General features: G+C 50.5%; 1 protein-coding gene across 3 annotated transcripts; it reads right to left on the reverse strand.

Annotated features, from left to right (window-relative positions):
- Positions 1-5,652: 5,652 nt before the first annotated feature.
- On the reverse strand, positions 5,653-102,646 carry GFRA2 (GDNF family receptor alpha 2). 3 transcript variants are annotated; one of them, XM_060653353.3, is made up of 9 exons: positions 102,441-102,646; positions 84,459-84,773; positions 78,812-78,895; positions 59,049-59,403; positions 21,169-21,278; positions 20,278-20,418; positions 17,746-17,918; positions 8,069-8,122; positions 5,653-7,022 (listed from the first exon to the last, which is right to left on the reverse strand). In XM_060653353.3, exons 1-9 carry the CDS (start codon positions 102,499-102,501, stop codon positions 6,900-6,902), a joined length of 1,416 nt encoding a protein of 471 aa, XP_060509336.1. In that variant the 5' UTR covers positions 102,502-102,646; the 3' UTR covers positions 5,653-6,899. The 3 variants fall into 3 exon arrangements, with proteins under 3 accessions (XP_060509336.1, XP_078301589.1, XP_060509337.1); XM_078445463.2 differs by lacking the exon at positions 102,441-102,646 and adding an exon at positions 89,981-90,761 and having other exon boundaries at positions 84,459-84,732; XM_060653354.3 differs by lacking the exon at positions 102,441-102,646 and adding an exon at positions 89,981-90,761.
- Positions 102,647-144,179: the final 41,533 nt, after the last annotated feature.

Genomic DNA, 144,179 nt, shown 5'->3' on the forward strand with positions numbered 1-144,179 from the left:
GACCAAGTTGATAGTTGGCAGCCAAGATGCCACGACCCACAAAGCCTACTTACTATCTGGCCCTTTATAGAAAAAAGTTTGCTGATCTCGGAGAGCAATCTTTCTGAGGCTCAGAGAAATTCAGTGACTTAGCTGATAGATGGCCAGCCAGACTTTGAGCCCAGGTCCCCCGACACCCCTTCAAGTATACCCTACAATTCTTGAGGACAGCATATGAGCTTGAACGTGTCATCAGACTCACACCTCATTGCCAGCCTTTTTTTCTATAGGGAAATCACAGAGGAGAGAAAGTTCTGCTCAGAAAGCATGGAAGTAACTCAGAATTCATCACAAAACAGGGGTTTGGGGCCTGGGGCTCCCTCCTCACAGGGAGTTCCCAAGCTTGCCTTGGACCCTCCAGGACCCCATGCCAGCCTGTCACCCGTGGGTGCTGACATTGTTCCAAGGCCTCATGGCTGATGAGTGCTTCCTGGTCTCCATTTGGGGCTGCTGATCTGATATGCATTTGCCCTGGTGCCCTTGAGCTGAGATGTCACTGCAGCAGCACGTCTCCTGCCTTCATGCATGGAGAGGAGGTGGCCAATCAAAAGGACTCCAGAGAGAGCATGACATTTGGCTGTTCTGTAGCCACTGTCCCCAGTGACTCATAGATCAAGTCAACTGTGCTTTACAAATAACAAGGAAGTTTCCCTTTTTTCTCTCCCCACCTCTCCTGCCCTCTCAACTCCACATGGCAATCCTTCAAAGAGCACAGTCCAGGGGCCTAATGATCATCATGTTCTTGTGTTTACCACAAGGCATCTGGCTGCCATGAGGATGAGACCTGGTGAGCCAGGCAGGTGCAGAGAATCTGCGGAGGTCCAGGCTGGCTGGCCCACTGGAAGCGGGAGTGGCATGGCTGATGGCCTGCCCACTGTGCACCAGTCCCTTGGCAGGGTATAATCCCATTTAATCCTGACAAGAGTTCCTATGAGGCAGGGACAGCCATCCCCATTTTACAAATGAGAAACCTGAAGCTCATACTAGACATGATCACCTGGCTGGTCAATGGCAGATCTGTAATTCAAACTCAGGTCTGCCTAGCCCCAAATGTGTCCTCTTCCATCATCACCATGGTGTCCAAAGCAAGAGCAGTTCAAAGTCAAGGGCAGGTCCCCAGATGGTCAGTCTTCTTCCTCAAAAGGCCATCTTCCCACCAAACTGTTTCCCCACAAGGTCCACACTCGTCCTAGCAAACACCGAGGTGGGACTCTCCCCATCAGAAAGACCTGGGGTGGGCCACGTCTAGAGCTGCATCTTCCTCATGCCTCTCTCCCTTCTGGAGTCTACAATGTATTGGATTTAATGAACCGGTTTACAGAACTCCCTCACCATTTGCCCTATAGGCCGAGAGGGAAGGGAAAGCACAGCAACGAAGCCCAGATTAACTGGAGCCCCCAGGGAAGTGGCTGCCTTGGTCAGGCCAGCTGAGGGCCAGCACAGAGCCAGGGACAAGTGTGGCAGTGTGGCTCAGGCAGCAGCTGGGCAGTTTGAGCCCAGACCCACAAGGCAGCCCACCTGGGCTTGTGTCAGAGTGCCGCCACGCCACCTACCCTCTGTATGATCTTGGGCAGGATCGCAACTTGTCTATGCTTCAGTCTGCTCAGTATGTAGTATGGGGAGGCAGAGCTAAACTAATTGCATCCCCATGGGAATGAAATGAGTTGATACTCACGCAATTTTGGAACAGTGTCTGGTGCATGTGAGGGCTATGTAAGCGTTGGTTAAATCTTATATATACATATTTTAAAATATCCACATTTGGTTTCAGTTTTGAGTAATGCTATTAAAATCCTTCTATATTGTTCACTTCCCTTTTTCTGCTCTGGAAGGTAGAGCACAAAAAAGCACTTCACTACAGAAGTGGAATGTGGCAAATAATGTTCTGATTAACTAATGCTTCTCTGCACAGCCCTGATTTTATAAACCACATCTTTGTGAGGATTTCAAAGCCCTTTCCATTTGCTCACTTGTCTTGAGATAGGAATGTAACAATGAAATGGTATGTCTGGGCTTTTAGAAAACACATCTGAACTTAGAATTTGAAATGGTCATGTGGCAGATGGGGATGACTCCCCCTTACTCAGAACACTGGAGGCACTGAGCAGGAAAAGCACTTCTGGTGTAAACCTCTGTCTCTGTATCTCTCTCCCCCTCTAGAGTTTATTCAGAGTTGAGAAAGACCTTAACTATCCTCTAACAGAACTTTGTAGATGAGGTAACCAAGGTTGAACAAGAAGACAGAAACCAGTGTTTCCACCATTTAAACCCACCACTAAGAATGGTACCAACTTTTTGGGTGTCTGGGTGGCTCAGTCAACTAAGCATCCAACTTTACCACTTCAGGTCAGGTCGTGATCTCGCAGTTCATGAGTTCAAGCCCTGCACTGGAGTCTGCTGTTAGCACAGAGCCTGCTTCGAACCCTCTGTCCCCCTCTCTCTCTGCCCCTCCCTAACTCGTGTGCATGCTTGCACCCCTTCTCTCTCAAAAATAAACATTTTTTAAATACCAACTTTTTACCAGTTTTGGCTCCAAATGACTGCCTTTTCCTTAAAAAATTAAATCTTTCTTTAAATTTTTTTTTATTTTGAGAGACAGAGACAGCACAAGTGGGGGAAGGGCAGCTAGAGAGGGAGAGAGAGAATCACAAGCAGGTTCTGCGCTGCCAGCACAGAGTCCAATGTGGGGCTTGAACCCATGAAGCCATGAGATCACGACCTGAGCCAAAACCAAGAGTTGGATGCTTAACCAACTGAGCCACCCAGGCATGCTAAATCTCCTTCTAAAAGATAAATTATCTACTCCCCACTGAGACTTTAAAGGAATAGGCAACAGGCTATGAATACATTTAATTGTATTAACACAGAGTGTATGGCCAGTTTTATCCCCTGGTATCCCAGCCTACAAGAGAGGGAACACGCAGCTTAAGCTCATTCCACAGATTAGAAAAGACTGGCAAAAAATTTCTCCAGCAGCAGGCAACACTGAAGATTTGCTCTCATGTAAGGAAAGGCAAGTCTTTGTCTTATATGGGCATCAGGCAGTCCCTGAGACATATCTGGGAACTAGAGACAAGCACATGCACACCACCCCCATGAGGCCCTTTGTCATGAAGTTAAGTCCTTGCAGGTGGACCATCAGACCCTGGGAGCCCAGGGACCAGCAGTTAACCAGCACAGGGGAGGCTAAACCAGAGTTCCTGGGTGGACATCTCAGTAAGCAGGTGAGCCATGGGCAGGATCCAGAAAGCAGATGACAGTTGGGCACCCTGTCAGCCCCAAAGCTGCTCAGCATCTAGAAGGTCTGGTGGACACAGCAGGGCTCAGCTAGGGCCTAAGGATCGAGTCAGGCCTTGTGTCTTACAAGGACTCTAGAGAGCAAGGTTGGGCTCAGTCTTGGGAAACCTATGCTGTCAAGTAGGTTATGAAGGCAGGGTGTGAGATGCAGGAAACTGAGGTAATGACCCTGCATCTGGTCTCAGAACAAGGCAGAGGTCCAGCTGTGAAGCTCTCCACCAAGGTCAGCTCAGGACCAGGGCATGGCTCACTTGATACTGAGCCCTCTGTGCTCCTGAATTGGCCTTCTTGGATCTGCCACCATCATAGGTCTCCACTGGGCCTTCAGTGCATTCTGAGTGGTCCTATCTACGTTACAGGAGGGTGGCAGGGCATGAGCCAGGTGGAAGCTGATGTCTGGGTTCTTGGCTGAGCAAAATCATCGCAGGCTGGAAGCCTCCCCAGGGAGAGGAAAAGCATTCCTATGTGATCTCAGTCTCGTCAAGGTACTAGAGCCTAGTTGCAGACAGATGCATACCTCATGTCAGGAATCCCCAAGGGACTAATGGCAAAGAAAGCACATTGTATAGACTGCTAACTGGGGTAAAGGCACAGTGAACCTATACTTCATGCAGCTGACTCTCCCCAAAAGAACACTAAAACAATTTTAGCTCTATCTCTGGAGTCCTTACCAATCTTCTCCTGATTCCATTCCTGCCCCTCTTCACTTATCTGTCCCCCATGCCCAATCTCAGTGTTTAGGTCCAAATGTCTTAATGTTACTAAGATTCATTCAAACTATTAAACTAATTAGCATTAAGATAGTGACATTTTATTCTTCCCACTTTTATTTACACATTTTGAGAGAATCACAGGGAACAGGAATCATCTCAACCAAAGGAATGAATATTTCATGGTAAAATTTCAGCTATGTGATACCTAGACAGGGAGAGGTTTTAAGGCAGAGTAAAGCTGCCCTGCATCTATTCTGGCACCTCCAGTTCCTTTCGGGAAATCTTCTCTCCCTCATTATGCAAGCCAAGGGTTTATATCACATTAGGAATACCAGATGTGAGATATTCTCCTCTCTCACAAAAGTATGGCAGGAGGTAGGCACAAGGCCCCAGTAAACCGGTTGGACAAGTTGGTGGTCATTCATCACAGAGACAGCAGCATGCTGACCCTGTAGATCATGCCTTCTGCCCCTTCAGATGTCCTTTGGTTCCCACTGTACCCTCCCCTGGTCCCCCCACCTTCCACTGATTCTGAGCCTTTTCCCCCCAAAGCCTTTTAAGTTAGCCAGTCTTTGCTGTTCACAAAGAACATGGATTCCCAAGTAAACTCCACAGCCACCTCCACACACAGTAACACCAGTGGTGGCTAGGGAAGACAGTTCACTGGCCCACTGGCGCTCCATGCACAGGCTGGAACCTGTACACCACACTACTCACCACCATAGGCCAATGTTGCCGACATTTCAGCAACTGGAAACAAGAGCCATTTGGGGAGAGCAGAAAACAGCAACTCATCTCCCAATGGCGACAGGATGGGATCACGTGCAGCCCTGACAGTGGGAGCACCCCCTCACATGACAGTCTTCCTCCTTCATCTTGCCATGTGCACACACTCATACATGCATATGAACACTCACAAGCCTGCACGTGGGTGCACGTACACACACTCGGCCAGCAGCCATCCTCCTAGCCTTTTCCAGGGAGAATCTCCCCAGGGAATACGGCAGGCCCAGGGTCCAGGTGGAGCCCGGGTGGTAAATGGAGAAAAAGAGAAGAAGGGATGGATCATGGTCATCTTCCTTCTCTAGTAGGACCCAGAAGACCAGATCCCTGCCTTCATAATCACATACCTTAAATAAACCAGGAGTCCCAGTGAGAAGATATCACCTCATGCCACATAAGACCAATGGGCCACTTAATAGGACCACACAGACAACCTTAAAACAAAAATATACCCGAGGTGTCAAGATCAACTGGTCTCCTGCCCCTCCAGGTCCCCACAGGTACTTTCTTTCTCTTCAAGGTGGGGACCAACAGGCACTGGCACTGATAGGTAAGGGAAGGTAGAGGAGGATGGGTGAAGAAGGGCCCAGAAGGCTGAGCATAGCCAGGACGCAGAGACCCACCAAGTGTAAAACCACCTCCTAAAGGAGCTCCATCACCCACATCAAAGACACATAACAGATGGAGACACATGTGCACATGCGTGCATGCCCCACACACACACACACACATTCTCCAAGGCCCACCAGGACCCCAGGTAAGCAGCCAAGAGGCAGCACTGTGCCAAGGAAAAAACAGCAGGAGAAGGCACACCGGAGGGAGGCAGAAGGCAAATTGCTTCCTAGTATGTTTATTGGAGCCTTAGCTAAGTATGAATACGGATCAGGAACCCCCTTCCACAGCCCAGTCAGCCTGACAGAGGCAGAGACACAGGGAGTCAATCTTCTTTTTTTCCCATTATAGACAACATTGTTAAAAAAAATAAACTTTACAATAATACATTTTCGCTCATCTGTTGGGGTATTATTTCGATAGTTTTGTTTCTTAAAAAAAGGAAAAAAGGGGAAACCACACAATATATGTATATGGATCTATATATACATATATGTTGAGAAAGGAGTCGTGTTATGTACATACAGTTGGCGCTTGTCTGGGAAATGAGGAGAGAATGTGGAAAAGAGGAACAGGGGGGCGAGAGGAGGAGAGAGCTGCGGCCAGTGAAGCACAGTGCCAGCAGGTGTCCCGCCATGTTCTTCTCTGCCCCTCTCCCTGGTGGGAGACCCACCAAGAAACCAAAAGAGCCAATGACGGATCATTTCTCTTTGATTTCAAAATTCCTGCCACCAAGCAGGAAGCAGCAGCCTTGAGCTGGTGCCCAAGCTTTGCTCCCTCTGCCCAAGGGGATGTCCCCAGAGGGCTGAGCTCCCAAGCTCCCTGGAGCTGGCCCCAGTACTCCCTCCATGCCACAGTCAGAGGGCCTGGTACCACACCCTCCACAGGCATCACTGGGGGTTCTCAGTTCAGATGCAGACAGAGAGCACAAAATAAACTCCACGCTCGAAACCGAGTGGAGGTGCTGAGGTGCCCAGCTGGACCCCCAGCAGCCAGCCTGGCTGCTTTGCTGCCCGATGCCCTCTGCCAAACCGCCAGTGGGGATCCCTGGCCCCAGTTCACATCAGCACAGTTCCAGTCCCTCAGGCCACAGGGGTGTCGTCTTGGTCTTTTATGTCAGCGAGGTCCAGAGAAGAAAACACCGGGAGAAAACGAAGGGCATTTCTAGACCCTTGCACCCTCCTCAGCACTGGGTTTCCCTTGCTGAGGGACCTCTGGGCCAGCTCTCAGGCTGCCCGCCTACTTGTCTGTTTGGTTTAGAAAAACTTCTCCAGAGAAGAAATCTGGGAGGAGACAGGTTCAGAGACAAGGTGGGGAAAATTTTTTTTTGCAAGATATGTGTGTGTGTGTGTGTGTGTGTGTGTGTGTGTGTGTGTGTGTGTGTGTTTCCATGTTGCCAGGCAGGTGTTCTCATCTGCGTAGTTTCCGGAAATCCCCCGACATGGGTCCCAGAGCCTACAAGGCCAGCTTCAGCATCAGGAAGGAGACAGCGGTCAAGGCAGCCGACGGTCTGGCTCTGCGGGGGCCTGAGTTAGGTTTGATCACCTTGTTACTCCCTGGGATGATATTGGTCGTGAGCTGCAGCCATGACACAAGGGGAGACAGAAGCAAAGAGCACAACAAAAGATAGAAAAACAAAGGAGTCAGTACGGCTGGGATCAGGCAAAGGAAAGGACTCGAGAGGTGGAGTCCTTGAGCCCCTGCCCGCCCCATCCACCCAGGGGACCCTGCTCTGTGCTCGCCCGCAGGTGGAGCTAGGCTTCCATAGAGCTGAGCTGAGCTGAGCCCCAGGCTCCAGGAGACCAGGCAGCAGTCCCCAGGGAAAAGGGTTGACACTGCCAAGTGAGGAAGAGGGTCTGTGGACACAGACCAGAGAGGAGGAGCATGGTACCTAAGGTCTCAAGAAGGAGCTCTCGGGGTCCACAGGCACCTGCTTCCTGAGAGGAGAGGAGGGAGAAGCTCTGTTCTACCTGTTCCTAAATGTCTTTGAATCCCCCTGCTCCATGAAGCTTCTTCCCTACACATCTCTGTCTGAGCACTCTCCTCTAGGAGCTTATACTTCTTTTCCTCTCTCTCTCTCTCTCTCTCTCTCTCTGTCTAATATATATAGACATTCTCTCTCTCTCTCTCTCTCTCTACATATATATATATATATATATATATATATATATATATATATATGAGAGTGTGTGTGTATGCACACACACACACGCACATACATACATATAAATACCTACACACACACTATATATGGAGTCATAGATACACTCCTGTTTTGGGGCTCCTTTTAGGAAGGGACTGTGTCTTTTCCCATCTCCCAATCTCCTCAATATCACAGAACCAGCACAGAGTAGGTACTCAAGACACTTGTCATAAAGAGTCAGGAGGGCTTAAGAGGGCTTCTGCTCAGAGCAGCTGTTTGTGTCTCACCCAAGGAGACAGCCAAGGCCCCTGGCTGCAGCCTCCGAACCTGCACCCCCAGTGCAGTGAGCACCCACCCAAGTCTAAGTGGGCCAGAAGCTCATGCGATGGGATCTGGGGGCTCAGAGTCTGAGACTCACCTAGGAAACACCCCCTTCTAGCCCAGTCCCCTGCAGCCATCCCCCACTCTGCCCTTCACTCACCTCTGTGAAGCACATGCTTAACTCTTTGGAGTTATTGGGTTTTAGCCCCTGTTCCTGTGGAAGAGAAGGTGCTAGTAAGGATGGGCTACCAGAGCTGGGTCTCTGGCCAAGCTTTGTCCCATGACTTGAATAAGACCAAAGAGTCCATGGCCCCACCATCCACCGTTGCCATCATTAAGCACAAGGTTCACATGAAGAGTGCTGGCTCAATCCCGTGTAGCAAAAAGACCTGGTCCCTTTCTCACACCATCAGCACTTAGGTCCTGTCCCCCTTAGGCTCCTGGAGAAGGGATTCCTAACTCTGCTTTCAACTTAGAGCATGATGGAATAATTACAAGACATTTGCATGTTTGTCTACTATACTCAAAACTCCTCTTGACAGGGCAGGGACCATGGCTCCTTTTCCTTGCACTAAGCAGTGTCTGGCTCATTAACACCAGCTCAGTAAATGCTTTACTAGATGCATGAAACCATGACTCAATGAATGAATGTCATATATCAGAACCAGCATGCAAGTGCCAGCTCCAAAAAGCTCATAAGCCTTATCTGGGCTTGTGGGGAAGAGAACTGTAATTGATTAGTGATGTCTGCCACTGGTGCATGGTAGGAAGACATCTGGCAATAGTGCCAGGCATTGGCCATTCCACCCTAAACAGATGTGGGCACCTGTGAGCTTGGTGGTCCGAGGTGATGAATGAGAAAGGAAGGCTGGCCTACTGATGATTCTAGGATTCTCTACTCCTGGCATAACCACTTGGATGCAGGACCAGAGGGTGAGCAAGAGGAAGTGTCCTTTGTTATCATCATAATAATGATCCATGGGAACCAGCTGGGGGACATGGTGTTTCTACCCTGGCTTCAAATGGCTTGGTTCCCAATGCACTTGTGGGGAAGCTCTGGCCACCATAAGCACCAGGAAGCCCAAGAAATTATTCCTAAATCACTGCTCTTGGCCAGAAGTATCAATAATCCCTTAAACATCATAGGCAATCTACCACCCTGGGCATCTGGTCAGCAAAACAAGGCCCCAGCTGTCACACAGAGGCCAGCCAAAATCCAAGTCACTCCCAATCATGGAGATATGACCACAGTGATGATGAGCACAATGGGAATGGAACCAGGGACGTGACCCAGGAAGATCTTGTTCAAGACCACAGTGCCCATGACTTCAGGTGCCAAGATCCAAGCCTACCATGCTACCCACCTTGGTCCCTGAAGAAGGGCCCTTTGGAACCCAAGGACTGGATTCTACTGCCACAGATGAAGTGCAGCTCCAGCCAGGCCTGTGGGAGGTCACTGCTGGACAGAGCCTGCCCACCCCATCCCAGGGGCTGCACTGTCACCACTATCTTCCATTCAACTGCCCTCATCTACACAATCCTCCCTCGGTCACCCCCCTGAGCAATTCACAGCACTTCTGATATCCTATGCCACAGGACCCAACACCCGCTTTTCCTGGCATTCTTTCCAGGTATCATGGGTTCCAGGTGTGGCAGGTCTCTGTCTCCAGGCCCATGTCCTCTTCCTGTGTATTCCCCTCCCCCAGTGCCACTAAATATGGAACGTGTCTGTGTTGCATCAAACAGCCAGGATGAGTGTTCTCACCCCCACTTCAACCAAAGCAACTCTGATTTTATTTGTTCTAGATGTTGGAGCTATACACAAGAAGTATTTTAAAAAACAGCCTACTACTTAAAAATAAATCAGGTTTCAGAAAAGAACTAAACTAAGTGACTTCTAGGGCCTTGCAGTACAACCTTCTGTGATGGGTCCTCGACACGGGCCTGGCCACCACTGGCTCTGGAAGGCTGAGCCCCAGGCCAAGTCACACAGAGAGAAGCCAGCAAAGCAGAGGAGCACCAGGACTTAGAATTAAAGCAGTGGGGTGGAGGGGAGATCTGAACACAGATCTCACCTGGAGCAGCTGGCTTATGGCTGGATTTTGCTCCTCAGAGTGAGCAGACTTGACAGGCTCCTCTTAGAAGAAGAGAGGAGAGGGGGCTGTTGGCAAATATTCAAGGAAAAAAGAGAGGGGGAGGAGCAGAGGTAAGGATCAAGAGAGGAAGGGAACAGAGAGAAAAAGGAGAGGCAGCACCCTAGGAGAGCACATGCAGAGAGTTTGGGGGTTTTGGGGGGAGCAGGGAGGACAGAGGGGAGAAGGGGGCAGGGGACAGAGAGGAAGGGAGGGGCCACAGGAGAAGGAGGGTAACAGGAGGAGAGGAAGAAGCAGAGGAGGAGCCTTCATCCTCTCATCTGACCCATATCAACAAGAGAAAGTGACACACACCCCTGGGCCAGCCCCAAGGCAATCCAATCCTTGCTTGCTGGTCTCTGACAGGTGCCACAGCGACTGTGGTGGGAGAAAAGGACTGGCCTCCATGAAGATCAGGGATAGGACCTCTCCCTGTACCCCATGTGACCCACTGTATATCCAGCATCCACAGCATTCACCTATGTCCCTCTGCACTGATGACATGTCAGTCCAGCAGGCTCCAGGGCCACCAGCCACACACTGAATGTGTGCTGAATGCCCAGGTGACATCCTGAGCTTCTTCTCGCTGTCCAAAAGTACTTCCTTCAAGTGCTGTGAAATCTAGCTTACAGATTTTTATCCTCACAGACCCATTCAGCCTTTCCCTTTTAGATCAAAGGGTCTTAATTTTTGGCGTCCATCCCCACAGGACAATTCCCTGGATCCAAGGAAGAAGAGCCTGAGAGACCAGAGCCCCGGGCTCAAGCCTTCTTTATCCAGTGACCCAGGAAAGTCACTTCATCTACTGGAACATCCATTCTCTCATCTATAAAATAGGGATAGACAAACACACATCACTGACCCACTGTGATGATTACATGAGACAGTGCACATGGCACAGCAAAGCTCCACACACCTGTAAGGGCTCCTCAATTCCACAAGGCACGAGGCTGAGCCAAGCTTAGGTTTGCATTCAAAGGCAGAGCCTATGAGAAATGCAGGAAGGGCCCAGGAAGGGGCTGTGAGGTGAAACCCAGGGTCAGCCTTAGCCTGGGGCTACCTCAGCCCTACCCCACGGCACATGGAGCAGTCTCTGCCCCAGCACCTGACTTCCAGCAGACACAGAGCAGACAGTGAAGGCTGCAGTAATCTCCCCAGTGGCAAACCTGAGACCCCCACACAGCCCCGGCCACACAGAGCAGTGCGGGGGTTTGCCCATCGGCTGACCTTTTCTGAAAGCAGCACATGGGCGAGGTGCAGAGAGAAGGTTGCACTACTTAATGGCAAAACCACCGGTGGCTCAGATTCACTGCCTCCCTCCCTCACCATTAACTTTCCCCCACTGCTCCCACAAGAGGTTCTAAAGATGAATGAGTCACAGCTCTGCTCACACCCTAATGAGACAAATAAACATTCACACAGTCATCTCAGCACTGGTTAAGTAAATGGGAGCAGGAGAAGAGGCTGCCTCCCTCCCCAAATCCCGCAGGCTGCAGGCTGCCCTCTGAGGCCATGCTCCCCTAAGGCCACCCACAATGCCTATCTCACCCAATTTTCTTGGACTCCGATGGAACAAGTTTATGGGAATAGAGGTGAGTTGCTCACCCCTGTCCTGCTTCCATCACTACTCTGAGACTCTCCTCCCTTCACGGCAAGCTCAGGCACTGTTGGGTTACAGTGTCCCAAAGGGCACAGGTCTGGACTGCAAGGATGGCAGGAGGCAGAGCTTTTAACAGCAAATCCATGTGACAGAAAGGTGGGTACAGGGGCTTTGTGTCCTTGGCTGTACTACAGGGGGCCTCCAGAAGTATGAAAGAAGCAGACAGCACTGGGGGACTTGAATGAGGGAAGGGGCACAGACACAGAGGAAGAAAGGCAGCAAAGGTAAGCTTCATCCTTCTAGAAATTTCTCCCAGAGGGGTTTTTGCCCTCTGGCAAAAGGAAGCTGAAAGAATTATTGTCTTCCTCTCTTCCTTGCCCACCTCTGTCTCCCACTCCCTAAGCCAGGTCTGGCAGTCCCAGGTCCTTGCTGACTTAGCCCAGCTGCTAGGGACGAAGCCCAGTGTTGCGTCCATGGGAAAACCGTGTCCCCTGCTTCTGGTCCTGGCCCCATCCCCAAATCTCAGTGTCCTCGGCAGCCTTCCTCCTGGCAGGCCCACCCAGTAACTCATTCCTCTTCCCCTCTGCTACATGCCACCCCTGGCCCAACACTTCCATCTTGCCTCCTATGACTAACGATTATGGCAAAGATCAAACACACCTGCAAGCACGTCTCCCTTGCCAATCAATCTCTACCTGCTGTCACAATCTTCCCAAATCACAGCGCTCATCTTCCTATCGGCATGTTCCCCAGTCCAAAGCCTTTGGTGGCCCCTCCAAAGCCCGTGCTTCAGCCTGCTCACCAGACTGCATTCCCATCCCTGTTCTCACCCAACCCAGGGCCTGCTCTTCCTCTAGACCAGGGCAGGCAAACATTTTCTGCAAAGGGCCAGGAAAGTTAGTATTTTAGGCAACTCTGCCTGTAGCACACGGAAAATATGTAAACAAGGGGGTGTGGCTGTATTCCAATAAACCCTGATTTATCCAAACAGGCAGCAGGCCAGATATGGCCAGCAGATTCCCCTACTGGACCTGTTCTGTGCTATGCTGACTCCATGCCCTCACTCCCACGAGCCCCTCTGCCTGGACACCCTTACCCACTCTACTCCAATTCCATGTCTCCACATACTCAGTAATCCCTGTTCTTCCAGGCCCAGCAGCAGGGTTTACTCTGCCCATGAGTCCTCTGCCCCTACTCCCAGTCCAGAGCAGCCTTCCCTCCTCTGGGCCCCGTGTCACTTTATCTACCTTCCTAGGGTGCCAATCGCTTCCTCCCCACCAATTATCTGAGTGTGCATCCTGTCCATCCTACCAGTATGGGACCAAGGTACTGGCCCTGGTGAGCTGTCAGCCTCAGAACCTGGAACAGAGAACATGCAGGAAGAATCTACACTGAGTAATGAATGAATGCACTGATGGGTAAATAAATGAATGACTATAAGGGAAGCCAGAAGAAGGGAAGAAAAGAAGGAATGCATTCAAGTCATTCAAAGCTTTGAAACCTGCCATATTTGTATATCAGAACTATATGCCTAATAGACCTATAACACACTGACAGGCCTCTCAGTCCCCCACTCTGATGCCCACAGGCCTGCGCACTGGGATGAGGAGGAGATGAAAGTGTCTGCAGGCTGCTGAGCCTACCACAGGTGTGTTGAGGGGGGCTGCATCAACCCCTCCAAATTCATTTCTAATTCCACCAGGTGTGATGGGTAGGATCAAGGGGGAAAGCAAAAACTGGCTGGTAGAGACCAAAAGAGCAAAGAAGGTTGTGTTGCCAGGGCTCTGCAGCCCTGGGAAAGGTGAGACCCCAGTTGATCTGATGGGTCCCTGCAAAGTGGCTCAGAGCAAACCACAGGAAATGCCAAGGACACTGAAACAAACCATGACCAGAGAAAGCAAGAGTCCACTGTCCGGCTCCCACTATCCCCATCACTGCACCGCTGCTCATGTGACAAAAGAACCTTCTAACCAATCTTCCTGCATCCTCCATAGAAAGACTTCTCCACCTGCCTACCCTCATGGCATGCAGACAACATCTGTGAGAAGGAGGTAAGCTGCACAGAGCTGGCTGCAAGCAATAAGGCACTCAGAACCCATTCTCGAATGGAGAGCAGGAAGTTCCAACAGACCCGATGAACCAGGAACTCTGGGTTCTTCCCTCAACCTGTCTAGAACACCTAGTCAATGCCATGCACTGAGCACTGGGGTCCACAGGGCAACAAGGAGGGTGAGAGGCAGCCTCTGTCTGTCAGGGATGGAGCAGGGCACATCGTGATGGGGGCTAAAGTGAGGTAAAGCAGGAGCAGAGTCAGGGGAACACGCCAAAAGGGGAAGCCAAACAGGATTCGCCAAGCAGAGAGAGGAAGGACAGGCTCTTCACTCCAAGGACTGACCAGTGCGCAGGCCAGCAACCTGCTCACTGCAGCCTATGCCATGGGACAGCCTGGCTGTGCGATGGAAGTTCAAGCCTGACCTGCTGCCTACAGATCAGGGAGGGAATTCACACAGGGGTGTGTTTACCTACAGATTCAGGCAAGGCCAGAAGGGAAGGGGAGAGACGATTTTGCAGGTATTGCCATGCTTTCTCCAAGTTTCAAACAGTTCCAGGAAAGCAAGGCTGCCTGAAGCGGTGACCACAGCCAGAAATGGAAACATGAGAGCAGGACTCAAAACAGCATCAAAGATGCCCAGACGCAGGCCAACTCAGGGGCCTGCTGGCTCCTGGCTCCTGGGTGGCTGAGATACCCAGGTGTTTGTGTAGCAGCTCTATGATGAGGACAAGGGTTCCAGTTGAAGACCCCAAACCCCACCATGGGAAAGCCCTCTGGGGTAGCAGATCTAGGAGAGGACCCAGTGCAGTACAGCCAGAGGAAACTGTTCGGGATCTGGGGGCTGGGGGCTCTGAACAAATTACTGTCCTTACCAAGCTTTCATACTTTGGGGCTTGAGAAGGAGATCTCAGAAGGCCCTCTTATCCTAACGTCCAATCACTTATGTGGGATCCCCAACTCGCTGCCATCTCTGGGTCAGTGAAGGGGGTCCCTAAGGCTTTCCCAAGGGCTTGGGCCTATGAATGGGGAGGAGGACAGAGGTAATAAGTAAAGACCTTGCCTTTCTCTCCAGGGGGTGTGTAGGATGCACAGCCTCCTCTACCCTCCCTCCCACCCTGGCCTCAGCTTCCTGTCTCTGCCCTCACTCCCCTGAGTGGAGTAAAGACTCCCTTCTGTAGTTGTAGGTTGCTGTCACTCCCAAGGTCCCACAAAGGCCACCATGGAGCCCCTTCCAGCCCAGCAAAGCTGAGGGAGAGGGTGTGGGGACAAACCACCCATGCCAGCCTTTAGCCAAGCTGAGGACAGGGATGAGGGTTTATTCCCCTTGCACTCCCAGCATCAGGCATAGAGTAGTAGGTTCTCACCAAACAGGTTGTGATTAAAACAGAATCAGGCCATTCCCCTTTAGTTTCAGTGAGAAGGAACCAGGAAGATGGTTGGTGGGCCCCCTCTGAGGGTCTACATCTCTTCTTTTTCTCCTGGAATGGCCAATCTCAGCTGTCCCACCCAGAGTGACACAGTCAGTAGACTGTGAGTGGGCAGTCCCTGAGGCCAGGCCTGGGGAGCTCCCTGCTAGTCAGCCTCCCCAGCTCGGGCCCCTGCATTCAGAGTGCTCCTCTGTCTGCAAGCACTTTCACGTACATCATCTCACATACACATGGTGTATTAACTCCACTGGAATTAAACCAAGTGTAAGACAAGCCCCAAGATGGTGAATCTGAAGAAAACCAGACTGGGGCTAAAAGAAACCAGGCAACAGTTTAGCAAAATGCTGAGGGAATAGAGGAAAAATTTTTAAAAAGGAGTCAGAGCCACCAGGCACTGAGTGGCTGAGTGGGCTGCAGTGAGGGCAAGAGACCACACCCTTGAACTCTTCCACACCCACGGTGAGTCAAGCTACAGTAAGAGCCTCAGGAAAGATTCACAGCCACCTGCTGAATCAGCACTTCCCTTTGTAAGCCTGCCCCGAGGAGCTCAGGGAGGCTGGTGGTGCCCCAAGGGACATGTGGACCATGCCAGAGCATGGTCACCTGACAGGTGGCCCAGCCCTGACCGCCGAGCTGCCTGCCACTCTAGCATGAAATTGAGCTGGCAACTGTCTGTGCAGCGGGCCCCCTAGCCCCTGCCCGCAGCCACTCAAGCATGGCTAGTGTAATTAGGAGCTGCCCGAGGGTGACACGGACTCCTCGGCTGGGATCTGGAGGAGCGGCCTGATGGAGGGGCGCAAGGCATGGAAGGGCCCATGCTGAGCCTAACAGGAGGATACCTGGAGGTCAGCTGTTCAGCACAGAGAAGCCCACCAGGGAGGGCAGGGGGGGTAGGCTTCCCAACCAGGACAGGCACCCACCCCAGCTCCTGTGGTACAATGGGTCCCTGCTCAAGTCCTCATCCTGGCACCAGGAATGCCCACTGGGGTTTTTTCCAGCTTTACTGAGGTTGTAATTGACCATCAAACATTGCATGTATTCACAGTGTACAACCTGATGACCCAATATATGGGCACACACACTGTGAAATATTTACCACATGCCAATCAACATATTTCATAATACGATAGTGTCAGCTACAGTCACATCACTGTATGCCAGGTCTCAGAACTGCCTTGTTGTACACAAGTAAAACTTTGTAGCAGATGTGCACTGTTGATCCCTCGAGCATGACACCCAACTTAGCCTGGCGTCTTCACTGCCTCGCACATAGCCAGGCCTTGATAACCCTGCCCCCTCACCCACTCAGGCTGTGCCCCCTGCTGCCCCCAACCTTCTTGGCAATTCTAGGCCCAACTCCCTCACTGTACCCCAACACCCTCAACTTTGCTGTTCCCTCCTTCCTCTGCTCCGATACTCTGCATGGGGTCAGTCCTCTTTTACACTCTTTGTTCTAGGGGTGTGTGTGTATGAGTGTGAGAAAGTGTGTATGTGAGTATGGATGTGGGTGTGAGTGTACGAGTGAGTGTATTATGTGAGAGTATGTGAAAGTGAGAGTTGTGGGTGTGTTGTGAGTGTGGGTGTGTGTATATATGTATGTACATGTGTGTGTGAGTGGCTGTACTGTGTGTGTATATGTATCAGTGTATGTATGTATGTGAGTGTAAGAGTGTATAGATGTGGGGGGGGGGTGTGGTGTGTGGGGGTGTATGTATGTGGGTGAGTGGGTGTGTTGTGGGTGAGTGTATGTATGTATATGTGTGTGTGTGTGTGTGTGTGTGTGTATGTGTGTGTGTGTGTGTGTGTGTTCTGACTAGATCCAACTGCCTAAGCAAAGAATCTACTGTAGCAAATGGCATGATGGCAGGAGGGTAGCCCAACAGAGAGAAAAAGCTGAGTGGGGAGCCCTAGGATGTGCCCCCATAGTGCCACATGTGTCCCCTATTGTGGCACTGAACCCAGTCCATGCCTGATGCTTGTTGAATTGTTTGACCCTGAACAAGACCGTAAGGACCACAAAACCCAGGACAGTGTCAGTTTTATTCACCAAAGTCTCCCTCACATCTCACGTAAGTCCTGGCACATAACGCATACATAATACATGCTCGATGACTAGGTGGATGGACAGATGGACAAACAAATGAACATCATGGGTTTTGGGGTCTGATGTAGGTTTGAAATCTTATTCTACCACTAACCGGCTGTATGACCTTGGGTATGTTACCTAACCTTCTTCTTGGGTCAGTTTCCTGTGTATAATACATGAAGACCAACACCTCACTTTGTGAAAATTCAGTGAAGTAGGCAGAGAATCTGCTAGCATAACACCTAGTAATTAGCAGATGGTTAGTATGTGTTAACCATTCCATTTCCCTGGCACCCCGTGTTTTCTAGCACAATCCAGTGCTTCCTACTTGTCAGGTGAATGCCTAGGGAATGTAGGCACAAAAAAAACTAGCTCCCAACAGCTGTTCCCTGCCTCTTGGGTCCTGACCCAAGGGCAAGAACTTGCCAGTCCCATCCCTGATCCCCAGTGAGCTAATTTCCCACACCCGCCTCTCATGTCCTGGTGTTTCTCTATGCCTTCAGCCTGCCCTCCCCAGTTGCAGAGCCGTGTCCCCTCACCTGGACAGATGTGCAGGTGGTGATGACGCTGGTCCCCAGGCTGGTGCTATCACTGAGGTCATCTGGCAAAGAAGGTGTTTTCTCCACCCGAGGGGCCTGCGTGGCCTGGAATGAGGGGCTTTTAGGGGAGAGGTTCACATCCGTGCCGTTGCCAAAGGCCTGGATGGCATTCCCTGTGGGGGGTGAGAGCAGGTAGGCACAGAGAAATCAGGGGCTGCCTCCATAATTTCTTCCCCTCACATCCTAATGCTGCCTCCCCTGTAACAGCCCAGAGCCGGGGACAGGGTGTGGCTTGTCCAAACTTAATTTCTCTGGAGTCCCCTTTCAGACACTACTGACATCTCACATGGAGAGAAGAAAATAGCAAGAGGGAGGTTGCAAAAGACAAACAAAAGAAAGAAATGTGGAGCCCAAATGTCCATCGAAAGCTAAGTGACTTAAGTTGGTCAGAGAAAGACAAATACCATATGATTTCACTCATGTGAAATTTAAGAAACAAAACAGATGAACACAGAAGAAAAAAAAGAGACAGGCAAACCATAAAAGAGACTCTTAACGATACAGAACAAACTATGGGTTGATGGAGGGAAGTGTATGGGAAATGGGCGATGGGTACTAAGAAGGGCACTTGTTGGGATGACCACTGGGTGTTGTATGTAAGTGATGATTCACTGAATTCTACTCCTGAAACCAACATTACATTATATGTTAACTAACTGGAATTTAAATAAAAACTTGAAACATAAAAAAAAAGAAAAAGAAAAAGAAATGCAGAAGAGGAACGGAAGAGGAGAAGCGGGGTGGGGAGCCCGGAAGGAGGCAGCAGGCCGGGCCCAGGGCGGTGATCACTGGCTTCTCTGTAGCATCCTGTGCTGCAGACCACCCTCCACTTCAAAGCGTCCCCCATACCAATCCCCCATCCCCACCCCTGCCCCACCCCTGCCCCACCCTCCAACCCCCACACAGGTTCTCCTGGCTCCTCTGCCACCTCAGATGCTTCCAGGTCCTGCCAATGGCATTCCAAGAGCCCCAGACTCAGCCATCTTCCACGGCGGCCTCACCTACTCCCACACCATCAACACCAGTGCACTGAAGACTAAATAATGGGACTTCTTGGACCAAACTATTCCCAAGACATGACCCTGGAACCAAGTGCCTCCAGAAATCTCCACTTCCAAGTCCCAGATGCACCTCAAGTTCATCACATCTACGCCCCAACAAGGCATCGCTCCCTCCTGTTGCATCACTGCTTTCTGCCCATGTTTACAGTCTTGCAGAGGTCATCTCTCCCCACCCAAGCCCCCCACCATGCTTCCATGACCGCCCACTTGCCGGCAGTTGAGCCCATCGCCTAAAGATCTGTGCACTCCATCTCTCCTCTCTCCTGCCCACCACTGCTCCGGCTCAGTCACACCGGCCTCTTTGGGAATAGCTGCTCCCCCACTTCTGAGTACACTGGTGTTGGACCACCTGTCAGAACCACAGCCCCAACCCTCCACACCAGAACCAGAGAACAGGCCATCTGCATGCTGGTCTGCCCACAATGCCACCTGCTGACTCCCCTTCAGTGACCTGCACCCCCACCTCCACCACCTGTAGGACCATAAGATCCTAACACTTTTAGGACTGCAAGGCCCTTCATGAGGAGGATTCCCTCTCCCTGTCCAGATAACCCTCAGCGTCCTCATGCTCTACAGCAAGACTCCATAGTCCACAGTTCCTGCAAGCCGCCCTGCCAAGGGTGGACTGGTGCGCCCTCCCTGCCTTGTCAGCTGACAAATGCCCACTCTCCCTCAAGGGGCCAGCCTCTGAGGAGCTTTCAGGGCCTCCTCCTCCAGGCTGACTGGTATCACTAGTCTGGGCTCCTAAAGTGCCCTGTACTGACCTCCACCCTAGTATCACTCACTCCGTATTGTGGTCACAGTGACCCCCTGACAGTGTGCCTCCATCAGACTCCACACTGCTCAATGGCAGGCACCATGGCTCATCTCTCTGAATCCTCAGTGCCATACAAAAAGGGAGGATGGACTGACGGATGGAAGGAAGAAAAGACAGAAGGAAGGCGGGAGATTTTCAAGTGGGTGGGTGGCAAGAGTGTCAGACTGAAAAGAGCGAGGCAGGCAGACTGTGGCTAACCTCTCTCTCTAGCCTTTAGTTAGCAGTTTGGGACTTGCAAGTCACCAATTCTAACGGGAAACAAATCCTTAAGGGGACAAGTGACAGATGCTGAGATACTCATCATACGGCTGTCCCTGAAGGAACCTGGCTAAAGCTCTCAGGATAACAGACCAGAAATCTTCGACCTTGGCCTGACATAGGCTCAAATCCTCCGGTGGTAAACTCAGGCTGGCCTACTGACTATTCAGTAGGATGAGTCCCCAAGAGCACAAAACCCAAGTTCTCCATGGGTCACTGGGGAAGCCCTATAGATTATCACTGGCCATCCCAATGGAGAGAGAAGGGCATGGCAAAGGCAGGCCTCCAGGGCCCCTCTGGGACTGAGAGGCATGGGGAGGGCCTGCTCGGACTTACGGAGGCACGGGTTCTCGGTGAAGTCCCTCAGGAACTTCTCACACTCCTCCTCCATGTTCCCACTCCCACGACAACTGCACCAGGGGGACACCACGATGCCAGTGGGGTTGGAGTCCACGTAGTTGGGTGTCATATCAAACCCTGGGCAGGGAGAAAGGGAAGGCAAAGGAAAGAGGAATAGTGAGGCCTTCTCTTTGGGTCCCAGGCCCCAGACACAACAGAGAAGAGGCTGGGGAACTCTCCTTTCCTCCCACCTGCCCCCTCAAATACACATACATCCCAACTCAAACAAACGGACCGTTACTATCCCAGCGACCATACAGCCATGGCCACAGGGGGCAGAGGGGTATGGACACTGAGGACAGAGCAAGATAGCAGAGGAGCTATCCCGGAGTCACCACCCTGCCCCCTGCTTCCCTGGGCCTTTGCCTTCTTCACCAGCAAGCAGAACCTGTGTTCGAGAGCCAGGGAGACTAAGGTTCACATCCTGGGTTTGGATCCCAGTGCCAACATTTACTAGCTAGGGGAACTTGTGCAAGTGACTTGACCTCTCTAAGCCTCAGTTTTACCATTTGTAGAATGGAGATAGCAACTCCCCCCTAGTAAGTACTGCTATGAGAATTAAAATAAAACAGTTGGTGTAAACTGCTCAGCGCGGTACCTGGAAACTCCAAACCATGTAATAAATGCTGCTTTCTCATTTCAAAAGCCTTATAAGGCCTTTGGGGCCCTCCTCCCCCCATGATAAAAGGTTGCCTTCTCCTCTGGTTTCCCACCACAGAGAAAAGCGAGCTCAGGCTGTCCACTCTCTGGCCCTGAGCCAGGCCCCCTGCCCATGGGGATGGGGCAGCCAGGAGCCACCAAGAGCCCAGGTGCACGGGGGCGGCTTACCAATCATGCCAGCGTAGGAGCCCAGACACGCCTGGTAATTGTCGGCAGGGCAGCTGGTGAGCGTCTGGTAGGAGGCACGACAATTGGCGTGGAAGTCTGCCAGCCGGGACCTGGTGTCAGGAGAAGACCCAACAGAGAGAACGGTTTAGTCTGGCTGCCTTCCCGCCTTTTCTCCAGCAGAGCGGCTCCTGCCTGCCCGTTCCCAGGGCAGGAGGAAGCCAGGAAGATGGAGAGGAACATGGGGGGAACCAAGCCTTGAGGGACTTCAGGCTGGGAGCTCCTTGAGGGCAGGACTTCCTGGAGAGCCAGGTACACAGTTTAGGAACGGTGGGCTCTGAATGGATCTTCCAGTCAGAGGAACACAGACAGAAAGAACCTGGGGTGGGTTTGCCAAGAATGCCTGGGACCAAGGAAGGAAAGCTGGGCTCTGCTTTCTGCTTGACCACAGTCCTGGGTGACCTTGCCCAAGGCCTTCAACACATCACTCTTCCTGCCTGCAAAATGCATACAATAATCCCTGCTCCAGCTACTCCCAGGATCCAGTTGAGGGTCAAAGGAGCCAGCCCCCAGACAGGTAAAAAAAGAGTCCGTCTATGGTGAGACACCCATAGGCTTTCCTGACAGTCCTCTTCTGAACCAAGTCAGAGCAAAGCTTCCCCTGCTGTCCTTCCAACTGCCCCTTGGGCAGAATCAGCCCTTTCTTCCCCTGGTGATATAACCTGCTGTCACCCCTTTCTCTCTGTTGGCCCCCATAATACTGCTTCATAACTATGTGGGCACATCCCTCCTTGACCGTGAGCTACCTGAAGGCAAACAGATGCTCTCTGGCCAGGGTCTGTCTCCAGTACCTGATGTGGAAGGTCACATGGAGCCCAGAACACCCAAATCTAACCCACCCTGGCACCCTGGCTACCATCAGCCTGGCCATCTCACCTCCCCACCTGCCATCACTTCCTACAGGTGAGTGCCCTTTGCCATGGGGTCTTCGTGTATCATACCATTTGTGTCTCACAGAAGCCCCAAGTAGAGAGGAATATGGTCTCATTCACTGGTATTTTCCCAATGATGGGCACACAGTAGGGCCTCAACAAATAGATGCTCAGTGAGGAGACTGTGGTAGCTATAGGAAGGACCAAAATGCAGCCCTTGACTCCCTGCCCCCACTCTCTCCACGCCATAAGGCACCTCACAAAGTCATCCCAAAGGTTGCCCCAAGTTCAGCTCCCCTGATCCTCCACTGGAACTCTGTCCCATCTGAGAAAGAAGCAGGCAGAGAGAGACCAGAGGTTGACAGAGACCAGGACAGCCTGACAGGAACACTCTCAGAGCAGGCAGTTGTGTGTGTCCCACCATGGTACACATTCTGGTTTGTCCTGGGGACAGGGTTTGGGGGAGAGAGAGGAAGCTCTGCAGAGGAATTCAACCCCAACGATGCCTCATGTGTCCCAGACCCTGCAGCCCACAGAAGTGTGGGAGACAGAAGGTGATGAGCACCGAACTGACAGGGGACTGGGGTTCACACTTCAGCTGTGCCCCTAATTCACTGGATGACTCAGGCAAGTCCTTCCTTCTCAGGGACTCGGTTTCCTGGTTTATCAAATGAAATACAAAGTGCTCTCAGTAAAAGATATTTTCACAGTCTGGGAAGATGAAAAAGTTCCTGAGATGGAGGTGGTGATGGCTGCACAACATTGTGGATGTATTTAATGTCACTGAAAACCATACAGTCAAAAATGGTTAAAATGGTAAATTTTATGTAATGTATAACTTATCACAATAAAAATGATTTAAGAAAAGAAACTTACACATCCATCCATTTATCATTAAATCCTCACAAACACTGAGACCTGAACTCTGTGAGATCTGACCAGGATTGTTGTTACTATCCCACTTTACAGAGGAGGACGCTGAGACTCAGAGGAGCTAAATAAATTGCCCAAGATCATAGAGTTCCTGAGCAGTGGAGCCAGGGCCCCGCCCCAGAATGAACAACAGGGTGGATGCCCTTTCTGGGGCAAAAGCCCCTGAAGGTCTTTCCAGAGCCAACATTCTGCGTCCCTGAAAACAGGAAGCCTGCAGGTGTCTTCCCCCTCCTTCCTACCCTCTATCTCCTCACCACCCAACACCAAAACAGGGAGAAACAGCATTTCTAACCAAGACTTCAGTCCCTGCAGAGTAAGACTCAGTCTTAAATGGTAAGAGCAGCGTCTGTCCCACCGTGCACCCCACATGTGCGTGAAGACATTCTGACAGTGTGAGTGTGGTGGCCTCTGCCTACCTCCTAGCCTCCAGAGACACAGACTTTAATAGGTAGAGGAGACCTGGAGGCAAGCAAAACAAAAGCTCTAGGCACCTGCTATGGGCTGAATTGCATCCTGACTCCCAGTACCGTAATGGGACCTTACGTCAGAATGAGCTTTTTGCAGACGTGACCAAGATGAGGTCACAGTGGATTAGGGTGAGCCCTCCAGCCAATGACTAGTGTCCTTAAGAAGGGAGAAGAGATGCAGACACAGTGAGAATACATGTGAAGATGGAGGCAGAGACTGAGCAACGCCCCTACAAGGCCAGGAAGGGTAAGGTCTGCAGGCAATACCAGCAGCTGAGAGAAAGGCACTGAGCAAATTCCTCCTTCAAGCCTTTGGGGAACACAACCCAGCTGACACCTTGATATGGGACTTCTGGCCTCCAGAACTGTGAGAGAATACATTTCCCTTTTAAGCTCCCAGCTTGTGGGACTTTGTTATGGCAGCCACAGGAGACTCGTACAGCCCTTCAGGTACTTCACTGTCTGCTTTGGCCAGATGCCTCCCTCCAAAAGGAGCCAAGGGGATGTGGTCAGGCCCCAACACTAAGGAGGGCTGGGCTGCAGGTGCGCAGCATGAAGCCAGAACCAAGCTCCTGCAGGGTGTGGGGCAAGGAAGATGCTAGACAACAAGCAAAGCCACCAATTGTCATCTCCTCCCCACCAAGAGGCATTGAAATCATCTCTTAACCAAAGTACATGAGTACGTTCCAAAGCTATGTGATCACACTAGGGCCTGACTCCCTCCTAGTACCCCCGCAAGGCCCACCTGCAGTCCTCCCCCACAAAGCCCTTGCTGACCACCCCAGCTGTGTGGATATCTCCCACCTCTGTATTCTAGCTACACACATGGTCTGGACCAGGCAATTTCATACTCAATTGTATAAAGACACTGATACTGTCCTATTTAGTCTCTCCAACTGTTACCTATTTTCCTAGAGTGTCAGACTTCACTGATTTCTTCATTCCTCCTCCAAACATGTATTGAGCCCCTGTCACGTGACGGACAGACAAGGCTGGGAAGGGCAATGTCAGAAAGGAAATCCCAGCTAATGGGGTCAGGGCAGAGTACCCACCAGCCATGGCCCAGAGCTTAATGAGAGGTCACGGTTGGCTCGCCCTCCGGTGGGAGCACGCTGCCCACTTCCCCTCTGCAAGGTTAGTTCTCCACTCATTGACACTGGGAACCTTGAGGATCTTGCCTGGCCCCACCATCCACAAAGCCCCTCAAAATGTCACTGGGCCCCACGGGCTGGAGAAGGTGCAAAGCATGAGCAAGGAGAATGTGACTGTCCACAAAGATAGGCCACTGGAGATGAGATGAGAGAAAAGGAAGCTGGGAACTGGGAGGTTCTGTCTCGCGGCCAGGCTCTATTACTCACTGGCTGTGACTTTGGGCAGGTCTGTCATGTCTCTGAGCTCAGTGGCCCCAGTTATCAAATAGGGTGAGTCGTGCCTGCCAATCTCCCCCCTACGGGGCTATGTAAGACAGCTGGGGAACTCAGAGGAGGCATCACCTTATCTTTCTTCTCTATCCAGACATCTTGTCCCCAGTACTGTGCCTGCCAAACACTGGCAAGTGCAAACAGGGAACAGGTTTTCCTCGGTCTGGGATAGAAGGAAAACTACCTGTTCAACCTGCCAAGGTAGGTCTGGTTCCCACACAAGGCAATGCGGGCATACCAGGAAGAAAAGACCCCCATGCCCTCTCCCTTACCACAAGGCTCCAGGGTCACCCTGCTGGTCCCAGGTGAATGATGGCTTCCCTACCCCACCATCACTCTCCATGCCACTCTGAGGACACAGGAAGAGGAACACCAGCCCCCAAAGCATACACAAGTCTCCTTTGCCAGACCCGTCTAATGCCATGGCCTACTTCCTTTAAGCAGGCCCTCCAGCTCCATTCAGAGCACAGGGAGGAGAGGAGGTAGGCCCGGGCACAGCAGCCATCAGAGGGGCAGGTGAAGGGAAGGGCCATAGCTCAGCCTTCTGTTCCTCCATCTCTCCATTCTTAGCGTCAAAGTGATCTTGGCAAGAGAGAAGGCCAAATGGGGCCAGTTAGGGGGATGCTGTGTCCAAGTCTCCAGAAGGCCTTTGATTGCTCAGATTCTCTCTGTCCCTCAAGACAGGCTGATGTCCACGGCAGCCAGCTCCCTCTGTCAGCATCAAAGACCAAGTGACATCAATTTCCTTCAAGCTGGTGACACGCTAGACTCCAGCCACTATGTGAAGCAGCCACATAAGCGCTCCCTACCCAGCCCTGGAAGGCACATTCTCCAAGGCAAATGTTATCCTTTTCATAGTGCACGGTGGCCAGCCAGCTGGGGCTCTCTATGCCCTCTCCGGGCCTGATGCTGCTCCTCCCTGCAGACCCCGTGAGGTCGCCTCTGGACTCCATTCTCACACTGCTAAGAAGACTTCTCCTTGGCCCATCCCCATCACTTTGCAAATTTCCACCTTTAAGAACCCCCATAGGAAAGAGGGCATAAAAGAAAGCATGAGAAAAAGAGAGACAGACAGACAAAGAAAGGCACAGAGAGCCAGCAAAAGAGCAAATATGAACAAAGCCAAGTCCATCCCAGTGAGATCAAGTGAAGACTGCCAAATGAGCTCAGGGCGGCAGGTGGCTCTGTCCGAAAAACACAAACCATCTCTGGGCTGGTTTCATTAGCAGCTGTAGCCTATTCAATCACACAGAAGCAGCAGGAGAGGCACAGAGAGACACTTGACCCCCAATTTGATTAAACGGTTGCCAGATTAAATATAGGATGTCCATTTAACTTGAATATCAGATAAACAATGAATTTTTTAGTGTAAGTATATCCCATGCAGTATCTGGGACATACTAATATTAAACTAAACATAACTAATACTAATACTAAGCAGTTTTTCATCATTCATCTGGAATTCAAATTTAACTGGGTATCCTGAATTTTCATTTGTTGGATCTGGCAATCCTATTTGATTAGGCAGATGCGCTTCTACAGAGGGAAAAAGAGGCAAGGCTCGATGTGCAAAGATCAGCCATACAAGCAGACTCTCTACAGGTTAGTGGTTCTCTAAGTGTGGTCCACAGAGCAACAGCACTGGCATCAACTGGGAACTTGTTAGAAAAGCAAATTCTCCAGGCCCACCCCAGACATACAAGATCTGAAATTCTAAGGGCAGGGCCCAACAATCTGTGCTTTAACAAGCCCTCCAGGTGATTCTGAGGCAGGCTAAAGTTTGGGAATATGGCAATCTACACAGACTGCAGAGCTGGGCTTCGGGGGGGCCTTCAGACCCCACCCCCTGGTCTCAGCTTTAAACATCCCCACTTTATGACCTAGCCATGGAAGAAAATAATGCTTCATACCAGGGCCTGAGAAGGCTCCTCGTTACATGGCAAAGAATGCTCATATTTGTGTACACACACACACACAACAATCCCTACACAGACATACACTTACACTTGGATACACACTTCTCAGTTCTATGCTTTGGTCTCAGCCAAGAGAAAGTACAGGCACCTGTAATCAGTGAGACCATCCTTGATCCAAATTCTAAATACCTTCCCAAACACATATAGTTTGGGAATACTAAAATATAATACAAGGTGAATTACTCCACAGAACCCCAAAGCACTCCAATGCCAGACAGTACATGGCTTTTTGGTGTGTTCTTGTCAGCTTCCCAAAGTTCCCATTTATCAGATTATACCTTTTACACTATTGCCATGGAAACCAATGGTTTTCTATTGATAGTCTTAAAAATGAAGAAGGAGAAAAGGGAGCTAATATTTATTGAGGTCCTATTATGTACCAGATGCAGTTACCTCATTGAATTTTCTGAACAATTCCACAAAGTAGACACATTCCACAGCAAGAACACAGCAGCTCTGAGAGGTAGGCCACACGTACCCTACAGCCAGAATACCACGACCAGGCACCTGCTAACAAGGATAGGGTCTTTTCTCTGGCTGTGCTGTCATGATCCTCCACTGCTAATGATGATTCCAAAGGCAGCCACCAGCACTGTCCTCATACAAACGAACAGGGTACTTGAATATTTCATGGAAGGGAATAGGGTTTCCCAAGAAGTGCAAATTACTCATGATAGGCCTCATAGACAACTTATGGGAATGCAGAGAAAATGGCTTTAATAGACCCAAGTGCCTCTGGAATGGCTTTCTGAGGTTCTCTCCAGCAGTGCAGGGCTTGGTTAAGTGCGTTCAATGTTATGTGACACTGAGAAAGGAGAAAATGGATTTCACCCATGTGGCTGCTTTCTGACACCTCCAGGGCTCACTGTGGACAGCCTGGTCCTCCGTCCTTTCCTGCTCCTCCAGGAGACTGCCACCACTTGTTTCATGAAATCAAGTACCAATCCGGCTTCCTTCCTTTCTGTTTATTCTTCAGGTGTGCAGTAAACATTTATTCTACCTGCTCAGAATAGCAGCTCCCCTGGGAGTGGGCTGAGGGGAGGGACTCCCACCTCCAGCCAGGTAGCTCTAATAAAGGCTGTCAACCATGGCACTCTACTACCTGGGCCAAAGGTGGACACATGACCCAGGCTGGGCCAACCATATAACTCTGTCCCCAGCCACACAGACTAGTTTAGGGATAAGGAAGTAACACAAGCTAGGCTAAACAGGGTGTTTCCTTGGGGTTTTCCTAATGGAGCAAGCAAGGATGACTATTCTTTTCTCTCTGATTATGAGACACCACAGACATGAGCCCAGATGAATCGGGGCCATACTCTAGCCTCACGGTCACAAGAAGAATAAACATGCAGCTAACCCGCAGAGAGAAGCAGAAACAAGAGACAAGGAGAGAGAAAGGCCTATTTGTATTTGAGTCCTAGAATCTACTCCTGCCCTTTCTAAATTTTATTGGAAGCCAGTAAATTCCTTTTTAATTTTCTTAAGGGGGTCTCTGTCACTTAAAACAGAAAAATTCTTGACTAATGTCTAGCTTCACTCTCTGATTTTATATGATCTTCTCTGCCCACGTTCAAAGGAACCAAAAAAAGGCATACGCTGAAAAGGACACAGATCAAAAACCAAATCCACAAAGGGTCTGACTAGCCCATGTGAAAGAGCCAGGATTACAGGAGTACCTCAGTGAGAGCAACTTGGAAAACAGATGTTAATAAAATTCATGAAGGAAGATGGACCTAGCCTTAGATTCTTTCCCCAGCTTAACTAGAGGGGAATGGCTCAGATGGATGAGCCACAGAAAGCAACGCTGCTATTAAAAACGACAAGGACAGGGGCGCCTGGGTGGCGCAGTCGGTTAAGCGTCCGACTTCAGCCAGGTCACGATCTCACGGTCCGTGAGTTCGAGCCCCGCGTCAGGCTCTGGGCTGACAGCTCGGAGCCTGGAGCCTCTTTCCGATTCTGTGTCTCCCTCTCTCTCTACCCCTCCCCCGTTCATGCTCTGTCTCTCTCTGTCCAAAAAAAAAAAAAAAAAAATTAAAAAAAAAAAAAAAAAAAAAAACGACAAGGACATAGATTGTGCCAATATATGAAAAGTCAAACATGAAATCACGTGAAGGGATTAAAAATCAGGAGACAATACAGTTTGCATACCCTGGTTGCAAACAGGGGAAAATGGTAAGCATATAAACTAACAAGATGCAGAAGTAAATTTCAAAAGATGCTAATAGAATACACTGTTTGTTATGCTCTCTTTTAATAAAGTTGCTTTAAGATTGTAATTATTTCTTCAAGTTTAATTGAACAAGGCCTCGGGAATCCTGTTATTATAAACAATGATTTTTCTAAGCTTCATTTAGAGAAAGGGTTATTAGTTCCAGGAACATCAGCAAATTTTACTGACCCTCTGTCCCAAGACAAAGAGGCTGAGAGAGAAAAGCTACCATCTCAGAGAACTGGCTCCTCCCTCCGGGTAGCTCCGATACCTAGGCACTTGCAGGTTGGAGACAGAACCTGGTGCCAAACTGGGAAATGCACACCAAACCCTTCTGGACATGACCACGACCCCAGGGCAGGCTGCCACACGTAGAAATGTTTGCTCTCCTCCCACAGGAGGTCCTGAATTCACGAGAACCCCTCTCCCCTCCACCCAGCCAGAAGCACACTCAGCCAGTAGGTCCAATTTCCAACATTATGCCATACTGACTGGGTTTGAGCTTTGGCTTAGCTACTCACTAGCTGTGTGACCTTGAATAGGTCATTAAATCTCTCCAGGCCTCCATTTCTTCAGCTGGAAAATGGAGGTAACAATAGTATTTACCTCATACGGTCATGGCAAGGTCTGAATGAGATGTCCAATGAGCAAATGTACGTAAGTGCTTGGACAGTGCCTGGCATGTAGTGGATGCCCTGGCAGCGCTTGCTGCCGCTCTTGATGAGATCAGAAGACCCTGCTAACCACTCCTGAGCACAGAACAGAGTGTTAGAAGGCATGAGCCCTTTCCCTTCAGGCCAAGGACATAACATCTCTGATCTATTAACAAGCACCCTCTGCATTTGTACAGTGTCACACAAAGTACTTCTACTAACATCCTCACATTTTACTCTGACAACAATTCTCTGAAGTTGGCATTATTACCTCTGTTTTACAGATAAGGAAACGAAGACTTAGGTTAATTAACTCAGTTACTATCTCAGCAGCAAGGCCAGAAGACTTAGCTTCAAATCTTATGAAGCCATTGGGTTCTCCCTTCTACCACAAGGCCTATGCCCTCACCTTCCATCCCTTTTCCCAGCACACCACCCCCATCCCTTCTCCCAGCATTCTGAAGCCACAGGACGAGGGAGGTTTATTTCTCTCTGGCATCCCCAAGGGAATAAGTGGGGTGCTACCTTGCTCCTTGGCCCCTCCTTGTCATCCAGCCTGGAGATCCCACAGCATCCCCCTTCTCCCCTCCAGGTGAGCCATGGAGAAATGGCCTGGAGAGTGCTGTGGTTGGAGCCACTGCACCCCCAACTGACCAAAAGCAATCAATTAGACCTAGGCCACCATCAAGAGACAGATATACCAACCACGGTGGCCAACCTAAGCCTGCTTTGGGAGAGGATCGATCAGTAGGGTCTGGATGGATCTCCCACCCAGGGCCCAGAGATAAGAGCCAAGACCGTATCCTTCTTCTAGAGATCATTGGTTAAGTCTCTTCATGTCTCCACTTTTCCCCAATCTGATCTTCACCTATGTTCCAAACCTATTATTACACAGTAAGAAGAGAAAATAATTAAACACATGCATCATTTGATTTTAATTGAAGGACTGTTCTATTTCATTGAACTGCTAAGTAAGCTGAACAAGAGATTGTGTTTACATAAGCAAACCCCGAGTCACTATAGACTTGCTGTCACATTAAGTCAATACTTATGAAGGCTCTCTATTTAATTATTCAGTGAGGATTGACTTATTATTGTGTTAAGAGTGTGGTTAGCCTTGAGCTAGGTAGCCAGCCAGCTGAAAGATTTCTTTCAACTTTCTCTGAATGCTGATATGGTTCTTGCTGGTGGTATGAGGTTGGGTTTCTTCCCTCTCTCTCTCCCCACCACCCCCGTCTTCCAGGTCCACCTCCCACCCATTGGGGGTAGGAAGCAATCCTGCAGTGCCAGGGAGCAGGCAAGGTCCCAGACCTTAGTGGCCAGCTGCTCACATGGTCTTCCTAACCCTAGGAATTAGTCCAGAGGCAGTGGCACTTGAAGTCCCATTAGCTTATTTCCTCTCAGTTCTAGCCATTCTGTCCTTCGTTCTTCCCCTTCCTGATGTTGAGAACCTCTTACACAAAGACCCAGATCTCATTTTCCTCAGCATTTCCCCTCCCTTCAACCTCCACACAATGTGCTTCTCAGCCTTCGCAGTCCATCCACACCCATGGTATATTGTTACAGAGATTCAGATAGTTTCTTACATTAAATAACATTTCCTGAAACATAACATACAGAGAAAAATCCAAAGGTGGATGCTTAGCCGAAACTGCAGACCAACTGAAGAGACAGAATAGCATCATGGCTAAGAGCAACATCCCAGGCACCAAATCACCTTCCAACCCCAGCTCTACAACTTACAAGGGGTATAATGTTGGGCAAGTATTCACTTCTCTGTGAGCATCCTCATCCATAAAAAAAAAAAAAAAAAAAAAAAAAAGTCTAGTAGTTTCTGAGAAGGTAACCAAGATTCCCATATAACACCTAGGGCTGAGCCCCGCTTGCCAGCCTTGGCTTTTATGAAGGGCCCATTCTGACCTGGTGACAAAGCCCCACTGATACCCTGGGCTCCTTCAGCCCATCATGTACCACCCTGATCCCCACCCATAATCCGGATTCCACTGATGTCTACCATTTCATCTCTCCTCATGTTCCTCTCTCCAGCCCCAACCCATGCAGCAATATCAAAGAGCACACATTCCCCAACCATGATGTTTCATGGACCCTTATCCCACGGCACTTCTTCTGCCAGGAATGCCATCCCCCAACCATGCCCTCCTTAAACTTCTTCCAGTTCACCCTTCCAGACCCAGTTCAGGCACCAGCTCTTCTGGAGCACTTTCTGTGAATGTCCTGCCCCAACTCTGAACATGTTTCACAAACTCCAATTACTGAGCTTGCACCACCAACCATATTATAATTTATATTTTTCATATCTGTTTCTCCCATTAAATTAGGAGACCTTTCAGAACAGAAACTATCTTATTCACGTTTGACTCTCCAATTCCCAGTCATACTTGACACCAAATAGGGACTCAACAGCCACTGGATGGAAGGAAGAAGGAAAGGATGGATGAAAGGATGGATGGATGGTTAGATAGGTGGATGTATAAATGGGTGGGTGGATGGATGGTTGGATGGATGGATGGATGGATGGATGGGGACTAGCCTATAGAGGCCTGGAAGACTTTCGTCAAAGCAGGAGAAGAGCCAAGAACTCTCTTAATACCTCCCTTTGAAAAATAAAATTACTAGCAGATTTCTAGCTGGCAGCACAGCAAAATGCATCAACATTGCATTAACTTCAGCCCCAAGATAGCTAACTCAGCTCCTCAAAATGCCCTATGGTGGGTCTGTCTTCCTCCTCCTCTAATCCTGCCTGGTGGTTGTTAGGAATTTGGAAAAGTATGTTCGCTATCTCTGGTAATAGCCATCTGCTAAAGGAGGCCCCAGTGGCCTGCAAGAATTAACACACATCCTTAAGCACCACTCCTAACATGAAGAAGTGCCTTGGGGACCTGGAGATAAAAACCCAATGGGTCCCTGTGGAGAAAGGCTGGGTAAATTGTCCATTTTCAAACAAGCAGAAGGGCAAAAGGAATTAGTGATGGGGCTGAGTATTTGGGTCAAAATGCTGCTGCTTCCAAGCCATAAACCCTAGAAATACCACTGCATCTCTCAGTACCTAAGTGGCTCTGATACCTACACAGAAGAGTACTTGGAATGAAACCACATAGGCAAAAGCACTTCACAAAAACAGAATTCACTATAAACACGTTTACTCTTTCCTTCTTTGGAATAAAAATAATAACAAAGAATAACAAGGCACCAAAATTCTCTTCTCCAGCTGACTCAACAGACCAGCTCCCAACACAGGCAGCCAGAGTGGGGACAGGAGAGGGCTGGTGTGGCAGCATGGGTAAGAAGCCTGCATACCACAGCCTGTGCCTTCCAGGAAGCAGGAAGGAGTGGTTGGGGTCCATCCTCAGAGAGTGCTGGGAGATCACATCCTCAGAGTCACAGAGCCTGCAGGAAGCCTTGAGCCCTCAGCCCCTTCCCCCTTGCCCTCCATTCCAGGCCTTCTAGAGCAGACTGCATAGACAAATATTTTTCATATCAGGCAAGTATCTGGGCAGCTATGTCACCACTAAGAGTCTTTCTCATTATATAGACTAATGAGAACGCTATGCTTCTCGGGAGCAATTTATCAAGGCAACATTCATTATAAATGACATTTTTCCTGAACTAACAAAGAATGTGAGGCTGGGGAAACTGGTTAAAAGGAAATGTTTAGCTGATTCCAGAAATCATGCCGAATTAATGACATCCCCCCCGCCCTCCGCCTCCGGCTGGTCAATGCTCCCTCTGTGCTCCACCTCTCATCTGGATCCCCTGCCCTGGCCACCCACCTCCGGACCACCTGAGCCAGCAGGTTGGGGAAGGAGAGCAATGTTGGCTCCCAGGAATATACTGCCTTAGGAGGAAAGCAAAGTCTTAAGCAGCAGCATCACTGAAGCATAGAAGACCAGATTATTTGTGGTCCCAACTTGCTGATGTAAGATGAAAAATACAGCAAACTGCAGCTGCTGAACTCAGCTTTTTTTTCTTTTTCTTCCTTCTTTCTCCTTCGCTGAGGTTAGTGTTTTACAAAAAGGGCTTTAAAAAAATAAAATCTATAAACTAGGGGGTTCCAACCTGTCAGCTTAAGGTCAAGCACACAGAATGTAGCATCCAGGGAGGCGAGAACACAGGCCATTTGTTTCACGTAAGCAGGACACTCACCCACACACATGCCCACATGAAGGCCCTGCCACACACCCCTCAGGTAGAAAGTCTTCAGTCCCCCAACTCCAGGCCCTTCCACTACACCCTGACTTGCATGAGTCTCCCCCATTCTACCCTCCAGTTCCAAAGGAAATGACAACTTCAAGTATCCCATTGACATCAGAGAGCAGGGAGCCACGCCCATCCTGCGTGGGCGGTACGTACACCAACACTGATCACATGGTGCTTCTCTCAGCACCTCCCATGGAGAATGGACAGGAAGGAAATCAGAGGGGCCACAGCAAACCACTCAGGGATGCAGATGGCTACTGGGGCCCAAAGGACTAGTCACTAGCCCCTTGGAAAGCCTCTACTATAAGTCAATGAAACATCAAGACCCTAGAGCTTCTGAGAATTTGAACTGAAGCCTCTAGCTTCATCAGAGAAGAAGATGAAGTGTGCAGACAGACATTCCCATGTGGCAGGAAAAAAGTGGTGACTCCTATGTGAAGATGTAATGCCAGGCGAGGAGTAAGAAGACTCTTTGTTAGCTCGTCAAGCATTTAAGTGAATTTATATTAGAATAAGCAGACTCTGGGTCCCAGGCAAGTTCCTCACCACTTCTGAGTCTTTCACACTTAACCTACAGGGCTCTGCCAAGGCTGAGGTTCACAGGATAGGGGATGGGATACAGGAGTACAAAGTACAGAGGAAAGAAAATCCTGAGTTGAAAATGAGACACAAGTAAGGGCAGACCCAGGAAGGGAGGGAAGGCTATCAGGGCCAATGTGGGATGGAGAGTAGGAATTGGATCCAGCAAGGACTATGAATGAGTTTTGGGGGCAGAATCTAGAACAGTGCCCCAGAGTCTGGATGCAGTGAACAGAGGGCTTTGCAGAGCACCTGTGCTCCAGCCTGAGCAGAAGGAAACCCCTAAGGGGTCTGATACAGACTGAGTGCTGGCGTCATGACAAAATTCATATGTTGAAACTAAATCCCCAGTATGACTGTGTTAGGACAGCTGGGCACAGTGGGTGGAAAATCACAAACTACAGCCCAGACCCACCAGGAAACAAGTGGGGCCAGGGGCAGTCAGGTTCTGTTTAAAGAGAACTACACCCTAAGAGAACTACACCACAGGGACAAAAGCCAATCAGGCAACCCCAGACCCCAAGAAGCAGTCCTCTAGCTTCCTGCACAGGAAGGTAGCATGTACCAGCAGGAAATCCTGATGGTGCCCAGCCATAGATTGTCTTCTGCAAGGGCATGGTGTTTCATGGTGTTCCTTCTTGCTGTCTCTTGGCCCACTGGATGTCTGTATAGGCAACTTGTATTTCATCTGGATATTGCTGGTGATGTTGGTGTTCAAAGGAAAGAGGGAGTAGAATCTACTGTTGCATTGGCATGGGGTACAATGAGTTTTGATACATGTGAATCTACAGTAATGAGGAAGGTAGACCAGTTGTATAGCTGACAAGAGAGCTATTCTTTGAATACCCAGTTGATATGTTCTTCTGTAGTAGTAGGTCTACAACTAGTGAGTAGATACCCATGCTATTGAAGGCCTTAAACAGAGCCTTCCCAAACCAGGAGGCAAACTGGGAACAGTAACTTGAGATCAGGTGGCTGATGATCTGTAGTCAAAGTATCTACAAAGGGTGAAAGCTGGTATTTTAATGAAGGACCCCAAGACAATAGTAGGTTCACGTGCACAGAACTGAACATAAACGAAATAAAAAATAATCATACCCCAGGAAACATTCAAGAGGTCATAGTCTCCTTAGCCCCCTAACCCACCTCTAGGCCCAAATACAGGTAGCATATGTAATGGCATCGCACAGAGCATCACTCCTGGTAGAAGTCACTGTGGGATATATTCAACGTCTCGACAAGGCTGCAATGGCCAGGTGCAATGGAGTCATGGCCCACACACAAGCTCTAGACACCAGCCTCCTAGGCCAGGAGTTGCTCATGTTCACCTTCATAGAGCAGACCTTCTCAAAATCCATCCCTTCTGACCCCTCCTGCTCTGAAAGGGAGCAGAGCCAGCCAGCCTGGAGAAGTTGAAGAGTCAAGGGTTAATACCAGTTAGTTATTCCAAAGGAGATTTCTGGGTTTCTCCCAAAATTGAGACCTCAGAGCTGGGTCCTCCCAATCCAGTTCCTGACAAGGACCAAGACCTGCAGCAGCCCTGCTCCCACTACCTGGATACAGTCTGCTGCCACCACCGACAGGAGACCAAAGAGGCTGAGAGGCCTCCAGGTCAGGGGGCCAGAGCAGAAGACTGCTTCACAGAAGCTCCGTACCCAGCCCATGGAGAGGCAGAGCCACCAGGGTGCTGAGCCAGCCCAGGCACTCAGGATCTGAAATCTGTACCTTGGAAACCTATATTTTTATGCTGTTTATGTTTTCTATAATTATTTCTTTTCAGTCTAGCCTTTGCATTCACCGATACCTACCAAACTAATACTAAATAATAATAGCTAACAATTTGACATGTTTACTACGTGTCTGCTAAGCACCTCTAAAAGCATTACCTTGTTTCTCCCTCACAAACCTAAGACAGGTACCACAAAATCCTCCACTTTACAGAGAAGGAAACCCAGCCTTGGAGACATGAAATGACTGGAGACACAGCTGGGAAGAGCTGGGGCTGGGACTTGAACCCAGGCAAGCCCAAGGCTGCTGGTCCTCTCAGGGTTTGGGTTCCTGCTCCCGCATGAAACAGACATTGCCCTTGTGGGGTGGGTATGATAGCGGCAGTAGAAACCGAGAGGCCTCAAGGAATGGGACAGTCACAAGGGCAGAGCCAGTGCTGCTTGGCCTTGAACATACCCTGTCCCCTTTTCCCCTTGTGTGAACGCAGTCCCTGGCCCATGCTCCCCAGCCAAGTGTCCTGGCACCCACCATCTCACTCCTACTTCCTTTCCTCAGAAAGCCCCCCTCAGAATTTCCCAGATTTCTTTGAATAGCACCTGCCCATTTGAGCCACATGCCTCTCATGGGACATGAACTGTCATGACCTTGGCCAGGGCCCACCAGCTTGGGGGTCACAGTGACAGCAGCAACACAGCCTTTCCCTGGAGAAGTATGGGAGACCCTGCCTCAGCGTATTAGTGTCCTAGGGCTGCCCAAACACATCACCAATGGCTTATTCTCTCAGTTCTGGAAGCTAGATGTCTGAGGTCAAAGGTCAGCACTGTGCTTCACTCTGAAGGTGCCAGAAGAGGGCCTTCCTCAGCTCTTCTGGCTGCCGGCGGCTCCCAGCAGTCCTTGTGTCCCTTGGCTCATAGCTGCATCTCTCCAGCCTCTGCCTGTCTTCACACGGCTTCTTCCCAGCATGCCCTTATGCTTGCTCTCCCCTTGTTATAAGGACACCCTAATCCAGTGTGGCCTCAACTAATTACATCAAATAAGCCCACATCCTAGGTTCTAGGTGGACATGAATTTTTGGAGAGATGCTATTCAACCCACTTATATTCATCAATCACCTTCCCCTGACAGCAGGCACTTGGTCCCACTTCCCGCCACGCCCCCAGGCTGGTCCAGAGGCAGGCTGAGACCCTCTGTGTGCCTAGCCTGGGTGACCGATCACTCCTCCAAGGGCAGCTCTGACTGTCCAGGATCTGAGACTCTGCTGCCCACCCAAGGATGACCAGCTCCCCGGCCCTGCCGAGGGCCTTCTCTGGGTAGGCCCTCAGGAGCTGTCGTGGAGGAGAGGGTCAGAGCCCTACCAGGACCAGGTCCTTAGGACCTGCACGCTGCAGCGACACCCTGGGGGAGGAATTCTCACCATTCCCTGTGTCCTGCCAGAGAAAGACAGCTACAGGACTTAGTTCCTCAGGTCCTCAGACTTGGAGATCCTCAGACTCAGGCCCTCAGGTCCTCAGACTCAGGGCCAGGCGTGCCCCAGCATGGCAGTTGGCCATGCAGGATGCCTTTTGGCCACCAACTCACTGTAACAGGGTTCAGCCAGACCCATGCGGGAGCGCCACCACCCTCTGACCATGAGCACTAGTCTCCACAAAGGACCTAACTCGGTCTTTGAGGCTCAGGCCCATCTGCCTGTTCCATACATACCACAGTATTTCTCTGCAATGACTATCTAGGCTCAAAGCAAACACTTCGATTGTTTTCCAAAGGATAAATAAGCAGAGGTCATTTTAATAGTAAAAATGCCAGCTGGATATTAAAACATAAGTTTTTGGGGGCACCTGGGTGGCTCAATCGGTTAAGCTTCCGACTTCGGCTCAGGTCATGATCTCGCGGTCCGTGAGTTCAAGCCCTGCGTCGGGCTCTGTGCTGACAGCTCAGAGCCTGGAGCCTGTTTCAGATTCTGTGTCTCCCTCTATCTCTGACCCTCCCCCATTCATGCTCTGTCTCTCTCTATCTCAAAAATAAATAAACGTTAAACAAAAAATTTTTTAAATAAAAAAATAAAACAAAAGTTTTTGGATGCTCCACACAAGTAAACGGCAGATACAGCTGGGCCACTCTCCCACCCAGGCGTACTCCATCTACCCTTGGAAGAGCTCTAGAGAATGCAGAGAAGGTGGAGAGATCAGCAAACAAGCTACCCCTCGCACGTGGATCTAGGAAGTAGATTCATCACGCTGCATGTTCCAGGACCTTATCTACAGGCCCCGTACATCACTGGTCCTGGGCAGGGTGTGCCCACATGCATCAGTTTTCCACCTTCACTATGAAAACAATCACCCAGGGACACAGGGAAATTGGATTTCTGGGCCCCAAACCCAGGGATTCTCTTTCAATAGGTTTTAGGAGGGACCTAGGTATCAGTGTTTTAGTAAACACTGCAGGTAATTGAGATAGGGCCCCATGGGCCACATCTGGAGACATGATGAAGAATAACAGTGAAAACACAGCCTTTGGAGCCAGCCTACTTTAGGCTTCTGCTCACCTTCTTAGCTGTGTGGTCTTGGGCAAGTTACTTAAAATCTCTGGTCTTGGTGCCCTTACCTGAGCATAGAGACATAGTAAAAGTGCCTGCCTCAAAGGGTCATAAAGAATACGTGAGGCCGGGCGTGAAAATTCCTAACACAGTAACATGGTGCCTAACATACAAGAGCTCCATCAATGTTACCTGCCTTGGAAGACCACGTTCTTTTGGGAAAGGCTGGCCTCCCTAAAGGGGTGGCAATCCAGTATCAACTACAAGCAGAAGGGACAGGTCCCCTCTGGTAGCCTTACTTGCTCTCTGGGGTCTGGACAGCAGAGTTGGACAACACAGGCCTGTGCCTGGGTAGTAGATCCCAAGTGGTGCCCCCCACATGGGACAAACCAAGACCAGAGCAGGATGGGCACTAGCTAGCCCCACAGAGCATGCTAGGCCCAAAAAGCACATAACTCCCCATGTAGATCTTCCTTTGCCTCCCTGAGGCTTTATTCAGTGTCCATGAACATCTCAGCTGATCCCAGTTCTGACTGGGGGGTATCAGAACGTGGAGAGGCACTCCCACCAGAGCCTGAGTGCTGCCCAGCCCCTTCACACAGACAGAGGAGTGGGAACCATCCATGGAAGGTCCCAGGGAAAGGGCCCCAGGAGACAAGGGGGGGGCCTGGAGGCCCACCTGCCTTTCCTTCCCGAGTTACAGCTTTCCCCACTTTACAACTGTGGAGAGCGTGGGTTGCATTACTATTAAAGAAGAAGGCAGTTCTGTACAGAAGAGGCCCCTGCAGTTCAGAAACATTTTGGCGGAGCATGCTGACAAAATCCATAGACAACACACAGACCCGCTCATGGAAGGAATCCTTCTTGACTGTGTATACACACATTCATTCCCTTGTGCCCCTCATGTGACTATACACTCATCCTTCAAAGAACACACACACTGAGTCTCCCTCCTTCCACTGCCAGCCCTGAAGGGCACCATGACCCAGAGAGAGTCACCAGGGGATGACTCTCTCCTTTTTGCTCTTCTGAGAATTATTAGACCACCTCCCCCACCCTGCCCTGCCTGGCCCCCATGTTTCTGAGTCTGGGAAGCCCAAATGCTACAAAGAACAGCCCACAGCCCCACTGACCGCTTCCATACCTGGAAAACCTAGAATCACAGATGCAGCACCTGTGATGCCCTGGAGAGATGAGCAGTCATGTGCCACACCATTCAGAGGACTCAAGGGGGGTTGGGCCCACAGGCAGGATCTCCCTGGGTGGGAGGAGATGGGACTGTAAAGGCATTTTCTCAGGTTCTCAGTGTTGTAACACGGGAGGGGCTGTAGAGACCAGTGAGCCCACTCCCCTCACCCCAGAAATGAAGTTGTTGCCCAGAGGGGCAAGGGGCTAACCCAAGGCCTCTTTTACGGCTCCTGTGTGTGTGCCAGAGTGGGGAAAGTTCGAGGCTTGCAGAGCAATGCACAGCACAAGGCCCTCTCCTGATAGCTCAGCAGCTCAAGCACAGACTCACATGCCCTTGGGATTTCTCTGTGCCCCACACCTCACACATCCACACATGCACAGCACCCCTAAACACTCACCCCCGCACCTTCTCCTGCAAATTTATGGAATCATACAACAGATGTCAATGCAAAGCCCTCGGTCTTTTACCTCACTGTATGGCAGAAATTTTATGAATGCTCTGAGCCTGTGGTCCTCTTCAGATCACATACACCCTCCAGCCCTGCCCCATATTCTAGAAATAAAGCAAATCAATTTGTGAAACATATAAGCTGGGATAAGTGTCATTTCATTCAGCCCTTTTGTTTTCAGATAAAGGAACAAACCCCAACGGGTTACGCAGCATCCCTGAGGTTTCCCAGCAAGATGGGCTGATTTAGGGGCAGGACTCAGGAGTTCCAGCCAAGGCCTGGTCCCTTCCACTAAGCTGCTGACACCAAGTTAACTCGCACTTACCTCACATTCGAAAAGAAGCCCTCAGCATGCCTTATTTCTATCTGGTCCTCATGGCACCCCTGCTTAGGATAGGCATTACTATCACTATCACCAGCGTGGTGCTCACCATCACAGGGTGGGGACGCAACAGTGCCAGGCCCACAGTGTCCTGTGTGGCTGCCACAACCCCACCGGAGATGAAAGCCGCCCTCATCCCAATCCCTGGGCCTGCAGTCAGCGACAAAACAACAGCACAAAACTGTGCTCTTATCCAAGGTCATCAGGGAAAACAGGACAATGAGGATTTGGTCACATTCTTCTCTGGTGAAAACAGAGAGTTTGCCTATCTTTACCCATCTCAATAGCCAACTCTAATTCCAAAAGGTCTCAATATGCTCTGTTGTCCCTTTTCCAAAGTCATCTTACAATATATATTTTTAATCTGAAAGAGTTCCACCATAACAGCACTTCTGTAGGTCACTCATCTGGCAGCCTGCCAGGAACAAGGAACAAGCTGCCTGCGTGGAGTATAAAGTTTGCACACTGAAACAGATATTTTAGTCCTAAGAAAATCCTTTATCATTTCACTTAGAGTCTAATGGCTCCTAGTGCATACATAATTCTAATACATAGGTGCTCTGGTTTCCTGTTCCACAGAAAACCTGAGAAAAAGAAAGGGGACAGAAGGAAACTCCCAGGGGCAGACAGAGCCTTCAGCAGGAAATGACAGCAAACACAAAGAAGGAGACAGAACTACCAGAAAAGCAAAACACAGCAACTCAAAATTCACAGTATCTGGGGCTAATTAGCACAGGGGCAAACAGTTCTATATAAGTCAGGAGCACCTGAAGGCATAGCCGCACGCCATCTGTACAACGGAACGGGTAGTCAAGGAGAGCACTGTGTCATCAAGAAAAGGTTAAGCTACCTTCCACAATCTCTGTTCAAGGAGACAAAGAGCATTCAAGAACTCAAGTATTTCTTGCACCTTGCACTGTGCCAGGCTCTGGGCTAGACGCAGGGGTAAATGAACAAGTCACCATGTGAGCTCGAGAGATGCACATAGTGCACCACATGCAGGAAACTTGGAGAAGGCAGCTGTGTCTCATGTGCCTAAAGGGGCAGCTGCGTATGAACTAAAATGATAAAAAGTGTTTTCCTTTCCTCCCTGCATACCCATGTGCCCCTTCTAGAAAGCGAGCTGGGAGGCCCGGATGTCCCTGCCGCTGAAAGGCCTTATTTTCAGATGCCTCATGAAAGCAGGTTGAGAGCTGGAGATGCCCAGAGCTTGCTGATCAGGGCAGGAGGGAAGGCTGCTTCCCCAGGCTGGAGGGAACCTGGGCCACACCGTCCTAAGGCCCAGACGAAGGACCATTGGGAGCAGCTGAACAGGGAGGCCCATGGCGTTGAGGGAAGTGCCTGCGGGGCCTCTCTGGGCAAGTCTGGAGTCAGTCGAGCTTATAGCTGTGGGGGTAGGGGTGCCCAGAAGATGCTAGAAGACCCAGGCCCACTGTGCAACTGGCAGGAGGAACACCACCACAGGCTGAAGACCAGCATCCCCCACTCCTTCAGGCTTCCTCACCTAAACCCGGGCTGGGCTCCCTCATGCCACAGACAGGGGAAGCTCAATTACCTGGGATTGCATTTCCTGCTGGCCCGGGTAGGTAGCGGGCAGCTGGAGCTAGTTTAAAAAGATCAGGAAATGTGATCTGACCCCAGAGTGTTGTGGAGTAAAATCCACACACTTTACAAGTGCAATGCATCCTAAGAATAGCTCTGACTGGTTGGGACAAAGTAGTGTTGGAGCACAGGCAACAAAACACACCTTCCTGGAAGACACAGAAGCTTCAAAGAGGTGATGACCTCCAAGGGGTCTTCTAGGATGAAGGGGCACTTTCTGTTTCATGAGAAAAAGTCCCCCAAAGGGAGACTTGTCCCTGCAACATCCCAGAGATAAGGGAGGCTCAAGCACAGACACCTGGAAGGAGTGCCTACAAAGAGGTGCAGATGGGTCAGAGTCAGGGGCCTCAAACTCCACATTCTTCAGGAACCTGAGGCAGGATGGCCCCCGGGTTTGAGGGCTTTGAAAAGTTCATTCTGAGGACTTATCTGATGGCTGCTCACTGCCAAGGTGTTTGATTGCAAAATCCATTGCCAAATGGCCTGCTGGTCTGTGAGAAGCCATCGGGACTGTATATCAGAAGCAGCCATCCTCCCAAGGTCCCACATCCCAAGCTGTCTCCTGGCTTCCTCAGGCTGTGGCCGCTCCTGTTCCACGGAGACCCAGCCTGCCCCAACCCCCTCACTCTCGCCAGAAGCCCCACAAATCACCAGGTTCCTGCCCTGGGCCCAGCCCCTGGCCTGCCCACAGCCCAAGCTCAGGAGGGTCATTTCTCATCAGAATGAGCAGATTACAACCCTTGCATTTATCCATAGTATGTGGTTAGAATGAAGGGTTGAAGCCCACAGTCTCACCACCATGGCCTCTGCCCAGCACCCCACACCTGAAGATGTGCCCTTTCAATTCTCCAAGGAGAAAAGAGACAGGAGAGAGAATGCCCCGGCTACCCACCCCACCCCATTGTAACCACCTGGCAGGTTATCCCAGGCCCAGCAGGGCCCACAGCTGAGCTGGGGGCCACTAGAAACCCTGCTCTAGTTAAAATACATCTATCTGCAGCATTCAGAAAATAGCTATCTACAGTATTGCTTTCAGCTATAATGGAAAACTGATGGCTTTTATCTCCCCAACTTTATGACTATTGATGGGATAGAGGCTGAGGTTTGATGACCATTTAATAGCCGACCCTGTGCAGTTAGAGGAGCATCAGAAAGCAATGAAAGCGCCAAGATGATTGTCTGGCAGAGAATTCTCCGCTGAGGTCCAGGAAGCAAAACAACCACCCTCCCCAGGCTCCGACAGGAAAAAAAAAATCAAAGTCATCATCATTTCTGTTTCTCCCCCGCTCCTCTCTGCCATTGACCTCTGGGAGGTTGGTCCAAAGGGGAGAGAGGAGCAGGGAACAGGAGCAATGCAGGTGTGAGCCCTTATGAAGAAAGGGGGGTCACTGACTGGTAGGACACCCCCATGCTCCCCCACCCCTTCCTGCCCAGCCTGTAGTCCACAGTGGACTGGCTGGGCTTCTGGCAGGACTACATGGGCTCTGGACTGTCTGACATACTCCCTGGGAAAGAACTGGGAAGAGAGGGAAGGAAGCAGAGGTCTGGTCTAGCCTGTGATCCAAGTGGTCTTCGACCTTCTGCCCATGGCCAGAAGCCAAAAACCATTCCAGGGCTTTGCAAGTACTCAAGTACAAAGTTTTCCCTGACATTCGGCTCCTTCCCCAGTACCCCATCGCTGCCCACCTTCCTCCCCAGGTTACAGGTCAGGATTCTGGGGGGGTGGGTGTGAACACATCACACTTCTAAATATGCAGGGATGGGCACCTGCGTGGCTCAGTTGGCTGAGCGCCTGACTTAGGCTCAGGTCATGATCTCATGGTTCATGAGTTCAAGCCCTACATCAGGCTCTCTGCTGTCAGCACAGACCTGCTTCGGATCCTCTGTCCCCCTCTCTCTCTGCCTCTCCCCTGCTCATGCTCACTTGCTCTCTCTCTCAAAAATAAATAAAACATTTAAATGAATGAATGAATGCAGGGAGGGGATATCAGGGGTGGGTTCTTGGCAGCATTACAAGTATCTTCTCTGATCTCTCATTTTCTACAAAAGCCTTGTAAGGTAGACACAACAGACTTGATTCTGTATGCTCTTTTAAATAAGGAAACTGAGACTCAGAAATGTTCCATATCCCAAGTCTGGGACCCCGGTTTTTGACTCCCTGTCGAGTCCACCCACTGCCTGGCCAAGATGCCTTGCACTGCCCAGGGAGGTAAGACCTGACCTTTTGCCTGGGTTCTGCCACTCCCTAGCTATGTGACTTTGGGCAGCTAATTTCATGTCCCTGGACCTCAGCTTCTGCACCTAAAAATGAAATTTTGTTGTTAGGGGTGCCTGGATGGCTCAGGAAGTTGAACAGCCAAACCTTGATTTAGGCTCAGGTCATGATCTCGCAGTTCTTGAGTTCAAGCCCCATGGAGCCTGCTTGGGATTCTCTCTCTCTCTGCCCCTCCCCGACTCGTGCTTTCTCTCTCAAAATAAGTAGACTCAAAAAATAAATAAATGAAATTTTGTTGGGATGAGCTGCACGATCTCCTGCAGCTCTGTTTCCAGGTGAACTCATAGATCCTTAGGGGCTCCACCCAGATACATTTGGAGGCACAGTACCTTGCTCTGCCCATAGCTGCCACCTTTCCAGACAACACACCTTTCTCTCATAGTGAAAAAGGCTATGAAACACTAAAGACATAGGAACCAAGGTCCTACCCCTGCCAGCTCCCCTTATTATACACAATCACACCAGGGTCCCTCCAAGCCACCCCTCCTTCAAGCAGTTAGAAGAGAGGAGGGGTGCTCAGGCCAGTGGGTGGAGACCTCCAGGGCTCTGCCTTTCCCACCCTTGAGCCAGTTAAGGGTCGGTTCTCTCTCTGAGGACCCCTCTCTCAGCCCAACCTCCTCAGAGACACAGGCCTTAATTGAAGAAACTAGAATACAAAGGGAGAAACAGGCAGAAGAGGTGGCCAAAGTGTCTCCTCCTCCCCGGGCTTCTGTGGACATGTTCCCAGCAGGGGGAAGGAGGAGGCAGGGGTCTCCCAGACCTGTTCACCTGCCCAGCTTTCTTCCCACCCTGCGTACCTTCTGGGGGATGAGAGCCCACCTCTGCTCCAAGCACAGCTCGACAGGGAGAGCTGGCAGCTTAACTGCCTTTGCTGCTGTGGCCCCCAGGTCTTCTGAGCTCACTGGTTACCACTTCGTAACTACTAGTTGATTTCTCAGGGATTTCCCATCCCTGCTGGAACTAGGGGAGGATTAGCAAGCAGCAGGCAATGATCCTTGCTTAGTTTACTTACAACTCCCCAAGAGAAGCAAAGCACTTAGGAAAACCAAGTGGAGAAAATATGCCACCGCCCCAGACCTTCCTTCCAGGCTCAGCCTGCCAGGCCTCTCCAAAGTGTCCCACGAACCCCTGTCCTCAACCTCACCAGCCAGCTTGTTTTTTAATGGTGTCAACACCCATACCGATTCCTAACATTTTCCACTTTGGGCATCATCTTTCCTTGCCTTTGGATAGTGGCTAAAGAGGCCTTGGCATGTTTCATTCTAAAACTCATTGGCTCCATTACAGCCCTCACCCTGCACACTGTGACAAGTTAGAGGAAACAGACCGCACTCTCCTTAATGACCTGCTCCGACTGAGAGCAACCAAAACCCAAGAGAAGCTAGCCACAAGCACTCATACCCACCATGGAGACACTGCTTCATTCCAGTCCCCTGTCTCCCCCGGACCCTGAGGAAGTCCCAGGTCGGGACCCAAGAGCTCTCTGAGGGTCTTGCTGCCTGGTACCGACTCCCCTCTGAGGGCCTAGGAGGCAGTGGCCCCTACCTTCTGGCAGGCTCGGATCCAGATACAAGTTTTTCCCATAAGAGTAAATGCACGTGTGTGTGAAGAACAAGTGGGGTATGTCATCCCTGGGGACACAAACCCGTAGGGAAAACTAGACCTCCATTAAAACCCGGTAAGCTTGTATGTATGGAGATGCTAACAAAGACTGAATGTTAACAATATATTTAGAGAAAAAAAATAGCTCACAAAACAGCACATACTGCATGACATCATTTTTGTCAAAATACGTGTATGCAGATTTACAAAGTCTGGAAGTATATTTTCTCCAAAATGTTTACCATGGCTTATTTCAGGGTGTTAGAGAAGAAGATGATTTCTACTTTCTTTAGTACGCTTGCTTGAATGATGTGTTATAGTGAGTGCATATCACTTTTATAATCAGCAAAAATGTAAAGTGAATTTCGCTTTAAAAATTAGGGAAAGAGGTGCCTTGTGGCTCAGTCAGTTGGGCGTCCCGACTTTTGATTTCGGCTCAGGTCATCATCTCACAGTTCATGGGTTTGAGCCCCACATCGGGTTCTGTGCTAACAGCATGCAGCCTACTTAAGATTCTCTCTCTCTCCCTCTCTTTCTCTCTCTCTCTCTGCCCCTCCCCCGCTCTTTGTGTGTGTACATGCATGCTCTGTCTCTCTCTCAAAATAAATGAAACTTTAAAAAATAAATTAAAAGTAAATAAAAATTAGAGAAAAAAGGAAAGAGAAAGGGGAGGGGAGGGAACCTCCTAGATCATGTAATCCATTCATCCATTCTCTTCACATGACCCCAAGAGACAGGAGATCCATGCCACATCTGTTCAGAAAGAACCTACAAAGCCCATCCAACCAGACACTCATCCAAGGCTTGCCAAGGGGCCTCCAGCCTCTGCTTAGTCCATACCTCTGAGGACGGGGAACTCACTACCCATCCCAGTTTCCAGTAAGATCAGAGTCAGATACTAACAAAGGTAGTACCAGGACGGCAGCAGTATTGGGATTTAGTATAACTCCTAGTCCAGGACCCTTTTCACCAGACTCTATTTCTTCCTCTTCGTAAGCAACAAATTTGGAAAAATCCTGGGTCTGTTGAAATTGCAACATACAGTGGGAGGCCTGGGAGGGACAGGGGGAGACCCTATGTGCTCTGTGTCTCCCCAGGGCATCTCAAAGTTCCAACCTCATGCATACACACGCACATACATGCACACACTCTCTTTCACCTGTGGCACCTTCTGCTCTGAGCAGCACATTTCTTCCTGCCTGGAACAAACACGCCCAGTCCTGCTTCTCCCTCCTGTCCCCCTCCCCTGGAAGCCTCTGCCCCTAGGGCACCCTGTCCTCCTTCCCACCCCAGCCACAGGACCCGGGACTCCACACCACCCTCCGTGGCTCTTCCAGCCACACGGCTCCCTTTCTCTGAATGCCTACAGCAAGCAGCCTAATCCTTACAACACTTAATTAACTGGGGCCTCCTCTTCGTATTTAATGTTTTCAGACATGTGAGCCTTGTCTCCCCAAATGAGCTTATACGCTCTTTGAAGGAAGTAATGTTTACCTTGTGCCTGTATGCCAGGCCCCACGCTCACTGCTCTTTCTACATTACCTCACTTAATCCCATAATCTCCATCCCAAGCCCCGGTCTTTCTCCTGAATTCCCACATACACAAACACTTCACTGGGATTTCCACTTGTTTCCGATGATAGGCTTGAAACAGACCTCTTCCCTCTATGCCTAGACCTTCTCCTCTTCCTCATCCTCTCTTCTCTCAGGTAATGGCTTCATCAGTCAGCAGACCACCAGGCCAGAGACCATGGACTCCTCACTCCCTTGGGTCCCTATCCTAAAGTCCCCTGGAACTGACCTCTAAAGGTCTCTGAAGTGTGTCTGTGACCCAGCCCCTCCATACTCACCCTGTGCCTTGGCCTGACCCCAGAACCCATCAGAATGTGGTCCCAGTGGGACTCCCAGTCTCCAGCCTCACTCTTCTCAGACCATTGTGTACACAGCAGCAAAAGAAATCTTTCCAAAACACTGGCAGGATCATGTCACTCTCTTGCTTAAAAGACTTCATGATGTCCCGTTTTCTTCTGGAGAAAATCACACTGCTTTCCCTGTGCTTCCATAGGGTCCCCACTTTATAACACATGCATTCCCTCTGGAAGCACCAGAGGCCTGCTTCCTTGTACAGACCTATTCCCCCCTCTAACTCAGCCCAGATATCCCCCAAAGCTGCCTTCCGCAAGGGCCCCCGCCAACTTCAGTGGGGCCAGCCCTCCACCTCTCAGCCAGTACCAAGGCAGGCCTGTGATTTACCTGAGCATCCTGGGTGCTGAGCACCCAGAGCAGCCCTGTTGAATGGGTTACCAAGCTTCAATGTGGCATAATCACATTGCTGTCCTTATTTTGATGAGGAACCCAGAGGCTCCGTGATGTTAAAGCTGCCCAAGCTCACACAGCTGCCTAGGTGAGGCTCTGAACCTGCCCAAGCTCACACAACTGCCTAGGTGAGGATCTGAAGCTAGGACTGTGACTCCAGCTACTTCATGCTGCCCTGTGAATAATACATCTGAGGAGTCTTCTCTTGAGCATGTCACAGTGCTCAGAGAGCACCCGCCATGGGCCAGGTGGAAGAGAAGTCACACACCCGGGAGGACCCCTGCCAGACTAAAGCAGTACACCATGGGCAAGGCAGGCTATGAGCAGCTATCCCAAAATTTCCCTACTGCTCCACAATGAAGAGTGAGTATCTTATGACTCCTTCATTAATAGCCCAATGTCCTGGTTCTACTCTGCATAAGGACACCAACGGCAGTGTGATATGCTTACTTGCCTTCGAGACCCTGGGATAATAGAATCACCTGTATGAGAGCTGTGAGTCTTCCACTAAGAACCTCCAAAAGGGCCCTGAGGCAGACAGCCAGCTCCAGGATACCAGGCTAGTGCTACTTAGGAAGAAGGGGAACTGCCTCATCCCTGTGGATACCACCCCGGGAGGACAAATAACATGTCCTGGCTGACCATGGAAAAAGCCACATCCTGCCCCTTGAATGCCGGAGAGGAATGCCCATGCAGGTAGCCCCAGGGGCACCTCTCAAATACTCCTTGGTGTTGTAGTGCATGCGTCCTGGCTGAAGAAGGCTGAAAAAGCAAGGTTCCTCAGGCAGCCTCAGGCCATCTTCTCCAGGAGGGTGGGTCATCTAGGTCATTCAGAAGACCATGGGGTTTAGAAAAAGTCTCTTCCCACATTTAATGGCCCTTCTGGCCATAACTAGAAAAGCTGAGTCAGTGGCAACCATATCATTGCCCCTCAGAGCCCAGGGAGGACATGGAAGGTGGGATGTTTGGGGTCCTAATCACATTGCAGTGTATGTGTCCGCATCAAAGACCATCAGGCACATGGGGCCCACACCATACACTGTATCTTCAAGGCTGGGCAGCCTCAGGATCACAGACTGATCCTGGCCAAGGGTGTGGCCCTAGGACCTACAGGGTGTTATGGCAGAGGGCCTGAGAGTGCTCACGGTGGCAGTGACCCCCACCCTACACTTGTCAAAGCCATACCAGCATTGGGTTCCCCTTGGCCCTTTCTTCACTGAACAGGCGGATGAGCAACTCTCTACACTGCACGCACTCCCTTTCCTTGAGGATCTTTCCCAGGAAGCTCTGACCAACCAACGGACAAACATTTCTATAGCTCTGATCAAGCTTCTGTAATCACCTCTTCACCCAAACTGCTGTGGAAGAAGTCACCAGTGCCTTCCACTTTCCCAAATCCAATGGTCAGCTGTGTGTCCTCATCTTTCTGGACTTCTCAACAGCATCTGGCACAGCCGTCCACTCCCTCTTTCTCAAAAACCTCCTTCTGACTCCTGGGACATCATAATAACACCACCAACCCCTTACCAGACACTTACAGGTGCCAGGCACATTCTCAGTACCTCCGCCCAGGCCAGCCTCTCCCTGGGGGACCCTGTCCATTGCCCTAGCCTTGAATACCAGAAATATGCTAATGACCCTCAGAATTTATAACCCCAGTCAAGCTCCAGATAGGAATGTCTCCAAGGCATCTCAAAATTAACATGCCTAAAATGGAATTCCTGATTTATCTCCCATCCAAGCCTTCACCATCTCGGAAAATGGCACGGTCACACACCAAGCTGCTCAAGCCATAAGCCAGCAGGTTACCCTGGAATTCCTTCATCTCCTCACTCCTACATCAAGGTATATCATTTCTATCTCCAAACATCACACATCAGCCCACTTATCTCTCTACACACAGACACCCCCTGGCCTGAGCTGCCATCACTTCTGGTCTGGTGATACTAGGATAACCACTTCCCAGGCTGCTTGAGACCATTCTTGCCCCCTCCCTTGGGTCTCCACACAGTAGCCAGAGTCATCTTTTCATATCCCAATTTAAATAATGTCACTAGCTGGATTCAAAGCTTCCTTTAATTGCACTCAGAAAAAAATCCAAATTCCTTGTTATAAAACAAATATGTCATGGGGGTGTAATGTACAGCACGGGGAATATGGTCAATAATATTGTAGTAACTTTGTGTGGTGACACAGGATGACTACACTTACCATAATGAACACTGCATAACGTATGGAACTGTCAAATCATTATGTCACGTACCTGAAACTGATGTAATGTTGTATGTCAACTACATTTCAATCTACAACAAAACCCAAACTCCTTGCCGTGGCCTGCAAGGCCCTGTGTGACCTGGCACTGCCTGCCCCCTCCACTTGCTCCTGCTCTTCTCCCCCGGAGTCCCTTCTGCTCCAGCCATGCCAGCTTTCTTTCATTTCCCCAGCAATGCAAACCCCCCACTCCTCCAAACCTCTGCACATGCTATTTCTTCTGCGTGAAATGTTCTCCCCCATTTGTCTTACCTATGGCTTCTCGTTTGTCATGTCTCCGTTACATGTCACCTCCTCAGATAAATTTGTCCTGGCCCCCTGTCCAAGTAGCTCTCCCCTCCTTCCCCATTATCCTCTATTTCTACATCCTGCTCATTTTGCAATGTTAATTATATATTTATCTGTTTACTCCTATCTCCTCCATCAGACTATATAAGCTCCAGGGGTGCAGGGACCATCTCTATCATGTTCTCATGCCTAGCACAGTGCCTGACATACAATAAATATTTGTTAAATAAGTCAACAGAGTAGTAACATAAAAATACAACAAAACCAGAGACCTAACTAGGGAGACACAGTACTAAAGGAAAGTCATGTGATCAGTGCCACATTAAGTATACAGCAAAGTTCTAGAAAGCATCAGTAGAAGACATAGCTAGGAGATGGGGACCAAACAGGCTTTGTAGACTGAATGTTCATGTCCCTCCAAACTGATATGTTCAAACCCTGATCCTCAGTGTGATGGTATTTGGAGGTAGAGTTTCCAAGAGGTAATTAGATCATGAGGGTAGAACCCTCATGATGGAATTTGTGCCTTTATATAAAAAGGAAGGGACACCAGATCTCTCTCTGCGTGCACATTCCAAGGAAGGCCACTTGAGGACATGACCCTCACCAAGAGCTCAACCATGCTGCTACCCTGATCTCAGACTTCCAGCCTCCAGAACTGTGAGAAGATGTTTGCTGTTTCAGCACCCCACCCCCTTCTATGGAATTTTGTTAGAGCAACCCTAAGATATTAAGTAGCAAGCCAGTAGACAGCTCATATCAATGAGTGGAAGTGGAAATAATCAAGGATCCTAGGGCACAACCAAGATGATGGCAGCTGAAAGTGTGCCCTGGTCCCATCTAAGCAAACACACGCACAAGCGTAGGTAATGCCTATGGTAGGAACAGACCTTACTGGTTTACATTCTGATCCTCTCTGCATAGTGGCATCTCTCCCAGATGGGTCATTCCTCCTGCCAATCATCCAGTACTGGAGGGGTTCTTGTGCAGAACTCTGCAAGAGGGGACCTTAGCTAGACAAGGGGTGCACCACCACATCTCTGTGGGGCGTGAGCTCTATGCAGCCCAGATGCCCGGAGAGTTACCCTGGATGGGAAAGGTTAAAGGCACTCTCTGCCCAGCCATGCTAATACCCCTGCAGCAGGCAAAGCCGGAAGATGTAAACTAGATGTCTAGGCAGCAGCTTCTCACCGTGTTTATTTTCCCAGAGCCTTAGTAAAATAATGTTCAAAATTCCAGCTTGGTCTCAATGTATCACAGGAAATTCCAAGAGGAGTCATTTGGGCAGGACCCTTGCTAAGGCCAGCAGCAGGAGCCAGCATGGGATCCCCAGTGTCTCTGGCAAGGCTGAAGATCCCAGGATGCTGCCACACAAAGCGTTTCCCTCCACTGGCAACCTTGCTGGTTAGGTTTGCTTCAGGAAGAGGATGATGTCTGTACCCCATGGCACTCCTGGGCACAGCTTTGCTCTGGAGGTAGACTGGGATGTGGGGTTCTGAGCTCTGCTCAAGACCGGGCAGACCCCTAAGCCAGGTTCATGTGTACAGCTGCTCTCACTGTTACCAAAGTGACCCAGGGGAGACCTGGTAGGTAGCAGAGCAGAACTGTGATGTCAAGAGAACCTGAGTGGAAATGCTATCATCTAGTTTATTGTGTGGCTCTATTCTCGCTGCAGAGGCAACAAACAGTGCTGACGCTGGACTATAAGCAAACTGAGGACAAGGACCTCCACCTACTTCATGAACTCTCTGATCTGAGTATGAGACCTGGTCCACAGTGGATGATCAATAAATAGTTGTCAGATGAATAAAGCAATGGCCCTAAGACCTGCATTCCTCCTGCTCCAGGTGACCCACTGGGCCCAGGAACACTGGCTGGATTCCAGCAGGGCAGCCATTGTGCCCCTCCTGTGCCTGTAGCAGGTATTGCTAATCAATCATTCACAGTCCTCCAGGCAGCCAATCCAAGCTGGCCATCTAGACAAGGCAGAGGTTCTTAAGTTTTGAGAGATCAAGGAACCCTTTAAGAATCTAATGAAAGCAACGCATTTCTCTCTGGAACATACACACAAAACTTTGTATATGATTTCAAGATATTCCAGACCCTCTCCTTTAAAAGAAGTGAAGGCTTGGAAGCCCCAGAGCCCATTCACCCCATGCAAATAATCACCTGCTGCTGTTTATGGAGATAACTCGCTGAAAGCATCAGTCAACAGATTCTACAGAGTCCAAAGGAAGCTGAGGGACCACCCCAAGGAGCCAAGAATCAAATGCAAACCTGTCCACATATACTGCCTACATCCCCAGACATGCCCCAGTGAGGCAAGAGGCTGAGCTTGCTGAAGAGACTCCTCCCCGCTCCCTGTGGACAACCTTGACGGGGGGGGGGGGGGGGGGGGCGGAGGGACGGGGTCCCCAGCCCCTCTGCCTTCCCGGCAGTCCTCCTGGACAAGGACAGTGTCCACTGCACAGGGGGCCCAGGCAGCCAGGGCAGCCCCAGGCTGGAATCTATTTATACACATCCTCAGCACCCAGAGGTTAAATTACAGCCCAGGACATGGCACAGGGCCAGCACCGAGTTATTTATATCCTCTTGGCAGACCAAGAGGAACAGGGCATTTCAGAGGGCCTCTTCTAAACGAGGCCTGAAAGGGACACAGTTTACAGGACAACATAACCATCCTCCCCACAGCTTCCCAGGCACATACACACACACACACACACACACACACACACACACACACACACGTGCGCGCACAATCCAGACTGTCCTTGCAGTAAGTATAAGCGGAGAGTAGACATCAGAAGATTGTGTTAAAAAAAAAAAAGTAGGTCATGGCCCATTGGGGGGCTAGGGTGAGAGAATTCAGCCAAATTCCATGGATTCATTCCAAGAGATTCTCTGGGCTTTCCAGACTCTGTATCAGAAGACTTTTAAAGGAAAAGCCTCTCCTGGACTTAAGTTTACAGCTCTAAAGGCTCATGGGATACAAACCAGACAAAAGCCAGAGACAGAGCATTCAAATTCAGGGCCAGTTGGAACCAGGGAGCAGGAAGCTTCCACGCTGATCCTGGTCCAAAGAGTCAGCGGAGGATTCAGAAGTGCTTCCCATAAACCCTGGCCCCAGCACAGAGATGTCCTTGTTTAACCAAAGGCTTCTTCAAACCCCAACACCTTGTGTTTAGTGACATTTCATAAGACGGCACAGTGGAGTCTGTTAAATATCACACTGGGGATATACAAGGCCTGCCCCTGGGTATGCCACAAAGCAGATCAACAGACTTGCTTTAATGCAGTGCCAGTTGAGGTGGGCTCTGGCAGAGCTGTCCCCCAGGAATCCTGGGCCAAGATTCACTCGGAGAGAAGCATAGCCAGGCCCCAACTCCCCCAGCAGGAAAGCGAAGGGGGCCAGGCAGGCTTGGCAAAGTGAGGACTGGGTGCTATAGCACTGGAGCACCAGGCATGTCCCAAGAGATGCCTGCCAGCAAGAGCCTCATTCTCCAAGAGTCAGCCCAAAGAAGCTTTCCCATGATCCCCATCAAAGCCAGTTTTGTCCGTTAAAGTGACCAGGAAAGGAAGGCTTGGGGTCTCCGTTTCCTGATCCAAACGTCACAGCACTGAGTTCACCCATTTCACAGTAAAGATTTCCACCTGTGGTGCCTATCTTGGAGGGCAGAAACCTGGAAGGACCCAATGCTAGGCAAGAAAGGGAGGGTGCTTCTCCCTAGGCATATGGAGAACAAAGTCTGGGCTACCTCTTCTCTTCATGCCCCCCTCTAGCCACCCATCACCTCCTGGGCTCCTCCGTGACATGGGGAAAGGGTCCATGGATCCGTAAGTCAGGCTTGCAAGAACATGGAAAATCATCAACTCCTCCCCTTCCAGGCCTGTCCCTAGGTCCTTCAAATCTGCCCTCCCATGCCTTCTACCCCAACAAGGGGTCTCTGTTGTATTCTCTTGTGCCAAGAGCTCATCTCCCCAGAAATATACCTCAAGTGGAGGTGCAGGAGGAGAAAGCGGCCCCCAAACCCAGACTCACAGACCTGGGAAGGGTCCTTGCAGACTGGTGAGCGTCCCTACGTGATCAATGAAGAAACCAAGGGCATGAGGAGTGAAATGGCCCACCCGGGACCACTCAGGAGACCAGGGGCAGGTCTGCCAGCTCTAGGGTGACCACGGTGACCACTTCCACCCACCACCTATCAATCTGTTTCACCCCACTGTACCTCAAGCCTCAGCTCTGAGTCATAGGCAAAGCTCCCCAGGAACACCTGGCCAGGCTTTTATAACCCCCAGGCCCTGCCAGCCCCATCCTGGATGCAGATCCTCCTTCAGCCTTGTCCTACCACTTTCAGGACCACACTTTAAATCTGTTCAGGGATGGGAGCTGGGCAGGGAGGGTTAGAGGAATGCCCTGGTTCTAGACTGAGAGCTCACCCTGTCACCTCATCCTGGGGCACCTAGAACTTCAACACTTGACCGAATTCAAACATCTAGAGACTGCACTGTTGGCGGGTCCTGCGATCGCTGTCTAAATTTATGTCCTGTTGCATGGAGCCTCCTCCAGTTGGCTTAGTGCCTCTCAGAGGCTGTCAGCCCTTAGCTCCAGGGACGCCTCATTCCAGACTTTCTCAACCCTTAATCTCATTGAAACACCCCTTCTGGTTCTACAATATGAGGCTTAATCCCCATCTCCTGTTTCTGGCTTCCCCCACCCCTGGAATAAGAAACAAAAAAATCCCTCCGGCTCTTTAAACAGACACAGATGTTCTAGAAGCCTGAAATTATCCTGCTCTCAACTCCCCCCCTCTCACTCAGGACCATGGACCTCCCCCACCCCCACATTGAGGAACCACACACACTGTCCTCCCTTAACACAGGACTCATGAAGGGGATGCTGGTGCTCTTGTGGCTTGTCTGCTACCGCTCCTCATGGAGACGGCTGAGGCCGGCTCGTCCGCTGGCCTTGGTGCACCTGGCCCACAGGTGCGCACAGGCTCCTGCATGTTCCAGCCTGTCGTCACTGGACTTGGACTCAGGTTGGCCCTCCAGTTCCCTCCCAGGCCCAGCTCCTAATCCATCTGTCATTCCACAAACACTATGTGTAACAGCCTGGTGGGTCATGTCAGCACTTAGAAGAAGGAGAGGATGTTATGTGCATTCAAAAACTACCATGCTCCCTTCCAGTGTGCTCTGGAACTCGTGTGGGTCATCATGGTCCCACTTTATCCCAGCCACCACGAGGCACAGAGCTCCAGCTCAGTGACTGCTAGATCGCACACCTGAGGCACTGGCTCCCGACTTCCTTTGCAGGGCCCTGGATTTCTGCCTCTAACCATCCTCTTGTTGTATGTGTGGTTTGTTTTAAATCACCTCAATCAGTGTCTGTAAGTGACAAGGCCTATTTTTTTTAAGTAAACAAAAGAGAAAAGCCTACCATCTTCACAGCTTTCCCAAGCCCTGCAGCGAGCTCTTGGGATCAGGCCTGTCTCTGAACTCAGGCAGTGCTTGTTTTCCAAACCAAAACAGCACTTCCCCTTCATCGAACACGACCCCCCCCACCGGCACTCCCATGGTAGAAAGAGGCCTCTCTTCCCCCTGCAGCCTCTATCACGGGGTGTGTGTGTGTCTCTCTCTCTCCTGTGCGTGCATGTCCTCAACAAGAGGGTTTGCCTCCACTTCTGCCTCCTGCCATGCCTGAACCAACTATAGCTGGTTTCCACCCGCCACTCACTCACTCACACAGATTCACACACTCCCTCTCACACTCATGCACTCTCAAACTCACACACATCCATACGCCCCCCCCCACGTACACACTCTCACACTTCCTCACAGGCACACTCACATACTCTCTTGTACACACATGTACACACCATGAGGCACCATGTCTCAGTCACCCCCTCCCTCAGGAACCTCTCTCTCCTGGATTCTGGCCCACTTCCTCCTGGCTATCCTTCCACCCTCCAAGCCTCCCTGCCACAAGCCCCACTTCCTTTGCCCCTCCCTGAATAAATGGTATTTCCAGAAGAGTTCTGCCTCACTATCCACACCAAAGGCTTCTCTCATCACCTAAACACTGAGGATGCCCAAATCTGTAGGCCTCTCCAGCCTAGACTCCCTCTTGGGCTCCACCAATCCACCCTGCACCATTTCACTCACTGCTGGGGCTTTAATCACCAACGAGGTGCCCAGCAACTCCCAAACCCACTTCTCCACTCCAGCCTCTTTACTGAGCATGCCCCAGACATTGCCTGGGGCATGGCAATGGTCCTCCAGGCACCTCAAATGCTACACACCCAAAACCCCCACACACACTGAATGGCTCCTTCATCCCATAATTACTTAACTAGGAAACATAGTGGTCACCGTTCATTTATCCATTCAAGAAACGTCTGTGGAGTGCTCACCATGTGCCAGGCTTTACGTGTAGGACGAGGTATGGAGTAAACAAAACAGAAATGACTTCTGCCTCCAGGGAACTTTCAACCAATCACCCAGTCCTGTCAAGTCTACTTACCAATCATATCTGAAATGATACACTTCTGTTCATTCCTACAGCCACTATCTGAGTCCAGTCCAGGATGCTACACTGGAAAAAGCAGTGTGGATGGATGGATCCCAGCTCTGAAATGTATGAGCTGTGTGACCTTAGGCAAGCTACCTTCTATGTCTCTATCTCCTCTTTTGACAGATAAAGATGATAATAGTTATCTACCCGGTAGTTTTGTTGTGAGAATTAAATTAGACAAACCATATAATAAACCAGCATCCAGGACACAGTAAGCAATCTCTGAATATCTCTGCGCCACCATGGCCTCTATTTCTGCAGCAGCCCCACCTGTGGCCTCCCCACCTCACAACCCACACTCCATGTGCACCCACCATCTGCAGTTCCCCATGAGGCCAGGTTCTCTCCTACCCTCCAGCCTTTTGCATATGCTTTTCCAGCTGACACATTCCCTGGCTTTCACCTTCTCATTTTTCAAGGTTTAGCTCAAGGCCCCCTCCTCTAGAGCCCCAGACTAAAGCAGATGTCCCTACCCCATGCTGCCTCATCTGAGAGCCACTGCACTGGGATCCCTGCTTTGTCTGCGTCCCCTTCTGGACAGGCTGTTCCTCAGAGAGCACAATGTTCACCTCTGCACACCCAGGTCTTAGAACTGAGCGCTGGGTGCAACAGGGACTCAACAAATGCTTAACAACAAACAGGGAAGACATAAGAACTATACAGAAGCAAATTTCAACTCACGGTAATGACAACCGAAAAAAACCTTGCTAATAATCAGGCTATGCTTATTAAAATGGAGTATACACCAGGCTCTGTGCTAAGCTTCCGACACACATCATGTCACCTAATCCTCACAATAACCGAATGTGGACATTTTTACTCCTGTTTACAGGTGAAGGAATGGCAGCGACTCAGGAAATTTTTACAACTTGCTCCGAGTCACACAGCTAGTAAGTAGAAAAGTCAAACCTGGGCAGTCAGACTCGAACCCACACCCTGCCCCAGCACCAGACTGGCTCAGCTCTCCGTGTGTAAGGAGCTGCCTCTGCGATTTAGGAGGGCCCCATCCTGCCCGCCACATGACCTCAACGGGACATGAGGTGGCGGTTTCCTTAAGGAGTGGGGCCGAATTCACTGAAGGTCCCTTCTCAGCCCAGCAGACTCTAGGGTCTATGAAATTCTATGCTCGCTGGGTTGTTCACCATGGATTCCCACAGTGCTAAGCACGAGTGAACACAGAGAAGGCAGACAAACCGTAAACGCGGGTCAGAACGAGCAAGTGGACGGCAGGTGTCTGCGCCCGCACGCCAGGGCCCGGGAGCGCGGAGTGGGGGCTGCGGGCGGACATACCGGCACAGGTGGTCGGTGCGGCACACGCCGCGGAGATCCAGGCAGTTGGGCTTCTCCTTGTCCTCGTAGGAGCAGCTGGGCAGGATGGTCTGCCGGCGGCGCTCGGCGCACGCCCGGTCTCGGCAGGAGCAGAAGAGCATGCGGTAGGTGTACTCGCCCGGCACGCGGTCGAAGAACTGGCGCAGGGCCTTGTGGCACTTGCGGCGGTTGCAGCGCTCCGCGGGAGAGATCTCGCGGTTGCAGATGGAGATGTAGGAGGAGCGCAGCTTCTTGCAGTTGTCGTTCAGGTTGCAGGCCTTGGCGGCATCCAGGCAGTGGTTGCTCTTGGCACTGGCCACCGGGTCTGCCCCTGTCCCTGGGGGTGAAGGAAAGGGAGGTCACGGGCCTGCTGGGGCACGGGAAGACCACCGCCACAGGCCCACTGGGCACACCTCCCAGGGTTCAAGATGCCCTCTACCTCAGTTTCCTCCTCCGTGAAACGGGTCACCCAACAGGCACTAAGGATTAAAATGGGGGAATACACAGCTTAGGACAGCACCTGGTGCACAGCCAGCCTTACCTGTGGTGAGTCAAGATGATGAGGAATGTTAATCCAGGCTCACTTAAAACTTACCACGACCCAAAAGGCAAGCAACTAGAGGGGAGTGGGTTGCTCAGTGGGTTAAGTGTCTGACTCTTGATTCCAGCACAGGTCATGTTTGTGAGATAAAGCCACCCAGCTCTTTGCTGACACTGTGGAGCCTGCTTGGGATTCTCTCTCTTCCTCTCTCTCTGTCCCTCCCCGACTCGGGTGTGCCTGCTCTCTCTCTCTCTCAAAATAAAAAAATAAACATTTTTTTTAAAGGCAAGCAACTAGGTAGGTGTTCATGCCCTGTTCACAAAAGTAGATAATGGGAAATAAAATGACTGGTTCACGATCACACAACTGAGTGGCAGGTGAGGCAAGATGGGCTCCCAGGCCCCTGAGCACCCTGCAATGGTACACTTGAACAGGCTTCTGCTCTGGGTACTGCTGGCATTTAGGGAGGGACAATTCTCATCATGGGATCTTCAGCAGCCACCACTACCACCACCCTCACCCCCACCACAGGACCACTGAAAACTGTCCCTACACATTTCAAAATGCCACATGGCAGGGGTGCTACAGCAGCTAGTTAGCATGGAGAACCCCTAAAAAGGAAGCTCCAGGTGGGAGCCCCGGCAGTAGAGGTAAGAGGCTGAAGTCCAGCCTCAGACTTTAATGGGGCTGAGCGCATAACCAGCTAAAGGGCACATGTGCTAGATGTTAGGACTCGGCCGTTAGCACCACGGCTTTGAGCTCTGCCATTGGAGTGAGATGTCTTGGACACGAAGCAGGATTCCCACAATCTGTAAAGCTCCCTTTGTGCTGGCTACCCCATCCCACAAGTCTCAGCTCTTCTAAGGACCACCTGACCCTCCACTGCCAGCTGACCCCACCCACAGTGCCTCTTGTCCATCCTGATGACAGACTGGAGGGAGGCAGGAATCCAGCCCATACATGCCCACCTGAGACATTCTGGGGAGAGCCAGATGGGAGACCACCTAGCCCTACCTCTTGATTTTACAGCTAAGGAAACTGACGCACTGAGTGGGCAAGGCCACCCAGCACACTGGTGGTAAACCAGAGCAGGAACCAGGTCATGCCAACACTGTGTACACCAGAAGAATCATCAGCTTAGGTTTTAGGATGGATGAGCCTTAGCCTTTTCACTCATTCTTCATCTAGCCTGTATTTACTGAGCACCATCCACTTCATGCAAGGTCCTGGGAGGTGGTGGGGAGGACACAAACTGAGGCAAGCTAACACCATGCCCCACACCCCGCCTCCCGTGGCCAGCCCAGGTGTCCGAGCATTCCCAGCACCATTCCTGGTGTTCAGGTCTCTTGGTCATTAAAGATCTAGCAAACCCCACCTCTGCACAGCCCTCTCTTGGCTAGGTGCTGTGTCAGATAGAAATGTGTAAGAGGAGGCCCCATTCTCAAAGAGCTCACAAATCTAGCTAGGAAACCAAGAAGCAGTAGCATAGCAGTTAAGACTGGGTGTTATAGAACTGAGCCATCTGTATTCAACTCCTGGCCCTGCTACTTACTAGCTGTACAGCTTTGGACAAATGACTGAATCTTCCTTTGCCTCAGTTTCCCCATCTGCAAAATAGTACCTACCACATAGCACGGTTGTGAGTGTGAATGAGATAGCTCATTTTTTCCTCTCTCCTGCATGATAATTTTGCTCTGTCTACTAGATCATCCCCATCAGCTACTATATCACCCATCTTTAAGGGAAAAAAGCCTCCTTGTGACCATATAGCCACCATTAAGGTAATCCTATTTTTCTGCTCTCCTTTAGAGCAAAAGCTCTCAAAGGAGTCATCCATACCAGCGATCTCTTTCTCCCCTTCTGGTCTCACCTGGACCCACTGCAGCCTAGCGTCTGCTTCCCCCTCTTGCCAGTGGTCAGGGATCCTGGGGCTTCCTCCTCCTCAGCCCATCTGGACACTAGACACAGCAGGTTACCCCATCTGGCCCTCTTTCCTCACAGTCTTGCCCTCTCCACTGGGCTTCCTGCTGCCACCCTGCATTCACCTTCACAACTATCCACCTTTTCCTCCAGGGCTCAGCCCCTCTTCTCTATGTGCACCCACTTCCCAGGGCACTCATGGCTTGTCCCCAGCCAAGCCTCCCCGTGAGTACAAGATTCACACGTCCAGCTGCCTGTTTACTTGCCCACTCTACCTGAAAGGCTGACACTGCATCTCAACCTTAACAGGCCCCAAACCAAACCCGCACATTCCCCCCAATGCTGTTCCCCCACCCCAGTTCCCCTCATCTGTATGAAAACAACTCACCCTCCCACTAGCTCAGGCTAAAATTCTAGGTACTCCCTTGACTCCTCTCTCATTCACACACCACGTCAGAAAAACCAACCAGTTCCACCTCCAGAATACATCCGGGATCCAACCACTTCTTACCGCCACCACTGCTCCCAGTGTGGTCCAAGCCATCATCACCACATCCTGGCAAGAGCCTCCTTCCTAGGCTCCCTGCTCTATCCTCGCACCCACCCCACCCCCTGCCTCAAAACAATCCTCTCATCGCAGCTGGAATGAACCTTCTAGAACATAAGGCAGAGAGATAATGCTCCTAGGCCTCAAAGCTTCCTATGGCTTCCCCTCATTCAGAGGCTTGGGCCTGGTCTTCAAGGCCCTATATCTGTGCTGTCCAATATGGTAGCCACTAGCCACATGTGGCCATTGAACCTGAAACGTGGCTAAACCCAAAATGAGATGTCCACACCAGATTTTGAAAATACACTCCAGATTTTGAAGATTCACTAAGAAAAAAAATAATAAAGCATTTCATTAATAATTTTTTAGTTTGATTATATATTGAATCAATAATATTCTGAAAATATATTAAGCAAATGTATGGTTAAAATTAATTTTACTTGCTTCTTTTTACTTTTTTAATGTGGCTATTAGAACACTTAGAATTATGTAGATGACTCATATTTCTGTTAGCCAGCACTGCTCTATGTGACCTCACCTCCTCCTCCTGGTCACTTCCTCCATTCCAGCCACACTGGCCTCCTTGCTTTTCCTGGAATGTGCCCTGACCTCAGGGCCTTCGCACTTTCTGCTTCCGCTTCCTGGAAAGCTCTCCTCCATGACCTTTCCTCACTTCTTTCAGGTCTCTGCTCAAATGTTACCTTATCTGTGAATCCTTTCCGACCATATACGTAACAAGAAGTCACTCCCTTTACCCTTTCTCTGATCTCTTTTTCCCACAACTCATCACCATCTGCCAGAGTATACACTTCCTTAATCATTTGTTTGTGTTACATATAAACTCCATTTGAAAGCAGGGGCTTTATTGGTTGTACTTACTGCCAAATCCATACTTCCCAATGCCTGGTACATGGTAGGTGTTGAATGCAAATTTGACGAGTGAAAGAATAAATGTACTTAGAACAATATCTAATACGTAACAAGTACTTAGAAGTTGTTGGCTAATACTATTAAAGAAGCCAAACTGATGTGGAGCCAGCAATAGTGGTCAATACAAGGCCATGTCTAATCAAGTATCAATGTAAGGGCCCAGTCCAGAAGGACTCAGATGTGAAAGTCAGGAGACAATGGATGAAGACTGGGCCTCACCTCAACACCCTGCCAACAACAGCCCTAGAATGGCAGAGAAAGTTCCCTCTCTTCTTGTTGTGAAAGCAAAAGGGGGATTAAGGCCAAAAAGGAATCAAGGTTGGTTTTCAACTCTTTACTAAAGGCCTACTAGGTGCAAGCACTTCCCCAGAGACCCAGCTGGAGACAGGGGAGTGGCCCATGGCAGTGCTAAGCTGTGCATCAGGGAAGTCAGGGTGCTGTAGCAGCAGAGAGGAAAGCATCCTGCCCAGACCAGGGGCCACAGAAGCAGTGACATCTCGGCTAAACCTACAGGATGAGTCAGAGGAAGCAAAAAGAGTAGGAACGGGGTCCCAGGCCAAGGGAACAAAGAGCTGGGGCAACAGCTGGGAGGACCTGACAGCAATTCAGGATACCTGGACACAGAGACCAAAAGTGAGGCCCAGGAGAGCACAGCGAGAGCTTGTCCCCGGTGGGGTGCGGCCTCCCAAGCTGTCCCCTAAGCTGCAGCCAAACCAGCCTGCCCGCATCGAGATCCAAGGACACACATCCACACAAAGGCTATTCTGGGGACACCACCTCTACACCAGACAGGTTGTTCTTCTGTGTTTCTTGCACCTGTCAGGATGCTGGCGGGCAGAGGGGAAGAGCAAGCAAAGCAGCCTGGGGCGGAGGTGGAGGAGAGCAGAGAGTGAGGATGGAGGGGGCCCCCAAAGAGGAGCAGGGCGACAACGCACGCGGAGCAGCAGCTAATTTAGGCCCGCGGCTGCTTTTAGGTTCCCCAGGTGCCCTGTTCCTGCTCCTCTCAGCGTGTTCCTGAGCTAATGCCGCTGTAATTACAGCCTCAGTGCCTTCCATTTGTAGTCTGAATAGTGAAAGCTTGTGCTAGGGGGTGGGAAATGTAAACCCCTGGGCCAAAACTTGGTAAATTTCCTAGAAAAAAAAAAAAAAAAAAAACAATAAATGTGGCAACAGTAACAGCAATTGCCTAGTTACAGGGAAGATGCCCCTTCTGATCCTCCCTGAGCAGGTACCGGCCCTGTGGAGAACGGCCCCAGAAGCTGGCCCAAGCACGGCTTTCCCTACCAGTGAGGAGATATGTGCCGGGGAAAGGCAAGCCCACCAGACAGCCCCTTCCCACATCCACTCTCTCCTTCACCACTGAGCGCCCCTCCCATGGGTTCAGAAGGCTTTGTTTTCTCTTCAGGAACCCCTACTGGGGGAGGAAGGAGAAATGCTGGATTGCAAACAACAGCCTCACCCAGTGTGGGCCTGAGCCCCTGAACTAAAATGTGCAAAGGGCAGGGAGGGAGGCCCCTGCTACCCCACCCCTCCGTCCCCTGCAGAGACCACACAGGAGCTGAGAAGGACCCAGGAACTAGAAGTTCATCGTAGGCCTGGGCCAGCCAGCTCTCCACACTCACTCTGCTCCTACCCACGCGGGTCTCCCACGCCTGCCGAGAGGAGCCCAGCTGGGCCAAGGAGTAGATGAGAAACAGCTGCCTCAGGGTGTGTGAGTGGGGATTGAACCATGCCTGGTACTTTTCCAAAACCGCAGTGAACTCAGCCTCCCAGCTCCAGCCCCTGGGGACATGGCTTGGCTTTTTCACGCCCTTCATGCCCTTCCCTTCCTGTCCCTCCGTGACAGCAGGGCCAGGAAACAACTGCAGAAGGGCTCCCTCACCCCAGCGAAGCCTCACCCACCTCCCCTCTTCCCTCCTGGGGGGCTCCCCTGAGCCAAAGACCATGTGTCCCTGGATCGTCAAACTGGTATCTTTAAAATATCCGTGTGACACCATATGGAGATGGGCTCACCACACAGCAGTCAAATTTCTCTTTCAAATCTCTTAATTCTCAAATGAAATCTTTAAATTTCTCAATTGACTCACTTTTTTAAATTTTTCAATACCTACCCGGATTTGTCCTAAATGATAACATCTATGTTAGTTCTGCATTTTTCTACTATGTGTTAAAATGCACTGCTATTAAAATAACAACACTGGGTGGCTCAGTTGGTTGAGCATCTGACTCTTGATTTGGGCTCAAGTCATGAGATTGAGCCCCGCATCGGGCTTTGTGCTGACAGCATGGAGCCTGCTTGGGATTCTCTCCCTCTCCTTCTCTCCCTGCCCCACCCCCACTCACACACTCTCTCTTTCTCTAAAATAAAAATAGTTAATTAATTAATTAATTAAACAAAATAAAATTAAAGTATTTATTCTTATGCCCATCTCCCATTCCCTCAGCAGTGTGCCTGGTCAGTTCTGGTTGGTCTGGTCAGTGGGAGGGAAGTAACTGATTTACAGTCAAGGTTCTTAAATTTCATTGCATTGGTTGAGTCACTTGAAGTGCCTGTTACACGCAAATGCACAGGCCCCATGCCTTTCTGTCAAGAGCTCTATGGCTGGTCCCTAAGAATCTGGATTTCACAAGCTGCCCTGTGACTCTGAGGCTGCCTTCCAAAGTTGCAGAACCACTGACTTGGAGCACAGGCTGAGTTGCCAATGCCCATTCCTCAAATATGCACACATCCCACCCAGCACACCATTTACCAAGCCCACCCTCAGCAGAAGGCAATTTGTAGAGCATGCCTTCTGGGGCTTCACCCCCCCGCTACCCAAACAAGAAGCTCATCAAGGTAGACTTTCTAACAACCAACAGGCCTCTCCCCGTGGGAACAGAAATAAGATGCTCACCATTCTATGATACTTGCAGGCTAATGGGTCCTCAGGTGTTTCTGCTCCCTTTCTGGCCTTCCAGGAATCTGCCAGACTGGTTGCTTGCCCCTAACCCCTTTTCCAGCTGCAATGTCCAGCCCCAAGTCCACACTGAGCCCCTGGGCACCCACACAAGTATAAGACTCTGACGGCTGCAGGGAGTGAGAAACCTCCCATCCCACCTCGTTTGGAAACAGGCTAAAAGGAGTCTACCCTGGCCCCATGCAAACACAGCATGTATACACACAGAAACACGTTCATATATACAGGGGTCACAGCCACACTGGCTGCCTTCATGCACAGCCCCCAATTTCCTATCAACTGCCAGTCAGTCACACAGCTGTCAGTCAACAAATATTTTCAGATACTGACCACATGCTCTAGAAATCCAGCTGCGAACTGGAAAGACAGAGTCCCTTCCCTCCAGAGGCTTTCAGTCTAGTGAAAGACCAGTAATAAACATATAAATAGTAAGGTAATTTAAAGTGCTGATGGGTCACCTGGGTGGCTCAGTTGGTTGGGCATCCGACTTTGGCTCAGGTCATGATCTCACAGTTTGTGGGTTCAAGCCCCGCATCGGGCTCTGTGCTGACAGCTCAGAGCCTGGAGCTTGCTTCAGATTCTGTGTCTCCCTCTCTCTGTCCCTCCCCCACTTGCACTGTGTGTGTGTCTCTCTCACACACAAATAAATAAACATTAAAAAAATTAAAAACAAAAATAAAGTGCTGATAAATGCCATGAAGAAAATACATAAGGAAATTCAGAAGAGAATGACTGGGGTCTGGAAGGGGCTGTCCTAGGAGGTAACATCCAAGTTGAGATAGAATGATGGGCAGGAGTAAAATGTGCAAAAAATCCAAAGTAAGAGAATCCCAAGCAAAAGGAAAAGCAGGTGCAAAGGTCCTGAGACAAGCATGACCTTGGTGTGTTCATAGGCAAAAGGAAACATAAAGTGGCTGGAGCTTCCTTAATGAAGCAAAAGTGAAAGAAGAAGCCACAGGTGGTGGTCTAGGTAGAGTGGTAACTACAAAGATGTCAAAAACTGAGCCCATTCGGCAAATAACTTAGAGAGAAAACCAACAGGATGGGTCAGATGCTGAATAGGAAGAAAAAGAAATCCTGGAAAACTCTGAAGTTTTGGGCCGGAGCACCAGGTAGATGGTGGAATCACTTTGTGAAACAGGAAAGACCTAAAGGGGAGAAGGAGGGCAGAACTGAACACATAATTCTGTTTTCACTGAAGTCTGAGATGCCTACTAGATGTCCAAGTGGAGATACTGAAAAGGCAGAAGAATCAATGAGTCTGGATTGCAGAAGGTACATCTGAGCGAGAGGCATAAAATACCATGACTGACATGGAAGCTATTTAGTGTCATAAGACTAAATGAGGTTGCCTAGTTTGAGGGTGACAATAAAGAAGAGGAAAGGGGTCAGGACAAAGCCTTGGACATCATCATGTAGTGGACATTGGGAGGTGGTGGAAAGTCAGGAGACACTGGTGTCATGGAAGCCAAGACAAGAACTTCAAAGAAAAGGACAGTCAACTGAGTCCAAATAATTAGGGACATAAGGGTGAGCAGAGAGGCCATCAACAATGAGATGTCAACAAAACAAACTAAATAGGGATGGATGGAAGGCAGGAAAGGTGGGAGCTAAGGGGAGCCCATCTTCCCTGTTGGGCTATAGCCATCTGCACCATCACCTCCACACCCCTCAGCCTCATGAGGCCATCCACACCCAGCCACCACTCAAGATTCCCTGATTTTCCCAACACGGAGCACTCACTACATGTAAAGCACTGCTAGGAGAAATGAACCAAACCGGCAATGCTCCTGCCCTCCTGGAGCTTACATTCTAGTGGAAATGAAGAGATTATAATCAAGTAACAAATGGAAAATTACCCTTGGCCTGAGGCTCGCTCCACAGGCTTCACAGTGTCCCTGCTGGGGGCCAGGCTGGTGATTATGAGCAGGAACTCTGGCCCAACTGGGAAGCAGAGGACCTGGCAGGGGCAGGCAGCCTCTGGCAGTTGAGGCTCTGCACAACTATCAGAGCAAGCATGTGCAGACAGGTTATGTGACCTCTTTGAGCCTCATTTTCCTCACCTGCAAAATGAGGATAAAACACCCAGGCTGCCTACACACAGGACTATGCTAAAGATTAGACTGGATAATGTAGGTAAAAATGCCTCACACAGTTTCCAGTCCATGGCACATGCACCATAAATGCTTGTTTAAGAATGTGTTCCCCGGCTGGAAAGATCTTCCCCCACATCTCTGTTTGCACATAACCCTGCTAAAAGAAGTCCAACCCATGCACCTCTTGCCCCAGGCTCACACACGACACCCAAAAGATAGAAGGGTCCCCAGTCACTCACTGGTGAGCAAGAGGCAGACTTCAGAGCACCCTCTGCTCATCCAGAAGCCTAAGAGAGCACCACCTCCAGGATCTTCCTCTCAGCTGGGAGCGGTGGCCAGGAGCCCCATACCATCCGCATGAATGCATCTGCATACCGTCAGCTTCCCCAAGAGATGACCTTGCACTCCCAGCATGCCTCGCCTGCCAGTCCTCTGTCCTCACTCAAGGCCCAGGGACCCAGCGGGACCGCAACCTTCATTCCCCCCACCGCTCAGGGTGCCTCCCCCCGCCCCCCACCAAGTGGCAGTGCTAGTCCAGGCTCCCCACCTTATATCCTCAACCTTCTCTGGGACTCTCCCCTCACCTCCATCCCCACACAACACACAGCTACCCCAGCATCCTCCAGGGTCAGCTGTATTTTTGGAAGCAGACCAACACACCAAAAGTCAATTTGATGAATGGCAAATTCACTGAAAATCGATTCCAAAATCGATTGCTTTTTGAATATCATTTTATATTTTGTCAAATCTTAACCACTGTTGGTATGCTTTCTCCAATTCTTCAAAAGGCATATTAGGCTTAATTTTGTGTTTTAAGCAATTAAAAATTAAAATTTCATTATTTCACACTTTAAGGGACTTTTTCAGCCACTTTTGAGGGTTATACGTCTTTTTAAATGTAGTTTGGGTGGGTTTGTTTGTTTAATTAGGATTTTTACCATGCTCACACCAGTTCCCACAACAGTATATCAGCTTTAATTCTGTATTTATAACAATTAAAAGCCAAAATTGAGGCATTTCATATTGATGTGATTCACCTGTACCTTCATCAGCATTTTTTATTTTTGGTGAATGGATGCAGGATTGGAAGCACCAACCATAAGCTAAATTTTTTTAATGATTATGAAATAAACTCTTCTCACCATAAGAAGTCCTTCTTCACAAGAAATTCCAAAAGCCACCTACAGTTGCTGTTTTTACCTTGCTACCTCACATCCTCTTTTCCATCCTCTCCAAATCAAGCTTCCAACCCACAGCCCCACTAAGGACACTCCAGTCAAGGTCATTAGTGACCCCCATGCTGCCGAATGCCATGGTCATGTCTCGAAACATTCCTAACTTGACCTCTTGGCTACATTTAGCATGTCTTACCCCTTCCTCTCTCCTGAGACCCGTGCTTTTCTTGGCTCCCCCTGGTACCCTTCGCACTGGCCTTCATCTCAGCCTCCTCTGCTAGCTCTTCGTCCTCTGCATTGGAGAGCCCCCACCTACCTCCCCCTCGGTCCACACACTCTCACTAGGTGACCTCATGGGTCCAGAGCTTTAAACACCATCTATATGCTAACGACTCTCAATCTATATATCAACCCTAACCTCTCCTCAGAACTCCAGGCTTACATCCAACTGCCTACTTGGCATTTCCAGACAGAGGTCTAAAGGTCTGACTAGTATCTCCAGCCTACTGTGGCAGACAGAGAACTCTCCTCCCCCTTCCCCATCCTGATATATGGCAGTCCCATTGTTGTTCAAGCCTAAATTACCACAGTTGTCCTTAGCTCTGTGCCACCACAGATTCCAGATCATACACCCTACTGTCTTAGGACTCTGGCCAGTGCAACAGCCTCTAACTGCTCTCTGGCTCCCACCGCTGCCCATGCCCCTCCCTGCCCCATGATCCACTCTGCCACAGCGCAAGAGTAAGCTTTCAAAAGCATAACTCGGGGTGCCTGGGTGGCTCAGTCGGTTAAGCGTCCGACTTCAGCTCAGGTCACGATCTCGCGGTCCGTGAGTTCGAGCCCCGAGTCAGGCTCTGGGCTGATGGCTCAGAGCCTGGAGCCTGCTTCCGATTCTGTGTCTCCCTCTCTCTCTGCCCCTCCCCCGTTCATGCTCTGTCTTTCTCTGTCTCAAAAATAAATAAACGTTAAAAAAAAATTTTTTTTAAAAAGCATAACTCATACTGTGCTACTCAAGTGCCTAAAATCCTAGAAAGGTTTCTCATCACTCTTAAAATGAAATCCACAGTCCTTAACTTACCTGCAGCATCCCAGTGATCTGGCCGCTGCCTACCTAGGTGCCCAACCTCCCAAACCACCACCTCCACCTCACTCGCTGGGTCCCAGGCCCCACCCTCCCTCACAGTGTCCTGCCCTGGGGACCTTTCCCTAGATGTGCTCTCTGCGATTCCACAGACTTCCCATGGCTGGATCCTTCCAGGGAGTCAGACTTTGGCATTCCCAATCTGGATGACCCACCAGCCACCTCTGTCCTGTCCTCCTATTTAATCCTTGCATGCCATTCAGCACTTTCTGTTGTTACTGTTAATTTGTTTGTTGGCTTGTTTTCTGTTTTTCTCTGTCTCAGGCTAATCGAAATAAGCTCCAGAAGAGCAACAGTCTCCCTTGCCTTGTTTGTTCACTGACATTTCCCCAGCACCTAGAACAGGGCACAGCACCCAAGGGATTTTCCTGGAGTCTAAGAATGAATTCACATACACACTGCTTCTGCAGGAGGGGACAGAAGCATCCAGAAGATGACATAACCTCCACACTGTAGGAAGCCCCAAAATACACATACAGAGGTTTAGTCCACTAATTATTTTTGTTAATCACATGAAGATAGCCTTCCCATCCTCTAATGTCCCTCTGTATTCACCCCTGCACCAGTGTTCTCAGGGCTTCCCTAGGAGGTAGAAAAGAGGGCTGAGGGCAGTGATTGTTCCCCTGACAGAAGGGCCACATCACCCCCTCCACTTTTTCATTCCCACTCAGGCACAACATACACACACACACACACACACACACACCCCACCTCATACATACATACCACTCCATACAACCACACAAACACACACACCCCCACACACCTCACACACACATACCACCCCACATATGCATACACATACCAATTCATACACACATTCCACAAACACATAACATGCTCACAGTGCACATGCGCACACGCACGCACACACACACCTCCCTCCACACACTCTGACCCCAGTCAAACCTGTTCCTTTCTTTCAACAGCCTAGGGGTTAAAGGAGCGCATCAACAGATATGGTTGGAAGAGGCATTCCCAGGGCAGTTACCCAAAACCTGCCTTCCACCAGGATAAATCAGGTGAGCATAGTTCATGGCTAAGCCAGGAGCGTGCTCAGGGGGTGGAGAGGGAGACAGAACCTTGCAGAGCCATCTGAGAGCCTCTCAAGAGCAGAGACCCAGCCCAGAACCACCCCACATCCCCACTGCTGGCAGAGCCTGGCTTATATACCCAAGGGGAAACAAGTAGGTGCCCCTGGGAGATATTGTTTTAGAAGTACCAGAAAATGTCTTCACCCCAGAAGCCTCGTCCCAACCATGACATGTCAAATTTTACCATTACAAAGCGTTTCCTTGGGGTTAAACTTTGTTCTCTCCTGTTCTACTCATTCTTTCCTTCTTGCCTTCTTCTCATACCAATTTCTTCTTTGGACACAAAGACAATGAAACATGAAGTCACCAACACACCCCGCTCACACCTTAGTACAAGCAAATCCTCCCACCCAATGACAGGACCCCGAGTCACCAGCACTGATAGGAGAGGGGAAGAAATGAAACACAAGGGGGAAACGCCTTGGCACCCCTTGATGGGGAGGCTGGCCTCCTCCCAGGTGCTCCCACCTGCTGCTCAGCATGGCAGAGTCACTGCTCACCTGACCCCATCCACCTAGTCACCTCCCCTCTCCCTGTCCCCACAGTCCCTGTCTGCCCCGCCCCACACCAGCTCTCCCTGGCCACCAGATGAATTCTTCCTGAAAGGGAAGGTGTAAGAGGTGACAGAGCTGCAGCTAAAGCCCAATTTTCGTTGACACTCAGAGACTCTGACAGCTGTTAGAAGAAGAATGTGATTTTGAAATTTAAATAACACACTTCTGCATTCGGCTCAGGGAGACAACCTGAGGATAAGCAGTTTATCACCTAAGCCACTGTGCAGAGGGGCAGGGAGAGAGGCTGCCTGTTCCTTCAGTTCCTCCCCTGATATCCCCAAACCTCCCCTACTACCACCTCACAGGGGCTGCCTCAGAAGGGGGTTTCTGAGAGGCACCAGCCCACAGGCTGAGGCTGAGCCAGTAACGCCCTGGCTCACCCATTCCTGCTAAGCAACACGAAGGGAGGAGGGACTGGTGGCACGAAGGCTCAGGCCCCCCCTCAGAGGAGCAGGGGAAGGGAACAGGCCTCCCTAGGCACCCAGCAGAGCACTGAGGCAACCTTCACAGGGGACTGGCTCTGGAGCCCAGTACTAAGCCTCTCCCTCATCCAAGGGCAGCTCAGCCCCTCCCCAGGGACCCAGGCTCCCTAGCCAAGCAGTCATGCACAGCTCCATCCAGGAGAAGTCTGGGGCAGGAGTCCCAAGGGAAGAGACCCCAGAGAGGCCAATCTCCCATCTGCCACAAGGGTCTGTATTCACTGTTCTCAGAGCCCACCAGGCCCAGAAGATGTGTGGTTCCTTCATCATCCCAGGTGAGCCAGGCCTCCCTCTAGGCCATGACACTACCAAGAATGGCATTCCCAGGCCCCCATGTCTCCTCTTCCAAGACTTTCCTGATTTCCCCAGGATACTTGAACTCTCACGGCAGCACTTGGTCTACACTGCCACCAACAATAAGCCTCCTCATGGGTGTCTAAGTGGGTGTCTGCCTACCCCAGTAGACAGTGAGGACATGAGTCTGAGTCACTCTAAAGCAGTGTCTGACGCAGTATCAGGAACACAGAGAGCTCAATGTTTACTGAACAAAACATGTCGGTCCCCGCCCCATCTCTCCCATGAAGCACTTATGAGCAACCCGCCCTTCTGTAAACCTCAGATACTCCTAAGATGGAGCACACACAGGCCCCCTCAGACTTGCTTGGCCCTCTTCATCACCTTTCCTTGTCCGGTCTAACACCCCACACTAAGCCATTAGTTCCCTCCAGCCCTCAACAGTGCTGCCCTTGGCCACCATCTAAGGTGCCCCAGTACCACATGAGGAACCGTGCATGTGTCCCCACCAATCCTCGCCAGGCAGGCCCAGCCACTCCATCTTACAGGTCAGTAAATGAGGTCCAGAAAGGTCAAGTGACCCGCCCTGTGGTCTCCCAGCTGGTAGGGCAAGGCCAAGATTCAAATTAGGTCTAGCAGGCCCACCCACTAGTCTAGACCCACCCACTAGTCTATCCTCTATGGATATGTAGTAGGAGCACAGCACAGTGCTAGGCACCCCCAGACAGGCATGGATGCGTAGACACAGAGACCAACACCCACAATCACAACACGTCAGAGTGTGGTGGCATTCATCTGTCAGGGGCCACCCACCAGGTTCTGGGCAGGGACAGGGTTCCCTCCATTCCTGAGCCCCCAAAAAAGGGCCACTGGAGCCTAGAACAAGAACATCCTTAGGCCTTTCCTGCCCCCATCCAAGCAAGACTGCCCACCCCAGAGGCTTACTGGCCAACTGAGGCAGATGCCGCCCACAGCTTCTTCCTCCAACCCACAAAAGGTCCCAGACCCAGATGTCTTGCCAGCCTCCACGTATCCCCATCCCTCCACAGTGTAGCTCAACAAGGCCAGGGTGGCTCAGCAGAAGCCCCCAGGTCCTACTTGCCCTGAAAATTGCCTAGTCACCTCCCACTCCAGCCCCCACCAAGCACTATCGTGGGTGGGAGGCAGCCTCGTGTCACCCAAAGGCTTGCAACCATTTCCCAAATGCAAGCTTCCAGGCCAGCCCTGCCATAGCCTGCCATATTACCCTTAGAGAAATCACTCCATAATAAGTTTTAAATATTGTAGTGCAATATGCCCCAGCTCTGGGTAAGGATTTACCTGCAGTATCTCATTTAGTCCCAACAAAAATTAGAAGGTAGGTGTTTCCATCAGCCCCTTGCTGTGTAAGAAGAAACCAGGGCTTAGAGGCACCTGCCTGAGGCAGACACTGCACAGGAGTGGGAGCAAGGACTTGAATCCCAATCCAGTCTGTCCCAGTTCTCATGGTCTCAGCTTCCTTTTCTGTCAGGGGAAGAGGTGGGCCTAGGTGATCTCTGAGTTCCTTTATAGCTACAGAAAAGACAGGTTTGCATAAATATGCTCCACACGCATGCATCTGCTAAGGCCTGCATGGGATGGAGGCCCTGGAGGCCCCGTCCCTCACCAGGAATGCACAGCCTGTCCCTGAGGCAAGGCCCGTGACTGCGAGGGAAACCACTGCCTGGGCCTCCCAGACCCTTGCCCCTCACAGTGATGGCCTCCCTCCATGTGAACAGAGAGGTACCACTTCCCTCACTCTCCATGAAACCCTTCCACAACCTCTCTCTGCCTGAACGATCTCTCCTTCCCTTAAGAAGCTCTTCTTCTCTTCACCTGTTCCATCCTCTCCTGCAACCCCAGATGCTACCAGCTGGTATTCAGTATTCACAGGGTCATACCCAGGAATGGAGGGACTCTCAATTTCAGCTCCCCAAACCCCCTGTCCCCTACTAAACATCCTCAGCAAAGAGAGGATGACTAATTCTGTTACCCTACATCCATTCTCGGTGAATCCTCTGTATCAACACTGTCGGTAGGTATCACGTTCCCATTTTACAAACATAGGCACTACAGCTCAAGAAGGCCCAATGAGGCCCAAGATCACACTCCCCTAAGTGGCTAGGTTGGTGGGGCACCTGGGTGACTCAGTCAGTTGAGCATCTGACTCTTGATGTTGGCTCAGGTCAGAATCCCAGGGTCATGGGACCAAGCCCTGCGTCTGGCTCCATGCTCAGGATGGGGCCTGCTTAAGATTGTCTCTCTCTCCCTATCTGTCCCTCTCCCCCCCACCTCTTCCCCTCTCAAAATAAAAAAATTATAAGTGTTCAGGTCAAGATTCAAACCCTGGACTATCATTTCAAGGCCCACACTTTTTGTGCACTGGACTAACTCCCTAAACGCTCCATTTTATGCTTGCAAGGGCAGCTGAATTGCTAGAAACAGGAAAAACCTCAGTTCTCCATGAGCACTCCCTTCCCACCTGGATGCCTCAAACATCACTGTGGCCATGGTTCGGGGCACAGCCAGACTGCTCTCCTCCTGGCCTTAGACTCAGGGCTATCGGGACACCAGTAATCCTACTCCCAGTCACTGACCCTAACCCTAAGCCTAGTCTTTGAACTAGGCAGATCAGAGGGGAGGTTTGCCTTTACCCCAGGGCCTCTGGCATCAAAGAGTGCTAGAGGAATCCTGGCAGCTTTTTTGCCAAGAGAATCCCAGCAGGACTTTCTAAAAACCAAACAGACAGAGGAGTCCAGAGATAAAGAACACATGTTCCAGGAGGACCCAATGACAGGGGCCCAAATTCTTAGGCAGTAGATGTTAAGGATATAGTGGCAACTGAGCCCCAAAGATACAGGAGCACCCTTTTCTGAGTTCCTAGGGCCCTGATTGGGGGTATCATGGTGTAGAGAAGGGCCACAAAGACCCCATGCTCCCCACTCACAGCCTTTCCACACAGATGATGGAAGAGGCAATGCACAGTCAAATATGGGTGTATAGAAGTGGAGAAGGGCTCCATACAGTCCTACAGGGTGGCAGCCTTATCATCCTAAAGTGCCAGTGCAGATCTTGGGTCCCACAGGCCAGGCCTTCCCAGCTAGCAAGCCACAGGCAGGTGACATCTGTGCCCAGATACTGACCCTACGGGGCAGCCAGACAGGGGCCCATGTTCCCCTAAGCTCCAAGATGCTCTGCTCACCCTAGTATGCCAGGCAATAATGCCACTGTCTGTGTGCCTTGGTGGGAAAAAATTAGGGAGCCCTGCTCTAAGGTTAGGTCTTCCTTCTTCCAAAATGAAACATAAGGTCTGCAGCAGGGAAGTGACCTGCCCAAAGCCCCTCAGTTAATTTGGGTGAGAGAATGTAGTGGTACCCGGGCCTCCCAGCCCCCCATCCAGCCTTCCTTCTGCTGTGTGCCCCACCCTGGCCCACTTAGTTTCTCGATGGCCTGGCCAGGGCCCTCCACCCAGTTATGTGCCCAAGTTTCTCCGACAGGGCCACCCATGCACCATCTCTGCAGCTACTCTGGGTGGAGAGGGGTCAACAGGAGTAATGAGGGGGGAGCTGCCAAGACCTCGAAGGCACCCCTCCACTCTATGGGGAGTGGGCCCCAGAGCCCAGGGATCCAGGGTCATGTGGGACCCAGTTTCACCTGGGAAGTAGATAAAGAAAGCTGATTCAGTGAGCTGAAACCCAATCATTTCCTCATTTGTCTTGTCAATGTCCTTGTCCTGCAGAGTATCACGCCCATCGTATAAAGATTTTCTGCTAGAAAGATGTTTAGTGTGAGTCTGGGAAGCAGACCTCTGACCTTCATCCTTCAGGGCACAAGTCAAAACTATTTCTTTATTGGAGATAAACCCAATGACTCCCACCCATGTAGTAGTGCTCAGCTGGCAGGGTGGGGAATGGTTACATCAGGGCTGCAAGGCATCCCTACTCCATCATCACCTGCTGATGATATTCTCAACCTGCACCTGAGCCCCAAAACTGTCTCAAAAGGAGTGGCCAAAGGTGGATTTCTATCCAAAACTAACCAGGATCAGCTCTGAAGTCTCCATTTCATTCACCACCACCCCCAACCACCGCCAGGACCCAAGGGTATATCTAGATGGTCACCCTTTGGCCAGTGCCTCCTTTCTGATAGGGTTCCAGGATTTCTCCCACCAGGTATATAGGTATCTTCCCATCTCAATCCCTTAGAGCATGTATTCTCAATGGGAGCAGAGAGTATCACCCCCAACCGAGCAAAAATCGGTTCTTGGGCAGGCAAAAAAAAAAAAAAGCAGGTATTCCTTGGCACTTGCTATGGACCAAATTGTGCCCACCAAATTCATATGCTGAAGTCCTAACCTCCAATGTGACTATACCTGCAAACAGAGCTTTTAGGAGGTAATTAAGGTTAAATGAGGTCATAAAGGTGAGGTGGTAGAGCCATAATAGAACTGGTGTCCTCATAAGAAAAAGAAGAGCTTTCTCTCTCTCTCTCTCTCTCTCTCTCTCTCTCTCTCTCTCCCCCGCTCCCTCTTTCTTACCCTACCGCCACCCCACCCTGTGAGGACACAGTGAGAAGGTGGCCATCTGCAAGCCAGGAAAGGAGCTCTCACCAGAAACCAAACCCTGCCAGCCCTTGATCTTAAACTTCCAGCCTCCAGAACTATGAGATAATAAATTTCCGTTGTATAAGCTCCCCAGTCTATGGTATTTTGTTATGGCAGCCAAAGCAGACTAAGACAGTGTTTCTCTACAGAGAATTGCTTTTCTCCTTAGCGGGGCCATAATGGAAAAAGAAAGTTTGAGAAACACTCTCCTAGAGAATTCTTCATTTGAAAGGGTTTAGGGTCTTACAGGAAAGTCTTTCATTTCACAGTTTAGAGTGCTGCTTCTCTACAACACTAAAGTTGTGCCCCCAAGAGGCATTTGGCAATATCTGGAGACATTTTTGGTTGTCACAACTCAGCGGACTGCTACTGGCATCCAAAGGGTAGAGGCAGGGACACTGCTAAATATCCTACAGTGCACAGGACAGCTCTTCCCACAGGAGAGAATTATCCAGGTCAAAATGTCAGTGGTGCTGCCATTGAGAATGGTTTAGAGCAAAAGAAACTTCAGGAGCCTTCACATTCTGCCACAAAACTTCCTAGAAACCTGAGGCCTGCAGCCTTGTCCTGTAACAGCCTGCCTGGCCACCTTTAAGCACCAGTGGTGGCTCCAGGAGGAGCTCACCCCCAGCCCCCACAGAGCAGTTCCCAAGACTGGAAGGCCCCCACCTACCAGTGCCTGAGCAGGGGCAGCTGCCCTGGGCCCACAGGTCTCCCAGAGGCCAGAAGGAACAGGCCAGGAAGAAAGAACCAACAAACTCATCGGACTCCTACCCAAGGACCATAGCAAGCAAAGCTAGAGCTTAACACAGTCCTTCTCACTTCCTGGGGGAGGCCAAGCACCAGAGAACCAGAGGCTTCATGGTGGAGTTCAAGAAGAAGACCCATCGAGGAAGGAGAATCCCAGAGCAGAACCAATAATAGTGATACTACCGCCACCAACCACAGCTAATAGTTCCTATCCGGGACCCGTGCTGTGCTGCCCAGCAGCTCGCTGAGCACTTTACAATCATCGACTCATTTGTATATCATGACAATCCAAGGTAGGTATTGTTCCACTGCACAACTGAGGAAACTGAGGCACAGAAAAGTTGAGCAGCTTGACCAAAGTAGAATTCCAAAGTGGAAGAGTTGGGAATTAGAAAGAAGGACCCAGGAGGGCAAGACCAATAACAAACTAGGAGAGTGACACCAGGTTTCAGAGTCAAGACCTACTGCATGGTGGGCTCGTTCCACCACTCCACACACAACCTTGGGGGTGGCTGTTATGGTTTCCTCTTTTACAGATGAGGACCCGAAGCTCAGAAGCAGTAAGGGGCTCACCAGTGGAAGGCAGAGCCAACTGAAGGCCAGGGCACCTAGGAGGACTGGGAGGCCCCAGCAAGAGCCCACTTACCTGAGAAGATTGAAGCAAGCCTGAAGATATCCGAGAGGCGGGAGGTCACCGGCTCATAGGGTGAGGCTTCATAGAACTCCTCACCTGGAAGAGAGAACCAGTGTCAGGCACAGGCCCACCCTTCCTACAGGACTAGACGAGAGCAAGTTATGAATGAAACGGTGAGCATTTCACACAGGTAAGTTCTTTCTCACCAATTAGAGAAGTCCCCACAGCAGGTCAGTACTGCCAATACTCTCCTCTACTGACCTCCCTGCATGTCCAGCCCTTTCTAAGGCCTTCCAAATGCTTCTTGAAAGAAGGCACTGGGGAGGTGCCCATGGAAGGTCAGGTATAAATCACAGGATTTGAAGCCAAAGTCCCTCCAAAGTCATTCAGTGCAACTTCCTCATTTCACAAGCGAGGACCCTGAGGTGGGCCAGGGAGGTGAAGCAACCTGACTGAGATCACACAGCTACTCACAGCAGAGCTAGACTAGACTCTGGTCCCCTGACCCTCACACCAGCATTGTCTCTCGTCACACTAGGTTGGCTCTGCCCAGGCCACGTAAGGGCAGAGAACTTCCTCTTTGCTTCCCATCATGTCACCATGATAGGGCTGAAGGTCTTCTCAGTGGAATCCTGATCCCCAGCTTGTCTGACTGACTCCCTGCCACCTGATGGCTTCTCAGACTTCTCCTCGAGGCTTCTGGGTGCATCAGAGATTCAGTGAATGGAAAAGCAAGCGAGTGACAGGAGATAAATGGCACAGGGATGCCCTGGAGACCCACTGCCTCCTCATGGGGACTCCCGCCCTTTGCCAAAACCTCAGCAGGAGAGGAAATATCCTCTTGAGACTTTACTGTGAGGAGAAATCAATGGGTAATCACTCAGACTGCGTGTTTGTGTTGAAGGGGCGGGGGACACAGGTGATGACCCACAGCTTCACACATTGATTTCCTATCCACCCAGGGCCCAGCACCTAAAGAAGAGTACATGTGGGGTGGTATCCATGGGGGCCACCTGCAGGAAGGTGCCAGCCATCCAGAAGAGGGGGCTTGGAATCTGCCTGTAAGGGACGCATTCAGCCAGGCCCATGAGGTCACCCAGAGTCTAGCACTCCAGGCTTGTCCAGCCCTCTGCTGGTTCACAGAGAAAGGCATCTGTCTGCTATATCTGGCAGACCCCCCAAAAATGGTACAGATTCCCCAGATGTTCATTCTCTCCCTGGAGAAATGTCCTCCACCCTTCACTTTACCCTATACCCTCATGCTCTGCAACACCCAGCAAATGCGTTACACACAATGGGTGCCCAAGTGGTCTCTTACTATCCAAAGGTTATTCTTTCAGGCCAGTCCCAATCCCACCTTCCCCCTGGACTGTCACAGGGCTGTACCATCTCAGCAAACTCCACTCTACCCACAGACACTGGAGAAACTCCCGGTGGTGGGGTTACCAGCCATTGCTATTTGTTAGGGCCAAATAATACAAGAGCTTTTTGTAATAAAAATGATGTTACACTAAGCCTTCTATGTACCAGCACCATTGAAAGTGCTTTAGGTGTACTAACTCATTTAATTCTCTTGTCTATGAGATAGGCACTACCCTTTGTTTTATTGATAAAGAACTGGGGTACAGAGACGTTAAGAAACTGGCCCAAGGTCACACAGCTGGTAAGTGCCAGGTTTCAAACCCAGGCAGCTGACTCCAGAGTCCAAGTACTGAAACATTATGAATACTGTCTCCAAAAGTAAAAGTGTTATTGAACCAAACTGTTCTTACACAAGTAGTGCTGCTGTTTAACTTTTTAGAGTCAGTCTTATGCCAGCCAGACTGCTCCCCCAGACCAGGTCCTTCCCTCCCTTATCTGGCAAAGCTAGGCCCGCGGGTATGGATCAGCTAGTATGACTGACTGGGGGCGGGATGGGCGGGGGTGGAATCTCTTGGGGAAAACAGCTTCTTCTAGGACTGGCTGGAAAAGGTCCATCCTATTTAAGTCAACCCATGCTGCCTGTTCCTGTGGCAGAATTCACCAGTGGGAAATCAGAGACCTGGCCACACGGGCATCCTGGCAACCAGATTAAACTAGATCTAGGATGTCACATTCCTGGGCCATGACCTGGGAGAGGCCTTTGCTCTTCACATCTGAAGGAGCAGAATGACCTCAAACTTTAGTGCCACTTTTGGAGAAGTCAAGAAGTGGTCTCAAATCCCCCATGCAGCCAACCAACAGTGACAGTGCCACCATGTAAGATACTGGTGGTTGTGGTGGTGTGACAGAAGGGGAAGATGAGCCTGAGACCACAGGATCTCTCCAGGGCAGCTGGAAAGGGGCCTGGATAAGGAGTCCGGGAGGCCCTGGTCCCACCAGCCCCCCTCCCTGCACCTCAGCTTCCCCATCAAAGTGGGAGTGGGATGGAATGATCTCTAGGTCTTTGCAGTTGGGACCATCTAGGACCTGAGCAGAGGCCACAGTCCTGCCACCGCCAGCTCTATCCACTGCTAAGGACCTCAGACTAGGCACAGCTCAGCCTCAGGTGGAGGGAGAAGAGAGGAATCGCACCCACCAGCCAGGGCCAAGGAGAAGCCACAAAGTCCAAACCCGCACAGATCTCTCCACTCCACAATCCCCCACCCTGCCCCAGGCCCAAGCCAGGTTATTAACTGTTATTAAAGAATAGGGAGGAAGTGCTTACAGCCTCCCCCAGGGAGACCACTCATCCCACACCATGAATAATTAACCCTCAGGTGGATCCTGTCACTCACAGGAACATTACCTGCTGTTAAAAGGCCTCTCAGCTTTCCCTGGCCAACCCTGGGCAGAAAATACCTCTGACTCCTAAGAGCCAGGAATGGGGGCAGGGTAGGTTTTGAGGAAGGAGAAAAGCAGGGAGTCTACTTTTCTAGAGTTGGCCCAGGGGAGGGGTCTCCTAGCCTGTATGCTTGCCAGCACAGGGACCATGGCTGAATCTGTGTTCTCACCTTCTGAAGCACACAGTCGGGGCTACACAGACGTTTGCCTGGTAAGGGAACCAACAAGCCAGCTCACGCCTCTCCAGGCTGACATTCCTGGGTTGAAAGGGCCTTGAAGACCACATGGCAGGATGCAGCATAAATGCACAGAACGCACACTGCTATCATCCAAATGCCTCACTGCCTGGCTGCAATCAGGAAGGTTCTTGGTGTTCTGACACGGTGATGCCAGAGGGAGCCATTCTGGTGGCCCTCAGGTGGCCCACCTGGCTCTTCCAGCTGGCAGTTCTGTCCCCTCCCCAGTGCATCCGTCCTGCAAGCCCTCAACAAGCCCACCCACAAGTGCCACCCAGCCTCCCTTGGGTTGAGACTGAAGACCATGGGAAAGAAAACAAGAAACTAAACAAGCCAGCTGTTGAATTAGGAACCTCAGTTTTCACGCACTACAGAGGCATCCTCCGGGTGAAGACCGCTCCTTGCCTTGCAGAGAATAAACATCACGCGCTTTGTGGCAGTGTTTCCCTCTCTGCTCACTTCTAGTTCTAGGACTCGAAGCTACTAGGAACAGGAGACCTACACATGAGGAATTACTTTGCTATTAATGGTGGTAACACTGTTCATAATTACATGCCCAGTTTACTTCCAAATTCAAGGCGGATTGGAACCATCTTGGCCACTGGTCAGGAATCCCTCATTCTCCAGCCTCACACCAGATCCCAGTTTCCTCCTTCCCTCCAGCACCCTGCTCCTCCATCCGAGGCTAATCAAGGGCACTGTTCCACAGTGCAGCCCTCTCTCTTCACCTCGACATCCCTATCACTCCCAGTCTACCTTAGAATTCAAGCTGCTCCACCCTCTCACCTCTTACAAAAGAAGTCATCCTTTGTTCTCCTCTCCTCTTCACACCAAAGTTCTAGAAGACATCCACAGTCACCACTCCCAGCCCCCAGCTCCCATTCACTCCCCAACCAGGCTTCTGCTCCCAGCAACCACCTACAATGCTCACCCCAAAGGCATGAGGGACATGTCCTAGAGACTGTGGACCCTCTCTCCTCCCCAGGTTTCCTGATATACCTCCCACCTCTCTCCCAACACCTCCCCCCAACCTCTGCAGGTCCCTCTCCCTCCCCTGCTGGCACATCTTTAAATGCTGGGAGTCCTGAGGGCTCTGTCCCTGCCCTCCTCTCAGTGTGTGCACACCCACTCCCATGGCCCCAGTCACACCTACAGGCTAATGGTGGCTCCTCAATCTCCATATCCAGCGCCACTTCCCCACCTGGGCTCCAGCTGTGTGCAGGGCATGGCCAGTGAGAGCCATGTGCCCCAAAATAAAGGAATCATCTCCCTGCTCTCCCCCCTTGGCTGCTTCTTATGAACCAACCCAGTTGCCCAAAAGAGAAAACTGCCCTCCTCGAGTCCTCTCTCTTCACCAAGACCTGTTGATTCCACCTCCTAAATAGCTCTTGAACCCTCCTCCCTCTTTCCTGCCACTGTCCTTGGCCAGCTGGCCAAGCTGCTGCCCGCCAGGTCCCACATCCCTCCCCTCTCCTCACCCCATCCCCACTTCCAACCCCCCACCTTACTACACTGAGTCACTTGCAGACCGGCAACTCCCTTCTGGGAGTCTTTGCCCAAGCTCCCCTCCACCTCCCACACTCTCCCCACATTCCTCCCTCCCCCCCACCGTGTAACTGCAGCTCACTCCTTAGTCTCAGATCAGAGGCTGCCTCTTCCAGGAAGACTCTGTAGATTTCATAAGAGGCTGCCTTGGGCTACCACAGCACCAGTGCTTTCTGACAGCACTCATACCACCAAGTGACAGAAAGCCCCTCACTTATCCACATCCCCCCACAAACTCTGAGCTCCAAGAAGCCAGAGGCTACCCCAGCTTGTTCTCCACTGTTCCCACAGGCCTGGCAGATGAGAACCTCTCAATAAACAGCTGTTGAATCAAGAAATGAACGTCTAACCAAGGTGGCCAATCCCCCTGCACTGTACACAAATCCCCCACACTGTAGTCTGGAGGGGAGGATGGGGGTGTGTGGAGTGGGTTGTTAGGGGAGGGAGCTGGTAAGGTGCCACCTTGGGACCTGAAGCGGCCTGCTGCCCACACACTGCCCCAAGCCCTATAGAAGGTGCCTAGGCCAGCCCTGCAGTCAGGAAGCCACCTGAAGAGCAGGTGTCCTGGCAGCAGGAAGAACAGAAATGGGACTGCCCTTCGCTGAGCGCCCGGGGCTCCGGGGAGTCCCAGGGACTGGTTTGCTTGGAAGCACAGCTCTGCATGCACAGGACCCACCCTCCCTTCTCCATCTGCCTGGGTACCCCAGCCTCCCCTTCTCTGTTACCACTTCACTCGTCCATCAGTCCATCCATCCTCTCCCGACCCTACTCTCTCCTTTCTCCAGCCTCGTTCTTCTCCCACCACCTGGCCCTGTCTCCTTCCCAGCTGTCACTCTCCCTCCTCCTCCATGTCTCCAGGCTGACTCCGACAACCCCTACTTCCTGTGTTCTAGGCCCCCGTGGCAGGGGGCGACAGAGAGTTCGCCAGTTCCCTCCACTACCAAGTCCTACCCTGAACCTGCCCCACCTCCCCGCCCTCCGCCCTGCGCAGCCCTCCCCACCACCCCCATCCCACCGCATCCCTCCACCCCACCCCCACCCCACCCCCACCCCCCGCCAGGCCCGGCTGGGCTTACCCTCGGTCAGCCCCAGGTGGATACTCCAGTAGATCTGCAAGCACTGCAGCTCCCTCTTCATGCCCCGCTTGCAGCGGCAGTCGTAGAGAGGGCTCTCCTGCAGGACCTCCAGGGCCGCCTGGCACTCCTTGTTGGCCAGCATGGTGTTGCGGTCCCGGCCCGCCAGGCACTGCCGCAGCGTGCGGTAGCGGGAGCTGCAGTTGGATTCCGCGGCGCACAGCTCATTGGCCCGGACGCAGTCCACTGGGGGGCGCCAGCCGTGGAGCTCGGGGCCCTGCAGGGAGGAAGGGCTGGCCAAAGAGCGGAGGGTCTCGTCTGGGTGGTGGGGAGGGAAGACAAGCATGAATGAGGGCCGCCGTCATCTCTGACCCAAGATGCAGGCCTGGGGGCTTGCGCCCTTCTGGGAAACTCCACACCCATTTTACTCCAAAGCACACCAAGGCCACCACAGAGCCGGTCAGAGGAAGAGCTGTGAAAGGACTCCAAGACACCAACACCCCTCCTCAAACCAGAAGGAGAATTCGAGCTGTCATTCTGCCCTGGTTCTACCAGATTCCCTTCCGATTCCACCCTGTCACCCCACAGCCCTGGGCCCAGGAGCAGAGCACGGGAAAGCCAGAAGATCCTTCGGAGAGACCACAGACCCTGTAAAAGACGAGGAGGCCAGAGAAGAAGGTCACAGCCTCAGCAGAGAGCTGGGGGCTGCAGGACCTGCTTGAGCATGCCGAGGGGGACCCTCACTTTCCTGCTGCCCAAACTTCCATCAACCTCAGTTCCAGCCAGAGGTCCAGCCAACATGCCGGGCTAAGCCAGGAAAGCAGCAGAATATTATTTAACTTTCCTAGTCTTTTAGGACTTTAGAGACACAGTGTCCGGCCCCCACATTTTACCATGGGGTTGGGGGGGTGGGGGGACTGAGACCTAAAGAAGGGAGATAACAACTCAAGGTCACACACAGGCCGAAAAGATCCCTCAGACTCCTAACCTGTCCATTCTAAGTTCCCAGACCCTGAGAGAAGACCCCAAGAGACAAGCCTGAGCCTGTGGCCTGAGGCACTGCATGCCTGGAAGGGAGCAGCTACCCCTCCCCGGCCCAACCCTCCACATCTTCCAGTCCAACTGCACACTGGCTAGAGAGCTGAAAACAGGATTTCTGTAGACAAGCTTTACCCCAGCCCCACTGACAGAAAGTGCTGCAGGCAAGCCTGACAAGCAACTCGATTTCCTGTGTGTGTGTGTGTGTGTGTGTGTGTGTGTGTGTCCGGACGGGCCTTTTCCATGTCTCTCTCTCACACACTTCTCTCTCTGACTTCCTCCTAAGGTCTATTTCTCCATCACCTTTGCTCTTGGAATAGCTCTGTGCTCTTGTTCACTCTCTCTCTATAGCATCTACTATTTTTTTTCTCTTTCTTCCCTCTCTTTCCACCCTCCCCTGAAACCCTGTCCCCCTCTGTCTCTCCTTTTTTTTTTTTCTTTCCAAAAGCCAAATAATAAGCCAATTACAAAAGAGAAAGAGCTTCCCTCCTCAGACCCTGGCCTTGCACATGGAGCCTCACCTCTCCAAAAGTGAACAAGCAGAATTCAGCCACCTTTCTTACCCATCACCCTCAGAGCATCTAAACCCACAGGCCTCTGAAGGAAGGGGCTCAGGGAAAAAGATTCAGAAGTGAAGGGTAGGGAAGGGCTCACTTGGTCCTGTCAAAATCAAGCTCCCAAAATGGTTTCCTCTAGACACAGACATTTCCCTGGTCTCCCTGTCCTCTCCAAGCCCCTCACTCCAGATTCTGCCCTAGAAAAAGCTCTTCTGTGCACCAGAGCCAAGACTGCCTTTTCCGAGACCCAGGAGTGATCTGGGAGGCCTCCTCCATTCCATCCAGCCCAAAACATTGTAAGATCCTAGGCCAGAAGTCCCCTCCTCAGAATCCCCCACACACACCCTACCCCATTCCCTATCCAGAACAGCCACTTCTCATTCCTTCCCCCAGAAGGCCCTGCTCACAGTGGGGGGGGTGCTACCGCAGGAAGAGAGCGACACCTAGAGGCAGAGCACTGCACCACGAGCCTGTCACTCCCTACAGCTGCAGAGGGAAAAGGAATCTGCTGCTGGAAGGGAGGACACCCACCCACAAGAAAAGGAAGTAAAGGAGGAAGGGGTAGGCCAGAGCAAAAGATAATACCTCTCCCATTGACCATACCTCTGCCCCAGGACAGGAAGAGCTGAAGGCTGTGGCCAGGCTGAGACAAGACCGGAGAAGAAGCCAGCATGGAGTGGGGGCATCTGCCCAGGCACTGGCTGGAGAGGTGTCCTCCACCCAAGCAGAGGCAGCAGCTTTATTTCCTGGCTTCAGCAAATTCCTAGGTCCCTGAGCAAGACTCGGTGCATGTGGGCCACCCACAACCAGCTGAGCTGACCCAGCCTCACTTGCACCTGCTGCCCCCACCCAGCCAGCCAGCCTGCCTGCTCAAGAATAACCCAGCCCTGGGACTTCCACTGACTTCACCCCAACATCCCAGCAGCTTTCTCCCTTCCTATCTTGACGGAGCCTGAGGATGCACTGTCGGAGACAGACTGAGAAAGGAGCATTGTGGGCAGGTTTAAAGGTCAGGACATTGGCCTAGGGGACTGGGGCAATAAAGGCATTTACCCTGCATGCCCGGCAGGTGGGGCCCGGAGCCCCATGGAACAATCCTCACAGAATCCTGGGCTCCTGTGCCAAAAGCAAGGGCTTCCCCCATCCTGCCAGCGGGCACATGTGACTGGGGCAGGAAGATGCTCTGCAGAGAGCCAGTGAATCCTCTCACCAAACTCTCTGGCTGCACCTATCCCTGGCTCTTCTAGTTGGCGTCACGACCCCCAGAACCAATCAAGCCCAGCAAGAGAAAGAAATAGCAACTGAGAGCCTTGGGCCAGGAATTCCAAAAGAGTAAAGGTCAGAGGGTACCCTGGAGATGCTCCCAAGTTCTAGGTCAGGGAAAAAACTCAGATCCATCAAGAAAAGACATGTGGAACAGCTTCTAGAGACAAGGGGGACCGAGAGACTACGTGGAGCTGTACTGAACATCTTGGCAACAGCCAGAATGCTCATTCTCCCCCCTGGGCATGTCAACACTGGAGGTCAGGATGACTGGCCAGAAAGGCCTCTCTACCCCAAGACCTCACTCAGAACCTTGGGGGGTGCTCACTGAAGACCTGTGCTCCTGGGAACATGCTTCACCGTGCCTCTCACACACTGAAACTGCCTACCCAGTCTCAGGCTCCACAAAACCTCTCCTCCAAGTGGAATTTCCAACCAACTCCCAACAGTAGGATCCTTGCCAGGAAAGTGGCCCTGAGGCTGAAGTTTCCTTAATAACAACGTATCCCTTCCTCCTTGGTGGGCCTAACCCACAGCCTTCCAATATCCTGTGGTCACTCAGTTAACCCCTCCCCTGCCCTGGCTTTGGAAAGGGGCATCTCAAGGGAAGGGCTTTGACCAAAAGGGCTGCTGACCCCCTGCTCTTACTCCTCCTCTCACCACTCAGCCCCCAGGGTCCATCTCTGACACACGCAAACACACACACACACACACACACACACACACAAACACACACACGCATGCATGCATGCATGCTCTCATACACCTATATCATGAGAACAAAGTCAACTCCTCAGCCCTCTCGGCTGAAAAAAGCCTGCCTGCAACATGGTGTTCTGTGCCGAGACAGCACTAAGGGGCCCATATTGCTGTTTTCTATCCCAGGACATTAGAAGCCCCCTCTGGGGTGTACACAGCTCAGCAGCGCACAATCTGGTTGCTTTTCCTGAAATATAATTTTCTTTTCTTCTTGGCCCTGCTCATTCTTGATCCCAAAAAGCTGGATTTTCAGACCAGCAGTGGGAGAAAAGGTCAGGTTTTATAACAACCCCTTTGGAATGAGAGTCCACTTGCAGTGGGTAGCCAGGAAGGGCTGCAGGATCACAATGGGCCTGGAGTACCTCTCCAGCTCCTTCCCACACCCTCTTCTACCCAAGAGAGGAGCTGCCTCAGACTTAGGAAGGCAGGACCTCCAAGGCCATACCCTAGAGCAGGGCCAAGCCCCCTAGGAAGTTTCTGGGAAGGGGCAAAGGATGGGGGTGGACAAAGGGTCCAGTGCCCAACCAATATTGACTCAAATCCCCTGTTCAAGTCAAGAGAGCACTTATTAGACCATCCAAATCTTTCCAGGATAGGCACCTACCTCCTCAGGCCTTCCCCTCTCCCCTCCACCAGGAGGCAAAGGGTACACTCTGGACCCAGCCTGGCAGCCTGGCTCACCACTGGCTAATCGCAGGCCAGGATGGTGGGAAGAGCATCCACACTGAAGCAGATGTGTGCTCCCTCAACACATGCATTCCCCAGCTCCCTCTCTGGAGCACCTTCTCCAGAGCAGCAGCCTTGCCTGGGACTCCAGGTCTGCCCAGGGCCTCAGAAACGCCTTCTCCCTCACCTCCACTCCCAGAATGCTCTCTCTGAACCTATTTCCCAAGCAACTGAGATTTCACATAGCACAAAAGGGGGTGAGAGGTTGGGAATTCTGGGTGGGAAAGAGACTGCCCAAGGTTCGGGGGCACCAGGCAGCCCCTCCTCCCTGCCCTTGGAGGAGGGGGCTTACAGAATGGGCACTGGTCTTTGTTCGGATCTCTTTCTTCCAACATCCCTCTCTTTCTTCATCCAAGGAAGCAAACTTTGACCTCCCTCCTCTTCCTACAAACTACAGGGTGCCCCCGCGGCCAGAGGTGGTGAAGGATAGGCAGTGAATGGTTGCTCCAAACCCTCCACTCCGGCCCAGGTATCTGGCTTGGGTCTGGGCTACAGGAAGGGCAAAGGGTGGGGAGAAACTTGAAAAGTGTTCCAGGGAGCGGGGCCACTGGAAAGGATTTCCGGGTGCGGGAAGCGGGATGCACTTTCCAGAGGTTGATTGGCAGGTGAGGGGATGGCTGCCATCGCTGCCCCCACACACGTCCAAGCAGGAGCTCCTGGAGAAACCCATGCTGTCCGCCCGAGTCGATCCGGGAGCCGACAAGAAAGATGGAACTGGCATGATTTTTCTCTCCGCGACACTGTGCCTCTCCCCACCCACCTTCCTCTCTTCCAAATCAAGAGTTGCAATTCTTTCTCAAGTTGCCGCAATTTGAATCCATTATTTTGGGAGAAATGAATGCTAGTAGCATTGTGTGCGAGTAAGCGAGTGTGCCTGTGTGTGCGTGCGTATGTGCGGGGATGGTTAGGGTGTTCCACGTCTCCTTCCCAAGCCCCTTCGTAACCAGCCAGCAGCGGTTCGCGTCCCTCCGCCCGCATCCTCGCCGCCCGGCCCCGCTCGGTTCGGCAGCGCTGGGGCCCGGCTCGCTCCGCGGCGCGCTCTCCCCGCCGGTCTCCAGCCCGCGCCCCGCTCGCCCGCCGCGTTCCCGGCTTCTTGCCGGCGCCCGAACGCGCGGCCCCGCGCGGCCCCCCAGGCTCCCGCGGACAAACGGCCCTCCTCCGTCCCCGCCCGCAGGTACTCACCTAAAAAGAAGAGGAGGCAGAAGACGTTTGCCAAGATCATGTTAAATAAATCCCACAGTTTTTTGTGTTTTTTTTTTCTTTCTCCCTTGGGTAAAAAATAATAATAACAACAACAATAATAATAGCCAAGCAGTGATAATCAGCCCAAATCCAATGCGGAGATCCCAAGCTAGTCCACCCGATGAAGATCCCGAGTCCTGCGATTCTCGCCTCTGGGGTGGGGGGTAAGGAGGGCGGTGGGCTGCCTCTCGACGCCCTTCTCGCCCACTAAAATGAAATATACACGTATGTGAGGATATATCTGCTTTACAAGCCGAGAGCCCGGTCGTCGCTCTGTCCTCCCCTCCGCTGCTCGGGGAAGGCGCGAGTCTCCGCGGGTCCAATTCCCCTGCGCTTCCCAGGAGCGGACTGGGGAGGTGGGGGAGAGGCGATTTGAGAGTGAAGGGCTGGAAGGAAGCAGCAAGGGTGGGGGTCAGAATAAAATGCAAATAGAGAAATCCACCGACGGGTGTTAGCGCCAAGGAACAATCCGGTGGGAGCTTCGAGGACGAGAGCCCGGAGTCGCTTCTTTCGCACCAAGACGAAGAAAAGATTCAAACAAAAAAAAATCTTCTCCCGCTAACCCTTGCTCGTCTCACTTTTTTCTAATGGAATTCCAGTGACCGTGTGTATCTGCGTGCGTGTGTCTTTCTCTCGTCTCCCTCCCTCTCCTCTCCCTGGCTCTCGCTCTTTGCTCTCGCTCTCTCCAGCTCTCCCTCGCTCTCCTCCCTCCCCCTTCTCCCTCTCTCCCTGCTCCTCCCTCCGCCCGCCCCCCCTTCCCCCTTCGAGGCTCCCTCGCCGCGGCTCTCGCGCCCGGGGCTCGGCGCTCGGGCTCCTCTTCTCCGCCCGGGGCTCGGCGCTCGGGCTCCCAGGCGGCTGGCGGCGCGGGGAGCGGGAGCGCGGCGGAGAAGCGACACTCTGCAGCGGCGGTGGCGACACGGCGGTGGCGGTGGCGCCGGGGAACGCTGGACGAGAGGAGAGCTCCGCCGCTGACTCCCTCTGCTCTGGCGCCCGCCCTTCTCGGGACTGACCTGATGCCTTGGCCGGAAACTGACCCGCTAGCGGGGCTACGGCTCAAGCCCACCAAAGGCTCCGCACCCTTCCCCTCCCCCGCCGCCCCACCAGACCTCCCCCTGCGGCGGGCGGGTTGCGCCCTCCAACCCCCACTGCCCGTGCCCCCGCCGCCTCGGCCCACGGGTCCTGGAGGCCTGGGGAGGCTCAGCTGAGGCCGGAGGGCGTGGGGAGTCCCGGACATCCCAGCTATCCCGGGGTGTGGGGGAGGGGCGCTCGAAAACCCCCCAGGCCTGGTGGCCAGGGTCTGAGGAGGGGCTCCACCCTCCTCAAGCGGAAGCGTCCTTGGACCCTGGAGTCCAAGCAGAGTGTCTCCCCGAAGGTGCTAGAGAAAAGAAAGACCCCCTCCAGCGCCAGCCCCCAGCGTCCCCGCGCAGCCTGCCTGCCCAGGTCCAGCCCCGAACACGCATACACCTGTGCTCTCCACGCGGGGCTCGAGAACTTTCCCTACACACCCCCGGCGCCCCGCATGCCCCGGCGTTGCAGCCCTTCGAGACTCCCCTTCCCCAATGGTCTCTCCTCCCCTGGTGCGGGAGGAAGGCCGTGGTGCCTGAGCGCCCTGACCGCCTCCTAGAACAGCGGACCTGCCCGAACCGCACCAGAGGGATCGGTCCGGGGCTGGAACCCCACCCCGGGGGGCGCTCCGGAGACCGACCCGGCCCAGGGCTCCGTGCCAAGCTTGGCGGCCCGCGCTCGGCGACGGGCTGGGCTCCGAGAGCTCTCCTGAGGCAACCGGCAGCTCCTCGCTTCGGAGGCACCGGGAGGGGTCCCCTCCCCCAGCCGAGAAGGGGGCGATTGATCCATCTGTCGATGGGCCGGGCTCACCGGCGTGTTTTAGTCACGGAATTTACAGTAAACGCCCAGAGGCACCAAAAAGGAAGCGTCTGGCTGGGAAAGGGCTGAAGGAGAGGTGAGGTTGCTGGCACGTTCCAGCAAGAGGGGGCGAGGCGGCGGGGCGGTGGACACGCGGGGGACACGCCCACGCACGCCAGGCACCCCAGTTTCACTCTTCCTCCTGACACATCCTCAGCAACGTTCGAGCTGCCTGCGTCCCTCGGCTTTGGTGCACACATTCCTACATTCGGCGCGCACCCCGGGTGCTGGGGTGGGGTACACCCAGTGCCTCGTAAACTTTCGGCGCTACTCAAAACCGGATCTAAGGTGTATTTGGTGGTGTCTTTTACCATGCATGTTTAAATGAACAAGTCTCTAGAAAAGAGTAAACGCTAGAAATCGACCTGGGCTCGAAAGGAAGGGTCACTCACAAAACCATCAGCCTTCGCTAGTGGAAGAGCTAGAGGGAGCAACTTCCATCTTGCGGATTTAGGCGGGAACACAGATCCCCAGCCTTGGAAGCACAGCGCGCGGGTCTTCTTCGAATACCTCTCTCCTTTTGCTGATATTGGGGCGTTGGCGGGAGCCCTAGCCCCTCCCCCTGCCCTCCACTGAATGATGCCGTATGGAGGTGCGGCCGAACCCAAGGAGTGGGAGACGGGGTCCAAGAATGCTTGGGGTAAGAGCTGGGGAAAGCCTCCTCAGGGCAGACCTCCCTGCCTTTCCTCTGGGCCTCTCTGTTCTAGGAAAAGACTTCACAACCGACAAGACCTCCCTGCCTCGTTTCCAGAATTCGGGGACTTAAGGAAGCAGCTTCAGAAAAGTATAGATGAAAGGGTAACAAGCCCATAGGGCTTATGCTGCTGGGGAGTCTGGGGAGACTGGAGGCCAGAGGCTAGGAGGCTCCCGCAAATAAAATTTCTCCCTCCCCTGCCCCACTTCAGGGACTTCTGGTAGCCCAAATTCCCTCCACCATCCCCACGCTCTGGTATCCCATGCAGCTTTTCCCTCTTCCAAGGGCTAACTCTACTCCCAGCTCCCAAATCAACACATCGCTCTTTCTCCTCTAAAACTTTAACTGTCTTTTAACCCTGGCTAGACATAAGGACAACTCTCTGGGGGTGCCCGGGAGGCTCAGGCAGTTATGCTTAGGACTTCAGCTCAGGTCATGATCTCACAACTCCTGGGTTGTGACAGCTGTGCTGAAAGCTCAGAGCCTGAAGCCTGCTTATTCTGTGTCTCCCTCTCTCTCCTCCCCTCCACCATTCGTGCTCTCTCTCTCTCTCTCTCGCTCTCTCTCTCTCTCTCTCAAAAATAAATAAACATATATGGAAGGACAACTTTCTGAAACACATGTGGGAGCTTTGCCTGACCCCCTTTCTGGTGAAGGTTGCTGAGAAAGCAGCAATGGACACCAGGCATGGCTCCCATTGACTTGTCTTCTTGGCAGGAGGGGAATCTGGTAGCAAGAGGTGAGTGGCTGAGGCCCTTCAGGGACTAGGCATCACCGGCCTTAACAAGGACACTAGACAACACCAGCCAGACCACCATTGAGCTTGTTGTGGCTGTGGGGCCCTCTGGCGTTGGGCCCTCTCTTCCTCCCTGTCTATACAAGCCTTTCCCAATACAGCCCACCCTCTGCTGACCCCAGCCCTCAACCTACGTTGCCCTTAGATATGGCGGAGTCCAGGTGCCACACCATTATTTCCTGAGCACATGCTATATGTAAGCCTCCCGCCCCACCAGGATCTGCAGAGGAAACACAAAGGAACACATACTAGCCATAGACAATTTAATCTATAAAATCTTTATAAAATGAGGATGAAAAAAATCTTAAGGAAATTTGATGAGATACTGTACACAGAGTAGCTAGTCAGATGCCTGGTTCATAGGCAGTTGTTCATAAAATGTCACCCCTTTCCTCTGGGATCCAGAAAAAAGAATTGGGTACCTATGACAAGGCATAAAACTTAGTGCGGAATAAGAAGGGAAGATAAAAAGCTATAGTTATTCAAGGGAAATAGAGACTACTTTGTAGAGGATGATGGATAGGAAATCTTGCAAGAGGGAGTCATGGGAGAAAGGCAAGTGAGCATGTGTGAACAAAAGCACCTGGGCTTCACTGATGTACTTCCTCACACCCCCAGGTACTGTATCCTTCAGACTGCTTTCCTGAGCCCACCCCAGCTGCCCTGAGCTAACCAGCAGGTAACTCTCGTGCCCATCCACCCACCTTGCCTGCCCTTCCACCATCAAAGATCCAGAAGTTATAATGTGCAGAGGGGAAGGAAGGAGAACACTTAGGCCTTTTGTTTCTTCCTTTGCCTCATCTCTCTTGACCTACGCATCTTGTGGAGTGGATTCTCTGGAGGACAAGAGCAATAGAAGCAGAGAGGGAAGAAGGACTGGGGCAGGAGCTTGCAGCCCCACCACAGTACACACACACGCTTACACACACAGGCATGTGCACATGCAGTAACCACAGAGCTCAGCTGACCAGACCTGTACTGCCCCCACAGAATCTCATCCCTTACTTTCCTTCAGTGGAGGGAAGAAAGCTGGGTGTTCCCTTGCCCCAGAGATAAAAGCCAACCAGGGATAAAAAAAATGTCAGCTAAGACATGTCAGGAACAAACATGGAACAGCAGCCCACCAGTCTCCTGCAATCAATCAAGCAGCACCGACTTATTGGACCCCTTTTCTATCCCCAACACAGTGTTGGACTGCTCCTGCCATGGAAGCATTTACACATAGAGTTAGGTCATGTACCCATGAAGAGTAAGCAACCCAAGGGAACACTGACTGGGGCCAAGTAAGAGAAAAGAAGAGTTAGTGCCACTGGATTTCAGGACTTGCTGGGAAAGTAGGACTCAAGCTGGACCTGGAGGATGGGTAGAATTTGACTGAACACAGGGGACAGCATTCTGGGAAGGGGCAGCCAAGGTAAAATCACAGGGGTAAAGGTTTGAGCTGGCCAAGAGTGGGGAGGAACCAAGGGGAAAAGGTTGGGAGGAGCTGGTGGGAGAAAATCTGGAAGGTCCCATTGGGATGCATAGTAGAGGACCAAGCGGGGAAGGCTTTGGACTTGCTCCCCTACAAGCTACTGAAGGTCTCTTAGAGGGCGTGTGACGTGATGAAAATGGTATTTTCAGAAGATTGATCTGACAATTCTGTGAAAGATGGAGATAAGAGAAGTTAGGAGGCAATTGTTAACAGTCTCGCCTAAGGTAATGAGGGCCCAAAACCCAAGCAGGCAGGCGGTTGGCAAGGACAGGAGGTGGTGGTGGGTGTGGCAGGAGGGAAAGACTCAGGGACTGGAAGTAATGGCAGGTGTGGACCAGGAGGTGAGGGCGTGAACTGGAAGTAGTGATGGGCAAGGACTGGAGGTGGGCGTGGAAGGGAGGTGGTGGTGGGCTGGACAGGAAGTGGTAGGCAAGAGCTGGAGGAAGTGAGGGGTGGGGGGAAGAGGAGGTGGTGGTGGGCGTAGACAGGAAGTGGTAGGCAAGGACTGGAGGAGGTGGGCGGGGACAGGAAAAGGTGTCAGAGGCACTGTAAAGATAAAGTTTTAAGCTGTTGGTGACAGATTCGTCATGGAGTCCCAGGAGGAGGGAATTTGCCTTCTACTCCGCGGTCAAGACAGACAAGGTGACCAGCCCTGACTTCTCAGTCTCTGTCATGAAAAAAATAATTAAAACTTTATGGCAAGGTACATGTTGATATTTCTTTAATTCTTGTAATAACTCTGTGGGGCAAGTACTCTTAACAGCACCATTTATAAATAAGAAAACTGAGGCAAGAAAAGTGATTTAACCTGGCCAGGGTCATATTTTAAGTGGCAGAATCATGATTCGAACTCTGGCAATTGGGATCTAGGGTTTCTCTCTGGTAACCCATGTGCCCTAAATAAATAAGCAAAGTGATGGCTCTCCAGCCTGTAAGTTTTCATGTCCCAATTCAGAGCATCTTAAATACTCCCTTTCTCCCTGCCCTGACCAGCAACAGTGTGAAAACACTAAAAACTGAAATTTCTTTTTTTTTCTTTGCTGCGGGCTTTGTTTGGCCTCATCCTTGGAGTTCAAGTCAAGAGCCTAGAAAGCATCCTGTCCAACATGGCATAGCTGCATGGTGCCCAGCTCATCCGGGGCCTTTCTCAGCCCTGTTCCAGCCCCCTGTCTCCCTCCTAATGGCAGGCTGACCCCCTCACCAGCATTTCATCCCCATAGGACCACTCCAGATCCTTGATGCCCAGCCTGGCAGGAGAGAACTAGTCTGGGAATGAAGACCAGCAGGGATTTAACTAAACTCTCTGATCCCAAAGAGTGAACAGGGCTGCTGAGGCAGGGTGGGTGGGACCATATTAGGAGGGAAGAAATGCATACTGCACTCAGGGGCATTGATTTCTCTAATTGATTTCGGTCAATGTTCTCCATGCTTCATCATTCTCTTTTGAGGTAGGCACTGGCAGGAGGTGGGAATCTGGCTTTACTTAGCCTCTCCCCAGGCCCTCAGAGACATCTCTGCAGCCCCACCCATGCCAAGGAGTCCCCAGGCCCTGGGGTAGCCCATCAGAGGGAGAGGAAGCTGCTGCTGAAGCAGGAATGCAGGAATGCAGATGGTTACTGGGCAGGGAGCTATCAGAACCACCTTATGTGGATATAGCACTTCTGAGTTTCAAGGCTTTCTCCTCCAAGATCCTGAAGCTCTTATAAGCATCCCTGAGAGGAAGGCGTGGCAGAATTAACTTCTCTTCCAAGTGAACCAACTCAAGCTTGAACATGTCCCATGATGTGGCCAAGGTCACAAAGCAGCCAGCAAGTGGCAGAGCCAGGACTTGAAAGCAGGTCCTCCCACACTCTGGTCTAGTGAGCTTTCCCCTTCTAACACAGAAACCAAGCATTCATCCTACCAGGGTGCCGGGCCTCTCTGCTGCTTTCTCCTACATAGGAGATCATGGAGGAGAGGGAAAAGGGACCCAATAGTTTTTGGCAGTGTCTTTCATTCATCCAGAACAGGTCTGGGAAGGACTGTTTCTCTAAACTCTTTCACTAGAAGTCACAGATGTCCTGAGAAAACTGCAAAACCCCACTTCTCCTCTGCCCACTTCACAACTTCCCAATGGAGACCAGAGCTGAGCTGGTAAGTGGTCCTTCTGGTGAGCTACCATCAGCTTAAAATATCCCAGCTCACTGTCAAGCCTCCTCCCCGCTGGCCCTGAGTGCACTGCTCTGCCTATGTTGGCACCATCCAGGCCACACCCCAGCATTGTCCCCATGCCAGCACTGTGCTTGGCAGATCCCAGCTGCCTGTCTGAGTGTGCACACCCATCCCAGCTCTCAGGCACTGGCGATCTGCCAGGTTACCCAAGGTCAGAGGCAGAATCTAGGGAGAGGGGCAGTGATTGCTTCTGCTAAGCTGTGGGGAGCCTGCTCCTGCTGCCTGCTGCCCCCCAGGAGAACTCTCAGACCCAGCAGCTCCCCACAGGGACTATGTCTTTATTTAGCCAAGCCTGGCAAAGTGGGTGGAGCACCGGAGCTAGGTCTGAAATGGACTGTCACTCGAAGGGCCCAGGGCAGTCTCCAGGGGGCTGGAAGGCAGCTCAGAAGGGGCTCTGGACAGAAAACAGGGACCAGAATATCCCTCTTTGAGCAGACATGCCTCCCCTAGGCCTAATGTAGAGTTTGGACAGATGGGCACATTTACCTTCATGGCCCCCCTTCCTCACCCTGACCCTCTTCACCCTTGGAACTTTCTCATCATCCAAAACGTTCCTCCTCACTCCACGGTCCCCATGCACTATACTTTCCAGATATCCTCTCTAGCCCCAACAGCAACCAGGGGGAGGGGTAATGTTTAACCCAAAAGAATGAATTGCTAATGGTAGAATTTCAATCATCCTGAGCCCTCGGGCTGTCAGGGTTGAAGGAAATTTGCAGGACAACAAGAATAGAGAGCCAACAGATGCCTGGCATTCAACAGCTTACAAAGCTTTTTTCTGTAAATTCATTTCCCTTCGGCCCCCAGTCTCTGAGGTGAGCATTTCTCAGATAAAAAAAAAAAAAAAATTAAAAGTCAAGGCACCAAGTGACTTATCCGTGGTCACTAGTGAGCTGCCAACCTAGGATTTGAACCCAGATATAACTGATTCCAAATTTCCTATTTGTGAGGTAACCTTTCCTCAAACACTTCCGTAAAATAAAACAAAAATAAAATGCTTTTTAACTGTAAAAACTAAGACAATTTCACAGAAACATTTCCCTTGACAGGGTGCTCATTTCTCCTTCCATTCCACAGTCCCAAACTGCTTGGATCGTTGAGACGTTCTTCCTTACGCCAAAGTGGAATCTGTCTCCCCAGAGCTCCCGTGTCCGCAAGGATGGAACCTGTATAGGAGTCCCCCAAGACTCCCCCAAGTCCCCCAAGGAGTCCCCTCAGGCTGCCCACACCCGTGGACAGCCAGCTGCCCATCAACCTCTCTGACATCAGGGTTCTTGGCGCTGTCTGCTTTCCGCAGAAGGGACCAGAGCCATCTGGTACCGTTCCCACCTCTTGCTCCCCAGCCCAAGTCATCACGTGGAGGAAGTCATCACATCTGCAAAGCAGGCCATTCCCAGGGGTCCAGGCACCTGCTGCCTCCCTACTCCAAAAATGGGTGGGTCCCTGCTCCCTGGATGGGGAGGGACTGACTGTACCAGGTTTGGAGGCCACCTTTAAGCAGTAGGCTTGAACAGTGGAAACTTGAATAAGGTAGAAGGGGCCCACAGTGACCCCCAGGACTGAGTGCAAACAGACTCCTTAGGTGACCCATCTCAAAATAGCCAAAGGCCCTAGCTGACCAATGGGCTACTTAACAACCAGGCATAGGTACCAAAAAAGGAACATTCCATACGTTCCCATACCTCCTCACTCCCTGCTTAACTGCAGCCTCCCACCACTGCCTCCTGGCAGAGTCTCTCCTTTACCGTCCTGCCTGCCTGCTGCTGTCCTGCAGTGTATTCAATAAACTTCTATCTCCTTTGTTCTGCCTTGGCTGAGTTCTTTCACTGCCTGGGCCTCCCCAGATCCACTGGCCCCACACTAGGGAGTCTGCATTGCTGACAGGAGGGGGAGCTTCAGGATTCTTCTATCTTCCCAGGCCTGGGGTGGTCCCATTTCTCCATATTCTTGCAACCTGGCTCCTGGGGCAACACCCCAACTGGGAAGTGTGGCACTGTGGAAGGAGGCCCAGACTAGGCTTAGAGGTCCACCTTTAAGAGTCCAGTATTATTTGGGGGTGCCTGGGTGGCTCAGTCGGTTAAGTGTCAGACTCTGGATATCGATTCCTCACATTTCCTCCTGGGATGGAGTCCCAAGCTGAGCTCTGCACTGACAGCGTGGAGCCTGCTTGAGATTCTCTCTCTACCTCTCTCTTTGCCTCTCTCTCTCTCTCTCTCCCTCTCAAAATATATAAATAAACTTAAAAAAAGAAAAAGAGTCCAGTACCATTTGGACATAGCACAGTGCACATAGTTGGGTTTCCTAGTTGAAAGAACAAGAGGAAGGAAGGAAGGACAGACTTTGTACTACAACCCTTACTTGTCTTACGATAGGGTTACATCCAATAAACCCATCATAAGATGAACATATCATAAGTAGAAAATGTATTTAATGCACCTTAACCTACTGAATGTCCTAGCTTGTCCCCGCCTACCTTAAACGTGCTCAGAACATTTTCATTTGGGCAAAACCATTCTATTTTGTAATAAAGTGTTGAATAGTTCATGTAACTGGTTAAACACTGTGCTGTAGATGAATACAGAATGGTTGTCAGTGCATCAGTTGTTGACCCTCATGATCGCATGGCAGACTGGGACCTGCACTCACTGTCACTGGCCAGCATCATGAGAGAAGATTGTACCATATGTCGCTAGACCAGGTAAAGATCCAAATTCAAAATTCAAAGTATGGGTTCCACTGAATGCGTATCATTTTCACACCATTATAAAGTCAAGTATTTGTAAGTTGTACCATCATTAAGTCATACATAAGTTGAGAAGTCTGTGTTAGAATCTCTGTCCTCTCCTTGTCTCTGATCCATCCCAACTCCCCAGTTCATCTTCCACCCCATTCACCCCATGGAATGAGCCAGCCCAATGTACTTGGTTTCCAGCCCCAGCTCTACTCCAGCTATGCTTGTGACCTTAACATCCTCAGGGAAGAGACCTCTCAGAAGAGAAGGAAGATCCAGTGAGACGCTGCATGTGACACTGACTCTGAAATGTCTGAGACACTCTGCTGGTGCAAGAAGCAGTCAGTATTTTGGGGGGCAGCCCCTACCCCATGGAGAGTTTTGGGGCCTCCCCATCTGCTTCAGGAGTGAGCAACCCACACCCAGTGAACTGTTTGGCATAGCTCTGGCTGCTCCAGTGACTTGGAGCTCCATGGTAAAGAGGAACATCCCCTTTCCTCAGACATGAAAACCAAGATCTCCAAAGCTGAGCACTCATGCTCTATCAAAAATGCCTGTTGATTTCTTGCCTATACTCCTCACCCCACTCAAACCTCTATGCAGACAGGACCTACATCTTCTTTATCCCCATATTCCCAGAGGCTGGCACATAATCAGTGCCCAGTGTGTGCTTCTGGAATCAATGAATGAATGAATGAATGATGCCTCTTTCCTGACCTAAGCTCAGCACAGAGGCTCAGGCACAGGATCACTGACCTGGGTCAAAACACTTCTTTTACTGGACTGTTACAGGACTCACTAGGATCTAACTGACCCATTTATAATGCTTCTCTTTCCTCCCATTCGGTTTTCCTTAGGAAAAATTGATAAATCTGACCGAAGGATTTTTTTTTTTGCCACTTAAGTTCTTTTAATTCAAGCTAGATTGGTTTATACTCTTCACTTTAAAGTCTAGGTCTATAATGACTTAGTACATTAACAGTTCATTAGAATTCCCGATCGACACAATGAACTGCCTGGCTCTTACTTGTTAGCATGTAATCCCCCCACCCCCTGCTCTTCAGCCCAGCAACTCCAATAATTTTTACTCTAAAGAAATGGGGCAGGTACAACCTCAATTCTCCCCAAACCTGACTCCCCCGCCAAAATGGGTGATGAAGACACAGCCCACAGAGAATAGGCAAGAGTGCCAGGAACACCGGTCTCTCCCAAGAAAGGGTTTCTGAACTGAAAAGAGTAGAGCTGATCTGCACCCTCCCCCAGGTGGTCAACACTTCAATACCTCTGACCCCTGGTGTCCCCACTGCAAGGCATACCCTGTGGGAGAGGGGGTTCTCCAGTTTCCAGCCTTGCCTTCCACCAAACTGACCTGCCTTTCAGGCAACTGCCACTTCAGAGGCAGTCTGATAAACAGATCCTAAGCCAAGTGGTAATCCATGTATTTTAAGGTTGTCAGTGCATTGCATTTTCCAGAACTAGCAAAACTGAGAATGGTCTTTTTTTTTTTTTTTTTGCAATCAATTCTGATCAATCAATCAATCATTGAATTCTTCAATACCTTCTAGGTATTCCTCTTTGACACACATGCATTTTAAAGAAATATGAACAGAGAGACAAGGTCTTAACGGGACGTAATGGTTCTCTAATAGCGGAAATCAGGCACCAGGGGAAAGGGATTCATTCAAATGAGATCTGAGAAGGCAAATCTGCCTTCATGCACCCCTCCCCTCTCCTAACCAAGGTAGATACTGTTAATTGGTCGCAGCTAAGACTTCTCAATGCAGTGCTCCAGGCAGCCGGAACCAGTCACTTGCAGTGGGCATGCAAGTTCATCTAATCCATTTGCAAGTGCTGCTTGATGAATTCTGAATGCCCTCTGGTCCTAAGATCTGGAGTTCTGGGAGGTGTCTGGGAAGCCACTCCCTTCACCCTTCAAATCACACTATGGCTGACCCTGAGATACCCAGCCACACCAGGAGTGTCCAATGAGGGTGTGAAAGAGCTTTTCAAAAGACAAAGACCTTTTCACTCCCCAAAGGAGAACAGGAACAGGTCTGTTGGAAGAGACCTACTGTGCCAAGAAAAACACCCAGCCCCTGTTGGAATCTGATGACTAATTAGAACCAATCCCTGCTACACAAGAGCTTCCACCTGCCATCAGCCCTGAGGGAGCAGGCATTTCTTCCCGAGGTGCTGCTCGCAGCCCCTGCTGGACCACCACTCCAGTGTGCTCCATCCATCTACTCTTTGGATGAGATTCAGGCCACCAGAGCATGAGAAAGGCCTTGCCTCTACACCCCCAGCCCCATGAGGAGCTAGGAATAGGGGAGGCCCCATGACCGATGTTGTGATTGTTAATGAGTGTTCTGGGAGTGCTTAAATGGACTGTACAGGTGCAACAATGAGCCCGCCACACGTAATATCACCTGCTTGCCAACCCAACCCCAGCATTTCCACAGGGGCAGGAGACAGACACCACGTGGACCCCAGGGGATGCATGCAGATAGCAGGAGGGTAGGAAGGGAGCCCGTGCCTGTTCCCCATCCTACACACCCCCTTACAGATCTGTACCTTCAAAATTCAGGTTGCAGCTTCCTTTCCTGCCGCCCTTCGCCTGCTCACTCCTTCCCATTTGTTCAAGGGGGCACTGGATTGAGCATCCACGAAACTGCAGGCACCATCCTGCTGCTGAGGGTATGGCAGACAAGGCCTCCTCCCCCAGGGAGCCCCTGCCCCAGTCCTCTCAACCTCCCTCCTTAGTCCAACCAGGCCCCTCTCCAGCTTCTAACACCACCACACTGGACTCCTTACTGGCCTTTAGAAACAGGAAATGCAAACATCATGGGAATGCCTCACAAAGCACCCTGGCAGTATCTCCTCTGGTCCTCAAAACCGCCTGCACAGTCGACAGGCTGTGATTGTTAGTCATAAAGATGGGGCCCATTCCTGGCTGTGCTACTTACTAGTTGTGTGACCTTGGGCCAGCCCCCTAACTTAGCTGCCCCTTAAGAAAACAGTGATGGTAGGCCTACTCTGCCCATACACAACTGGCGGATCGTTCTGCCATCACTGAAGTGCCTGCTGCAATTGCCTGATGTGCAATATCAACAAACACTGTCTGTCTTCAATAAGACAGCGTCGAGGAGCTTCCAACCTGGTTGTGGGGAGGCAGATGGAAGAACAAATAAGTGTAACACGGGGCGTCTGGGTGGCTCAGTCGGTTAAGCGTCAGACTTCGGCTCAGGTCATGATCTCGCGGTTTGTGAGTTTGAGCCCCGCATCGGGCTCTGTGCCGGCAGCTCAGAGCCTGGAGCCTGCTTCAGGTTCTGTGTCTCGCTCTCTCTCTGACCCTCCCCTGCTCACCCTCTGTCTCTCTCTGTCTTAAAAATAAATAAAACATTAAAAAGATTCAAATAAGTGTAACACATTTAGAAGCTAACCAGTGGTAGAATTAGAGCATAGTGGGGAGAGGGATTGATTAAACATTGGACGTGTGTAGCAGTGGAGATTTAAGGAAGTCATTACATTAAGAATGAATGCTTCCTGAGCTCTTGCCAGGGGGCAATTCCCGAATATGTAATTGCTCCTAGGATCGAAATGATAGATGTGAATTTGCCCAACAATAAACTGTGGAAAGCTGTCCAGAGCAAGGTATTCATTTTACTGTTAATGTAAGATGTCAAGCCTCAGTCAACCAAAATGGGTTGTTAAGCTAGGCTATGCTACAGCAAAAAAAAAACTGTGAAGTCTCCATGGGGTGTGTTATAAAGGTTTCTTTCTTCTTCATACGACAATCTCAGCTTAAGTTTGCAGGGAGTTCTGCTCCACACAGTCACTCAGGGATCCAGACTGACACGCTATCATTTTGTGGCTGCTCCTCCTGGAACAAAACCCCTCCTGAGTCACTAAGGCAGAAGCAGAAAGAGCTGGAGTGGAGACAGCTGGCCAGAGTGATCCGTGTCACTTTCACCCATGGCCCATTGGCCAGAACCAATTACATGGTCCCATCTGACACATGGGATGTGGATAAAGAGATGGACTGTGTGGTGCCATCAATGTCTTTGTCGTGATGAACCAAAGAAAAACTCTGCCTCCTACAAAACCCTTTTAAGTATCTCATAGAAAAGAGTTTTGCCAACTATAAACCTTTCTGCTGCTATGAGACAAAAAGTATCTGTGGATTAGATGTCTCCTAGGGATAAGACAAGGCTCTGAAGGGACGTCACCCCTGCTGGATGGGGGACAAAGCAGAACAGGTCCCTTATCCCCTGTGCAGACTTGCCCACACAGCTGAAACAGCCTCAGCCGGTCACACTAAATACAGGCCTTCTTTGCCTCTTCCTCTGGCCCCACACTCCCTCTGGCAGCTCTGCCACAGCTTCATATTTGTTTATTTTTCCTGCCGGGGTTTTTGCAGTATTTCTCCTAAGTGGGACAGCTACATCGATAAGTTCCATTGCATCAGGAGTGTGATTGAAGAGCAGAGGGCTGGCCTGCTGGCTGGGGCTTCTGGTCCGATGCACAAGGCGCTATCTCTCACACACACCCTCTGCCGTGACAGTCTGGCCCCTCCAGCCCTCTTCAGCCCTCCCCACTCCCCTCACCGCCACCGGCTACCAATTCCATTCTGCTCCAGAACCCCTGCTCCAGCCTGCCCGGTCTGCACATTCATCTCCCAAAGCCCCCACCACAGGTCTTACCCTCCTCCAGCCCAGAGCTTTCACTCAAAACATTGCGTCCATCTAGGATATCCTTTCCCCATCTCTGCCTGTCAAAATCCTTCCCAGATACACACAAAAATGTCAACAGCAGTTATCTCTGGCTGATGAGATTACGGATTATCTTTATCTTCTTCTTTCCAATTTTCTCTATTTGGAGATTTGGGGGAATGAGCGCATGTTATTTTTATAATCAGAAAAACACAATGAAGTCGTTCTTCAAGTCCCTGCCCTCCTGCAAGGCTCCTGCTCACCTGGGATTACACTTCTTTTTTTTCCCTCTGAAATTCTGTGGCTCTTGGCCCTATCACAAATTGCTTCATACTCTAGTTAGTTGCTGTGTGTTAATGTCTGGTAGGTCCACAAATGGCAAGTGCACGAGAGCAGGGACACATTATACACATGCTCCCTGCCCTGTATTGTCCTTGCATATACTATGTCTCCAGGCACATAGTAAGTTGGGAGTGACACTTAGCAATTACAGGGGTTATAGGGATGGTCCTGGTATCCTTACACTGACTTGGGGAGGTGAAATCAGAGGAAGTTAGAATGAAGGGCCTTAGAGTTTATATAACTGAATACCCTGTACTTATACAGACTGTTTCTGACATTTCATTTGCCCACTAATAGGGCTTTATTACTCCTACCATGTGAGCAGCCAAACTAAGGCCTAGAGAGGTAAAGCAATTGGTCCAAAAGTCCAGAACCCACATCTCCTGTCGCCCAGCCCATGCCTTAACCACTAAACCACAACTGCCACTCCAAGACCTTATTAATAGTCATTTCTCCCCCACTCCCAGTCAGCAGCTGGACATGGCTTGCCAGGTTAATAATTTGTTCATTAGGCACCTAATGAATTACTTGTTAATTGCTAACTTGACAAACAGCCAGCAGTCCCCATCTGCCTGGAGAAATGGCAGCAAACAAGCACACAAGGGCCAGCCAAGCCCCAGCCACCCGAGAGCAGAAGCTTGCAGCCTGAGGGTGGCAGCAGTGGCGCCCAGGAGACAAGCCTGTCTTGGCCAGCGCCCTGAGCACTGAGAAGTCCCCAAGGTGGGGGGCCTTCCAGGTAAGCAGCATTGGCAGGGCACCACTTGCTAGAGCTGGAAGTTCCCTGCAAGTGTCAGGAGCAGCCCAGATTTTTGTCCCCTGAACCTTTTTTAGCCCCCACCCCACAAAACCTTCCTAATGATGTCCTCTTAGTTTTATTTTCTCTGCGCTTCCACCACTGGAAGTCAGCACCACTAAACTTCACATACACACATATAATTAGATGCAATTCTATTTTCTCTGAGTGCTGGTCTTCTCTCCCCGTCTTGAAGGCAGCTACAATATCCTATTGGACTTTAAGCTTCCTGAGAGTGCAGCCCACATCTTTCTTGTTCATCCTCACATCTGCTGCCCACATAGTGCTCGACTCAATGAGTAGTCATTAAAGAAGTGACTACTTTGTACTTTTCTTTGCAAATCTATATTAGTCTGCTCAGGCTGCCAGAACAAAATGCCATGGACTCCGTGGCTTAAACAACAGACATCTATGGTCTCACAGGTCTGGATGCAGGAAGTCTAAGGGCAAGGCGCTGGCAGGGTTGGTTCTGGCCATGATCTCCTCGTTGGTTTGCAGGTGGCTGTCTTCTTACTGTGTCCTCACATGGTCTTCCGTCTGCATGTGAGTGTCTCTGGTATCTTTTTGTGTGACCAAATATCCTCTTTTTAGTGAGATACCCTTATAAAATCGGATTAGGGCCTACCCTAATGGCCTCATTTTAACTTAATTACCCTTTAAAGACTTTATTTCCAAATTTACTCACATTCTGAGACCCTGGGTGTTAGAACTTCACATAGGAATTTGGCAAGAGGGCCAGAGATGACACAATTCAGCCCATAACAACTCTCACTCAATAATGCCTGTCTCCGTGCTGGGCACATACTAAATATTCGATACATGCTCCAAAGCTGATAGGCATTCCATTTTCTGTGGGGAAGGGCTCATCTCTGTGGTCTAGGCCCCCAGTCCTGCACAAGTCCCTGAAAGACTCTATGGTGGAGTGTTCAAGGCAAACCCTCCTGGTCATGTCCACTCCAACATCCTAACAGCTCCATTGTTTCCTAAATCACTTCAAAGCAGCACTGAACAGAGATGATGACTTTTTACATTTGCATAGCAATTTTTTTTTTCTATCAGAGCACGTTCCCATTCCATCCTTCCAGCATTGCTGTGAAGGAGGAAGAGGGGGGTATGGGGTCCCTTGTCCAGACAAAGAATTGAAATAAGAAGGAATCAATAACTTTCCCAATCAAGCTAAACCCAGTGTGACTTTCACTCCCAGGTCTTCCTTTCAAGCCCCTGTAGGACAGGACTTAGTCATTTTCTTCTCTGTGTCTGCACACTCAGGCCAAGGCCAGGCCTGGAGGGGATGCTCAAGGGAGTTTGGCATTAATGAATGATAATGGAGCTGCCAGGAAAGCCTCCAAGTAGAGCAGCAGGAGGCTGAACAGTCAGAACTGACCAACCCCCAAGCATCCCCAGGCAAAACCAATCTTGGGGCCCAGCAGATGGTTGGTTTCTGAGATTTCCCACCCCTTACCCCCCACTCCACAGCCCTGCTTTTCAGTTAAGGCCCTGAAGGCCAAGGTTAAATTGAAAATGAGTCTGGGAAATAATATATCCATTATCACTTTCGCACTGCTCCCAGGAACGATAAGGAGAACGTGTTTACAGTACAATCGCAAAATGATTTCACATATTATTTATTTTTATCCTTTATATCACAGGTATTTTTAGAAGCTGCCTCAAATCCACTGTGGAATGAAATAAGGTATGAATTTTAAAAATACACTATTTCATTTCATCTTCAGAACAAAGCTTCAAAGTGGACTAGAAGGATATTGTTATACCCATTGGGCAGATGAATAAAGCAAGACAGAGAGAGGTCGAGTATTTGCCCAAAGTCATTTAGGGAGCAGATTAATAAACTGGACCTTAACTCACACTCCATGCCATTTCCTTGGAGTCACCCAATTGGTGTGGGAGGAACCCCGAGGAACTAGACCAGGAGAGACCCCTTCTGAGGGCAGCAGGAAAAGGGAAAGATCTGCAGTTGCCAGATTCTATGTGCAGATGTATCTTCTTTGGCAGACACCATTTTTAAACAATTTGTATGGGAATGATTTCAGTTGAGGTGCAGATTCCCTAGTCCCCCACAGACTGCCCTGCCCCATGCCCTAATGCATCAATCCCTGCCATCAGAGTCTCTGTTGCTATCAGGATGTTTAATGGCTTTTGAATTTGCAATCCCTGTTTGGTCTATGAACAGCATCCTTGAGATGGGCTCCCTTGGGCAGCCTTCTGGGTGTGAGGGATGGGAAAGAACTTCAGGTGTGATTCAGGGCTCAGGAAGGGTAGTGGGGGAACAGCAAATGCAAACTGCATGTCCCTCTTCATCCAGCAACATAATTCTGCCAGGGTCGGGCAGACCCTGCACCAGGTGATAGGGACTGGTGCCTTAAGCCACAGATGCTTCTTCTCCTAAAGTCCTGGGCATAAGTGGATCCCACATTTTTTATCCTCCTTGATCATCCTCTATCTAATATGTAGTATGAAATAGGCACAAAATTAGCAATCCATGGGCTCTCACCAGCTCAGCTCAAAAAGGAGAATTTGTAAGCCCTACAATGTCCCTCGAAAGCCAAATACAAAAGGCACATAGCAGATGACACAATCCCCTTTGCCAATGAGCATAGCTCCCCATACCCAAACAGACCCCTGTTGCCATCCATAACTCTGGACTCAGAGAGTGGAAATGAGCCTCAACATGCAGTCTTCTCCATGCCTCCTTACTGGGTGTGTCTGTCTCTAGCGTGGGTACAGACAGCCTCCCCTTCTCTCCAGCTCCCATGATAGGTCTGGAGAATTATAGTTGCTCCTTTGACCCATACCAATGTCCCTAGTCTCTTCAAGTCCTTCCCCTCCCCAGACAGAGTCCTTCCTGGGCATTTGCTGCCAGAATACAGATCAAAATCTACAACCACTTGGTGCCAGCTCCTTGACATGCTGAGGGTACAAAAGGAATGGGCCCCAAGGGAGCAGGAGCAGGACATCCCAGCGGGACTGGGGGAAATAGAGGCATCAAAGAAGCTGTCACTCAGAGACCCAATCTCAGCACAACTGGAGCAGTGCCAAAAATGCCATCACCAGAGTGGGCTACGGGCCTCAACAGAGTGGACAGTGACAATGGAAATATCGGCTACAGAGGCCTGATTCTCAGGGACTCTGGCAAAAACAGAGTGGTACAGGACCAAGTCCCAGTTCTTGGAAAGGAGCCCTGGGATTGAGGTGAGATATCCCACCTAGTGAGGCACACCTCCTGAGGTGCAGCTCATGCTCTGGGTGCCAGTCTTGGGGACTGGGAGGAACCCCAGCAAGCAAGCAACTCCCAAGGGAGAAGAGGGACCTGGAAAGCCACCTGGCCCCTCTCCAGAGGACATCAGGGAAGGAGGCTGCCTCTTGATAGCCTTGTAGAAATACTTGACACTTCTGTCCTCTCCAGAAAATCCATTTTCAAATCCCACTTGCTTTGGGGACAGGACCGTGGGAGCCTCTTCTGACCCCAAGAGAGAGGTGGAGCAGCACGCAGAGAGCAATACAGTCCCAAACTCTTAGCAGAGCCAGGACAGAGGACACACTTGCAGCCACCTCCTTGGAAGTTGCTAGGGCCCCCGGTGCAGTGCCTTTCTGGCAGTGTCCTCTAGGACAGTGTACTCTCTGCCTCACACATCCCCCAGAGCCGAAGGCAGAGTTGGCCTTCCTCGAGGTGGCCCCATAGCTGTAGCCTCATCCTCACCTCAGCCAGCACTGCTGGGGGCGGGCCTCCCCCAGGGCTCCCACCCCTTCTAAATTCTCAAGCCAGGAAACCTTTACTTTCTACTTTTCCAGCCCTTAGAGAACTTGTGGCAGGTTTTCCCAGGCTGGATAATACCAACAATTGAGTGCCCCTCCCAGGATTAAGTCCCAGATCATCTCTCTCTAGCAACCACTAACCAAACTCATTGTCAGGGGCCCAGGAATGTGGAGTGTCCCCAGTCCTCCATCCACCAGGAGCACCTGTGGGTTTGGGGAGCCGTTCTTGTCTCCATCTTGCAGAAACGTTATATTCCCAAAGTTATAGGCTGTGCCTAGGGCTCTTCAAATGCCAGTGACCCTGAGGGACTCCTGCAGGCAAAGCCTCCCCGCCCTCCCCACAGGCTGTACTGACAGTGCATTTCTGCAGGACTGAATGGAGATCTGCTCCTCTACCCCAATGCCTGGTCACTCAGAGCAGAGTCTGGCTTAGTTTTTGTTTTGTTTTAGCTTCTTTAACTTTTTTAAAAATAATGATAGATTCACAGGAAGTAGCAAAAAATAGTACAGATCCACCTCCTAGACCTTTCCGTAGTCTCCTGAATGGTTACAATTTACACAACTATACTACATCATCAAAACCAGGAAATTGGCATGATACAATGGTACAACTGTGTGTATATAGTTCTGTGCCATTTTCTCTCCCAGGTGCAGATTCATGTCACTAGCACTGCAATCAAGATACAGAACTGTTCCGTCACCACAAAGTTCACCACCTCCTCCTCCTCCCCCACAAATACCTCCTGGCCCCTGTCTTCCCCCCTAACCTTAGGCTGTCACTAATCTGTTTTCCATCTCTATAAGTGTGTCATTTCCAGTCTTTGCCCCTCACTGAGCTAGTGGACATGCAAAACCACTTTAGGGGCGTCTGGGTGGCTCAGTCAGTTGAGTGTCTGACTTCGGCTCAGGTCATGATCTCATGGTCTGTGGGTTTGAGCCCCATGTTGGGCTCTGTGCTGACAGCTCAGAGCCTGGAGCCTGCTTCCGATCCTGTGTCTCCCTCTCTCTCTGCCCCTCCCCCACTCTTACTTTGTCTCACTCTGTCTCTCAAAAATAAATAAGTATTAAAAAAAATTTTTTTAAACCCCACTTTAGAGACTGGGCAGACCCCAGCTGAGGAGGGGACTGACCAGGACAGGCAAGCCTAGGACAAAAGTGACTCAAGGCACAGGGAGCCTAGCCTCACTTGGATTCAGACAACCCGCATATCTGGAGACTGGGTGCTACAAATCAGTCCTCCCCTGCCCATTTCGGGCCTGCCTGTCCCATGGTGCTGCATCCCTACCTGCTTGGTCCACTCCCCTAGCGAGCTCCATAAAGCAGCTGCTCTCTGCTGCCTCCATCAGGCAGTTTGCTGTTCAATGAGTCCCAGTTGAAGGATTTTAATTTGAAATGCTGCTTCCCCATACTGTACCTACATAATTCATTTTTATTACCTAAATATAGGGCTTAATATTTGTCCCTGTTAAATTTCATCTTGTTTGTTTCAGGCATCATTTCAGCTTATCAGGATGTTTTCAAACACTTAGCTCTTTCTCTGAACCTCAATTATCCCTTCTGTCATCTAAAAATTTAATAATCCTGCTCTCTGTGTCTTCACCCACATCATCAATGACATCATTTAACTGAAGAGAGTTTAGGACTGAGTTCTGTGGCACAATACTAGGAGTCTCCCTTCTAGATTGAGATTTGAGATGTAAACAATCCCCTTTCAGGACAGTTACCTAGCAGCTATGGGTCCACCAAAATGTACTATCAAATGAAGTTCACTCTTTGTCATTTCTTCACAAGGCTCCAATGAGTGATTTTACACTGTGTGTTCAAGGATAGACCAACCCAAGTAGCTAGGTCTCAGCAGCCTCTAAGTATAAAATGGGGTCACATTTCCTTTCATGCCTAAGTTACTATGGCTTTGAGTCCCCCCCCCCCCACTTAACTAAGGATCTGATTCCCAAAGACTCCCAAGAATTCCCAAGGTTGTATACACTTGTCTAAAATTCAGCCCTCCTTGAGGCTACCTGCTACCTGCAAAGAAAGCAGAAACTCAGAGGCTAGGTCTGCTCCCTGGCCTTGCCATAGATATCTGTCTGACTTGCGGGGACTATGATGGCTCTCTGAGATGAGAGAGAGGACACCAAATCTACTTAGGACCCAAGTTTTGCCCTGGGTCTAAAGCTGTTCCCAGGCCCCCAGGGTTCTAAGTTAGCCCTGAGCCACCATGGAATCCAGAGCCACCTCCCCACACACCCCACCCCACATACATCCCCCTGCCTTGTGCCGATGGTCCTGGGGGCCTGGGCCCAAGCCTGACTCCCCTTATCTACTGGTGAGGTCCTCCCAGAGAGCCTTGCTGCTCTTGCCTTAGATGCAATCATCCAATGCGGCAGTGTGGGCATGGTGTCCCCTTCCCTCATCTCTGTTGGGACCCCCCACACACACTCCTGTGTATGTTCAGGATAAAATTAGAGACTTAAGAGAGGGATAGCTTACATGGCCACCCACCCCACAGTACCTAAGTCCCATGTGCACATGAACAACATTTGGCGAAGGGTAACCCTCACCTACCACCCTCCACCCTGTGCTGAGCAGAAGCACCCTGCCACACTGATTGTCAGTCTAACGGCTGTCAAAAAGAGGGAAAGGAGGTGGGTTGATCTGCTGTGTTCTAAGTGAACTCATGCTGGCTTCTAGCAATCACCTTCCTTTTCCAAGAACTCACAAATCATCAGTTTCAGTCCTCTGTTTTGGAATTTTGCCAAGAATCAACATTGAAATTACTGAATAATCATTTCCAAAATCAGGAAAGGTTCCAGGCTATCGGGGCCTGATGAATGAGTAAGATCCTTAAGTGGAAGCCAGGCTTCTCCAAGCCCCACCAGATGTTCCTTGCCCCTCACTCCCCATCACACACACACACACACACACACACACACACACACACACACTGCATTCCCCCCAGGATTGCACTGAGAGGACCCCGTATCCCCTCTAACATGGATGTGCCATCTTCTTTTTCCTTTTCTTCTTTTTCCTCATTCAGAATTGCTCTGTCCCCTCTCTCCACCACCTGGCCCCTCCCCAGGAAGTAATAGATGTCTTCATATCTCTGTAATTGTGACCAGCTGAGTAGCCATGTGATCACAGGAAAAGGGGAGCCAGGCACGCGGGAAGGTGCTCAGCAGGCTCTGACCCATGCCGCATACACACCTCCATCTGTCAGCGGCGGCCCTCCCTGCGTGGAGAGTTGATGGAGCGTTGACTGCCAGTTCGCTAACGTCCTTGTCTGCGGATGCCACAAAGACACAGTTTTACGTGGAGGAAATCTAAGGCTTAGACTCAAGTCTTCTCATAATTATAGTAATTAACTTTGAGAAGAGCAGCACACCAGAGCCCCTCCTTAACCTGTCATTTCTGGGCTGATGACAGGACTTCAACTTCAAGGTCACACCATCTTCCTCTCAGACACCCTCCCTCTTTCCTTCCTGCCCATTCTCTCTTCTCCAAGCCATGCCTCACCCAGCGAAGAGCCCAAGCTTCCCCAGTCACAAATGAGAGATCAACCAGATCCTCTGGAAAAGTAGGCTCCTTCAAAATGCAGCTCTTGGGAGCCAGTTGTGTCTTCCTGGGCTCATTCATCTAGGTGTTGGTGGGTGGGGGGGGGGGGGGTGGGGGGGGAGATGCTGGGTCAGAGACAATATCAGAACTGGAAGAGAGGCATACCAAGAAAGAGACTCCTTAGACAACAAACTGGTAGTTACTAGAGGAAAGCAGAGGGCTGGGTCATATAGGTGATGGGCACTAAGGAGGGCATTTACTGTGATGAGCACCAGCTGTTGTATGGAGTGATGACACTAAATTCTACTCTTGAAACTAATATTACACTATATGTTAACTAACTGAAATTTAAGTGAAAACTTGGAGGAGAAAAAAAGGAAAGAACAGCAATTGTGAACTGCAATCCTGCACATACCTTAACCACCAACTCCTAATCCTAACCAGTACCTTAACCCTAACCCTAACCCTAACGCTCTGGAGAGGTCTCTGAACTACAGGTTACCAGACACATAGCCTCACCCTGGCCCTAACCCAACACTGGCCTTAACCTAAACCCTAACTCTAGATCTGAGGGGAAAAAAGGATGATGTGTGATATATATAACGGAATATTACTTAGCCATAAGAAGTATGAAATCTCACCATTTGTAATGATATAGATGGAGCTAAAGAGTATTTTGCTAACTGAAATAAGCCATAGAAAGACAAATACTATATGATTTCACTCATACATGGAATTTAAGAAACAAAACAAATGAATAAAGGGACAGGGACAGGGAGAGAGAAACCAAGAAATAGACTCTTAACTCTAGAGAAGAAAGTGACAGTTACCAGAGGGAAGTTTGGTGGAGGAATGAGTGAAATAGGTGATGGGGAGTAAGGACTGCACTTGTGATGAACACCAGCTACTATATGGAAGTGTTGAAGCATTACATTGTACAACTGAAACTAATATGACACTGTATGTTCCCTGGAATTTAAATAAAAACTTCAAAAGGAAAAAAACTGAAAGAGATCTCGAACATCATCCAGATATGCCAGTTCCACAAATGAGGAAACCAAGGCTCCAAAGAGAGAAATATCTTGTTCAAGTTCAGTTGAATAGTCATAGATCTAGGATGAAAACTCAGTTCTCCCAATTCCTGGTTTATTCTACTACCCCAAGACCATTTATTGAAACCAGGCACTGTGCTATATGCTTTACATAAATTATTTCTAATTTTCACCACCACTTTTTGAGGTACATGATCCTAATTTTGGGGGTGAGAAAATGGGCTGATTTGCCCAATGGCATACAGTTAAAAAGTAATAAATGAGGAATTCAAGGTCACTAAACCATCCTTTCTCATAAATATCTATCAAGGGCAGACAGAATCAAGCCTAAGTGAGTTTGTAAACACATTCTCCCAATGGGAGAAGTCCTAAAAAATACTTCCCGGAATGTCCCAGCCATGGGTCCCCACTGATGGTATTCAACTCAACACGTTCTTCACAATATGAACACTAAAGACCACATGTGGCCAAATGTCAACAGGTTACCAAGAAGGAAAGATGCACCTGAGTACAAAAGACAAAGGAAAGGTTCATGGAGGAGGTATGCCTGGAGCTTGCCCTCCAAGGGCACTTGGGGTGGGAGAGATCTGGAAAAGCAGATGAAAATGGGGAGGCCCCTGGAATTGATGCAATCTCAGGGAAGACCTAGTAGAAGCGGTAAGCCTCCCTTGGGTTTTGGTAGCTACATGTATGGGAGAGAGAAGGAACACAGACTCCCAGTCTAGTTCCCAGATGGCTGCCCTCCCCTCCCCATTCTCCAGGCCCTGTCCTGGAATAACCAGAGGATCGCTCAGACCTCAGAGAAAGTGACAGGATTATTCTGCTGCTAGAGCACTTGCCCCATACACCACATTCCTACCCAAGTTCTTGGGAAGTTAAGAGGCTTGGCAAGGAGAAATCAGAGGAGAGGGGTGTGGGGTGGGAGCAGAATGTGACTGTGTTTGTGGGGAAGACAGCCCCACACAGCTTGGGGCTGGGGCAGAGGAGCGCACCTTGCATTTGTGGACTTAGGCCTAGCATGATGGATCACTTACAGGTGGAGGGGTGCTGCATCTTTCTGGGCTCTCCCCGGGAGGTGGGAACAATTGCCATGTCATCATCAATTGAGTTATACCAGCTTTTGCATCGTTTTTCTTTGCAAAATGAAGATGATAATAGTATGCATTGTAGAGGTTGGCTGTGGGAATTAAGTGAGATGCAAAGTACCTGGTATAGTGGCTGGCACATAATCAACACACAATAAATGTTAGATTTTTATTATTGTTTTTATTTCTAATCTTGATGAAAAATGTATTATTTTCACACTGTTATAAAACTAAGAGAACCACGAGTTAAGTCCCACAAATTTCATTGCTGAAATCATGTACTTTGGACAGTTCTATTACATTTGTGTTATTGAAACAAAAATTTTCCTCCTTAGGCAAGTTGGGAGGAAAGTGTTCCCCCTACCCCCAAGGCAGTGCTTATGCTCATAAACCACTTTTTCATTCCAAGGTGATTTCTAACTGCTCATCATCATGTGCTCATGGTATAATTCTGAGGTCAGCAGGGAAGACATTGTTATACTTCCTTTATTAGATCCTGAAACTCATGGCAAAGGAAGTTTGTTGGCTGGACCTAAAGCCAGATCCCCGATGCATCCCTCAGTCCTCAGACCAGCAACACTGAGCACAGGGATCTCAGCAGGCTGCCTCCTTGGCTGCCCCAGCATACGCAGGTGTTCCTGTTTGTGACCTGCCCCTGACCTTCACTGAGTCCTGTTCTCTCCCAGGCTTCAACCAGACAGGATCCTCACCCGGGAATGAGATGTGCAGAATCCTGAGGGGTTTGGAATCATATAAAGAGATAATAAGATTGCGGGCACCTGGGTGGCTCAGTCAGTTAAGCATCTGACTTTGGCTCAGATTGTGATCTCATGTTTGATGAGTTTGAGCCCCACATCAGGCTCTCTGCTGTCAGAGTGGAGCCTGCTTGGGATCTTCTGTCTCTACCTCTCTCTCTGCCCTTCCCCCACTGGCTCTCACTCTCAAGAATAAATAAACATTTGAAAATATAATAACACAGAGATGTTGGGGTGCCTGGGTGGCTCCGTCAGTTAAGCATCTGACTTCAGCTTAGGTCATGATCTCACAGTTCTTGAGTTCGTGCCCGACGTCAGGGCCTGTGCTGACAGCTCAGATCCTGGAGCCTACTTCAGAATCTGTGTCTCCTTCTCTCTCTGCCCCTCCCCCACTCCTGCTCGCTCTCTCTCTCTCTCTCTCTCAAAAAAAAAAAAAAACCATTAAAAAAAATAATACAGATATGTTTTTCTATCCCATAAGGGTTTCTGGTACCCAAACCTGCCATTCCCAGCTCCACCACCATCCTCCACCCCTGTTCACAACTAACTCCTTTCTTTGTTTGTGTGTCCTGCTTCCAGAAAGATGGTCAGGCTTACCTTTGTACGATTGCTCAGGACAGGAAAGAGTACAGCTGGTGTATGTTCTGATTGGTCAAAGCCCATGTTCCTCCAGGTATCAGAGATATTCCAGGTATCAGTGATTTTGAGTATCACTGTTGCCTGTTTTCCATGTTCCCATTACCCCCATATGCCTGCTCCCCTACAGGTGGGCTAACCACTATTCCCCAAACATCTAGGTTTATCCTCCAAGGTCTTGCTCAGTCTTCTCTCCACAATGACTTTCCCTTACTGATCCAGCTCCTGCCCATCCTCCAGGACCTGCCTAAGGGCCTTTTCCTACAGGAGACCATCCCAGACCATCCCAAGGCCACAGTGTTTACCGCCACCACCTTCTAGCTTCCTAAAGTCTCTATTGTATAGACTCATTTTGTTTTCAAACTGCAGACACAATAGAGGGTCATGGAAATCAATTCAGTGGGCCACAATGAGTATTCTTTAACAAAATTGAATAGAATACAAAATATCAGAATATATTGCCAGTGATATTGATCCCAGCATATCATGTACATATACATATGCATGCATTGCATACTAATGAAATGTAAACTATATTTTCCATTGTGAGTTGCAATCAAAACTTTTTTGAAAGCATTGGATATTAGTGTCTTCTGGCCTCAGTAGCACCACAAACCTATAATCTGCCTAATTTCTCCACCAAAGATGTCTGGAGTGAAGTGGTAAAGAGAGGGTAGGGGGCCAAGATACAACCACTCCCCACCCCCAGGAGTCTGCCAGGTATGAACTGGCAAAACACTGTCAGAACTGTCCACCTCTTAAGTACCGAGACAACAAGCTCATGGGAACAGGGACTCGGCCTCTCCACTTACCTCTCTCCCCAGCACCAGGAAACAAATAGGAGGAGTTCAAAAGTAAGTGTTGGTGAATGAATCATGCAGGTTAGGCTAGATTATTCGGTGATAACAACAACAACAAAAAATCTCCATGGCTTGACATGGTTTGCTTCCTACTCATACAAAGCCCACCTGGGTCAGGAGTCAAGCAGGAATTCAGAAATCTAGGCTGCTCGCATCATGGCGCACTGCCTACTTTGTCTATGCACAAATTCCATGTAACCATAGCAGGAAAGAGAGAATTAGATTGCTGTACACAGCGACATGTGTCATCCCCCCTCCCAGCCATCGGCCAGGCCTTGTCAACTAGCTCCCACCTAACTGCACGGAGGACGGGAAACACAGAGAAGCACATAGATGAACACTAAATGTCTGCCACAACACTGCATGAGACATTTTGCCTTGCGACTTAACTATGCTTAAGCTTTCCTCCCTGGCTATCCAGTTACTCACTCCACGGAACTTCTGGGGGTCTACTCTAAAGTCAGCACTATGCTGACCTCTGGAAACCCCTAGATGACTAAGACCATGTCTTAGTTTGGATCACCCTGGTAGCAAACCCTGGGTCAAGGACCAATGTGGCTAACTTGGGAGGTGCAGGAGAACACCAGTGAGGTAAAGAGGAATGGTCCAGAAGATATGTTTTGCTAAGCCCACTACCCCACTACTTGAGTCTGAAGCTCAAGCCCACAGAGAAGCTCTGGGAAATAGTGTAAATCACACCTCAAAATCATCCCCACTTGAGGGTTGAGGGAGTGGAGACATCAACCCATTTCCATAAGCCAGTCATGATTTCCTTGTTGCCCTTGCCAGATTCTTGGCTTTCCAGGCTCTCTGGTATCCAGCAATGGTCATGTAACCCAGTCTGCCAATAAGAAGTGAAAGGAGATCTGTTGGGGAAGGTTCTGGGGCAGCATTTGCTTTCCTGAGCAAAAGAACAAATGGATTTGCTCCTGTCCCTTTCTTTCCTCTTGCCCTGAATGCAAACGTGATGCCTAAAGCCACTAGAGCCATCTTGAGACCATCAGCTGTTGAGCAGGACAACAAAATGCCAATGAGCTAAGGATGGCAGAGTGGAAAGGGAGAAAGCACCTGGAATTCTGACAGCATAACTGAATAATAGCCAAACATACGGCAACTGCCTGTCTTCTTGGCATGTAAGAAATATAAGGTCTTACAGACTTAACTTTATGCCAGTATCCTATACTTGCAGCTCAACACCATCCTAACCAACTCAAGTGGAGATTCAGCAGAGGAAGCTTTGTGCAGTAAGTCATGCCTGGGACTGGTGAGAATTTGGTCTGGCTGGAGGATGGAGTGTGCAGCATAGATTGGCAGGAAAGAGGCTGCAGAGGAAGGTTAGGAGGGAAAGTAAAAGGCCCACTTCACCATGCAAAGGAGTTCAAAGGAGAGGTGTACATAGCTTCAAACAAGAAAGTAACATAGTTGTGTTGGAGAATAACTGCATCGATCATATAAAGGAAGAACTACCACCCCCTTAAAGACATAGATGTCTCCTATGAGTAGTGTCCAGTACAATTTTGGGTTCCCTACAGTCTCTTATATAGTCACCATGTCATACTTGTTGAACTGAATTGAAATGAAGTTACCTAATTATTTCTGTGGGACATACACTGCTTCAAACAACTGCTAAAACTGTTCAGAAAGGTTTCCGTTGTGTTTCTGGGTCTGCCACTAACCCAGCCAATGACTTCACTTCCCTCTCCGGGTCTCAGCATCCTCATCTACACAAGGAAAGTGGAGAAATTGGTCTCACTTTTTGCAGCGATCTTGGGGACGGTGGCTGACTGCATCCGGCAACCTGTAGAGGTGTCACGGGATCCTTCCTCTTTATTCCCACAAAATGGGTAGGGGAAGTTTATGGGATGGCTTTAGTGAGATCATCAGGCACCAAGCACTGAGCAGAGAAAATGGGGCAATAACTATGCCACCCAAGCCTGACTGGGGAAAGAAAAACTACAGATCAGCTATACATATTTCTGTAGGTCTCCAATTACCTACAAACCGATCAGTTAGTTCTTTCCCTATATGTAACATATATGCAAGTTTTGCTTTGTTTTTGATTTTTACCCTTCCAACTATTATTTCAAAACCAAGGATGAGGGGAGAAGGGAAATCAAATGCTTTCTCATGTCACATTCAAATAGTGATCAATTAACCCCCCAAATTAGGTATGTGGTGGGGATACCCACAAAGATAAGGCACCAGACTCCATGTTCATACACCCATCAGCTCTGCAGTCTTAAATTATATTTGACATTTAATTAAAACTCCAAGGCAGTGAAGTCAAGAGCTGAACTGCTACATTTCTAGAAAAGGAGCTGCTCTTTGGGATGGATCCATTTATCTCCTGTCACCAAAGGCATCAACACCCACCCCCTACAATCACCCCCTGGACCCCGGCTCACCTCCACTCACTACCACCAGCAGAAATATGATAGAAGCAGTGATTGGCTGAAAGGACCCTCCTCTTTTGCCCTCCTCTTACCAGCACACACTCCCTCAAATTCTAAAAAAAAAAAAAATTGTTTATTTATTTATTTATTTATTTTGAGAGAGAGAGAGAGGGAGATAGAGAATTCCAAGCAGGCTCCACACTGTCAGCCTAGAGTGCAACAACGCAGGGCTTGATCTCATAAACTGTGAGATCATGACCTGAGCTGAAATCAAGAGCCAGATGCTCAACTGACTGAACCACCCAGGTGCCCCTCCCTCAGATTCTATAACTGCCAGAAAAGAGCTGGTCCTTCCCAGGTTCCATGCCACCTGGAACCAAGCCCATTGCTGGCCACTTACCCACATCGCACCCTGCGGTTCCCCACTAATGTCCCTTCCTAGAGAGGGCACTTTTGCCTGTCCAAAGACACGAAGGTTTTCAGCATTGAGTGTTTTTCCTTCTCTCCTTCCAACCATCCTTTCCTCCTCCCCCATCCTGCCCTCCTCCCCCCTTCCTTCTTCCCCAACTGCCTGCAGAACTCACTGAACAGCCTCTGTTTTAGGTCTGTACTAAATGTGATGGGGACACAAAAACCTCAATGACTTAATTCCTGACCTTGTGATCTTTTGGTGGAAACCAGGAAACTCATGACATGCTGAATACCTTGCACTGGATGTAATGAGGCTGTGTGGTTCATGCCAGTGAAGGCTCCAGACAACAGGAGCTTCAGAGTTAGAGGAAGGGGAAGCTCGGGTGGGTAGGAAGGGCTTCAGGGAGGAGCCAGGGCTTGTTCTGGGCCCCAGATACTGATAGGATCTAGAAGGACAGGAGGAGGAGAGGCGTCCCGAGACAGAACAGCATATGCAAAGGTCCAGAAACAGAAAATAGTGAGAGCCCTTTCTGCCTAGAGATGAAGCTGAGTGAGGAGGGGACAGGAGGCAGGGTAAGAGAAACTATTGACAAGACGTACTGAGCACTGGCTGTGGAGCCGGCACTTCCTCTGGAACCCTGGAACCCTGCAGGCCCTGCAGGGATTCTGGGGTGTTGGTGACTGTGAAACACTACAGTGCACTGAGACTGTGCTGCTTGCTGGCTTTGTTGGAGCCTTGGGTGGGCTGCCTCTTCTCCAAGCCAGATTTTCTTCCCTCTGTGGAACATAGAGGGTCACCTCTCCCTGCTTCCCCCCAACCTACCTTTCAGGACCAGATCACTGCCAAATGGTACCACCTACCAGGTTTAGGGAGATAGAGAGTGTCATTGGACTCTTCCTCCACAGGTTTGAGAACAGAAGGGGCTTCCCTAATGTAGATCACATTAGCAATGACTCAAATACACATAAACCTCACTCTGTGAAACACAGAGCATTTCATCACTTCTTGACTCGCCTGTTCACAATTTCATCCCCAGAAGGTTTAGGAGGTAACAAAGGCAACAGCCCTCTCAGTCTTCAGTCTGATCCACAAAGAAGAAATTACTGAGTACTGAAAATGACAGGAACCATGGACAGTGAGACAGGAGCTTAGGAGAAAGTGAGCATTTCATCTTAGAGCTCAGAACAGCCCAGAAAGACAACAGTGGTGCAGACGGATGTGTGTCACAGACTTTAGAAAGCCTAGCTTCCAGTCACTTAGAGAAAAGGTGGCTGCAGTCCTATGACCAGAGACTCTAAAGGGGAGACAGCTGGAGAAAGATGGGTAGCAATTCCTGGAGACAAGATTCTCACTATGTGATTGCAAAATATTCCAGCAGGCAAGAGTGAAGAGAGAAATCTGGAGAACGTAATTGACAATCTCGGCTGCACTGGCAGCTCCCTGGCTTCAGCACGAAAGCAGACTCACTGAGCTCCTATCTCCATCTGCAGCAAGGAGAATGATCTCTGCCCTGAAAATCCAGTTTCAGTCATGTCACTCCCCAGCTCTAGAGTGTTTGAGGCTTCCTCTTTCACGGTGAACGGACTGCCCAACATGGAGCTGGCTTACCCTCCTAACCACAACTTCACCCTCACCCTGGTCACATCTGATGCTCTTGTCAGGAAATGGCAGGCTGCAGCCCTAGGCCAAGCACAGCTCACCACCTGTTTTTGTACAGCCCATAAGCTAAGAATGGTTTTCACATTTTTTAATGATGGGGAAAGAAATCAAAAGAATGATATTTTGATTTTTTTTTATACAGAGAACACAAGCTAGCAGGGGAAGGGGGTGGTAAGGAGAGAGAGAATCTTAAGCAGGCTCCATGCTCAGCAGGGATCCTGACGTGGGACTCAGTCTCATAACCCTGGGATCATGACCTGACCCAAAATCAAGAAGAGTTGAACGCTTAACCAACTGAGCCACCCAGGCACCCCCCAAAAATGATACTTTGTGATGCTTAAAAATAATACAAAGTTCACATTTCAGTGTTCACAAATAAAGTTTTATTGGCACCCAGCCACGCTCATTTGTATACATACTGCTGTATTGGTTTACTAAGGCTGTCATAACAAAGTACCACAGATGGGAGCTTACTCAACAGACATTTATTTTCTCATCGTTCTGGAGGCTGGGAGCCCAAGATCAAGGTTCTGGCAGAGTTGTTTTTTCTGAGGTCTCTCTCCTTGGCTAGTAGATGGCCATCTTCTCACTGTGTCTTCACATGGTCTGCCCTCTGTACCTGTCTGTGTCCAAATTTCCTCTTCTTATAAAGACACCTGTCATATTGGATCAAAGCCCACCCTTCTGACCTCATTTTAACTTAACCACCTCTTTAAAGACCCACCTCCAAATACATTCACATTGTGAGATACTGGGTGTTAGGACTTCAACATATGGATCTGGGGGACACAACGCAGCCCGTAACACTCCTATGGCTGCTTTTGCACTACAACGACAGAATTGAGTCGGTGAGACAGAAACCATATGATCCACAAAGACTATTACAGATAGATTTTACTCTCTGTAAACTAGTTACTTCTGGCCCTTTACAGAAAAAGTTGGCAGACCCCTGCCCTAGACAATCTGTACTTGCTACAGATTCCCGAACAGTATGCCTCACTCTTATATTCTGAGCTTATGCTAAAATGTAGATGCCCTCTCATTTTCATTAACAAAGCCCTTCCTATTCTTCAAGACACCAACACTGGTAATGGCCTCATGTGTGAGCACTCCTAGGGGCATTAGCATTTAAGCCAAAGAAATGAGTCTCTCATGGGAAATTTTCAAGTAATCAGACACACTGAGCAAAAGTATGGTGGCCCCTGTCACATTTCACATGTTCCTCACGAGTGGGGGTGGTGGTACCAGAGCCAGCATGGGGGAACAGGAAATACAGCTGAGACTTAGATGTGGATGTAGTTTTTCATCACCATGAGAATGAATGGGTCTGAAGAATGAGCTTTAGAGATACAAGTGGGAAGAAAATGTGGCAGCAGCTTCTAGGCCAGAGATCTCTAAGAGGTAAGTGTCAGAGGAAAGGGGAGGGCTGGCGAGGGGCAGCCAGAGGAGCAGGAAAGCGGGTAATGGGACAAGGTAGGGCACTTGGAGAGAGCACAGGGTCGTCTTGGTATCCCCTGGAGACAGGAGTCCCTGCAGCACATGGTATCCCAGTGCATTGAGTGAGATGCCAGCATTTAAGGAGAGGGTGGACTGGAGAGGTGAGGCAGGAGACTGGGGTTCTCATGACACCGGGCTGCATAAAGAGTCAGGTCAAGTGGGTATGAATCTGTAAAGGGCACAAAAACATCACTGGGATAAAGAAGTAAAATGGTGCCAAATAACTCCGGTCTCTCCATACCGCTTCCTCATTAACTTATCCCCACTCCCACTGAAGTGGACAGGGCTTGGGTAGGAAACCTCAAACACTTCTCTCTGGCACCAAATCCAATCCCACTTAAAAAAAAAAAAGCCAATCTGGGGCACCTGGGTGACTCTTCGGTTAAGCCTCAGACTTGGGCTCAGGTCATGATCTCACAGTTGGTGGGTCTGGGCCCCACGTCGGGCTCTGTGCTGACAGCTCAGAGCCTGGAGCCTGCTTCAGATTCTGTGTGTCCCTCTCTTTCTCTGCCCCTCCCCTGCCCGCATTCTGTCTCTGTCTTTCAAAACTGAATAAACATCAAAAAATGTTTAATAAATAAATTAAAATTTAAAAATAAATTTAAAGAAATGTTAAAAGCCAATCTGAAGGGCACCAAAATATAACCTGCCTGGGTATATACATAACTGGTCCAGGCCCTGACTCCAGCTCTGCCAGGCATGACTTCAGACCTGTGTGTCCCTCCCTCAGCCTCAGCATCATCATCTGAAACACAAGGGGTGAGCCAGTTCCTTTCAGGCCCTTCCAGCAGTAATGATATAGGAGACAATGGCTGTAAAAGATTGGGCATAATGTGGTCCTCGTGGAGGTTGACAGTTGTGGGGGAGGCCTGAGGAGAGCAAGAGAGAGTACTGCTTGGATGCAGACCAGAAACCCTCCCTATGGCTTGTTTTGCTCTAAAAGCTTGATGAGGGTGTGCTATAAAGGGGAAGCATAGTGACCTTGCAAACAGGGTCCACCAGCAGAAACAGGGTGTGCTTAGTGTGCTGAGCTACGTGTGCACACACACACACACACACACACACGAACGTGGCTGGCATCCCACTGCCTTGAATGTGCCTGCCTTCCCAGCTGAGGAGGAAGAAAGGGCTTAGCCAGGAGATAGAGCTAGAGAGGGAAAGAATAGAAGGAGTTAGGGAGACCTTGTTCTGTTTCAGTCCTGCACAAAGCCATATAACTTTCTCCCTGGTATCGAGAGAGAAACTGAGGTAGTCCTCAATAAACATACCTCTTAAAGAATAAACTGGAAGCAGGAGGGAGGCCTCAGGCACCAACAGGGTTCTGGGTCTCACTTTGACCAGCAGGGAGGGAGGAAGGAAGGGAGGGAGGGAGGCGGGAAGGAGACTGTGGTAAATGAAAATGGCTCAGATAGAGGGTGTGCTGGAGAGCATCTCACTCTTCATAGAGGAAAAAGCCATAACCAAACAAAGCTGCCATCAGCAGGGAGGAAAGAGAGGAACATTCTGGGCACTGAGGCCTGTGGTCAAATAAATGGCCCCACAGCCTCATCTCCTCACCCTCCTTGGTGTGTATGTCGGGATACCCAACCATTTCCAACCTCCAAGATGGGGAGCCTTTGAGGGTAATTCAAGCCCTGGAGCTCTGTATCCTCTGCCTTGTCTTCAGATACTGCCTCCTTCGTCTTAACTCCCAGACATACTCCAGGTCTCACTCTCCCAATGTCGACCTCCATGGAGAGTTCTCAATCACTGCTCTGGAAACAAAACTCAGGCCTGTCTTGTTAATTCTGCTCTTTAAGATTTCAGTGGAACGGAGTCCAGGAGCTACCGGGGAAACCACTGTGTTAGTACTTATACGAGTCCCTTTCTTTGGGTCTTAGGGAGGGGGTGTGGGTGGAAAATCCACTCATTCTTCCAGAACTAGCGGCCTGGATTCGCTATACTCTGAGGGCCCGGAATTTCCCAACTGAAGTAAAACCCTGCTTTAGCCAGCCCGGGTACTCCATCAGGAAGCGGCCCTGCGGGCTGATTTCTGGGAAGGAGCACATTCAGGCAGCTGTTTTCCCGCACCCTCATCCTGAAACATCCTTTCATATTACATCATGGAGCCATCACCCTCCACATGAGTGAAGCCCCCAGTGGACCCGTTTGTATTTCCAGCAAGTGCATTTCCCTCTCTAGAGGCGAACTGCTCCATGTACATACTGCTCAATGGTGTCTGGAGGCTGCTTTCTGTTCGGCCTAAAATTGCCTCCCTCAGGCTCCTTGTTGTGTATGGTTCAGCACACCCTCTGCACCAAAGGCAAGGGGCAAGGGACTGAATTCTCTGCCAGTCCTTGTGCTGTGAGCTGTGTGACAGGGGGTGCCCACTGTGGTCTCGGGGGTCTCTGTACTGCACCTGCAGATGCAGCTCCCACCAGCCCTTGCTGGTTGCTACTCTCCTAGTGAGGACAGGTATGTCCACGGCTCCATCAGTGTCCTGTGGCTGCTGTAACAAACCACCTCAAGCTGAGTGGCAGAGAACAGGAGAAACTCATTCTCTCACAGTTCTGGGGAGCCAGAAGTCCAAAATCAAGGTATTGGCAGCGCAGTGCTCCTTCCAAAGGCTCTGGGGTAGGGAGGGGAGGATCTTTTCTTGTCTCTCCCAGATCCTGGTGGCTCCTATGTTCCTTGGTTTGTGGCTACATCCCTCTTGTCTCTGCCTCTGTGGTCACATTGCCTCCCCTGTATCTCTGTGTTTCAAACCTCCCAGTCTCTTATAAGGATACCAATCCTAAATCTAGAATGATCTTATCTTGAGATCTCTAATTGCACCTACAAAGACCCTATTTCCAAGCAAGGTCATGTTTCTGGATACCAGGAGTTGGGATTTGACATATCTTTTTTTTTTTTTTTTTTTCAGGGGGGACATAATTCATCCCATTACACCAGTCTGCTGGTCATTCTCTTGAAGGTGATCCCCTCCACTGAAGCTTGAGGTCCAAACTCCCTCCTGGAGTTATTGGAGGCCCCATCTCACTCAGGGGCTTGGCAAGGAGACAGAACTACAGAGAGGGAGACAACAGACTGAGGGGGAGATACTGTCGTGCTGCAGACCTGTGCAAAGGCCCCTGTTTCCCATGTCCCCACAGCTTGTCCCACAGCAGTGCTCTCTGTGTAACCCTTTTAGCGTCCTCATTCCTGCTACTGAACTCTGCCCAAGCTGCCCCCCCCACCTGATGTGTCCTCCCACCTTCCCCCTGCCCACTGGGTCCTGCCTCAGAGCCTTCCCTAACCACCCAAGCCTGTGAGGGACAGTGAGAAAGGAAGGACTGGGCCCCAAGGCCTTGACCACAGGCTCTGTCAAGAGCTCAGTTGCTGGCTCCTTGAGCTCAGATAAGCTCAATGTCTCTGGACCTCAGTTTCCCCGCCTGAAAATGTCGACAATCTCTTCCTCACAGATTAGTGAGGAACAAACAGCACAACACACATGAAAGAATTTCCAATCAATGTTTGTTCTTTGGTTATCTGACTTTCCATTCTTAGAATCTAATCCTATTTGTAGTCGTCATTGCCCTTAATTGTCTCATGCTGTTGGCCTTGTCTCCTAGGGCTAAGATTCTTGAGGAAAGGGAGAGAATTTGAGAGCTTCTCTGGGATCTCTTATAGCACCTGGCATAGACTTTAGTCAGTAAAGACCTTATGCCCAGAAGAAATGCCACGACAATGCCCACATGCCTGTATTTCAGACTACAGAGGCAGCGTTGGCCCAGATCTTAAACCCTGTGTCCCTTCAGTCACCTCCCTGGTCTGCTTACCCCCAGGGCCTCAGACCTCATGGGAGAGGCAGGGCCTGCCTGCCTGGCTCCTGCGGGTAGCAGCTAAGGTGGGGGAGGCAGGGTGGCAGTAATGGAATGAGAAGCACTGAGATCCAATTCCGAAATGATTAAGGTGAGAGGGACAAACTCCAGAGGCCAGTTGTTGGATGTAATCAGGGTGAGCAGCGAATCATGGCAAGCTGAGAAGTCTGAGGCCAGACAGGCTGGGCCCATCCCCGCTCCAGGAGGACCCCTGTGGTGAGCCAGGCTGAAGGAGATCTCTCTCCATTAGGTCCTGGCAGGGAAGGGCCAGCAGGCTGCACTGCATCATCCGGGTGGAGCAGCTGAGTGGATGTGACATAATTGAATGAAGCCTCCACATCTTCCACCCAGAGCGGGGGAATTAGCAGGACTGACCCTCACCTCTGGAGACTGCATTCGGCCCTCATCTGCTGGCTTTGCTCCACTCTGCAGCCACCTACCCCGGGCAGGGTGCTGGGAAGGGGTGCCTCTGCCACCAGGAAGGGGCTTGGGTCAGGGCCTCAGGAGGGAAAGAGGGGACAGAGAGAGATGGGTAGGGGGAGGGGCTCAACTAGGGAAATCCCAAAGGAGTGGGCGATGGGGAGGAAGTGATAGTGACGGGCAGGAGTGGAGAGCCACCAAGTGCTTACCAGACAGCCAAACAGATGGCAAGGAGACAGCCAGAGCGAGAGGGAGGATGGGGGTGGAGGGGCTGGGAGGGACGGAGACAGGCAGAGAGCTGGAGATGAGAGCAAGATAGGCAGAGAGATAACATGACAGCGGCCAGAGATAGAGAGATGAGCTGAGTGATGGAGGGGAAGAAAAAAGGCAGATAAAAAGAAGCTTAGTAAGAAAGATAGACTGATGGGCAGCTGGAGGAATAGGCAGAGAGGAGCACTGTGGAACATGGCTGGAAACTTGTCCTGTAGTATTAGCAAGATGCTTTGTTCCTCTGTGTACCCACTGTGTGACCAGTGCTGTTCTAAATGCTTCACATTATCTCATTTATCCCTCATAACACATTGTATTACAGATGATGACAATGAGGTTACAGAGGATAAATTACCTGCTCAAAGAGACCCAGCTAGAAAGCCAAGGAGCCAAACATGACCCCAGACCTTGCTTGATTTCATAGCCCCTCTCACCACTGCATCGTGGGGGCCCCTCTAGGTTCAGCCGCAGGTGAATCTAGGCTGGTAGCTCCTTAGACCGACCGGATACAGAGAACTTCCTGGTGGCTGTAGGCATGGAATATGGTCAGGGAACAGTGTCTTTTTCACCTTTCCTGGTCTCTGTGCCCTTCTCCTGAGACCCCTGGCACTCCCCCTTGCCATCGGCACAGGCCCCTCCAGATCTCAGCTGGCCATCACTAAATATTCACAGAACTGTGGACCAATGTCATTTTTTTAAGTTTATTTATTTATTTTGAGAGAAAGAGAGAGCGAGAGAGATAAAGTGGGGAAGGAGCAGAGAGAGGAGAAAGAGAGAATCCTAAGCAGGCTCCAAATGTCAGCACAGAGCCTGATGCAGGGCTCGAATTCACAAACCATGAGATCATGCCTTGAGCTGAAACCAAGAGTCAGACACCCAACTGACTGAGCCACCCAGGTGCCCTGGAACAATGTCATTTTAAGGTATGGCCTCTGGCAGGAGTGCTTAATTTTAATAGGAGGCTCAGGGTATGCTAGGAGAAACATTTTGGGGACAGGAAGTATTCCCTGTAACCTTTAATAACCTGATGTGGGCAGATTCCTCCATTCACAGCCATCAAGCTAGTTCTGGCTGTGTGACCTGCTCTGTCCAGGTGGGAAGAAAAGATATCTGAACATACCATTTGTTGCCTTTGTGTCCCCCACCACCACCACCATGGAAGATTCCCAGCCATAGGCACCAGCTTGGAAGGTTTTGCCAGTCAGACCAACCCAACCTCTCCCCAAGGCCGGGGTCTTACGTCTGGTGGGGACCACCAAACAACTGCTCCCACTCACCAGAGGAGCTCCACTATCCTTGGCTGCCCTCTATCAGGATTCAGATGGGTTCAGGCTAAGACAACCCCCACATGCCTAGTTGCTGGGCACTCTCTGACCCAGGCAGATGGCTCTCCAGGTCTGGCGAGGGCCTTCTGCCCCTCCCAGTACCTCCCCCAGTCCCCTGTGGGGAAGGGAGAGGGGTGCCCATTTCAGCTCATAGCTCACCAAGGAACTCTGAAGGGAGGCAAAGGCTGGTTCACCTTCACGGGCAGCAGTTCCCTAACAGCAAAGCTGGGATGCTCAGCACCCAGGAAGGAGGTGTTGATCCCTCCACCCCCTCTGCTCTGATGCAGCAAGGGATAAAGCAAATTGGCTGCTCCACTCTGCCCACAGGAAATGGACTGGCAAGGCAGGCAGGGACGAGGCACAGAGAGAAGGAGGGAGAGTAGGAAGAGGCAGGCAGGAAAGAGACTGGAGAAGAAACACCAACAACGGAACTCCAAGCCGGAGGGATTACTTCATCCATTCCTCCACTTTCACCTCTAAGGACGCAGCTCACCCAAGCGACTCACCCAAGTTCACCCAGCTAGTCCTGACCTTGCAATCTCATCATCAGATCCCAATTTCCAGCTCCCAGAGGAAGGTCATGACTTAGTCACCAAGGGCTTTGGAGTCTAGCTCTGCCCTGGGAACCAAGGGGCATGACTCCTCTCCTACTCAAAACCCCCCTGCGGCCTCCTTAACCAAGGCTTCCTCCTGATCCTGGAAGTCAATGCTTTCCCTACCTGACCCCAACATACTCTCCATTGTGTCTGCCACCAGTGCTCCCCACATATCCTTGATCAAGCTTACTCCTTGCTGTGCGGTGATGTCCTGCACTCTCTCATCTTGGCTCACACCAGAATCCCTCTTGCTTCAATGCTTCTCCAGTTGTCAGCCATTCTGGGAGGTCTTTCTTGGGGCTCCTGGACCTCAGGAAGCTCTCCCTATCTTGTGCTGCCATGTCACACTTGTTGTATCTCTTTTTTTCTTTTTTTCTTTCTTTCTTTCTTTCTTTCTTTCTTTCTTTCTTCTTTCTTTCTGTTTATTCAAGTATAATTAACAGTTACATTATATTATATTATAATTATTATATTATAATGATTCAACAATTCTGTATATTTCTCTGCTCATCAAGATATTGCTGTACCTCTCTTATGGAGAGAGGAAGTAATACTTATTGAGAATTATGTCTCCATTCAATACGCCTAGTGTTATTATCTCTACTTTATAAATGAAGAAACAGATTCAGGAGGTTAAGTAACTCACTCACCATCACACAGATAACTATCAAATGAGTGGTGGAGGCAAAAATCAAATCTAGGGCTAACTTCAAAACACTGTTGTGCTTTGTATTGTATAGTTGCTATATATTGCCTGTTCACAACCTCTTGGCAGTTAAGTTCTTTGATGTCAGGGCTAGCCTTCTTATCTCTCTATATCTAATGTCTAGTAGAATGCTTGGGCACTCCAAACATTTTTAGGATAGATGGGTAGATGGATGGATGGATGGATGAGTGGGTGATGACAGAAGAGTACAATATCTGCATCTGAGAAGGCAGAAATAGCTTGGAAAAACCATGCAGATCTGTAGAATAAGGTTTAGGTACTACTCCAAGGATCATGATCAGCTAGCCACCAGCAACATCTCAGCCTTAGGAAAGAGGTGATGGTGGGGGCTGCCTTGGGATCTAATAGGTGGACAGTTGCTAAACCACAAGAACAGGAGATGGCCACTTCAGCAAGTAGCAAGGATTCTTAGATTTGAATATCCTTAGATATTCTTGGACTAGAACATCCTTAGAGATAATAAGATCCAACCTCTCATCACCTCTTCCCTCTCATTTTGCAGATGAATAACTTGAGGCTCAGGGAAAGGAAGTGATATGCAATATCACACAGCTAAGTGATTCTAGGCACTCAATTTCTATAGAAACAAAGCGACTTTATATACAGACACAGTCTTTTGGAAGCATTTGATGATATTCAATGCTATGTCCTGATGCACAAGATCCTCTGTTTAGAGTCTCTTTGTGAGAGACCATGGAAAGATGTGCTTCATGGGAAGTCCCTAGACAACAAGGACTACTCACCACCAAACCCCAGGACACTGAAAGGGACTGCACCCTCTTCCCGTTAGCATCCTTGCCCAGCCTGAAGGGGAGCTTAAAGGTGTAGCCCACTTAGGCAACCACATTTGGCCCCATGTCTTGGCCTCCTGGGGAAGAACTCCTGATCTATTTCACCTACCTCCATTTTCAGAGGCTGCTGCAATGCGAGGCCAAGTCAACTTCTCCAGACCACCCTAGGGCAGTCTAGTTAGTCTCTGGGCAACTCTCCTGAGAGGTAAAGGGCCGCCTCCCATCCCTACCCCTGCCCTGGTTGTGGCTATACTCTGCCTTTTGCTCCAAGGGGTGCAGGCAATATGTCCAAATATATTTGCTGTGCTTTGTTTGGGCCCCCATGATGTAATTACAAGTAACAAGAGTCACCCTGTAACAGCTTCACAAAGCAGGAAAGATGAGAACACCATCTTTACTCTAGGTGGGGAAACTGAAGCACTGAGTAGCAGTGGACAATTTGTGCAGACTAACCCAAAAAACATAGGTACAACCAGAACTCCTGGACCCCTTAGTCCCAGCTGACCTGACCCTGCCTGCTTTTTAGGTCTCCAAAAACAGTTGGGGTGAGAGAAAGTCCTCCCTGAGAGACAATATCCATCCTTCTTCCCCTGTTATTCCAGTCCACATCTTTCTATTTACTTATCTTCATCCCCAAGTGCTTAAGGGCCCCTTTAAGGAGCTTCAAATGGAATTCTCCAAAATTCCTAGGAGAAGGGGAACAGCTGGGAAGGACCCCCAAACCAGGAAGGAACAATCAAAGGCACGGGAGAGAAGCAGAGACATTCAGTGTAAACAGCAGGTGGAAACAATTGATCAATTGATTTGGGCCAATAAACATCTACAGGAGCCTGTTAGGAGCATAATGAGGGGGCCACAAGACAGGCCAGCCTTCCCCCTCCCCCCCCCCCACCGCCCCCGCCACCTTCAGCAGCACTAATGGTGCAGTGAAGTCTACAGAGGCACAGGGCTGGGTTTTAGGCTCTGTGAAACTCCTTGATTCCTTTTCCTCCCTCATTGAGACAGAGCAGCAGCACTGTTCCCCCACACCCCCTCCCCATCCCTCTTCCTGAACCAAATGAGATCCAGAGGCTAAGCACTATTATCCAGATCAAATTCCACTTGGAACAGTGCCCTGCCTTCCTCCCCTCCTCTCTGCCTACACACCTCCTTCTAACCCTCTCCCTTTCTACTCTTAAAACGTCCATGGAGACAAAAGTTGCAGCCCACTGTATCCAAAAGCCCCTGGCTGTCAAGGGCAGGCAGAGAGGAATGGAGACCCATTCACCTGGCTGACGCAGAACTTATCCCAGGGGCACCTCAAAAACTCAGGGTCTGGTAGACAGGGTCTCCCAGGGAGACGTGGTTTCTAATTCTGCCTCTGCTACTACCAAACTGTGTAACTTCCACAAATCCTGTCCCTTTCTGGGCCTCAGCCTATCTGTGTAATGAGTGAGCTCAGATGTTGCTGAGGAGACAAGGGAAGGAGTTACCAAGGGGACCCCAGGCCTCTCATCTCATCCTGCACCTGAGCAGCCCTGCTTTTGTCTCTCTTATTTTTCAGGCTTCGGGAAAGATTTCATTTGAAAAAAAGATTTGGCTATTAAAAAAAAGAAGAAGAAGAAGAAGAAGAAGAAGAAGAAGAAGAAGAAAGATCAAATCCATTGGGCTGGAGATGTCCTTTGTGATTCCTTTCTTCTCTCTGTCTCATTCTGTGATTCCATATACGCACATATATTTATTACTGGCTACCCTAACCTGGACAGTTCTGATTTTACACATTCTTTCCTGTGGTCCACAAGATGGTCATACTCACCAGGCTTCATGCTCCAATTTGGATTCAGAAAGTAGGTACCCCCTGAACCTCCAGCTGGATGTATAGGACATGGGCCCCACCCTAAAGTTCAGGAAATAGGTGCCCCCCTGAAAAGGTAACAGCTCAGCCAGGATGTCTGTGCCAAGTGTAGAGTGACTGTTTTAGCCAAGAAGGGCAACAGAGTTCAGGAAGCAGAGGTGGCTGTGGGCTGGGGTGCACAGGGCAGGCCTCCCAGAAGTGGATTAGACTCAGGTACGCAAAGATTCCAAGAAGGGATTACACTAGGCATGTGGGGGGCTCAGCAAATGGTCTAATCAGGCTTCAGGGGTGAGCAGGGAGGTAAGATGTTAAGATCCTGAGTCAGAATACCTGGGCTTAACTCCAATGCTGTCACATAATTGCCTTATAACTTGGGCAAGTCATTTACAACTGAAGCCTCAGTTTCCCCACCTGCTTAAACAGTACCTAGGATTCTAACCAGCTCCCCATGATTCTCCCCTGTTTCTACCTCAGGCTCTTTCCTAGGGTGGCCTTGGTCATGATTTTCATGGGAGAAGAGAAGGACAAGAAGGCCCAGACAGGTCAGGCCCACAAATTGGAGACCAAACCTAGAACCCAGGCCTCGCTCCTGGCTTCTGCCTCTGTCGCACCCAGTAGGTTAGGAGGGGACAAGAAGAGGATGGGAGAGAGGAAAGGCAGAGTGAAGAAGGACCACTTCCCACCCTTTGTCTTCCCAGGTTCATTAGCAAGCCTGGAAGAATTCCCACTGTTTGGAAGGGAGAACTCCTAATGAATATTCATAGTCACCAGAGGCCTCATTTGCATCGTCAAATTCCCCAAATGCCACAAGAAACAGCAGCCTCTTTCCTCTCTGGCTGCCCCCTTCCTGGAAGAGGGTAACCTGCCAACCTAATCACCACCACCCCAGCAACCCGCCCAACTCCCTGGCTTCATCCTGCCCTGGCCTTCCCTGTTTGCTCCAAGGCCCCGCTTATGTGTCCAGACCTTCTACTACTCAAAACCCACAGGTTGAGCAAACAACGTCTGAGCCAGGCAGGTGGGGTTACCTGACCCTGGTGAAGGAAGACAAACAGACCCAGGGGATGGGGATCAGGTTGGCAAAGCTATAAAAAGGAGGAGAGGTGTCCCCTCAACCCCTCTGGGAGAGGCACAGGCCCTGGGATAGGGATGGGGGCTGGGATAGTTGGTTCTGTCACCTCATAAAGGCAGAGCCAGGAGACAGGGATGGCGAAGGAGGAAGAGCATTATGCTTGCATCCCGCCCTCACCACTCAGGCCTCCTTCAAAACGCAATTTCCATTAGAACGATCCAGAGGTCCATCAGTCAAGGACTGGTTAAATAAGTGGTACCTCCTGCATGCATCAGAATATTATAGGGTCATTTAAAAGAATGTGGTATAGGTGAAAGCAACAATAACAAAACACAAAAACCCACAATGTCCACAGTACGTTGCTAGGTGATACAAGGAAGTTGCAGAACTACGCTTAGCAGGGCCCTGCTTTTGTAACATAAACAATCAATCAATCAAAGTTAGTGGATAAATCAGAGGAAGGCTGTAAGGACATACCCTAGCTGTCTCACAGGCACAGGGGTGGAGAAGAAGGGAATTTTTACTTTTCATGTTACATGTGTTAAGTATTTCTTTCCTGTTTGAAGTTTGAGTGCTTTACAATGATTGACCTTATAATCAGAACAAGAAAATTAAATGGGAGGGAAGGCAGATTTCCCCTGCAAAGATGCTACAGGTTGCCCTCTGGGCCCTGGGCTAGTGGCGGGTGTGGCCCCCCTCTGCTCCCCACACTGTCCCGCAGGCCCGGCTCCAACCTGGCCTTGGTCTTGAAATCCAGCTCTGTTTACTTCATTATGCCTTTGCCCAAGGCTCACTCTCTGGAGAAGCACATTAACTAACTTTTGTAAATCCTTACCCATTTACAAAGCACTTACACATTTTCATTCCTTCATTCAGAGAAGGTCCTCAGCCTGTCCTGCGAGACAGGTGCAGGGTGCTAAGGATATGAGGACCAAATATGCCACAGCCCCTGCTCCCACAGGAAGAGCCAGACAGACCCCATGGGCACATCGCCCTCGGGGCTAGGTCACAGGTGTGCCCAGGGTGGGTTGGAGCACAGAGGCCCAGATCCAGAACTAGTGGTGGTCCTGGGCAGAAGGGAAGCCAAGGCATCAGCCAGATGAATGAGGAGGGCACCATGTAAATGTGAAAGTGTTCTCACCGCTGGATACCTCCTGAGTGCCAGACCCGGGGTAAGGAGCTTACCCTTCTCATCTAGTCTCCACCACAACCCTCAGAGTTGCAGCTGCCATTATCCCTCTTCCGTACGGGAGACGCTGACAAGCATGGGAAAAGTGGAAGAGGCATCCTGGGTTCACAACGACTGCTTCCACCAAGGCCTCCCTGCCGCACCTGCTCCCACCTCTGGGCTTGACTAAAGAATTCGGAACCTTCCCCTGGATGCCTGGACTAACCAACTGAAGTACAGTAGCACTTGAAACCCAGGGTATCCCAGGTTCCCTGGGTCTGGAGCAGCCAGTTCTTCTTGCCTTTATCTCCCCCAGCTAGCCACTCTGCAGCCACATCACGAGGGGCGTACTGGGCACTATGATCCCAGGCGGATGGATCTCCTGCAGGGTCCTCTGGGCAGACAAGGCTCATGGGAGTGTCCACCCCTTTGTTTGTACTTTCCCCCTGCCTGGAATGCCATTCCTGCACATCCCTGTGCACAAGGTAGAAGATGTAAATGCTACTCCCACTGTAAAATCTTCTTCATTTGTTCTAACTGGACTAATCCCTTCTCACACGCCTGTTACAACAGAACCTAAGTGCTTAATTTTTTTCAGTGACTTCTGTGTGTGTGTGTGTGTGTTGGGCAAGACTGTGAGCATGTCTGTGTGCATCTTTATCTGTGTGAGATTATGGGCATGTCTCTATATATGCGTGTATGTGTGCTTATGTGTGTGTCCTTATTTACTTGTGAAAGCAGGTGTATGTCTACATGTGCGTGTGCACATGCGTGTGTATGCAACTAAATGTAAATCCCTGAGGGCAGGGATGTGACCCTGTTCCTCCTGAGTGTCCACATTCCCCAGTCCACATCAGTCACAAGACAGGAATTCTTTACATCTGCCCCCACGGGCACAACCTCCAGCTCCCACCCCACAACCAAGGAGCTCCTGTTAACGCCTGCAGCTCCATTAGCTCTCTGGACACTCCAGGGCTGCGTGTGCGGGGAGTAGTCAGTGTGTGGGTGTTGGCTGGTCCTTGGATCTTGCATCTCTGGCTGGCACCATCACCTCCTGTCCACCGCTCTCTCTCCCACATGTGGTCACCTTCTGGAGGTACCCTGCCTAGTAAATGAGGACTCAGGAGCACAAGTTTCCATCTGTGTCTCAGAAACCAAGCCAGGGCTCCAGACGAGAGGAGGTGAACCTGGAGCACTTGTTCCATAGCCCTGAGCCCTGGGGGCCCTCCCCTCCCCAGAAGATGCCAGGTGTCCTACCTTGGGCCCACCAACCACAGTGCAGGCAGCAAGGACTCGCTAGGGAGCCTATCCTCCAGAAAAATAACTCAGAGACGTGGCCAGAGTATCTTGGGGCCTCAGCTACAAAACTGGGTCACCATGGGGAAAAAAAGTGGTTAAAAAAAGAAGAAATCTGTTTCTGGAACCTGGTCTCAGCACTGACTGGGGGCTGAGCGTACCCTGAGGGAGCTGCAGAACTCTCCCTGTTTCTTCCTCAGCATCTCCTGGGCCACTCACCCTCCAGTCCTCGGCCCCAGCAGCCAAAATGAGCTCTGGGTAGAAATAGGGGAAAACTAGGGGCCTCTCTCCCAACCCACTCCCCAATGGCACTGCCACCTCCTGGGAGCTGTTTTCTCTGCCCAGTGGCCCTGAGCCAGCACTAGGCCTCTGGAGTGGGGACATCCGGACTGTGTGGTCTGGCTCTCTCTGCTTTCTGGGTTGTTTCTAAACTGTTCCACTTCCCACTAAGTAGGGCACACCAGGGAGTGATGGCACTGAGCTCCAAGAGGGGCAGAGTAGGACACAGACACTCACCAGGCCACAAGGGGAGGCCCAGAGCAGGGAGGGGCTCATCCACAGCCACCTGGGGAGCATGACTGCAAGGGCTGCTCAGGGACCTCATGCTCGTGGAGCTGAAGAAAAGGGCTGGTTGTAGGCCAGAGCGCCCAGGGCCTGCCCCAGGCTCGGTGCATGGCAGATATATCTCAGAAAGCTCCTTCACTGCACTCAGCCTCAGTCTTTTGATCTCTAAAATGGGAAAACAACATCCAGCTAATAGCTTGCCATGAAAACTGAATGAAATACTGTATGCAAAAGATGCTTGTGTACGAAATATAGTAATATTCTATACAAATGTAAGGCATGATTATTATCCTTAACTATGGTCCCCTTATCAATAAATTCCCAAGATAAGCCACATCAGTTGATATCTGGTGAACCTGGGGTGGGAGTGAGGCTTCCTTCTACTGTTCTCTCTCCTTTTGTATATTCGTGAAATTTTCCTAAATAAAAGTCAACACGGACATGAGGCTGTGTTTCTAAGTTTCCCCCGCCGCATGGCCTACCCTGACCCTGACCTCTCACAGCAGCCAACATGCGGCCTAGAAAGACTGTCCAAGGAAGGCATGGATGGCCTCCTCGAATGCCACTCTTGAAAGGCAGCAAAGCAGGTCACCACTGAATGTCTCCTAGGGCCAGTCACTCTAGAACACGTGACATGGCTGTCATAAAAACTTATTGGTTTATTTATTTTTATTCCCATTTTTAAGAGATTTACGTGACTAGTTTTAGAGTCAAATTCTGGCCAAACTCTACACCTCCCTTGCATGCTCAGCCCATTGGCCGCAGGCCTGCTTTCCTTGATTTTTAAGCTCAGGGAAAAGGGGGGCTTCATTTCTCTTTTTCCTTTTTGACCACAGGCTCAGACCATTGGGATCATCCACTCCTTCGCATTTAGCACATTATTAAGACAGCATCCAGTTAGAACAGGGTCCCAGTGCGGTTCCCTCCCTTCCCTTCCCCCTCGTTCCTGTCCCCACTCTGAATCTGCCTCCTCCACACAGGCACCTGCTCCAGTATGTTGCTGCATGTCCTGAAATATGCATATATCCTGTAAATTATGGAGCATTGTTATGAATATGTGTTTTGAATTTTCATAAATGGCACTGTATTATGAATGTTATTCTGCATTTTGCTTTTTTCAGTCAGCACTGTTTATCGAGATCTATCTTTGCTGTAGGTGTCTAATTAGATGATTTCAACACTACCTAGGACCCGTAAGGATGCACCCATCACTGCCCTTAGCCACCCCCCACTGATGGACACCGAGAAGGGCCTCCAGCTTGCCTCTGCCACAAACAACAGAGTCTATCCCTCGCCCTTTATCACTGTCCAAGACCTTCTCCCAATCCATTCCTAAGAGTAGGAGCTAAGGATCATAAGACAGACTTGTACTCAATTAAATTAGTTCGTCGGTGTTTGTAAGTTGCCTAGAACGGTGTCTAAAACACAGGAAGCACTATGTGAGGTGCGATCAATAAAAATAATTGAAAAAAAATAGTACCAAGTGTGCCAGATTGCTTTCCAAAATAGTGAACCAGTTTACACCCCTACCTGTGATTCGGGAGAGGATTTGTCCTCACACATCCCCATCAGCTCTGTGTCTTGTCCACCTTCCTGACTTTTACCTTTCTGAGGAGCTGAAGGTCATATCTCAATTGCTTAAATTTACATTTTCCTCTAATTCATAGTATTTGAACCTTCTTCAGATACTTGTGAGTCATTTGCTCTTTATTTTTTGAGGCATAAGCAGTGTTAGAAATAAGACTCTACTCTTCAAGCTAGCTCAGAGAAACCGAGAATCTTTGTGACCGCCTCTCGTGGCAGTTGATTTCAAGTCTTGAAAAAAAAGTGGTGGGGAGAAGAGAGAGACAAAAAGGAGGGAGGAAATGTGGCAGAGGAGGAACAGGGAAGGAAAAAGTTGTTTTCCATGCTGGTGAATGGTTTCAATTAATAAGGCTCCTCCCACCCTTGCCAAAGGCCCAGTCCATAGCTCGGTGATGCTCACACAAATCCCCCTGCAGCTCTTGTTAAACTCAGCTTCCTGGGCCCTATCCCAGTTTCTGATTCAGCTTCTCAGGTCCTATCCCAGTTTCTGATTTGGAGATCTGGGTGGAGCCCAGAATTTGCATTTCTCACGAGTTCCCCAGTGGTGCTATAACTCCAGACCCACCCCCCTCTGAGGAACCAGTACGCTAGAGGAACCTGCTACTCCAGCCAGTGCCACGTTGCGACCTTGGGCACAGCGTCACTTGCAAAAACATCAATGAAGCCTTGAGAGGAATATTAAAATCCAACTGGCCACCCAAAGCACCCGTCTCTCCTATAGGAATTATGCCAGCTCTCACTTCCAGGCCTGGGCTAGAGGGAGGTGGGTGAGTCCCCTACAGAACAACAGTTAAGGAGCCACTGCTTCTTGGGGCCAAAACCTGTAAGGTCAGCACCAGGGGGAGGCGGGAGCCCCTCCTCAAATGTTGTTCCACAGGGTCCTCATTTGTCTCAACTCAGCTCTGGCCAGGCCCTGCTCACCATCCTTCTGCTTCTGACCACTGACAGTAATAACCCAATGTGTTCTATCACTTCATTCATTTCCAGCCTATTCCCATGTGCACATTATCTCATTTGATTCTCCAGACAACCCTAAGTGATCACCACCCCCATTTGATAGAAGGGAACATTAAGATCAGAAGGTCCCTGCAGCAAGTCGGGGAAGATCCTCCTTCTCTTGCCTCCTCAGCCAGGCGGACCCTTGGGACCACTGCTTCTGTCCCTGCATGTTCCAGGCCTAAAGGAAGCCCCACCAGGCCCCCTGCCTGCACAACCATGGCCACGCTGCCTGCCAAACCCCCAGAGGGACTGTGCAGTCCCTCACATCCCTCAGCTCCTCATCATCTGCCATTCTGCTCACCTTCAGCATCTCTTTTGCATCCTCCCACAGCTCTCTGAAAGAGGCTGTTGGGACTATCTTTCTGTTTCGTAATGGAGGACTTTGAAGTTCAGAAAAGCCAAGGGTCCTTCTTGAGGCCACTGAGCTAATTAGTAACAGCACCCACTCTAGGCTCAGCCAGCCTGGCCCGCTGCCATTATTCAAACTATACCACCCCTTTCTTCGGTGCACTGCCTTCAACACCCTTCCTTCCTCTTTCTTAACTGCAGACATACCATAGCCCAGCCTGCCTTCTCCAGGAAGCCTTCCATGCCCCCATCCATTCTTAGGCTCTCCCACAGGACTCTGTATTAGTCAGAGTTCTCCAGAGAAACAGAGAAATTGGCTCAAGTAATTACGGAGGCTGGTGAGTTCAAAATCTGCCAAATAGGCCAGCAGGTTGAAGACCCGAGGAAGAGCCAATGTTGCAGCTCAAATCCAAAGGCCATGTACTGGCAGAATTCTCTCTTCCTCAGGGGAGCCTCAGTCTGTTTTCTCTTAAGGCCCTCTTTCTCTGAGGCCCATCACGCTTTGAAGAGTAATCTGCTTTACTCAAAGTCTACTGATTTAAATGTAATCTCATGTAAAAACTACCTTCACTGTGAAAACTAGACTGGTGTTTAACCAATATCTGGGTACCGTGGCCTCACTGAATTGACACATAAAGGTAACCATCCCAGACCCTGAACTTCCCCCTCTCCACCTGTATCCAAGTCCTCCACATTCACCTGTCTGAGTCACCACCAGGCCGTGTGCACCCCATGGCGGTCACGTGTCTGTCTTGTTCATTGCCCCACCCACAGATGAACACAACGCAAGGCCCTGCCCCTGGCAGGTGCCCTATAAGCTTTCACTGAGGAAGAAGTGGGACTAGATGTCACTGCCTGATGCCACCTGGTGCTGTTGCCCCAGCACACGCTGCCTGTTAGTAATCAGTACGTGTGGCCTGCTTCCCCGCCCACTGCTCATCACTCACCACCCTCTGGTCCACTCTGCACAGGAGCAGAGTCTGTTCTGACTCAGCAGTCAGGCAGTGCCACTGAGCACATGGAGGGTGGCCAAACCGTGTGGCCCCAGGGAGGCCCCTGAGCACCTTCCACAAGGGGTCTTCTCCTCCCTGTAGACAATTGCTGATTCCCTAGGGCCCTCCACTCACCTCTGTGGCCAGCCGCCTATTGCAATTGATTTCAAGGCTAGGACGAAAGGGGAGTCTATAGGGCTGGCTTCCCTGGGGAGACTCCAGTGCTGAGAAGAGCAAGGCTGCACTAGGAGATCCCAGGGCCCTGGGTCTGCCCCTGGGAGGCAGGGTGGGGGACAAAACACAAAACCTGTCCCTGCCTCTCTAGCATCCCCCAAACATTTTACCTGGGTGATGTCACATAAAATTCATGTCAAACTCTGTTTTAAAGCCAAAGAAAAGATGCATAAAGATAACCAGAGATGGAAGCAAAAGAACAGAGGGGTCAAAGTGAACGTGTATATCACATGTGTGTGTGTGTGTGTGCACGTGCATGTGCACACATGCACACATGCACATACACACAGACAAATATACTCTGTGCCTTTTATGTTCACATGGACAGGTAGAGCCACCCCCTCTTCCTATGCCAGCCCCCTCCCCCTAAAAACATATATACTGGCCCCAGTTCAGGCTTGCCATTTCCCTGGTTGGGCCCTGGAGACTGCTCTGCAGAGGGGAAATCAAGTACCAGGGGAATAGCCTACAGCCAGGATTGCAGAGGCCTATCCAGCCTAAGAGCCCCTCTGGGGCCAGGAGAGCAGGAGAAAGGCTCTAAGGGCCAGAAAAGAGATAGAGCTGAAGCTGGCAGGACCAGTCTAGAGGGAAATCACCAAGGATGCACCTGGATAATGAGATGCAAATTGCCAGGGCTGGGGGCGGAGGAGATGCTTATATGCAAATGAACAGACCAGACCTCCATTCGGATTAAGCTCAGTTATATTTTTTAACCCTTTTTTGGCAGAATTAGTCCCCAAACTGAGAGGGCAGGGAGAAGCCCTCTCCATTCTGCAGAGGGAAAAACTGAGACCCAGCCATGGAGAGTGTCTGAGTGGGCAGTGCCCCACCTCAGGGAGAGTCCAGAGCCCTGTCCCAGACTCTCTCCCTCACCACCCCCCAGGAATCTGCTCGTAATCTAAGCTGCAGTGTGCAAACCAACCAGCACCTGTCTAAGGGGCCAGGCCTGCATCAGGCGACGGGAGTATGGGGCCTGAAGGATAAAAGGACAGAAAGAAGGACCAGACCAAAGGTGCCAGGAATAACTTGGCCATGGATATGGAAGAGGAGGAGGAAGAAAGCAGGCAGGAGGAAGGTAGGGGCCTGGGTCAGTGTTTGCCTGGCACTCCCAGAGAGAGGCAAAGCAGAAGGGGCTAGAGAAGCAGCTGCCAAGCCAGGTTCTCCAGGAGTTTTAAGTGGGGAGACTGGGTTCTAATTCCTCTTCTACAGTACATGTGTGACCTTGGGCACTTTACCCAACCTCTTGAACCTTGGTTTCATTATCTATAGAGTGGCAACCAGCAATGCTAGCCCTGCCCACTTACAGTGTAACACAAGGATCAAATGAGGCAATAGAAGAGAAAGACTTTTTTATATTATATAAAGTGCTGTGCAAATGGGAGCCATCATCATTATTTCCAGCCAGGGCATCAACCAGCCAGTGGGGGTCAGGAGATAAATGTCTTCCCTGCCATTGAAAGAGATTAGGTGTGCTGGCATGTGCCGGGATTCTTTCCTAATGTTTTCTACCTGTTGAGTTTCCCTACCCAGTAATTTGGGGTGAGGTCAACCCAAATGGCCCCAGAATTGAGGGACTTGGCTTCTGGTCCCAGCTCTGGCACAAGTCACCTGGGTGGCTTTGAGCAAGTCACTTCTCCTCTCTGGGCTTCAGCTTTCCCATGTGCAGAATGAGGATTTTGAACTTGATGATCTCTGAGGCAGCACAGAAGCCCGTTTTTAATGCAGAAGAGAGAATGCTGGGGCACCTGGGTGGTTCAGTTAGTTAAGCAACCAACTTCAGCTCAGGTCATGATCTCACAGTTCATGAGTTCGAGCCCCCTCTGTCAGCACAGAGCCCCCGTTGGATCCTCTGTCCCTCTCTCTCTCTCTCTGTCTCTCTCTCAAAAATAAATAAACATTTTTTAAAAGTTAAAAAGAAAAAGAACAGAGAATACTGCTGAACACTTGGTGGTCAGGTAGCCCAAGAGAAGTCAATTTGTGTTTGGTTTTAGCTTTTGCTTCTTTAGCAAGAAATTCTTCTCTCATTCCATGGAGAAATGGAAAGCATTTTCACTTTCCCCTCAAAGAGAGGAGGATGGCCTTTATGTTTCTAAGAACTGGGGCTTTCTTAGCCTAAAGAGTGAGTCAACAGCTCTTTTTTAGTGACAAGAGGGCAGGATCCTTTTTGTCTGGCTCTCAAATCCAATCGTGGGAGGAAAAAAGGAGAATCCAGGCCATTGTTGGATAGGCTTAAAAGAAAGGTAGTCAAGACAGTGAGGAGGAAGATGGGGGTAGGTGTTGGGAGAAGGGGCCCTGACCATGGGTTTGGACTATGGATCCCATCCCCATAAGTGTTCCAGAATGGGTCTGTGACCCAGAAAACTGTTAGGCCCAACTGCTGGAGGGACAGCATATAAAGATCTTGGCATAGTGTGATAACAGACCAGAAGCCAGCACACCACCACTTGACTCACAAGGGCCAGCCTGGACAGGCAGACCCATAGGGAGCCAGAGCCCATCGGCCTATAACCACACACCTTACCCACTAAGCCTCTGGTTGTTGCTTGAGAACACATAGGGCACTTATAAGTTCTGAGGATCACTGGAAGCCCAGGACACCAGGAGAGAGAAGGTCCTGCTAACCTGAAGTTAGGGCCAGACTAAGACTAACTAGGAGCTAGAAATGGGGGTATTGGGCAGCTCACAACACACATTCATTTGTATCCCTTTACAATATGGGATGAACTTTC

This window comes from Panthera onca, chromosome B1 (assembly GCF_046562875.1).
Source record: "Panthera onca isolate mPanOnc1 chromosome B1, mPanOnc1 haplotype 2, whole genome shotgun sequence".
In the NCBI taxonomy this organism is placed as follows: Eukaryota; Metazoa; Chordata; class Mammalia; order Carnivora; family Felidae; genus Panthera; species Panthera onca.

Coding starts and splice junctions, on each gene's coding strand:
- GFRA2 (XM_060653353.3), bottom strand. CDS start 102,501: ATGGGAAGGAGTGAGCAGGCGAAGGGCGGCAGGAAAGGAAGCTGCAAC. Junction 21,279..59,048: donor CGCACCGACCACCTGTGCCG/GTATGTCCGCCC, acceptor TCCTGACACCAG/GTCCCGGCTGGCAGACTTCC. Junction 7,023..8,068: donor TAAGCATGTGCTTCACAGAG/GTGAGTGAAGGG, acceptor TCATGGCTGCAG/CTCACGACCAATATCATCCC.